The 144179-nt window shown below is 33.8% G+C and overlaps 2 protein-coding genes across 2 annotated transcripts; one reads left to right on the top strand and one right to left on the bottom strand.

The window, feature by feature from the left end:
• Positions 1-40520: 40520 nt before the first annotated feature.
• Positions 40521-103413, bottom strand: LOC149535818 (SMAD/FHA domain-containing protein). The gene is made up of 5 exons (XM_089805514.1): positions 103113-103413; positions 63785-63849; positions 63636-63696; positions 63086-63232; positions 40521-40950 (listed from the first exon to the last, which is right to left on the bottom strand). Exons 1-5 carry the CDS (start codon positions 103375-103377, stop codon positions 40841-40843), a joined length of 648 nt encoding a protein of 215 aa, XP_089661640.1. The 5' UTR covers positions 103378-103413; the 3' UTR covers positions 40521-40840.
• LOC149535819 (uncharacterized) lies at positions 93998-95642 on the top strand. Its single transcript, XM_089803503.1, has 4 exons — positions 93998-94142; positions 94284-94684; positions 94827-95231; positions 95366-95642. The coding sequence occupies exons 1-3, from the start codon at positions 93998-94000 to the stop codon at positions 95199-95201; spliced, it is 921 nt and encodes a 306-aa protein (XP_089659629.1). The 3' UTR covers positions 95202-95231; positions 95366-95642.
• Positions 103414-144179: the final 40766 nt, after the last annotated feature.

Below are 144179 nucleotides of genomic sequence, written 5' to 3'. Positions count from 1 at the left end.
GGTGTCTTCTTATATATTTTTCTAAGATAGGTTCAGATCTTCTTTCTCCTTGTGGTAATTCACTTGATCCATCTTTCTTAGTTTCTCCAGGTATCTCTTGTTTTATCTTGGCTTCCTGGTGTCTAGTATTCAATCTCCTCTCTCTGTAACTTAGCTCCTATAGCTTGATGTTCAATAGCTGCTTGATGCTAGACAAAGCTTGTCTGTTGATGGTTGACAGTGCTAGTCTATTGATGCTTGATAATCTCTTTCTCTAGTTTAGGTAAGGTACTTTGATCTCCTTCATATATGTATACAAGGTTTATGTAATCTTTAGGTTCTTTCTTTCATTCTTCTTCATTATTTTCTTCAAATTCATCAACTCTAACATTTGCACTTTCTACAATTTTTTTAGTATTAGCATTCAAACACTTGTATGCCTTTCTTTTAGTGGAATGTCCTAGGAATATACCTCTATCACTCTTTGCATCAAGTTTTCCTTTCCTTGTACCTTTTAATATATAACACTTCCAAAAACTTTGATATATTTAACATTAGGTGCATAACCATACTATAGTTCAAGAGGGGTTTTCTTTATACCTTTCTCAACTTGAACTCAGTTCAATGTATAAACAACAATATGTACAAGTTGTCTCCAATACTTTTGTGAAACATTCTTTTCCATAATTAGTATTCTTACATACTCCATGATTGATCTATTTCTCCTTTACTATTATATTTTTTGTTTGAGCCTTTGGTGCTGACATTTGTCTTTTGATTCCTTTGTCATTGCAAAATGTATTGAATTGCTTAGATATAAATTCACCTCCTCTATCTAATCTCAAGGATTTCAATATTTAACATGTTTCCTTTTCAACTCTAGCCAAATACCACTTAAATATTTGAAAAGCATAAAATATTTCTTTTAGAAACATCACAATCATCATTCAAGAGAAATCATCAACAAATGTAACAAATTATTTGTCACCACAATAGCTTTGCACTCCAATGGGACCACACAAATCAGTATGAACCAACTCCAAAATATCATCAGAAGAATAGGTCTTGCTCTTGAAAGTAGACTTTGTCATTTTCTCGTTTGACATGTTTTGCACATCACTTTATCAAGTTTTATTAGTCTTGGTAATCCTCTCACTCTTTTCATCTTACTAATGCTTACCAAATTATCAAAGTTTTCATGACATAGCCTCTTATACCATAACCAAACATACTCAAATTGTGCAAATAAACATGTATCTTTAGATAGGTTTAGATAGAACAAGTTCTTGTTTTCTCTCCACTTCCAATTAGTTCACCAATAGTATCATAGATCTTTTCCTTCTTGTTTTGAAATTCAACTTGGAAGCCTGAAATACTTAGTTGTGCCACACTCAATAGGTTATATCTCAATCCATCAACCCAATATGCATTATCAATCTGATCTTGTCATTCAATACAATAGATCCTTTACCTTTCATATAACATGGTTCATAATTTCCAAACTAAACACAAGTTCCATTATAGTGTTCTATCTTTTCAAACTTACTTATATCATCAGTCATATGATGTGAGTAACCACTATCAATTATTCAATTATCATTCTTACTCACATGTGTGATTATAGCAATCTTCCCAAGTTTTTTATCTTCATCATATTCATCTTTCATTGCAACATAAAAAACTTCTTCATCATGCTCATAAAAATCACTATCAAAACCATCTTCTTCAACAATGTAACAAGATTTCTTACCTTTTCCTTTGTAGTATATGTTACCTCAGTTGTCTTAGTTATCTCTCCTTCCTTGATATTTGATGTCTTTTATTTCCTCTCTCTCATCTCTTTCAGGACACTTTGCAACAATATGACCAACTTTGTTGTATGTAAACAAAATTATAGGAAGTTTACCTTTGTATTTTCCTTTTTCTCTTGGTAGCCTTCTTGCCAATAATGATTCTAGATCATCAAGGTCATCATCTAATTCACTATCACTGTCCACAAGCTTACTCTTTGAGTTTTTCTTTCTTTTAAGTCCATCAAGGGTTAGTTGAGACTTGAAAGTGCATTAAACACTAGAAGGTGTATAATTATCAAAATCTGACAATTCAAATGTAGTGAGTCTACCAATTAGACTATCCAAGGTCAAATCTACCAAGTGTACATCTCAGTTCCTATATGGCAGATACTCTAATTGCATAGATAGGAAGTAAATTCCTCAAAACCTTTCTGATAATAGTCTCATTAGATATGTCTAATCCAACTCCTCTAATTGCATTCACCACTTCTTTGATTTGGTCACAATACTATGCAATAATTTCTCCTTCTTTCATTCTCATGTCATCAAACTTGCCTCTCAAACTTTCAACTTTTTCCCTCAACACATTTTTGTCTCCTCCATGAATTTGTGCTAACTTATCCCACATTTTCGTTTTATTATTTCAATCCTTAATATAATTAAACTCAACATAATTTAGGGAAGATGTCATATATATCATCACTTGATTGTTCTCCTACTTCTCTTTGATTTTCTCAATCGTCATGGGTCTAGGCACTTCAATGCATTCATTGTCCACATAGTATAGTATAGAATCTCCAACTCTAGATAGATGCAATCTCATCAATCATTGCCATGATGGGAATTTCTCTTTGTTCAGCTTGGTTACCTCTCTCTTATACATCTTGATCTTTAGTTTAAGTCCCTTCAAACTTTCCTTACAAGTGACAATGCTCTGATACCAATTGTTAGAATGATTACAATAACTGGGGGGATCAGTTATCCTTGGGTCTAGATGTATCAATTAAAATTTTAACAACTTCAAACAACTTATTCAAACACATAAAACCTCTCGACCAATATAAAAATTCATCAACAACTTCACTTATTCATCTCATCACTTGATCTTTGTTTAATATATGTCAAAAAATAAAAATATTTAACAATAAAAAACATACATCATGAAAATAACATTCTCACAAGTATGACTCTAATATTTAACATGGAAACCCAATTTGAGGAAAACCACCAAGTAACATGCTACCACTTTTCACTCTTATGAAGTGAGCTCAATTAAGAGCCAACCATGTTAAAGGTTACAAAAAACACTATTAGGTATGGCCTTATTAAAGGATTTAATCGCCCTATTAGGAGTTCCTTGTTAGAGGTCTTTAAATAATTCCATTATAATGTCACCATGATTAAAGGATTTATAATAGATTGTTAGGTCAACCTTGATTAAAGACTTTTATTGCCACAATAGTTAGAAAGTAACAACTAGGTTTGATCCAATAAAGTACAACTCATTTTGCAAATTAAGATCTATCATTCAACTCATTCCTAATTCGTTGACTAGACTTCATCATATACTTTATCTCTAATCTGCTTGGAAACTCTTCAAGAAATCACTCTTTACCTTCTCACTTCTCCTCTACTACTCTATTCTTCATAGGTTCTCCACAAATTTGCCAATCAAAAACCATAAAACATCTCTTCTACCTCCTTAAATAGATGAGTTTGATCTTTTGTTTCTTAAACATAATTGTATGTCTTAGGGTTTAATTAGATTCATTGAGTTTGTTCATCATTTTTGTCCTTCTTCTTCTTTCTTGAAACTTCTGGAAACTTCTCATCAAAAATTTGCCTTTGATTGCTTAACAAACTCAATTTGTGCATTAAATATGTCAACTCATTAATCCTTATCATTTATGCATTTTGGCTAATTTGTAAATTCAATTGTGTTGGCCTCAAATCATGATTCTTTCACAAACTATTAATTTGCTGACACTAGGTCATCACTATGTTCTTCAATGCAGTCATCATTGTGTAGGATGGCTTACTCTGTGCTCAGTCAATACTTTAGTTTTCTCTTCATCTTGCTTGGTCATTTCCAACACTTGGCTAATATTATTTTGCTCTGCTTAACTTAATCTTCTTCTTAATCTTCTACTTCAACTTCTTTAATGACCTAGTAAACTATCACTCGATAAGCTTAGTGTTTTTCTCAACTTCTCTTCTACACTTCAACTCATCTGAATTCTTCATTTTATAAAATGATCAAAAAATATATTATCTCATCAAAGATTGACTAATGAAGTGCCCATTATAATTCTATCATACTTAATCCTCCTTACTCAACAATTTCACTATTTCATCTTGTTATCTTTCTTTTCAAATCCTCTTCATCAATCAACTGATATGGCACTGTAGACTGTTAGAAAATGTCTTACCAGTAAGGTTTGGCATCAATGACAACATAACAATTATTTTAGTTGTAATTTCCAACACAAAAGTGCATAATTCTTTAAAGTTTTTAGAAATGTATTCACTCCCATTATCTAATATTAGAGTCTTAATTTTCTTCTCAGATTGATTTTCAACTAATGCTTTAAACTCCCTAAATTTAAAAATTACTTCATTTGGTTCTTTAAGTTTTAGAAAATAAATCCAGGTTACTCTAGAGTAGTCATCAACAAATATTATGTAGTACAAGAATCCCCCTAATGAGGGTATTAACATTAGACCACACAAATCAATGGGAATAAGTTCTAGTACAAATTTTGATTTATGTTCAATATGTGAAAACAATCCTTTGGAGTTCTTTCCTAAGGCACATCCTTTGTAGGTTCCAATATGTTCAAATTTTAGATATGGTAATGTTGTCACAAAATTTTCTAGAGTGTAGGGCACAAAAATGTAGGTGTCCTAACCTTCTATGCCAAATTTCATTAGTTTTGGAAACTTCATCATTTAGTGAATGATTTTGAGCATTAAAGGGTTTATATAAACTTCTATCTCTAAATCCTATAGATATTGCCTTTCTTATGTTGGAATTTTTAGGCCAAGATAAAAATTTATCTTCCTGAAAGGTGACACGATATCCTTGATCTACTGGGCCAGAAATGGAGACCATATTTATTTTGACACCTAGCACAAATAGAACATATTTCAAGTACATGGTAACTCTGATTTTTAATTGAATTGAGAAGGTCATAATTCCTTTCATCAGATAGGTGGAATTACCCCCTATCATGACCTCTTCAGTTAAATATTCTTCAAAAGTTTCAAACTAGTCTCTAAATCTAGTTATGTCTCAAGACACTCCGCTATCAACTATCCAAGTATTCTTGTTTGAGTTTAACTCACTTGATAAGGCTAACAAGAATAGTGAATCATCTACTTCTGTGACTTCAACTATAGAGGTTTGATCTTTATTCCTTTCTAGTTAGTACCTGTGAGTGTGTGCAAATTTTTTTTATCAATAAAAGGAAAAGAGCCCTATATATTATATTCAAAATATTTTATAAATTATTCTTGTTCAAAGTGCAAGCACTGGAGGGAAAAGAACAATGAAGAAAACCCCCAATGCAGCTTGGAACATTTATGTCCTAGTTTCAAGCAAATACACTCACTTTTGTGACTTGACAAAGGTTTTTGGGAAGGCATACCTATTAGAGTAAAGGTTAATTACCTTTATCTACACTTAAGATTTCACTATTGCAGATCACTATTCAGTCACTATTAAAGCTTGACTTTTGTCACTTCATGTGGATGACATTCAAAGTGAATCATGTGGGTGACATTTAATAAAAGTTTCCTTTTATTAAATGTCACATTATCCCTTTAGGGTTAGGTCAACTTTAGGGTTTCCTAAAGTGGTAACTTGCTTAGCAAGTTTCTAAGGAGGTGACTTGCTTAGCAAGTCTCTCAAAGAGGATGATTTCCTATATAAGGATATCACTCGTATTTTGTAACATTTGAATAAAATTTTGATTGTGTGAACATTTGGAGAACACTCAATATTCATTTTGTTCCTCTCTTGAATAATTTTTTCATCTTGAGAGACACTCTTCTCTTCTTTGCTTCATTCTTCCATGTAACAGGTTTTTTGCTTGCAAGTGATCGTTGTAGCTCCTGTGAGTTGGGTTTTGCATATATCTTGCACACTAACTCCTACATGGTATCAAAGCCATCCTGTAGCTTGTTGTTCATGTTTGAAGTTCTTCTTTGAAGCTTTCAGATAGAAGGGTTTCAAATACCCTTTTTCTGGGTTATGAAGGGGTGTATTTTTTGGTGCATTTTGAGTCCAAACGGACCTCACTGTTGGATTCATTAAGGCCCAAAAATCCCATATTTTATATAAAGTTTGTCCAGTTTGGACAAAGTTGTTGTTGGAGGCTTTTTTTGGCTTTATTTTGCATTTTTTTTGTGGATTTGGGGAGGGTTAGTTTTTTGGTGCACTTTGAGCCCAAATGGACCTACTGTTGGATTTGCAACACCTAAAAACCCCCATTTCCATATAAAATTTGTCTCATTTGGACACCATTGGCATTTGGACACCCAAGCATGTTATACGAGGTGAGAAAAAAATTCAATTTTTTTAAAACCGCCCGCAAGCTGCCACATGGCAGTCCACGGTTGGTTCTGCAGTGCAGTCACAGCCAACAGTAAAATCGTTGGCGACTACTAGGCCCTAGCTACCATCTGCAGCCCCACCGGCAATGCCCACTTCAACCGCATCCACTGAAAATGGTTCCCACTCGTCACTCTTCGTGGCGCGACTGCGACCCACTACCGCTGATCGCAGGCGACCCTGCCGCCTCTTGTCGCATCGACCAGTTGCGACCCCTTTGCCAACTACGACCACCTTCGCTCTGCTATCTAAGAAATGTCACCACTTGTGACCACTGCCCTTTCACCTTCCATAGTAGCCCACGTGGTCCTGTCAGTGCCTGCCACATGGCATTGATGCCACATTAGCACCTGCCATGTAGTAGGTGCCACATCAACAATCTGGCCCCCACTACGATGTCACTATGCCACATGGAACTGCCACATCAGTGCTGACATGGCAATCTTTTTTTTTTGTGACAACCCTGAGGTTGTCAAATTTAAGGCCATGAATTGCTAAAATCAACACTGCATCATCCTCTTGCATGCACTTTTGGCCCTTTTAGAAAAATTGTTGTTTTTTGGTCATATCTTGGGCATACAGACTCCATTTTCAAAAAACAAAATACCATTGGAAAGCTGGTTCTAAGGTTGTTCTTTTGGTGTAATAATTTTTTCATTTTGATGTAGGTTGGTTGCTTGTTTTGGCAATCAAAGCCAGATATTGTATTTTCACTCCAGAGGGCATATCTTGAGCATCCCAACTCCATTTTTTGAAAATGTTATATTTCTAGAAACTGTGTTCAATAGTTCTCTTTCTAGAAATGTTGTTTTTTCTTCCAGATTCTGCTCTAATATCTTTCTATTATTATTTTTTCTTTATTGCACTATGATGTATATCTTGGGTGTTTCAAGTCCAGGGATCATTTTTGTGGCATGTGATTTCTTCTTTTGGGCAATACTATCTATTAGATCAGCTCTTTGCCTTTTCTAATCATTGTTGATATCATTTGTAAGCATTTTTATGCAAACCCACTGAGATAAAGTGTCATTCCTAGCATTTTAGGATCTTGCTCATCATACTCGCACTCCATTATAAAGTGCCATGGGGGGAATAGTTGTTTGCCTATTAGTGCCATATTCATTTGTCAAGTGAGTATCCCTTCCATGACATTAACCCCATGATGTGTCAATGAAACGTGCCTTTATAGGTGTTTGTACCTCTTCCTCACTCTTGATGTTCTCGGTTCTTCTTTTTTGTGAGACATATTGGCCCACTTTCTCTGTTGCCTGTCACCTCACCCTTGTCAGCATTCAGGGGGGATTTCACTGTTGGTTTCTAATGCTTCCTTGGTTCAATGGAGTGAACCATGTATTTAGTACTTGTTCCTATGTACTAAGCAGTTGCAGTGGCTAGGTACCTGTGCACTCCGTTGAGATGGAACACTTACCATATGGACACTCTTCTTTTTGTTCTTATTTTGGATGTTGCCTTCCATATCCTATTGATCAACTCTTCAGGCTTTGGTGTTTTATGCCATCTGTATCTTTGAGTTCAGTTGTTTGCCTTTTTGTGCCTCCTGATTCAAGTAGTGTCATCATAAAGCACTCATACAGATCACGGTCTTCTCTATTTGGTTAGGTTTTATTACCATGGAGGATCTTCACATCAGCAATTTCTTTTTGACAAAGTTTGCGACTTCTTCATGCTTCAATAATGGCTCTTCATGATTGCTCTTTTTTCCTATTTTTTGGAGCAATCCTCTAGTTGGAGGCTTTTGTAGTCCTTCACTATCTTTTTTTAGCTATCTCTTTTTGGAGTAGAGTTTTTCTCGTGAGGTTTTCTCTATTTCTCCACTTTATAGAGATTTGGTTGTGATTGGGTTCCTAATTATACCCAAGTTTGCATGGTAGTTTCCTTACTTTTTTTGCACTATTTATAGCTGCAATGTCGCTCATCTTAAGGGGGGGTGTTAGAGTAAAGGTTAATTACCTTTATCTACACTTAAGATTTCACTATTACAGATCACTATTCAGTCACTATTGAAGCTTGACTTTTGTCACTTCATGTGGATGACATTCAAAGTGAATCATGTGGGTGACATTTAATAAAAGTTTCCTTTTATTAAATGTCACATTATCCTTTTAGGGTTAGGTCAACTTTAGGGTTTCCTAAAGTGGTAACTTGCTTAGAACGTTTCTAAGGAAGTGACTTTCTTAGCAAGTCTCTCAAAGAGGATGATTTCCTTTATAAGGATATCACTCCTTGTATTTTGTAACACTTGAATAAAATTTTGATTGCATGAACATTTGGAGAACACTCAATATTCATTTTGTTCCTCTCTTGAATACTTTTTCATCTTGAGAGACACTCTTCTCTTCTTTGCTTCATTCTTCCATGGAATAGGTTTTTTGCTTGTAGGTGATCATTGTAGCTCTAGTGAGTTGGGTTTTGCATATATCTTGCACACCAACTCCTACAATACCCTCCCTTACATTTAAATTAGTATAGAAATATCTTCACAAAGTTTTATAAAATATACAATCACCCCTTGATATTAGGGTCTAGGATAGACAATCCTTCCCCATTACATAATCAAATATCTTACAATTGGTATTTCTCTCACTTGGATTTAAAGGAATTTCATGTCCTTTGAATTGCATATTTGAAATGTTGGTTCTTCTAATTTGGAATCATTAAATTGTTTAGATTTTTTTCTTTATGTTTATGTTTTATATCATCCTATCTAGTAACCCTACAACTCTTTTTTTTATTAAAGAGGGGTAAACACTTTTGACCTGGAGCTATGAACCAGTGAGGCCACAAATGAGGGACCTCATTCCCATTGGATTTGAACCTTGATGGCAAGGATAAAAACTCAACAACTTAACCATCACAACATGCCACTATTGGCTAGTAACCCTACAACTCCATTTACACTCCAAGCTCACAAAAAAAAAGGCTAGTCTCCAAAATTCTATAATCATGGGCTCTTTAAGCTCATCTTAAGAGTTTCATTAAATGAATCTTACTATCCTAATTAAAATAGGACAATATGTAATGATTGCTAATTTGCAATTTTTTTTTTGGTTTCTTTAGCTTAGTTTTTTTAGATGAAATTTGAAATGTCTTATTAATATATTTATTATTGATTTCATATTATGACTATAGAATATTTAGCATATTTATCTTTTTGATTGTGTTGGATGGTTCTTCACCTTCTAAAATTTGAATTTAAATTCTAAGAATTGATGCTATGATACTAAAACTAATATGAGATCTATCTATCTAGAATATTATAATTCTAGATCTAGTATATGTGCTACACTTTAGTTAATCATGGGTAACTAGATCATTCCTAATAACAAAGTCTTTGCCATCAACCCCTTGATTTTCTAATCTATTAAATTTACACCATGATGCTGAATTTTGGTTTCCTCAAATTTGTCTATTGAATTTACATCATGACACAAGGAGGGTACAAGTAGAGACCTACAACAACATGTAGAATAAACTCAACTACAACCTTCTACCCCTGCTAAGAGTTACACATGGGATCTATACACAAATCAAATGAATCCACAAAAAACAAATGGTTAGATGCAACATATTTTAGGTGTGATTATTTAACTTTGCATAAAGAATAACCTCAACATACCCAACTGTGAGGCCTTCTAGGTTGTAGCCTTAAATGAAACAAAAAGTATACAAAATCATAGCCTTAGCTCACATCTTCTAACTTTCTCTATCTTCTAATCCGTTTTGATCTTCTTACTGTCTCTATCTATCTATCTATCTTGTTATCTCTCTACATCTAGCCAAGCTTCTTTTATAGATAGCTAAGACACAAGTTGGATAGTCAATCATTAATTACAATTTCAAACCATACTTGGAAGAGTAAACAAAAACCAACACCAACCATCATATGAGATCTTGCGCGCTTCAATGTAGGCCACACATGTGTTAGGATTCATATCATATCTATGAAAGTTGCTACATAAGTAATCAAAACCACACTTATCAAATCAACATGTTACACAAGGTGAAAACAATAGGGATATATGACCACAATTTTGGCATAAGACTTGAGAAATATCCAACATAAGAACTTGTGCACTTAGGAAAAGTATCTTGGATAGGTCCTCAACATGATGACAATTGCACATAACATTAAAACAAAAGTAGCAACACCTACTATGTGAACATTAGATTGGTATAGAAAACTGGAAATATTTTTGGTTGATGCAAGATTTCTCAAAGACCCAAGATGTTGTTGGGTTAATAAAGAATTGATGCCCCCATTAGGAATTCCTCATATTCTAATATGAATCATAGAGATCGATCCCGGCTTGTGTAATCCATGAACTATCTTAAACTGGCATTTCTTTCCACTAAACTAGGTATTCCATGTAGTCTTTTCCTCTTGTACTCTTGCTTATTCTTCTATTCAAGATCCTCTCAATATTGTCTCTCATCTTCTTAGGATAATATTGGTTATCTTCCAAATCATCATCTTATTCAAAGTACTCAAAGATATCTGCAATATTGAATACAAGTGAAATATCCATGTCTTCTGGTAACTAAGCTTCATGAGCATTTCCATTGTCAAATTTCTTCAGAATCCTACAAGGACCAAACTTCATTTTTAGCTTGTTGCAAGTTCCAATTGGAAATACATTCTTCCTCAAATATATCATAACCTAATCTCCAACTTCAAAATACTTATGTCTCTTCCTCTTATCAGTTCTCTATTTATATTTCATATTACTATTCTCCAAATTTACTTTTACTACATCATGTAAAGCTCTCATGAAAATGGAAAAATCCTCAGCTTCAACACTTCTCCTTGTCTTAATAGGAAAATCTCTTAACTCAATGGTTCCCTTAGGATGAAATCCAATAACAATCTCAAAATGGTATTTTCTTAGTTCTCTTATTCATACAATTATTGTATGCAAACTTTTCTTGTGCCAACACTAAATCCTAGTTAGCGGGCTTATCTCCAACCAAATATCTCATAAAATTACCCAAGCTTATGTCACAACTTTAGTTTGTTCGTCTATCTTAGGGTGAAATGTAGAACTATAATTCAATTCTATATTCAACATCTTCCAAAGTGTCTTCCAAAACAAACTAGTAAACTTAGTATCTCTATTTAAAACAATAGTCTTAGGCAAACCATGCAAATATTATCTCTATCTAAAACAATAGTCTTTAGAAAACCATGCAATCTTATTAGTTCCTTGAAGAATAACTTAGCTATATGTATTGCATCAGATGTTTTCTTACAAGGTATGAAATGAGCCATCTTTGAAAATCTATCAGCCACCACAAAAATAGAATCATTACATCCTTGAGTTCTAGGTAACCTAAGGAAAAAATCCATACTAATATCTTCCCAAGTCTTATTAGGTACAAGAAATGGTGAATACAATCCCAATTTTTGACTAGTTCCTTTTGTTTTTTGACAAATTTTGCAACCTCTAACCATTCTTTGAAGATACTTGTAAATCTATGGCCAAAAGTATCTATCTGAAAATTTATTTTATTATTTTATCAATCCTAAAAGGTCCAACAAGTCCACCACTATGTTTCTCCTTCATTATGTCCTCACTCATAGATCCTCTAGGTATGCATAACTAGATTCCCTTAAACAACATATCTTCCTAAATGAAATAATAAGTCCCTTTGTCAATCACTGTTCTCTCCTTACAAGCCTTCTAGGGTTCTGCAAAATTAGGATCAGTCCCATACAAATGCTTCAAGTCATCAAAATTAAGTACCTCAACTCTCAACAAATTTCCTTCTTCAACTGAAGACTTCAAAAACTTTACTTAACTGTCCAATTTTATGCTTTAATGAAAAGGAAATGTTTTGCAAGAACTCAACCCACTTCATATGTCTCTAATTCAATTTATTACGACTTCCCAAATACTACAAAGATTTATGGTCAATATACAATAAAAAAATCTTTAAACATTAGATAGTGTCTACATTTCTTCAAAGCTTGAACAATAGCATAATTTTTTTGATCATAGACTGAATATTTTCTCTTAACATCATTCAAATCCTCACTAAATAAAGCTACAGGTCTTCCTTCTTGACTCAAAACAGCTCCTATTGCACTTCCACCAATATTACATTTAACTTGAAAAACATTACTAAAATCAGGCAAAGAAAGTGTAAGCAATTCTGCAATCTCTTGTTTTAATGTTTCAAAATACTTTTGTGCTCAATGTGTCAATTTGAAATCCTTTTTATCTCTTCTCATATATTCAGTCACAGAATTACAAATAGAACTAAAATTCTTGATAAACTTCCTATAAAAACTTTCCAGTCCATGAAATAATCTTACCTCTCCCACATTCTTTGGTTTAGGCCAATCAATAATAACTCTCACCTTTACAAGGTCCATCTTTAGTCCATCAAATAAAATTAAAAAACCATGGTACACAATCTCTTATTTCATGAATGGATATTTCTTCAAATTAATCAACAACTTTTCTTCTTTCAACTTCTTCAATACTTGTCTGATATGTTCAAGATGTTCTTCCTTACTTTTACTAAATATCAAAATATTATCAAGATATACAATCACAAATTTACCCAATAATTTCTTCAAAACTTCATTCATTAGCCTCATGAAAGTACTAGGTGCATTAGTTAGACCAAAGGGCATAACAAACCACTCATATAAACCTTCATTAGTCTTAAAAGTAGTTTTACACTCATCTCCTTCTCTGATTCTAATGATGATAACCACTCACTCTTCAAATCAATCTTTGTAAAATATTGTGCTCCACTTAAACTATCCATTATGTCATCCATCCTAGGCAAATAAAATTTGTACTTCATTGTTATCTTATTTATAGCTTTAAATTCTATGCACATTCTCCATTCTCCATTCTTCTTAGGTGCTAATATAGTAGGTACAACACAAGGACTCAAAATTTCTCTAATCAAACCCTTCTCAAGCAATTGTTGCACTTGTTCATTTAGCTCAATCTTTTCATCAGGTGTTAACCTATGTGGTGCTTTATTAGGAAAACTAGATCTAGGTATAAAATCCATATAATGACTTATACTTCTCATGGAGGCAAACCATTAGATACATTATTAGAAATGATGTCATGAAATTCAGTCAACAAAGGTTCAATCTTAGGTGCATGTTCTAACTCATCTTGTTTCTTATTTTTTATACGAATCTAAGTGTAACAAACATTTTGTTATTTTATTTATCTTGCAAACTTATTACCCACAACCAAGTATACTCTAACTATGGTACAGTGACTTCTATCATTTTTTTCCATCAAAGGAAACAATATTTGTTTCTTCCCATTAACCCAAATAATGTATTGGTTCAATCTATCATCATGTAAAGCTTGTCTATCATACTACCAAGGTCTTGCCAAAAGAATATGACAATAATCCATAGGCATAATATCACACAAGACTTCATTATGATAATTTCCAATTTTAAATTTAACAAGGAATTGTTCACTTACAAGTAATGTATGCTCCTTTTAGATCCAAGCAACATGATAAGTCCTAGGATGTATCAATATTTTTAACTACAATTTGTTAACCATCTCCTTAGATGCCAAATTATCTGAACTTCCACTATCAATGATTACTTTGCAATATTTTCCAACTATCTTACATCTAGTCTTGAATAGACTTCTCCTCAAAATAGGTTCCTCTTCATCTTCTTCATTCCACAAGATCCTTCTCAACATCAAGTTATCACAATTTTTTTGTTCAATAGGTGTTTTATCAACTTCTTCACAAGCTAAAGTATTTCTACTACTACCTCCAATCTTCTTTCCAAAGTTAGTACATTCAAATACCTTATGTCCCTCTTCTCCAAACTTGTAACAAGTACCTCTAAACCGAGATCTCTCTTCTCTTTTTCATCCATTATTATTCCTAGTGTAACTAGGATAACTACCCCTAGTGTAGTTGCCTCTTTTGCTAGTAGGTCCTTTCTTTCATTCCGATTTTCCTTTATCTAGTATCGTACTATCATATTTTCTACCTTCTCAATATGTTCTAACCCCACTTCTCTAAAATCTACCACCTCCTCCTCTCTATCTCTGATCATGTTCCTCTGTCAATCTTTCTTTGGCCTTTAAAGCATACTGATATGCTTTCTCCACACTATCCATCTTTACATAGTTGATCTCATCTTGAATTGATGTCCTCATGCCATTCAAGTATATATCCACTTTCTCTACTTCACCATCCACATGACCAGATATGATATCTAATTTATAGAATTCCTCAATGTATTCCTTCACACTCATGTCTTTTTGCCTTAGATTTTGCATCTTTCTAAAAAAAATAACTTGGTAGTCTACTAGAAGAAACTTCGTCTTCATCTTTCCTAGCATCTTCATCCATGGTATCTTACATCTGGTCTTGAATAGACTTCTCCTCAAAATAAGTTCCTCTTCATCTTCTTCATTCCACAAGATCCTTCTCAACATTAAGTTATCACAATTTTTTTGTTCAATAGGTGTTTTATCAACTTCTTCACAAGCTAAAGTATTTCCACTACTACCTCCAATCTTCTTTCCAAAGTTAGTACATTCAAACACCATATGTCCTTCTTCTCCAAACTTGTAACAAGTACCTCTAAACCAAGATCTCTCTTCTCTTTTTCATCCATTATTAAACCTAGTGTAACTAGGATAACCACCCCTAGTGTAGTTACCTCTCTTGCTAGTAGGTTCTTCCTTTCATTCTGATTTTCCTTTATCTAGTATTGCACTATCATATGTTCTACCTTCTCGATATGTTCTGACTCCACCTCTCTAAAATCTACCACCTCCTCCTCTCTGTCTCTGATCATGTTTCTATGCCAATATTTCTTCAGCCTTCAAAGCATACTGATATGCTTCATCCACACTATCCATCTTTACATAGTTGATCACATCTTGAATTTATGTCTTCATGCCATTCAAGTATCTAGCCACTTTCTCCACTTCACCATCCACCTAACAAGATATGATATCTAATTTATAGAATTCCTCAATGTATCCCTTCACACTCATATCTTTCTACCTTAAATTTTGCATCTTTCTAAAAAAACTAACTTGGTAGTCTACTGGAAGAAACTTTGTCTTCATCTTTCCTAGCATCTTTGTCCATGTTTTGATCTATTATTTCCCCTTTTCTATCTTTTAGTTTTTAAATGATCCCACTAAAGAGAAGCATGACCCCTCAACTTTGTGACTCTTATCTTAACCTTCTTATTATCAAGACTACCTTCATACTCAAAGTATTTTTCCATTTCAGAGATCCAATCCAATACTACATCAATTTAAGTCTTCCATCATAACAAGCAACTTCAACAATAGGTTTAGCATTTTCCCTAGACAAAATTCTCAAGAGCCTTTCTTCATCTTGTTCAACTTTAGGTTTCGGATTAGGATTAGGTGTTGCCTCTTCTTCATCACTAACATATTCAAGATGTATACCTCTTTCTTGGGTTGTCTCTACATCTTCAAGTCTAGTTGCAATCTACCTCAACATGTCCATTATAGCATTGTACACAATGCATCTACCACAAATCATCTTGACAATAGTGTTACTAAAATTTTGCATATGTGTAAAATTTAAGTATGCATGCAATGAAAGTATAGAAGTGCCATTCATTTCTTTAAAAAAAATAGAAATGTCCTTGTATTATTCATTTTCAAATATACAATTGATGTTTTTTAAAAAATGAATTGGTGTGCTGAAAAGAAAAGATCTCACACAAGCTATGAGTATAGCTAGATGATTTTCTTTCATAAAGAAACACATAAAAAAAGAAATACATATGCATGAAAGAAATAAGAATAGAGATAACCAGTCATTGCCTATTGCTTTGACTGGTTATGAACTCTTTCCCTGGTGTGCTCGTTTAGCTCCAAGCTCCACGTTCTTCAACAACTGCAAGAAAAATGAATGAAGATGATGTTAGATCCCGAAGGATCTAAGCAATGACTGCATAGCTCTATTCCTACAAATACTCTATTTGTTGATGCATTTCATTATAAAAGAAAGTAAGTAGTGATATTGACATCTAGTGCTGAAAGTTTGTGAGTGTCACGAGCCCATTCTCGAACCTCATAAGATATACAACAGGATAGAAAAGATTACAAAAAAGAAATGATGATCAATATCTGATGAAATAGCATAAAATCTGAAATAGCAGATAAGCATTATTTTAAGACTCCATATTGCTATTCACAAATAGTAATCAACAAGCAAGAAGACATATGGTTTATGCAGCTTTCTCAAGCATGGGAGAAGGTAAATACTTAGAGTGTCAGCTGATATGGTCAAGGTAGATTTGCATTAGAAAATGGACATCAGCAAATTATTGGTTAAGAGTATACTTTGCAAACCAAGTCTTCCTTCTTAAGGATTCGTATGACTTAAAACTACTATTGTAATTCCATGTGAGGATTGGTATCTAAGGTACAAGTTATTTGACTGGGTCAAGTGTTCAACAAGTAAGAGTCATGCTAATGACTTTGCACATATTGTAGTGGCCATGGCTAGAATTAGCAAATGAAGATGGGCCCTGATTCAGAAGTTGATGTTTTTTCAATTTTATGTTTCTAATCTAAAAGTATGGTACAATAAAGAATGGAGATTCTTGCAATGTCTGTATTCATAGTGGAAGTGTTCTTTGCTGTGACAAACGTGCTAGTGTCTATCAACAAGTTTTGAAACCACCATTGATGGCCAAAAGAAAAGTTGGTGGACTAAGTTTTGACAAAGATAGATGAACCATATAAGAAGAAGATTGGTGCAGTTTATATGAAGTAGTGACATAGAGATTACAAATATCACACTACACAATTCTCCATTCTAGACACTCTACCCATACGACTATTAAAATGTTTGCCTTAGTGTATTGGTTATCTTGGCTCCTTTGGATATTCCAAACATAGACAACATTGATCCAGATTCTTGCCAAAACTGTATCATTGAAAATAACAATTAAAAGTGGTTGGGATTAGTATGGAATAACATATGGTTGACTATCTGCAAATATTAATGAAATGGATCAGATCAAGGTATTAAGACTAAAAGAAGTAGACAATATTGATGAACAACAAGTTTCCAGTGAGGAGTTAAAAAAAAACCAAACCCATAATAGAAATAAACAAGTTCCAGCTTCAACAAAGCAAATATCAACAAAAGCCGACACCCACATGGTGTAAAGGAAAAACAATTATACTTGTTTAGATGTATCAAGTTAAATCTCACTATCACATGGGTATGAACTAGTGGAACCCTATACACGTTTTGAACATAAATCTCACAATAATAACCTGCGAGAAGCTTCTCAGCGTGAAGGTTTTAGAAAATGAAATTCAAGCAAAAAAACCCAGATCATTTTCTTCCAACAGCGAGAAAATTTCATGGCGGTTTCATTTTATGACACAGTAAGTTTCCATGAAGACATGTGAAAAAATACATCATGGAATTATAAATCACAAAATCCGTATGCAATAATGCATCTTATTTCAAAATACAACAAAAATGTACTAGATGTATTATACAAAAATGTACAAGATAGAAGACTAGTAGTGGAAAAGGAAAATGATGTTGTAGTCTACAGTAAAACCCATGTTTGGGTTTTGAAAAAATAAACCTATGTAAGCTGCAGTGCATATGTACATCAGACACAACAAACACCCAAGACAGATTCCAACAAAAGCACATTCGGGTTCTTAAAAATACAATGGGTGTTGTATGTAAAAGAAAAGCAACCCTCACAAATATATATACAGCAAAACCATACCTCCAATCAGTGGTTCGATAACCTAGTAAAGCCAATAAATTCTCATGGTGGCGTGCAGAAGGGTTGAAACCTTCAATTCTTCCAGATGCTTCGCCAACAACACAATGAGTAAATACAAAAAATGAAAAAGGATGCCTTAGGGTTTTCAAGTCTTTCCCTAATGCCCTTTCCTATTATCTATAAAGTTTGGAATCCACAAGTCTATTTCAAAGTTTTAATCCCTTTTCAAACTTTTATTTTATTGTAAAGGAGAAGGATGGGTTTAGTTATATGATACCTTAGGAAATTCATGATAAGCATGCTTGAAGTTTATGATAGGCATATTTTGTGCATATTGTGAATTATAAAAAAAATAAAAAATAAAATGATACTAATAAATCATTTAATATTATTCTCTTGTTGAATTGCACCAAAGAAGTATTATTTTAATTATTTTCTTTTGCATGAATATGCTCTTGTAAAGGATAAATATTTAAATGATGAGACTTATAAATCATTAAATATTTTCCTTTTTTAATGCAAAAGAAAATGATTCCTTTTATCCCCTTGTCATGGTCTTTAAGTCTAAAATTAGTTGGAAACATTTAGAGGAAAGATAGGCTTTCTGGGGTTAGATTTGCTTTCACCCAGTCAGTTAGAAGATATTTTGTAATCAGTTGAACTATTTGGGGATAAATTTTGATGAGTCATAGGCCTTATTATGGATTAGTAAAGTCTTAGGCATCATGAGACTTCATTTTGGAAGTTTCTAGGCCATTTTTTTTAGGCTTTATTTTTGAATTTGACCCAAAAGTTATTTTGGGGGTACTTAATGAATTTTGTAACTCATTTTTAAGGGAGTTTTGATTTTATGATAAAGTTTTTGAGACTTCTTCTCTGATTCCTAAGCTTTGTTACAGAGTCTGTAATTCATCATTTTTGGAGACGTAATACAGGTGATAGCAATGTGATGATGCTTTGTGGAGTTCATTGTTAAGCCTTTTTCCTTTCTGCAAATTTTGTGTGCTTCTTTTGAATGATTTGACAGGATAACTTGAGAATGTTTCACTATTCCTTGTCTTTCTGTCTCATTCCAACACCTATTTGTAGGAAAGTAAGTTTATTTGCAGGTTATGATATGTGTTTAAAGATTAAAGTAATTAAAAGGAGGTGTTAGTTTGTCCTCCTTTTGTTGTCTCAGTACTAAAACCTTATCATAAATCATTTGTGCAAGTCTTTACAGGAAGTTGTGCTTTATTTGCATTGCATATAGCTATATAATCCTCTCTATCAAGTGTTTCTTAAGTCTTCATAATCACTTTTGGCATATCACCTCCCTTTCTTAGTTTAAGCTTTAGGTTTTAGGTTTGCTTTTAACAATTTCTTACCTTTTTCCCTACAAGTTTTCATTAAGTTTTAGAGATTTTCACTGAAAGATCCAATAGGAGCCAGCCTAGAACCCAGAGGTTTCATTTCATTAACAAGTCTCACATAGTGAAATGACTCCCATGTTAAGGAAGGATTATTGAACTTTTATCAGTTCAATACTGGGTGCAAATCTTGAAACTTAACAAATAGTTCCTCCAAGATTGTAGCCTTGTGCGAGTTATAGGTCATATTTTAGATCTATCACCCTACAACTAATCCAATAAGGTTCTCTATGATCTAATCCATAGGAAATAACTCCACGCTGACACTACCTAACACAAGGAGGGTACAAGTAGATACCTACAACAACATGTAGAATAAACTCAACGACAACCTTCTACCCCTACTAAGATTTACTCACAAAAGCTATAAACAAATCAAATGAATCCACAAAGAATACGAGGTCAAATGAAACATATTTTAGGTGTGATTATTTAACTTTAGATAAAGAATAATCACAACATGCCTAGTTGTGAGGCCTTCTGAGTTGTGGCCTTAAAAAAACAAAAAGTATACAAATAAGAGCCTTAGCTCGCATCTTCTTAGTTTCCCTATCTTCTAATTCATTCTAATCTTCTTACTATCTCTTTCTATCTATCTTTTTTTCTCTACATCTAACCAAACTTTATTTATAGTCAACTAAGCCACAAGTGAGCTAGTCAAGCATTAATTACAATTTAGGACCATACTTATTAGAGCCCACAAACACCCATGCCAATGGTCATATGGAATCTCATGCACTTGAAGGTAGGTCCACACATTTGTTATGAGTTGGCTCCTAACTATGTAAGATGCCTCATTGGCAATCAAAATTGTGCGAATTGGATCAATACATTACACAAGGTGAAAACAATAGGGAAACAAGACCGCAAACTTGACATATCACTTGAGAAATATCCAAGATAATAGGATAGGTTCCCAACATGATGACAGTTTCTCATATAGTGAAAACAAAAGAAACAATAGATACTATGCAAACAACAAACTGATACAAAAACCTAGAAATATTTTTGGTTGATGCAAGATTGCTCAAAGATCCAAGATGCTCTTGCATCACATCATATTCCAGTTTGGAGTTGATTTTCCAATTTGGTGTACTTCTCTTTCTGACTACATTTAATATAATCTATGAATCCTCTTCTATTTATATAGTTAAATCCAAACTACAATGAAGACCTTCAACTAGCGCATCTATCTCTGCTAAGTTATTTGTAGACACCCCTAAATACTTGTCTCTTTTTACCTTCTAGGATCTATCTTCTAGATGAATGATACATCCTATTCTCAACTCTCCTAGATTACCTCGAGAAGCTCCATCAAAATTTAATTTTGTCCATCTTGATGGGGGAGGTTCCCATTTACACTTTTTTTCCCCTTTTTATTGGCTCTTAGATAGGTCATTAGGAGATTAATAAGTTTCTTCCAATTTTTGCACATGTTTGCATCCCAATCTGAGAAGGTTCCTTCTTTATTGAGAATATTTCTTAAATTATTATTGATTACCTCTATTATGTTGGGTTCCACTTTGTTTAGAAAGGAGGTTATAGTCATTTTTTCATTATAAAAAATTCTCTGGCTTGTTTCCTTCCATATTTCCCATAAAATTATAGAAGGGAATATTTTTCATAGGTTACTATAATTATTAGGTTTTTCATTTTTGGGCCAGATTTTTAGATGATTCAAAAGATTGTTATGTAGGGTTCTTGACAAATTGAGTTTTTGGCATACCCAATTCCAACATTGCGTTGGAAATCAATATTAGAAAAATAGATAATCAATTGTCTCTATATCATTTTCAAATAATGAACATCTAGAGGGCCCCTTAAATCCCATCTTGGTAAATCTATTCATTGTAAGGATTATATTTTGCAATGAATCCCAAAGAAATATTCTTTCTTTGGGTAAGCATGTTGATACCAACATAAATTAATGAGGATATCAATCTTTTTCCATCTTTGTGAATGTATAATCAACCTGTAGCCCTTTTTAACACTGCATTTCCCACTTTTGAAAGCTTCCCATATCAATCTATCCCTTCTTTCTTTATGATTGACTTGCCTTTGATTTAGAAATTTCTCAAAGATTTGTTTTATTGGCTATGCCAAAATTGTCTCCTTTATAGATCTCTACTTCATCCTCCAATATAAGCAAGATTTGTTACTTGTTTATAGTCACTTACATATTTTTCCAAAAGTGTTTGTTAGAGTATTTTTTACGTTATTGGGTAGTTTATAACTATCTAGAGATGGGAGGTCATCCCATGAATCTTCCCAAAATAATGCTTCTATACTTAGTCCAATATCTCATGTTAAATTATTCTCCTATTAAATTATTGTTGATTAAGGGTCAACATTGCATCATAAAGTTCTATGTTTGTTGAACCTTTAGGTGGGTTCCTTGTTTGGAATAAAGACAAGGGATTAGAGCTATTTAGATATTTATGATATAAAATTTTAGCCCATTCATTTATGTGCTTGTGATACATTCTCCATACTAATTTGGCTCCTAATGCTTTATTTTGTCAGCTCAGAATCTTAATTCCTAATCCACCAAACTCTTTTGGTCTAGAAATCTTGTCCCATTTAATCATTTATTCCTACCTTTTGTTCCTTTCCAAAATAAATTCTATAATTTTCTATCTAGATTTATTTTAATAGCTTTCGGGAGTGGTAAGACATTTGATAGGTTGGAATGGCAAATAGTACTGATTTTATCATAGTTGCTTGACCAGCCTCTGTAAGCCATTTACCTTTCCAATTTTCTATTTTTCCTCTATTTTTTTCTAATATTTGCTTCCAATGTTTACTATGTATTTCCCCTTTTTCCAACTGGATATCTATATATTTACATGGGAAATTACCATGCCTATATCCCATTCAGTTGTTGATGCTTCTTTCCATGTCTAGATGAGTATTTAAATTTATTTATTTTTACTTTTCAATGTTTAAATTATTTCTTGAGGCTTCCATATATGATTTTTTTTTTTTTTTAAAGTTTAATGCCTCTTTCATTATGCTCTCTCCTAGGAAAATAGTACCATCTGCAAACTATTTGTGTGTTACTTTAGGCACACCTTTTGCTACTAAAACACCTTTGATTTTATCTTCTACTTGAGTTTTCTTTATAGCTCTACCAAATGCCTCTAATATAATGATAAATAGGAAAGGTAATAATGAATCTCCTTGCCTTATCCCTTGTGTTATATTAAAGAATCCTTCTGGCGTTCCATTAATGAGTAGTGATATTTTGGGTGTTGAGATAAAATTGAAAATAATATTTATCTATTGATCAAAAATCCAAAGGCCTCCATTGTCTTGCATAAGAATCTCCTCTCTACTTTATCATATGATTTTTATATATCTAGTTTCATTCTCATACTATATTCCTTGTTGATTTGTGTTGAGTGGATGATTTCTTGAATTATAATTATTACATCGAGAATTGATCTGTAAGGTACACAACCTATTTTTTCTTTAGAGATGATTTAGGAAGTAGTATTTTCACTCTATTAGCTAAAGCCTTAGTAATTTATAAATGGTATCGCATATTGCAATAGGAAAAAAGTCACCAGGTTCCTCATGGTTAGATTTCTTAGGAATTAATGCTAGAAAGGTATTGTTGATTTCTAAAAGAAGAGATCCTAAGTTTCTAGTAGCCTCAATTGCTTCCCATAAATCATAACCTAAAACATCCCAACATTTTTGGAAGAAGTCTTGAAATCAATCTGGACCAGGAGATTTATTTGGGTTAAGATTAAAGAGGGTTTCTTTTATTTCTTCTAATGCGAATTTTTTATTAAGAAATTTATTATCTTCTTCTGTTATTAATTTAGGTATAGAACTTTTCACTAAATTTTGAGTTGAAAGATTAGAATATTCATAACAGTTAAAAATGTCTTTAAAAATTGCACATAAAATTCTTCTATTTAATCTAGATTTTCTATTATATTTCCTTCGTTATCCTCTATTTTTGTTATCCTATTAATGTTTCTATTATTTAGGGTCCTGTTGTGAAAAAAATTGTGTTTCAATCTCCCTTTGATAGCCAAATCTCTCAAGATTTCTATTTCCAAACTAATTCCTCTTTTGTTAATATATTTTCTTATTTTCGCTAGTAGTTCTTTTTTTTTTTTGAATATTTTTCATTGTCCATTACATTTTTTATCACATCTTCATTTAAGTTTTTTAATTCATCTTCATTCTGTAGTTTCTCTTTAAATATGTTGTTAAAGTGATTTTTGTTCCACTTTAATATGTTTTCCTTTAAAAGCTATAGTTTGGATACAAAATAAAACACCTTGGAATCTTCACATTTTCCTTCTTGCCACCATTGTTTAACATCATTCATGAAATTATTGTATAGAAACCATATTTTTTCACATTCGAAGGGATTTCTTGGGCATTTTTGTTGTTCTACTATATCTAGTCTGACTAGGAAATGATCTAATCCACCAATGGGTAAAATTGAAGATTGAATTATATATTTGAAGGTACTTAAATCTCTTTTCAATACAAATCTATCCAACCTTTGCACTATGTGACAAAACCCTGACCTTTTGTTATTCCATGTGTATAACCCATTAGTTGTTGGGATATCTATTAAATTATTACTTTCAAACTATTCTCTGAAATCAATCATCACATGTGTTATAATTTGTGATCCTCCAAACTTTTCTTCCAAGTTTAAAAGGGCATTAAAATTTCCCTTCCCATAGAAAATTTTCTACAAATTTTTTTTCCATAAAATTATTTATTTCGTTCCATAATTCCCTCTTATCTATTGCTAGGGTTGGACCATATACCTTTATAAGTGTGAATTGAATACCACTTCTATAACTTTTAATTCTCCCTCTCATCTAGTTGTTCTTTGATACCATCCTACTAAAGTATATATTTCTAAGATACCAAATAATACCAATGCCTCTTGAGGCCCTTGTAGCTTCCATTATATCAGTTTTCCATAAACCAATATTTTTACTCAGATTATCTTCTTCTTTATTTAGTTTAGTCTCCTGTATTATAATAATTTCAAATTCAAAGAGGGTTTAGTTGTGCTTTAGCGAGCACTTCTTGTTAGGGGCATTTAATCCTCTAACATTCCATGTAGGTATCTTCATTGCTATGTGGGAAGGCTCAGATTCCCCTTCCTGACTTTAAGTACATCTTGAATTTTTTGTTCTTTCCCTCCTTTTCCTAATGTAGTTTTGAGTTCTACTAATGATTTCCTCCCTCATTTTTTGACTTATTTTCCATAGTTTGGAATCTCTAAGCCTTCCATGGTTGTGGCTAAGCCTAATTTATCAATAGTTCATTTGCATTTTTAGTACTATTTGCAATTGAATTGCCTACTATATCTTCACTTTCTCTCTTAGTTCTTGAATTATTTGTTCAGTAATATCTATTTTCTCATCCTTTGTTGCTTCCATTTATTCTTTATCCTTTTCTTCCCTGATTCCATTATATTTACTTGATTTTGATCTATTGGAGCTAGAATTCCAAACTTCTCCCATAATTGACTTGGATTTGTCTCACACTTACTATAGTTTCTATTTCTATAGGAATTTGTGCCAACGTTTGTCCATCTTGTTCAATGTTTTCTTGGATGTGTGTCTCCATTACCCTATCCTAAAATGAATTATTCCTTCCTATCAAAGTTTTCCTAAACTTGTAGGATTTTTGTTTTAATACCTTTGATCTCTTGCTCATGCCAATAGGAATTATATCTTATGAATCCTTTTCTAAGATTGGTGTCATCTTGAGGCGTTATAAAGAATTCAAGCTAGGAGTATCTATTGGTATTTCATTTTGAGAAGCTTCTTCTTCTTGATCCTTGTTGATATACCTTGTCGACCGGTATTTTCTTCTTCTACTAGTTTATTCTCCTCATATGTCTTGTTTTGTTCCAATATTTCTCCATTTCGATATTTAGTTGTCTTATTTGTCTAAGTTTCAGTTTCAGGGATATTAATGGCCTCCTAATTATTTGATCCATTCTAGCTATTTTTTTCATGATTCTCATCTAGTCTTTCCTCTGGGTTCAAAGGATGGTTTGGATATTTTGGAATTTTGTCTATCTTTTTTAGCTAGGAGATAATATTATCTATTTCATCTTTATTACTTTATTTGAAACTATTTTGACGTCTCAATTTGATTTAGTGCCTAGAGTGCCTCTTTATGTGCTTTGTCCCATAGGATTAGCTGATCAATAACATCATTATAGATAAGCATTGTGTCGTGCATTGGCTTGTTGTGAATGATCCAATTTTCTCTAATATTTTCTATAAATAGATTTTGTTATATACAAATTTTACATTGGTGTAATATGTTGATATTTTTCTCAAAATCATTTCTTTCCACTATATTAGTAGCATTCTCTTGAGAAGACTTAATTCTTCCCTCTATTTTATCCTTGTTAATTTGTTGCTCCTATGACTGGGTGATATCCTTGTTAATGTCTATTTTCTCCATATCTTCTGCCTCTATTTCTTCATCTTCTATGTCCACTATTGGGTAGCATATTTCACTAGAAATGTCATTTTTTGCATACATAAATTGTTCTTTTATGCCCTCTCTATTGCTGGTAAGTTTTGGTGATCCAAGTTGTTGGATAAAGGTCTTCTTGTCTAAGGCTTATTCCTTTTGTAAATTGATGGAAAGACATCTTTAAGATTTGTATTCCTTTCGGTAAACATTGGGATTGTTGTCCAACTAGATTCTATTATGATTATTGCTTGCATATATCCCTCATATTTTCTAAATTTTATAATGTAAATTAATTGATTTGTGATAATTTTAATAGGTTTAAAATATTTTTTCCCTACTTCCAAATTCATTAAAAATTTGATGTCATTGGAATTTAAATAGTTAGAATTGATGCTTATAAGATCACCTATGACAGAACCTATATTTTTTAAGATTTGGAAATGAACTAGTTATGCTGGTAAAGATTTGGTATAAACCCAAAATGGAAATCGTATTTTGTTTACTAAAGACTCACTAACTTTTAGGTCCCATTTGAAGAATTTAACATTGAAACCTTTATAAAAGAATAAAGATTCTGAAAGAAATCCATCCCTAATATATTTACTTTTACAATGAAGATATACCAAATGCTTGTACATAGTAGAGACCCTGCAAAAGTCTTCCAACCATTTCGCTAGGTTAGGGTGACTTGAATTCAGACCATTCCATAATGTGAAAAGCCCAGGTTTTGACACACCATTCAGTGACTCATTGCATTTTTTACGGATGATTAAGATTATATCCTTATTATTATAGTTATTATCACTAGACCTCGAAAATTCATTAACCCTTTTAAATGTATGCTTATCTTTTGGAGAGTTTTCTTGATACCCATCAGCCCTAGATCTTGGGAGACTCATGGATTGACCTTGATTGGGATTTTGATTGGAAAAGTTTGTTCTGTGCGGTGGTCTATATGTCTTAGTAGATGCCTTCTTATCCAAAAGAATTGGATGAACTTCAATATTTGAATGGAAGGGCTTACTGATTTATCATGCCCTTGTGTAAACTTTGTTTGTTCTACCTAACAGAAACCTGTAGGATTCTAAAAAATATTTAGAACACCAACTGTTCTTAATCTTGGATCTAGGTAAGTTGAGAGATATTTTTACACAATTATTTCTTCTAGTTATAGTGATCCATTCTTCTTTATTTCCATTGTTATCAAAGCCATTGTAGTTAGAGCTTTCCTTATTTCAATCATCTTTCTTATGTCTTAAGTACTTATTTTTTCCTTGCCCATCAGAATTTTGCACGAATTGGAATATTTGACAATTGGGTGGATCTTGTCACGCTTTCTTGAAGTATTTAGTTTTTAAAAAGTAGTCCTCATGCTTCTTAATAGATGTTGGTTTTGAACAATTGCTCGATTTGCAGATGCCATATGATTCTAATGTTAGCTTGCTGATAGTACCCTTGCCTGTTGGATCAAAGATTTTGGTATTATACATAATATCGAATTGATTAGAGGTGGGAAAGATGAAGATATTGCATACTTAGTTTTATCAGAGTATGACACATGCTTTTCAAGTATTTGTGAATTTATAGATGTCGAAAATAGAGCCATCAAAGTTTTTGAGCAATTAATTAATTTTATGAACCTTTGAATCCACAAAGTTGTTCTAGTGTAAATTCTATAATTTTTTGTATCTGCCTACAGTAATTAGATTTTGAAATATAATTGTTGCCTTTTATCTGCTATAGTAACAATAATCGCTTGAATATAATTTATTGTTGCATGTATATAGTTCATCAATGATTGTATATGGTTTTCTTCTATCTGAAATAATTCATCGTTCATTACGCAATACTATTTCTTTTTAACCTTTCCATTTGATGCTCATTCGATGGGTGACTACTTTTGTAATTTGTGATTACTATTAGGAAATTATAGACTTTCTTCTCTTGATTCACTTGTCTTCTAGATTCACTTTACTTTGTGAGCATTTTTCACTATTGTTGGTTGTATATTATTCAATACCAAGGAATTCTAACTGTAAATGCCCATGGTTTCTAATTCAATATTTCTCTTTAAAGACCTAAGTAATTTGCATTCTTGAGACCAAAATTCAATGATCACACATTTTTTTTTGCATCTCTTCCTAGTTCATTGTTCACTGCTTATAATTTGCTAAGATTGCATCCGTGGAGTGGGAGATGAGTCATACAATGCTTTCCTTTTCTTGGTTGTGTTTTGTGAAGGCCTTTGCTCCCATTCCTTAAGAATTGTGTGTTTGTATAAGGGTTTTCAATGGAGCCATTGGTTGGATGACACAAACTTGAGAAAGTTAGTTTAAGGTGATGAATCCTAAAGAAGCATACACAATTGGTGGCAACAATTTATAAGGTCATAGAATTTGCAGTGTTATCATGGTGATCAAATTTGATATAGTGCAAGACATGAGAATCCCCAAAGGAGATTTCCTAACCCCCAACAAATAACCACACAATAGAAATACAACACAAGATACAAGATCTAATACCAAACTCAACTTTGTATTCATAAAATAACTAATTGCATGCAATGTGTCGGGTTGTAAGGCCTTCCCAAGTATGACCAAATACAAAGCAAGTAAGAGTTTTGCAAGATCCCTCAAGATCCAACCCAAACCATAGCTAGTCCAGATCCACACTCTGGAAGAAACTCCAAGAAGAAGCTAAACTTGTGCTCACAAGCCACAAAGCAATATCCTTGTTTCCTAAGCCTCAACTACTAGCTCTTCTACACAACTTCACTCCTTAGTGCCTCCACATTGAACTGAATAATGACTCGAGACTCTACAAGACCCTCTACTTATACCCAACCAAGCCACAAGTCAGCCTAGAGAGTTACAAATTAAATAAACCCTTATATTAAATACCTATTTAAATCACAAATCGGCCTACAACAGATATTAAATACCCAAATTCCTTAGAAGGCTTACAACACCCATTGAATATACCTAGAACAAATAACCAAGACACAAATAGGTCCACACAAAATCCCACTATCACTCCACATCATGATCAAAATCCTCACACATTAAATGCACCAAGTCAATTGATCAAATCCACAAGAACTCCATTCTGCAAGCCACATTGTTGAGCATTGCCAAGCTCCCACAAGCATTGTCAAGTTCCATAGGTGCCAAACAACCAACACATGTCGAGCACTGCAGAGAGTGCCCATAAATATAGTATAAGATGAGAAACAGTATATGTTGAGCTCCTACAACGACTGAGCCCCTTGTCCAACACTACCCCAATAATGACTAAACACCACTCCTTCTATGACCAAGTTCTCCAACTCCAAGGTCCAATCAATTTGCCATGCAGGATCGCCAACTACCCTAGGATGCTCCTACATCAAAATTTGACATCTCTCTATTGATTTTTTCAAAAATAATCTCCTTTCTTATTATATTTAACCTCTAACTTTTGTGGATTCGTGTGTTATTGTAGGTGATAGATAGATGATCTATCCACGCACTAAAAACAATGTGATGCTCTATGTTGTGGAATACAAATTTGAATGCAATTCGATGTCAGGATGAAGATATTTCATAGCCCTAAATTTGAACGAATTTGGCCTCTGATTATATATTTATTAGTTAACAATAGACTACGTGGGTGATTTGGCAAGGTCATTGAACTAGAGGTGAAGCACATACAGGTAATTTGAGTATGATTCAAATGATCACCGATGTGGCTTTGCATGCCACAGGTAGCATTGACAAGTCTACATGCATGCAAGAAGGAAATGCTTCCATGTTGGATGGTGGTGTGTCAACGTAATTGAACTTAACAAACTATAGATCTTTCTCAATGTCTCAGGGGAATATATATGCACTATATATCAATTTGTACAAAATATATTTATCATTGCAATAATGATCTACTGATGATAATTGACTTGCTACTATTTGATCTCTATTTCTGAGTTTATTTCTTTTATGTTTATTCTCTCCCTTCCTCTAAAGTGTAACTATGAGCGTGTCCAAACTTACCACTTTTGTAGCATTGCATTTTAGACAAATCTTCGTTTTTGTTGGTTTGACTATTCATCCCTATTTTCCATTTGAAAATTGTTATTTTTCCTTTATTGTTTGTGTTAGCATGTAGGGCTTGTATGTCTCCCTCTATATTTGGATTGATCCCTCTCATAATTAATCTAGATTCTTCTCGAGTGCAGTAATTCTTGAGCTGATCAAATTTTGGTAAAGTAGGTTGTGCACTAATACCTTGAATAAATGATTTCCAAGTAGTTGGCAACCCTTTAAGGGCTATTAGAAATAATTCCACATCATCTACATTATTTACAATAGTTGAAAGTTGATCTTTTAATTCTAAGATTCTCGTAAAATAAGATGTAATTATTTCACTTTTATTCATCTTGATATGCAGAAGTTGTTTTTTCAAAGTAAGAAATCTACTTGTATTATTGACCTCATATGTAGTTTTGTAACAGTCACAAATATATCGTAAGTAGTTTATAATTTTGATATAGTTGGAAGGATATAGTCCTTTACAAAATCAATAATAATTTTCATGGCCTTATTGTTATGTCATTTCTAGAAATTATTTTATTTTGTTCACTATTAGGCATCAATTTATTCTCTTCTACGTATGATTCTAGTTCAAGTTCTCAAAGAATTATCATTATTTGAATTATCCATGATAGAAAATTTGATGCACCTTCGAGTCTATCCTCGAATTTGACACCATTTACCATGATTGCACTTTTGAATGGATGTAAGTTTGAAATTTTAATTGTAATTTCATTGTCTTTATTTGATCTCTACCAATTAGGCTCTGATACCATGTTAAGGATAACAGATCTATGATAGAGGTCTATTACATTCCAATTTTACTTACAAATTAGTAATTTGAAGATTATTGAACAATATATTTTATTGAATATATACATTTGTAACTATATAAAATTACTAATATGAATCTATGTCTTTGAATTTCAAAGAGAATGTAATCTAAATATTGAGCTATAGATTATCAAGATAATGATGAAGTATACAATTAAAAATGTGGAATAGACACACCCCATGTAGGGGCATGACTCTATGTGGCTTGGGCCAAGTAGGGTCATGACCCTACATGGAGATAAGTCCCACGATTATATTAAGTCAGTAAGTTAATTATAAAATACACTCGATAAAGGTTGGGCATACATCACATATATGTATGTATGTATATATGTATGTGTGTGTATACACACACACACACACACACCTATATACATACATACATGTATGTATGTATATACATATGTGTGTGTATGTATATATACATACACACAGTTATGTATGTATGTGTATATGTATATATATATTATATATGTATGTATACATACATATATATGTATATATACATATATGTATGTATGTGTGTGTATATATACTTATATATACATATATACATACACACACATACATGTATGTATATATACACATACATATCTATATATATACACATGCGTATGTACATATACACACATAGATATATACACATACGTGTGTACATATACACATGTATGTATATATACACACATGTATGTCTATATATATGTGTGTATACATACATACATATGTATATGTGTGTCTATATGTATGTGGATATATCTTTGAATATAACTTTTCCAACCGATGCTATATTTTCAACAGATATAATAGATCAATGAAATCTACTAAATTAAATAAATTGACTTAAATGATATTTCAAAGGAGACACCTTGGTTAAACAGGCCGCTATGAGACATATGTTGGAATAGATTATGACAATTGTCTTAATCTTATGACATGATAAATAAAGTCATAATGTATCCCACACATGATGTGGAAAAGTGAGTGTGACATGTCAAATAACGATGGATCATCCTCAAAAGGTGGAAAAGTAAAAGTACCACATGTCCACTAAGGGTGGATCACTCTCAAAAGGTGGAAAGGTGATAATGTTAAATTCCAAAAAAAGTTTGAAGTCCCACTTATGATGGAAAGGTGATAATGTGATAACACCAATGATCTAGCTTAAAAAATAGAAGACATCTACCTTTGAAATTTGATACAAAAGTTCAAGTAATTGAAGAGATGGTTGATCTTGACATGATGATTGTTGACAAGCTTCATGGCATTTTAACAACCTATGAAATGAAACAAATTGTGTTTTATCATCCAAAAGGAAGGCAACCTCTGAATCTTAAGAGAAGGGAAAAGAAAATGATTGTGTATCAAGTTAAAGTTCTAATGAAGAATCTAATTCTAATATGCATATTTCATGAGGAAGTGGAGGAAAGGTATTAGTAAACACAAATGCAAGTTGAGCCTTTCAAGTGATTTAATTGTGGTGAGGTAGGACATTTTACAATTACTTTTCCTTGTGCTAGAAGTGTGGACAACAACAATTAAGAGAAGTTTATGTTCAACTTGGAAAGGTGTAAGGGAAAAGAGATAAGATATTAGAAGTCCAAAAGGAATCTATATCGAAAGGAAGAAAGCAATTCATTGATGTTAGTGATGAAGAGTCCTCATGTGAAGAAAATTTTATCATGGTCTTAGTTGAAGTAAAAGATGAGAATTAGGAACTTGAAGATGTGACTAATGAAGGAGGAGAATCGCATTTGAAAGAAGATTTGATAGGGGTCCTAGATAAAATCAGCATACTTGGAAAGAAAAACACATGATTTGGAGTTTCTACTACAAGAAGGGAATGAAGTGAAAACTAAGGCATTTCTAACTCTTGAAAAATCAAAATAATTAATAAATTGACTTGCATGTTCAGTTTAAAGAAGCCAAGAAAATAGAAGAAATCAGAAAAGGGATTAAGCTTAAAGAAGAAGATTGTGGAAGACTTGAAGCTACAACAATATCAATAAAAAAGATACACATTTAAAAAATTTGAAATAGACCAAAAATATTTCGTCATTAGATAAGATCATTATCTCACAACAAATATCTAAAGATGATGGTGGAATTTATCTTGAAGAAGGTCAAAGTTCTATGTTTACATAAAGAGAACAACAAAAAACAAATATAGAAATCATAAATAATTCTTCATCAAAGGTAAAAATAATGCTTTCAAGAAGCCTCCTAACTTGAAACAAGCACAGATGACCACATTTAATAATTATTTATTTCACGGTTATTATTTCTCTTGCAATTATTTTGAACACAATGCAATAAACTATAAAATATGCAAGAAATGATTTCACATTAAGAGTAGGAATTGTTTCACTTCTCCAAAGGAACTTCAACATTCTATGCTATAAATGTAATAATTTTGATCACATTGTAGGAGTTTGTAGAAGTGGTATGGTAGACTTCTCTTAGCTAAACAAGAAGTTTCAAAAAGCAAGCAAAGCAAAGGAGGTTGCTAAGGTTTGGAGAAGGAAAGAGAAAAAAATTCCAGCAGAATCCTTGTTTGGGCAAACAAACTTTTATGCACAAAATGAAAAAGACAAATGGTCTATTGATAGTAATTATTCTACACATATGAGTGAAGGCAAGAGAAAATTTATCATTGAAAAGGAGTAATGAAGGCAAGGTGGGACTTGGTAGTGATAATCAACAGTTTAAGTTTTGAATTTTATGAAACTTCACAAACTAACTTCTAGTGTGGTTTGCAATATTTTTAGGTATATGAACTTTTTAAAACCATGTTGAAGAGAAAATTATATATGCTTCTAGCATTGAATTAATCAAAGAAATCAAATATTATTCTTTATTTTATGTCCCCCACCACCAATCCCCTTCCTCCACAATAGATATAGTAGTCTCAAAATATGAGTTTGTTAATAATCCAATTTTAACTATGATAATAAACTAATTTCTACCATGGTTCAAAATCTTTCTAGGTTGACTAACTTGTAAAAAATAAATTGATGCAAAAATTCATACAAGGGAGAAAGTATAATTGGTTTTCTACACAATGTGATATGTAACGCCCGGCTCGGGAACCCAAGAGAAATAAACCTAACATGTTTCAATTTTTACTAAACTATTTTTTAAAAAAAAGGTTTAAACAACATCAAAGTAACAATAATGCGAAAACAATATATACATACACATCAAAAACAGGCAATTAATTACAAATACGGTTTCAATTTCTTAAGGATTCCTTCATGTTGAGTCACATTTAAGAAAGTTTTATTCATAAGTTTATGTCTCAATTACATTGTCCATTATCATAAAATGAATAAACACATACATAGTCATATAAGAAAATGCATAAGTATAACTAATAATATGGAAGCACATCTAATGAATAACATCCACTGCACATGTCATAGTGTATGTGAAAATAGATACCAATACATTAATATACAATACAATATTTTGTAGGATCTCAAAACACATCATGCATAGATACATCAAATGAATAGAAGTCTTCAAGATAAGAGGAAGAACGATAATGGTACCACTATATTAATGGGCATCCAACATCTGTCAATCTGAGGGGGACCCAAATGGTAAGAATATACTACCTCCAGACTGCGTGGTCACCTAATCATGATCCCACTCCCACTGTGTAGGAGAGATAAAGTACGATCCACACACAGAGAATGAACTCATAAAATAATCTTAGGCAAAGAATCCTAATAGCCAAAACTACCTCAAAGGTAACAATAACTAATCAAGAAGATAAGATACTTCAAAAGGAAGGACACTCAATCCAATACCAACATCATACGTATTCCAAGAATAGATTAAATCACCAAAATCATAGGATAAAGTCAACGAAAGATATCCACCTCGAGACAAAAGCCACATGCCAAAAGTACATCAACCATAAATCACCAATCACTATCAATGAAAGTAAATAACCATATTAAATACATCCAACAACAATTACACCACCAGAGGAAAATTTAAAAAAAACTACAGAGGAGACTTGGGCTACATTCTAGGAAGTGTCGTCACATGGTCAAACTACTTGAGTTACCCTGGACTGATCTCTCCATAGATCTTGGACCCTCAAGCGCTGAGTTACCCTGAACTGGTTACTCTTAACCACAGACCCTCAACGTGACACATGCAAAACTAGAATACACTCTTAAGAAGATGATGCAAACTTTATCCCATCCCATCCCATCCTTAGTCTATACAAGCACTCAAGGCATGGGTGAGACAAATATCTCTAACTTATTTTTTTAGTGTGTTTCCCCAAAATATTAATTACTAGATTATCACTTATTACATAACTTACAATAGGTTACCCTAGCACTAACCACTTTGAGTCTCGAATCCCTAATATAAGCCACTCCCAAGGATATGTACCTAGACAATCTCTCAAATATCACAAAGTACAATAGTGTCTCTTACCACAAGAGTAATATTGATGGGTAAAAGCACAACCCTGTGTCACCCTCTTGTAAAGGAAAAGGCTAACAAAAGGCTAACTATTCACCTTCAATGACATAAAATTGATATTATTATTTTGAATTTGGAAATAAAGTAAACTAATTAAATGTGTCAAAATGGATGAATTTTAGGATTATAATTTTTAATAATTATTTGTAATAAGAATTGATATATTTTCCTAATTTTTATAGATAATTTTTAGGTGCTAAAAAATACTAAAATTAGGGGTCTAGTTCCCACCACAAAACTATATGCAAATAAAATTATCTCCCTTTGATCTTAGACTATGTTATAGATAACATATATATCTAGAACCATCAAAAATAAAAATTGGCTTTAGAACTATATTTTCTCATCTATAAAGTTTGAAATTTTAACTCACCTAAAATTGATAGTTTTCATCTCCCACCACATTTTTCAAAACAAATTTATTCTAACCAGGAGAAAAATTAGGAGGATGCTCTCTTCTAGAATGTCATATAATTTTTAGATTTTTTTGATATCATTTGATATTTTTTTCTTTCTCAAAATTGACATCTTTTTTAGTTTTAAAATACGTGGTAGTGAAATTTTTTGATTTCGATATACTATATTTAATTCAAACATTATAAACTCTACATGAGAATATTCTTGACTCTAAGCTCTATAAAATGATGTTTATATGTTATTAAAATTTTTTATAAAAAATAGTAAGAGTTATTGAAATGCCACTGTTTTGAAATAATTTTGTTTCTTTAGTAATTGGACACAAACTAGTATAAAAAATGCATTTAATAGACATTTTCAATTGGAAAAGTGTGAGACCATATATAACTTAGCTAGAATAAATTTATCTAGATCATATGTTTTAAAAAAATTGAATTTTAGATAGAAATACTCAAATTCAGTCATTCTGATAAGTTACTCTGAAAGGTGACACAACTTTGTACTTTTACCCTGATCGAATTTGGTTCCTTGACACGCAACCCATAAATAATATTGGTTCTCAAGAACCCAAGTTCTCATAAATGCTCAATAGCATAAAGCTCATAAAACATAAATTTCAATTTAAATTATAAAGTTCATCATGACATCCCGTCAAATAATCATAAAAGAAAACTCAAAAAATGTCTCTAGTTCACATCTTAACTTGGCCAACTAAACAACTCACAAAGAAAAACCATCATGAAAATAAACATCACAAGACTATAAATAGAATATTAGAAAACACATAGTTTTTAGCCACATGATTTAATTCCATCAATTTTTTTAATTTAATTTGGGTCATAAGGATGTGTTTAGAAATAAGGTAAGAATATACATGTTAATATAAATTGGTATGCTAATATACTTATTTAAATCAATAAGTATTTAAATATCCAATCTCTCTACATATAAAATATCATGCAATATTTTCATGTTATTAATTTAAATAATCTTAAATCATAAATGAAATGATTTAATTAATAACATAAATGCACATTATTAGATTAAATATTAATGTCAATTTTATTTCTAAAATATTAATTTGACTTCTATTTTAGTCTAATAATAAAATTTAATTTTTCTTTAATTCATAATGCTAATAGAGATAAAATTATTAATTTAATTTAATTATTTATAATTTCTCTCATAAAGTCAAATAGTTATTAACTAAATGATTACAAAGTGAACTCTACCACAACTTTTCTTAAAATATAATAAAATTATAAATATTTATTTATGAACTTTTCTCTTGCATTAATAAATATTAAATTATTTATATGCAACTAAGAGTTTAACTAAATTTAAATAATCACTAATACTAACATTCACTTTATAACTAAATGAATAATATTTATTTCATTTTAAAAATTAATAAATTATTATTAATATTATTTTAAATAAATAAATTTGAAAATTAAACTATACAAATTTAAAATACACACACAATTAGTATTTTTGCATATCTTTGATCTCTCAAATCATGCAACTATACTATACTTAGTTTTCTATTTTTAGTATATTTGTTTTCACATAGATGTAACCCTACTGTACTTAGCTTTCTATTTTTAGCATAACTTTTTTCACATGCATGTAACCATACTATACTTAGCGTCTATTTTTAGCATAATTGTTTTCACATGCATGCATAAGTTCGATTAAAACATGCTTTCCTCTCAATTAATCTTTTTTTTTCCCTAATAAATTTTACGATTACATTATTTTAGATATAAGAATAATATTTATCTATATTTAGAAAATTCATGATAATCTCATAGTTCCAATGACAAATTTAAAGTTGAAACCCTAACTGTTCAATTTATTATTTTCTTCCAATTTTCAATAATCAAATTTTTGGCATATTAGAAAGGGGATTTATAAGAATACAATCACAATAATTTTTTACAATTTTTCTATAATTTTCCTTAGTCAAGTTTTCTTGATTAATAAGTTTTCCTTTTTCAAAATCTACAACATAATTCTTTATTCAACAATCAATACAATAAATTAATAAGCAATATGCAAACACTTAGGAAGACATGAAGTAAACAGATCTTTCAATAAAATTCTACAATGGGTTTTCAAACCCTAACTCAAAACCACAGCTAAAATATGAGGCAATTTGTGAATACATGCAAATTCAAACCCTTTAAAATTTTCAACAATTCTTTTAATCTAATTCTAAATTTTCGCTCCCAAAACCTTAAAACCACAGCTAAAATTTGAGACAATCTGTAAATGCATGCAAATCCCTAGACCCTATGAAACTCTCAACAATTCTTTTGATCCAATTTCAAATTTTGCTCCCCAAAACCTCAAAACCACAGTTAAAATATGAGACAATCTGTGAATGTATGCAAATTCCTAAAACCTTCTGCAACTCTCAACAATTCTTTTGATCCAATTCCAAATTTTGCTCCCCAAAACATGTGTAGAAATGAGTTTGAATCTCTTAATAAAAAGTTTAACTCTACTTAGGGTTTTTGATTTTTGAACATACAAAAGTCTCTTTAAAATAAACTTTTATTATTTAATCCTTTCATGCACACTTAAAGAACTTTTTAATTAAAATATTCTTTTATATTTTACTTTCTTTCAATTTATTAATTAATGCAAGCACTAATTAAAGCATAGTTTATTATTTGAATTAATAATAATAATTAAAGCTCATTATTTAAATGCAACTCTAATTTAATTATTATTAAATAAATAATTATAATAAAGCAATATTAAATTTTTAATATTTTAATATTTTAATTCTTTTTTGTCTAACTTCTTAAATTAGACTTTTAAATTAAATATTTTAAGTTGAAGTACATATTTAATTAATTTATAATTAATTAAATATCATCATATCCTTATTTCTCTTTAACCAATTTTTTAAATTTAGACTTTTAAGTTTAAGCACATTTAATAAATTAAATATTTTCATGTTTCAATATTTTTTTTAATCAAATAATATTTAATTATATGATTAACTAAATTATATAATTAAATCATTTACCAAATAAATCACATAGTGAAATCCACATAAAAGCAACATTACCAAAACAGACCAAAACTCAAAATCAAACAACACAAACAAAAATAAACTCACAGGTTAAAAGGGGTGGAAAGTCAAATACATGTCCTCCTTCTCAGGACAAGTAGTTAGGCTATGGCTGGAATTGAACCTGAACATTATCTCCCCATTCTTACCATGGAGTTATTGTGATAGGGCATGCTCATCCTAGCAATTTGGAGAAGTCAATGCCCTGTACCTATATTCTACATAAAAGACGAGCATGTACATGCATATAAATATATCTAAACTAAATAAGCAATGACAAGAAATGGTACATCGTATAGATCCCAACTAGTAAGTGATTGCCTCCCTCCCTTAACCACATCAAACACATCAGACAAAAAGATAAAATAAACATGCACACCATACATATGCAAGTATGGGGTAAGTACCATAATAATTATAAGTCAAACATCAAATGCATAGATACAATAATACAACGTTATGAATATAAGTAATCATCATTAAAACATCATCTGACATTGCTATGAAAGAAATCACATTTATTAACTACAAGTCATTAATGCATCATTAATGCACCAGTAACCATAATCATTAAACAACACATGAAGTATAGTCAACTAAATAATCATCGTTGATATATCTCTAGTGCAAGTTATGAAATTATTTCATAATTATAAATCCAATACCCTTGAAACTAACACATGCATGAAATAGGCATAAAAAGAGTTATGTAAATATAATGGAAAAACAAACTATAGGTGGGCACTACATGCTAGGCTTCTCTAATCATGTGATTGTTTGCATAAATAAATTGAAATGATAAGAGAGAATTTTGTGTAAGGACTAGTGAGGTGTTCCCTCTATATATGTGTGATACATTTTCATCATCTTCAATATATCTACTCTAAAAACCATATAGAAATAATTTAGGTATCTTATACTCGTTTCCATCAATTGATACGACATATACTTGCATTAATATACTATTTCAATCATTATCAACATTGAAGGTGTCCACCATTTTCTCAAATGAACCTTATTCTAGTGGCCCTTTATGTTTCCTTAAATAAAAGATAAATAAACCCATATAACTAAATGAGAAAACATTAAAATTTACAATTTCCAAAAAAGTCATATTGGTACAAATCTATTAAACATGATAACATATTTTTCACTATTTTTCTTCCAAATGTATTGTTGTAATATGCACTTCACTCATTTTTGGGTGAGTTAAGGGTCCTTTTCTTGGGAAGCTTCATGTTGAAAGGTGTATCCCAATTCAAATGTATCATATTTATTTAAGATTATATTAACCTTAGTAACCTCCAAATAATTCCAAAGATTAAAAATTAAGTATTAACCTTATATTCTCTCAATGAAACCTTGATTTCTGATTAAATACCAAAAAACATGAACATTTGCTCAAAATTGTTAATAAGTATTGCATTTCAAACCAAAAAAACCTATTATATCATGTATGGTGGATTACATTATCATGTATTTATGTAATAAACAAAAACTAAAAATTCATATTACATCTCTTTCTATCTTGTAAAATTATGTGTAAATAACAAAAAACATCAACATTTTCTCAAATTTGTTAATAAGTATTGTATTTCAAACCACCAAAACCTATTATATCATGTATGATTGAGTTTGAATTTTGAACTCTTCATTACATTGTCATGTATTAATGTAATAAATAAAATGTAAAAATTAATTTTACAACTCTTTCTATTTTGTAACATTATAGTAATATCCTATACATATTTTGCAAACTATGAAACAATAATTCATAGATCTCAATAGACGTTAAAACCTGTATAAAATGTTTTAATCGTAAAAGGGATTACAATGATACCACCATGGATTCCTAGCTATTGAAAGTGTCACTTCTACAATTGTCTTATGTATTAGAGGTACCTTCCTCAACAATGGAATCACCAACACTCTCCTCTTGTATGGAATCAAGAGTTTCCTTTTTCAAGAATTGAAATTGAGCTAAATGGGTATCACCTAAACATCAAATTTACACAAAGTCAACCTCAACACTTTAGAGCAAATAAATTATGCACATTTCATCGAAAAGCTTGTATGATTACACATATTTTGAACTTTAGTATATATTTAACTATTTATTTAAATTGTAATATATATTTCATTAATTACATAAAATTTGATAATGAGTACTAAATAGACATTAGAATATTTTGATTATTTTGTAAAACTCAACTACAAAGCCATTCATTTCTAATGAAGTTAATGTATGTTACATAATAATTGAAAGTACCTTTGTTAACCTTCCTATAGAGCCTCCACTTTTGTTTAAAATATGATTGATAGATAAAGGTAGACAAGGTAATAGAAAATTTCGAAGCTAGAGAAATTTTGGATGATTGAAACATGAAAGTATGAAATTATGAAAGCATTAAGGCCAATAGCATTGTTCTTGGCAATGAGTGGAATAGTAGACTATGTTAATAGACAGGGTATAGAATAAAAAACTAGCCATGCATGCAAGTGAGCAATAAACAAATCACATTTATCTAGCGTGTAGTTTTGTTAATACTGACAATGCATATGAGTGAGAAATAAAACACCAAATTTAGTTAGCTTTTAATTTTGTTAATATGGACAATGTATGCAAGTGGCCCGTGAACATTCACATTCGTTCATATTGTCATAATTTTGGTGGCATGTCAATTTTAAGCCTGCACAATATAATAGATGTAAGTACAATTTGTGTTATAAGGTTATAGGATTAGAACACTTTTTTAAATGATAATTTGAGTACATTGAATTATTAGAAGTCAAGTATTACACTAAGATTATTTATAAATTGTTGGAATATGATTCCCACTTGTCATTAAAATCAAACTACTTTCATATGTTAACCTTCTTTTTATTTGAAAAATGAGTGAAAATACTAGTATAAATAAAAAATTTTTATCAAAAAGTGATCCATATAATCCATAAATGTAAACCACTCTAAATATATAAACAATTTCAAAGCTAAAGTTAATCTCAACATTTTTAAAAGCTTATTCATATAATTAATTTCAATGTGGTATTAAAGGCCTAAGGCCTATAAACCTTCATGAAAAACTTGAGCATTAGAATCTTTTATATTATATATAGTGGCAGACCAACCACTACGCAGAGGCAATGATGGCCCTTCAAGTTACTAAGTTAGCTCGAGACATGGGCATCACTAAAATTTGGTTGGAGGGAGACTCAAATAACATTATCAATTGTTTGAAGGGGATATCTCAACCCTCATGGAGAATTGATAATATTATCAAAGAGACCTTAGCTATCCTAAGAACCATGGACAAACATCACATTTGACATGCGTATCAAGAGTCTAATATGGTTGTTTAGTGGCTGATGTTGTAGTCAAGATCGACCAAAAAATGTTTTGGAAGGGTGATGTGGCTCTCCTACTGAAGGTGATGTCAAGCACTAATTACGAATTCATAAATAGTAAGGAGGACTTTATTAATAATTATGATGATGGTACCTAGATGGGATGGTTTTATGATTACGAGGTGCTTGTAGGATTGTAAGGAAGGGCATATTTATGATCTCACACTTTGGCTGCACGTTTTGTGGGTGTTTTTGATGACCCTGGTTTTTATTATTACTCACCATCACTTGGTTTCATGCATTAAAACTTTCTTTTTTGTGCGAGATCCTTGGTGAGTGAGTTGCAAAGAAGAGAAAACGATAGGAAGCGCATGAGAAGGGAGCCTCCTAATTGTGATAAATGGAGAAGGCAAACCAAGGTGTGGGAGATTTCATAGAAGGGTGGCTTGATTCCATTCATGGATAGATTACATGGGGGGAAACTTGAAGTTACAAATCTGTCCTTGAGAAGCTATTTTGAAGGCTCCCTAAATGTGGGCGGTCGAAGTGTCACTATCACTTAGGACCTCATTTCCAAGGTGACAGGCATTCCCATGTGAGGAAAAAATTCTATAGGGATAGGAAATTCTCGGACTCTGCCATTGAGGAATTCGTGAAGGAGCCGGGAGAAAGTGAATCCCTAATTAAGGGAGGTAAAACTTATTACCATCCCAAGTGTATTAAAAACTCTGGAGATATGTCCTACATGCTATTGTGTATTATGTTACCTTGGATGGTAATTCCACTCATATTTGTTCCCACCACTTTGTTCTTCTAAACTAGTTCAGGCATGGAATTAAAATTTATATTCCCTTCTACTTGTATACTTCTTTGAATTTCATTATTAATGGTATGAGGAAAAAGTGCGTACAAACCCGCCCTTGCATGATGGCCTTATGTCACTCATTTATGAGTATATCAAGGTTCATTCTATTGGGAAATTTATTGAGAAGGGTATTTCAAAGGAAAATGATGAGGAATCTAAATCAACGCTAGATTTTTTTGAAACTGAAGATAGTGAGGGAATGCATTTGGAGGACATGGAGGTCACCAATACTAAGGGTAAGGGGAAGGATTCTTCTTCCAAAGCCCCAGTGTGATATGTTAAGAAAGATTTGAAGGGTTCCTTGACCGAAAGACGAGCTAGGGTGGTTATTTCCTCTAATGAAGAGTATAACGAGGAGGACGAGGATATGGAAACTGATAATGAGGAGGGAACCAACAAGAAGAAAGAAAGTAAATTTGCCAAGAAAGAACAAAAGAAGATTATGGGCAATGAAGGCAAAAAGAGGGCTTCTGACTCTCCCCTTAAGCTCATTCAAGACCAATATAGGATGATTCCCCAATGGGAGAGGATAATCTGGATACCAACAATGAACTCTTAGATGCCCTTGGTTGATATGCATGTTCAGTCCCTTGTGAAAGGCACTCTACCTAGGGTGAGAAAGACTGTGTGGAAAATTCTTGATATAAACACAGTGCGGTTGGGTATTGCTAAGGAGATAATTGACTTGATGGTTTCTGGTGAGGAGATGAGTGAGATTGATCTCAAGGAGAAAATTAATTCTTCCACATTGATTCTCAGTGACTCCAACAAAGAGCCTAAGATGGATGTTTTGAACAATGCAAGGAGCAACCTTTTGGAACATTTATGTTCCATCAAATGACTTTAACATGAAATTAATGACAAAAATGAAAGGATGGCTTCCTTAGAAGGTAAAATTGGCAACCATAAATACTTAGAGAATGTTGATAAGGACGATCTGGAGATGGGGTCTTTAATAGATATGGCAGCATTTTATAGGATGGAAGCCAAGGTGTTGGAGCTGGACAAAAAGGTTGCTAAGATTGAGAATAATCTGAGAAGTATAATTAATCAGAGTTTTCATATTCTTAAGATTTCTAATGAGCACCTAAAAATTCTTATTAGCAAGCTTTAGAGCTCGACATGGGACAAGGCCATTATCAAAGTTTATAATGATCAAGGGGGTCACGTGGACAGTTGTGATGGGCTTGGAAAAAGAATCAAGGAAAGCACTAGAAAGATGGCCACTTTTGCATCTACATAGGTAAAGAAAATCAAGAAGGCGACTAAGAAGATGGATGAATTGGAGTTGTAGGTTGTAGAGCTGCTCAAGAATATGAGATAGTTGCCCTTTGTGTTCCTAGTTTCCTTTGTGTCTATTTGCTAGTTTCGAGTCTTTTGGTTTAGTATATTTGTTGTTGTCCTTCCGTGGCTAGCCTTTTGTTCATTGGTTGGCCTTGTTCTTTTTTGTTATGCTTTTCTATATGGGTTGTAATTGAGTAAATCTTTGGATCTTTTGTAATGGGTTTTAGGGGCCCTTCAAGATCTGTTTTACTTAATAATAAAAAATATTATATATTTATTTTATTTTATTTATATTCTTTCATTCTTGAACCTCTTTTTAATTAACAAAGGTTTTGTTTAGCGATTATTATCTCACAACTAAACATTTCATTAGTTTTATGTTAGAGATAATTCATAAAATATTATTTTCATGTAAAGGAGCACTTTATCATAGCTCTTGAGGGAGATGGGTCATTGAAAGGTTTTAATCAGAAACAATATTTTACTTGCTCCCCCCAAATTTTGTAAGTATTGGAAGGATCTTCCTATTAGTATCCAAGGTGTTTTAAAATTAGTGGAAAGTTGGGGAGATGGTTAACGAAAAGGTGATTAACTATTAGTTCATTTGAGACAAGAATGAGAAATTATATGGTCAATTGTCCATCTAGTGCAACATTGAACACAAAGGGAAGCCCCTTACCTAGCTTCAAGGATGCATGACCAAAAAAATATTACTAAAAGACATTCAATGCTTTGATGATATCACTAGTAATGGCCAACTTGTTGATTGGGCGTTTCTAAGTCATAAATTTCACCTCAATCAAATGGTATACCATTCAAACCTATTGCCACTTGTATAAGGGGGTTGGTCAACATAAGGATTTCGAATGGATTGACAGTATCTCTTTGCATGATATCAAAGCTAAAGTTGTTTATAAATCTATCTCTAATGATACTAATGTATATGAAAATCTTAACAAATGTTTGAATACCAACTTGTATACCAAGCAATGGGAGAAATCCTTCTCTACAACAAATAGGTTCCTTAACATTTTCACATGCTATATTGTGTCTGGCTTTATGCCAACCACTCCGGCTTCCGCTCCCGCTCTGACTTCTATTGCAGCTTCTGCTCTCATGTCTGCATTTACCCTGGTTTTTGCTCTTGCTTTGACCGATCCCTTTGGAGGTGATGCTACAGGTTGCTTTCACCGGGCTTCCCCTGCCCTTTCTCAAGCGGTCTTTGAGGGAGGGTTTTGTCCTTTGCCCAAGGCAGGGGGTGGCCCCTTTGCTACTTTTCGGGCTAGGGCTTCTCCAAATCCTGGTGGGGATATTTGTTCCCCAAGAGCTGTGGGTGGTTCAACCATTTCCTATGCTAATGTGGCCGCCTATGAGGCTAGTCTTTGTGGTCAGGTTGTGCATCTGAGGCCCCGTGCTCTTATGTCTGTTGTTGTAAGTAACCCCATTGTGATCAATCTAGAGTTTGATCTTGTCAATGAGATTTCTACTTATGTGAAGGACTTCTTCTCTATTGTTGTCATTTTCCATTTTAGGGGTTTCTAGCCCTCTCTGTCAGATCTGCATGCTTGGATTTCCAAATTTTGGGAGCCTATAGTTTCAGATATTGTCCAGATTTTCCCTGTGGCAAGGGGCTTTTTCATTGTGAAATTTTCTTCTAAGGATGATCGAAATGCCATCCTTCAATGTGATTTCTCTTGGGAGCAGAGGTTCCCCTTGATGGCCAAACCATGGTATGTGGATTTTGATCCGTCGATTGAATCATTTAACAAGATTCCTCTGTGGGTAAGGATGCCTTATCTTCCCCTTCACTTATGGTTGGATTTAGTCTTGGAGGCTGTGGGGGAGGCCCTAGGGGATTTTTGTTGGTTGATACCGCATCTTCCAATGTGTTTCGGATGACGTATACTCACATTCTTGTGGAGATAGACGTCTCTAAGGGGCTCCCAGAAATGATTAAATTGGTCTCTCCCAATGGCTCTTGGATTTAGCTTATTGATTATGAGGGCATTCATTTCAGACGTTGGAAATGCCATAAGACTGACCACCTTGTAGCATGATGCTCCTCTCGAAAGGTTAGATCGAAAAAGTCATCTTCTTGGTGGAAGGGGGTTTGGATGATTACTACATTGTTCAGAAAGCTCCCTCTGATGGGGGTGGTTTGGCCGATTCTTCTCAGGATTCTTTGGAGGCAGATTCTGTTGCTGCTCCTCATTCTCCAACGGAGGTGGCCAATATTGTTGTCCCTCCTTTGAATGCTGCTACTTCTAATTCAATTGTTGCTCCTCATGTGGCTTTGGCTTTGGGGGGAGTTGTTGCCCCTCTTTTGTGTGGTGGTGCTTCTTCCCTAGTTGAGAGGGCTATGAGGGATGTTTGTAGTTTGGATGACTTTGCTTGGTAGAAGGTTGCAGGGATGGTGGAGGATGGATGGACAAGAGTAAAAGGAAAAAAGGTCAGGCCCTCTTTTCCATCATTTGATATGTCTTTACATTCTCAAAAGACGAGATCCAAATGTAAATCTTGAGGCTCGGATTTCTTTTTCAGCTGCTTGCCTGGTCTTTTTTGAGGTTGTCCCATATTGTTTTGGTTATCCTGGTCTCTTTGGCTTGTTGTCTTGTAATTTGACTTGGTTTTGGATTAAATGTCTTCTTTTGTAACCATGGGGTTTCAAGATCTCATTTAAAACTTGTTTAGGTGGTAGTAGAGCACTGTGTTATCTGTAAGGCCACCCTGGTCACCTTGTTTTGTCGGGCAACCTATTTCATCTAAGGTTGGTTGTTTTTATGTTTGAGCTTCATTGAAAATTATATGCTCTGTAAAGGGTTTCAGGCACCCTTCAAACCTATTTTCCTTATTCAAAAACAAGCAATGGGAGAAATATCTTAAATTGTTATGTGCTAATGTATTAGAGCCTAAGAAAACTTGTTTCAGATGGCTCCTAACTTCTCAATGTTTTCTTTATAATCTCAAAAATTATAATATTAATATTTTCTCTACTTATAGGAAACTAGAATTCATAAAGCACACATATTTTTTGAATATTTTTATGCAAAATAATTTGATCTATATTTTGTGTAAGAATGACTAATTGGAATACTAAAAATTATAGCCATTGGTTGGAAATCCTCACTAGTTATGTGAGTAAATTGATAAATTGCTAATTTGTTATTGTTGTCTCTTTCCATAGAGACTCTTTGGTTTATTTAAAAGGCAAGGAACATTGTTGCTTACTAGAGCAAGGGCACTTGTTGAGTTTAATAAGCGACTCACACATTTTCTTGTTGCCATGTAGGTTACAATCACCATGAGAATATATAATGCAAAGTTAATAATGCTACTCGGAGCTAGTATTATAAAAATGAACATGAGATTGTATATGGACGTACATATTCCTATGAAGAGTATAAAAACCTCACTTTCCAAAAAGAGCTTACGTAGTTCCACAATATTGTTGAAATTAGATTGTTGAAGTGAAGAAGATTGATGAAACCTATCATGGAACAATCATTATTTTGTCACTAATGTCAAACCTACTACTTGTTGATGAAACAATTGCTTACTTTGGTCTGAATGCTATCATTTGTTTGATTGATGAAGAGGATTTGCAAAGAAAGGATAACAAGAGTGTTGAAAATAATTATGCAAGTGTATGTTGTCTTTGATGTTACACAAAATGTCAAGCCTTACTGAGCAAGTAAGTGATTGCCAAGCTCACTCGAGCATTGAAGACAGTTTCTTGTGTATGTTGAGTGTTCTAGTTATAACCAAGTTCTAAGTCAGTTCTTATCGAGTTCACTCAGTTACCAAAGGAAAGTTGGCATGGATCTTGAGTTGACCGAGTTCACTCGAATACCAAAGGAAAATCAATTCAAAATCAATATTGATCGAGTTGGATTAGTTAACGAAGAGTTTCTCTAGGTTGACTGAGTACTCAATTCTATGTTGGTTGACTGATAGCATATTGAGTTTGATTGATTTATTGGTTAATGCTAGTTGATTTAAGCGATGAAAATTGTTTGTTTAAAAGTATATTCAAGCCGACTTGACAAGTTTATTCATATTAGTATAAGGTCAAGTTGAGGATTGAATTGTGAAGCATGGGATTGAAGAAGGAAAATTAAGGAAGCAAATTGGAAGGATATCAGAGTATCTAAGTGGACTGAGCTGCAAAGAACATTCTAATCAAGGAGGATCAAGTATTCAAGCCAAAATAGAGATCTAAAATCAGCAAAGACACTTGCATCAGCAATCAGGTCAAGTCATTGTTACTCTCTAATAATTGTAGCAGTGAATCAAATCTCCTAACAGAGCTAGCCTAACAGTTATTTGCCAAATCCTCTAACAAGGTGGCATTTCTAGATGGAAGTGTCTAAAGACCTCTAACAAGGCCACTCCTAACAGGGTGAATTAAATCCTTTAACAAGGTCACACCAAACAGTGTACTTTGTAACCTTTAACTGGGTTAGCTCTTAACAGGGCTCACTTCATAAAGAGTGAAAAACAGTAACTAGTTGCAATTTGTGGTTTTTCCAAATTGGGTTTCCACATTAAATTTTGGTGTCTCATGTGTTCATGTTATTTGCTTTATGTTTCTACAACTAGGTTAAGTAAGGTTAATCACATTTAATATCTTAAGATCTGCATGTTCAGTGTTAACCGAGTTACAAGTAGTTATTGGTTTTATATTGTGTTGACATCTTAAAAAGACTTTTGGATTTGTTTTTGGAGTAACTAATTCACCCTTCACTTCTCAGTTACTCCTTCCCATTTCCAACAATTGGTATCAAAGCATTTGGTGCTTACAGATAGGGTTTCAAGGACCTAAGCTAAAGATCAAGATGTCTTACCGAAGGGAGATTCTTACACTAAACAGAGATAACTTCCAAGCATGACAAGAACTTATGAAGCTACATTTGGCAACCATTCGAGACACATGCTTGAAATATGTGGATAACAAATATGTGGCACCTATTGGACCTTTGTCTATGGATAAAATTGTGGAAAAGAAGAATCATAACATAATGATGATTGGCATTGCCTCTACTCTCAATTATGTTGAATTTGATGAAGTCAAAGATTGTCCTACTGCTCATGAAATGTGGAACAAGCTGAAAGATATCTATGGAGGAGATGACAATGTGAGGAAAGCTAAGGCAGAAAGTCTAAGAAATCAATTTGATCAAATGAAGATGAGAGAAGATGAAAACATTACATAATACAGTAAAAAAATCAAAGCAAGTGCAAGTGCAATCAGAGCCTCGAGAGGGAAAATAGATGATGTGATAGTAGTTTGCAAGGTACTCAGAACTCTTCTTCATGTTTATGGAATTAGAGTGTCAGCTATTCAAGAGATGAGATGTGATCTTAAAAATTATATAACTTTGGATGCACTAGTGGGAAGGTTGACAACCTTTGAGTTAGATAATTTTGATAATTATGTTCCTAGCTCTAGTAGCATTAAGTCTGCATTTCAAACTAAACTATATCACTCAAGAAGAAAGGTGAAAATCCAAAAGCAAAAAGTCTGATAGTGAAGATGAAGATAATTTTGATGATGACCTTGAAGTAATTGAAGCCCTATTTGCAAGAAGATTCCCTTAAGGCAAAGGAAAGTACAAAGGTAAAATACCTCTAATCTATTTTTCTTGTGAAAAATTTGGTCATATTGTTGTAAGGTGTCCAAACAAAGAATGCAAAGAAGAAAAGAAGCATGACAAGTTCAAAGGCAAGAAAAATTTCAAAAGATACAAAGACTACAAGGATAAAGGTAAGAAATTTTGTTACATGGCTAAAGACTCAGATAGTAGTGATGAAGATGAAATTGTTTACATTGATGTAAAAGGTTAATCAGATGATTAAAGTGATAAGATGGCCCTCATTTCTCTTATTAGCAAAAATGACACATGGATTATTGATAGTGGTTGTTCTCACCACATGACTAGTGATATATTTAAATTTGAGCACTTGGAACACTATGATGGTGGGAGAGTCAGATTTGGAAATGATGAACCTTGTTATGTGAAAGCAAAAGGTTGCATTACATTGACTAATGAACTCAAGTGTGACAATGCTTACTGGGTTCTACTTAGTGTGGCACAGTTGAACATTGGATTCAAGGTAGAATTCATAAATGGCAAGGCCAAGCTGTTGGATGGGAAACGAAATCTAGTTGGGACTGGCAATCAAACCAAAGGTAATCTATTCTACCTAGATCTAACTGAAAGTTCATGTTTCCTAGCTCTAGTAGAGGAAAGTTGGTTATGGCATAAAAGGTTATGTCATGTAAATTTTGATAACTTGGTCAACATAAGCAAAAATAAAAGAGTGAGAGGCATTCCTAGTCTAAAGAAACCTGATATGGGCATGTACAAAAATTATCAAATTGGAAAGATGAGAAAGACAAGTTTCAAAAGCAAGACTTATCATTCTGAAGAAGTTCTGGAGCTAGTTCATATAGACCTTTATGGACCTATTGGAATAGAAAGCTACTATGGAGATAAGTACTTCATTTTATCTGTTGATTATTCTAGGATGATGACAATGATGTACCTAAAAGACAAATCTGAATCCTTGCAAAAATTCAAGTGGTATCTGGCTAAGGTGGAGAAAGAAACAGGAAAGAAACTATAGTGTCTAAGGTCAAAATAGAGGAGGAGAATTCATCTCAAATGAATTCAATGAATTCGGCAATGAAAGAGGAAAGATAGGTATATGCACCTTGTACACCTCAACAGAATGGCATAGAAAAAAGAAGGAATAGATCTATTATGGATTGTGCAAAGACACTGATGATAGAGAAAAATGTTGCAATCAAATACTGGAAGGAAGCAATCAACACAACAATTCATACCTTGAACCGACTTCAGCTAAAGGACTCAGATCAAACACATTATGAATAATGGTATGGTTATAAACCTAATGTCTATTATTTCAAAGCATTTGGAAGCAAATGTTATATCTTGAAAGAATCCAGGAAATGAAAATTTGATGTGAAAAGTGATGAAGGAATATTCTTGGGATACTCCAACAAGAGCAAGGCATATAAATGTTTGAATTTTTCTAGTCACAAAGTCATAGAAAGTGCACATGTGAAAACTGACGAGTTTGCTGAAAATAGTGAAGACCAAAGCAAAAAAGAACCAAAAAACTACAAAAACTTTGTTTACTATGAACCTGATACTTTACTTGATGTTCAAGCAAATGCAGTTGGAAATCAACAGTCTTCACCACCTGAGTCCCCTAAATCTTCAATTCAACCCAAGTTGCAGCCAATGCAACTCAACTCACAATCTAAAGGAACCGAGTTGCAGTTAGAAGAACCTAAGTTTTAGCAAACCGAGTCACACTCTGAAGGACCCGAGTCACAGATAGTGGGACCTGAGCATGATTCAAAAGATCATTTTGAGCATGGTGAACCAAGTGAATTTAGAAAGAAGGTACCTGTACTTGCTAGATACATCAGAAGGCATAATGCACCCAAGCAAATCATTGGAGACCAGTCAAAAGGCACAATGACAAGGAATAAATTAAAAGGTACATGTTTTCTTACTAAGTTTGAACCTAGAACTGTTAAAGATGCATTAGAAAATGAAAGTTGGATTGAGGCAATGAATGAAGAGATTGATAAGATTGAAAGGAACAAAACTTGGACTCTTGTTCCTAGACCCAAGAACAAAAATGTAATTGCCACAAAATTGGTATTCAGAAACAAGTTGAATGAGAATGGAGAAGTTTCAAGAAACAAAGCAAGGTTAGTTTGCAAAGGCTATGCTAAAGAATAAGGTATTGATTATGGAGAGACTTTTTCTCCTGTTGCAAGACTAGAAGGTGTTGGAACACTACTTTCTTATGTTGCACATAAAGAATTTAAAGTATATCAGATGGATGTGAAGTCGACATTCTTGAATGGAATCCTAGAAGAAGAAGTCTACATTGAGCAGGGATATGGTTTGCAGACTACACAGAGATTTATATGGTCTCAAACAAGACCCTAGAGCTTGGTGTGAAAGATTGCACAGTCATCTATTAAAGATTGGTTTTCAAAGAACAAATAATGACAACAGTCTATACATCAAGGAAGGACCAAATAAGAAGATAGTGCTGACAGAAATCTTTGTAGATGATACATTATTCGTTGGACATGATGATTTATGCAAATCTTTTTCTAAGGAGACAAGAAAAGAATTTGAAATGTCAATGTTTGGAGAGATTAAATTCTTTGTTGGCTTGCAAATTCAATAGAAGAATGGTATCTACATTACTCAATCAAAGTACATCAAGGAGATATTGAAGAAATTTGGAATGGAAGACTCCAAACCAGTTGGAACACCGATGTCTACTAGACATAAGTTTTCTAAAAATGATGATTCCAAAGAGGTAGATCAGACTACATACAGATCAATGATTGGAAAACTTCAGTATGTGGTACACACGAGACTTGATATTGCATTAGTAGTTAGTATGGTGGCAATATTCTCTGCTAATCCAAAGGAAAACCATATGATGGAAATAAAAAGAATTATGAGGTATCTAAAAGGTACTGAAGATTATGGTTTGTGGTATAAGAAAGGAGGCAACTTTGAATCGAAAGCCTTTACTAATGTTGATTGGGTAGGAAGCATCGATGATAAGAAAAACACTAGTGGTGGAGCATTCTTTCTTGGAAAGAGGCTAGTGTCTTGGACAAGCAAGAAACAAAATTGCATCTCTCAGTCTACAACAGAAGCAAAATATGTTGTAGCAACAGTTAATTGTTCCAACATCATTTGGTTCGAGTAACTGATGGCAGATATGAAGGAAGAAATCAAGGATCCAATAGTTATCTTCTGTGATAACACCAATGCAATTAACATTTCTAAGAATCATGTGATGCATACCAAGACTAAGTATATTGCAATAAAATATCATTTTCTGAGAGAATTAGTGCAAGAAAATGAGGTGAGATTGGAATATGTGAATACAAAGGAACAAATTGCAGACATATTCACCAAGCCATTATCTAAAGACGCATTTTTGTATCTAAGAGGTAAGCTAGGGGTCATTCCCCTATCTGAAGCTCACTAATCAGATTTTAATGATGCATCAGCCAAGCACTTTGAACATTAGACAAGTTGATGTAGTATTGTCAGAGCATATTGCATATGAATCAGTACATCAAGTACATGAAAAACACAATGATTGTTGTCTTTGGCATTAGATGTCAAAGAGGGAGAGTTTGTTGTCCTATCAAAAAAAAATTATATCAGTAAAGATGGAGAGTTTGTTGTCAGAGGGAGAGACTGCAGTCTGAGGAAGAGATTGATGTTAGAGGGAGTTCTTATGGATGAGAATCAAAATGAAACTAAGGATATTATCCTTACTTCCTTTTTGCTCTAAAATTTCATTATACTATGAAATGTTGTGTTGCCATCAATGCCAACGAGGGAGATTGTTGAAAACAATTATGCAATTGTATGTTGTCTTTGATGTTACACAAAATGTCAAGTCTCATTGAGCAAGTCAGTGATTGCCGAGCTCATTCAAGGATTGAAGACAGTTTCCTCTGTATGTTGAGCGTTTCAGTTATAACCAAGTTCTGAGTTAGTTCTTACTAATTTCACTTGGTTACCAAAGGAAAGTCAGTTCAGAATCAGTATTGACCGAGTTGGGTCAATTAACGAAGAGTTTCTCTAAGTTGGCCAAGTACTCAATTCTATGTTAGCTGACTGATAGCATATTGAGTTTGATTGATTTATTGGTTAATGCTAGTCGACTTAAGGGTTGAAAATTGTTTGTTTAAAAGTATATTCAAGCCGACTTGACAAGTTTATTCATATAAGGTCAAGTTGAGGATTGAATTGTGAAGCATGGGATTGGAGAAGATAAATTAAGGAAGCAAATTGGAAGGATATCAGAGTATCAAGTTGACCGAGTTGCAAAGAACATTCTAATCAAGGAGGATCAAGAATTCAAGCCAAAACAAAGATCTGAAATCAGTAAAAACAGTTGCATCAACAATCAGGTCAAGTCCTTGTTACTCTCTAATAATTGTAGTAGTGAATCAAATCTCCTAACAGAGTTAGCCTAACAGCTATTTGCCAAATCCTCTAACAAGGTGGCATTTCTAGATTGAAGTGTCTAAAGACCTCTAACAAGGCCACTCCTAACAAGGTGAATTAAATCCTTTAACAAGGTCACACCTAACAATGTATTTTGTAACTTTTAAAGGGGTTGGCTCTTAACAGGGCTTACTTCAGAAGAGTGAAAAACAATAACTAGTTGCAATTGTTGGTTTTCCCAAATTGAGTTTCCACATTAAATCTTGGTGTCTCATGTGTTCATATTATTTTCTTTATGTTTTTGTGACTAAGTTAAGTAAGGTTAATCACATTTAATATCTTAAGATCTGCATGTCCAATGCTGACCTAGTTACAACAGAATATTCAGTGTTAACCGAGTTGCAACAAGTTATTGATTTTATATTGTTTTGACATCTTAAAAGGACTTTTGGATTTGTTTTTGGGGTAACTGATTCACCCCTCCTCTCTCAATTACTCCTTTCCATTTCCAACAAAGAGAACCTAGAGAAAGGTTGAGTTTTTTGGTGTATAAAAGGAGCACTAAGACCAAGCAAGACATTAATGATATAGTGTATTGTTTATCTACTTAAGGCTATAATGAAAGGATACTTGAGCAAACTCTAGAAGAAGGCTAAGTAAATAAAAGAGTATGTCAAGCCTGACCAAGCAAATAATACAAATCAAGCAAAGTTAGTGCAGGCTGAGCAAAAAACAGTTGAAGCCAAGTGAAGAAAGTTAGTATGAGCGGAGCAAGAGAAATCTAGTTGGTGTCGAGTGAAGACAGTTGATATGTGTCGAGCACCAGTAAAGACCTAATGGATGTCGAGCAACCTAGTGTTGGCCGAGCATCAGAACACTATTCTTGCCGAGCAAACAGAGTGTTATTGTCAAGTGCCAATAAAATTAGTTAGATCAAAGATTTAACAAATCTAAGCGGACAAAGTTGATTTCTTGAATTGTGTGAAGCGTGAGGAAGATTACCATGATGAGCTGGTGACACAGAATTCAAGATAAATCATTTTGAGGCGAATTCAAAGAGGATTGTAGAGGAAGTTTCTAAAAGGAAATAAAATGGAAAAGTGGGTAGATTCATTGAATCTTACCTAACCCTAGAATGGACGATTGTGGTTAAGCAGCAAACGACTTAAATTTTCTATTTATAGAGATAGCAAGCCAGAAGCAAAAGTTGTCATGTGTGAGAACCTAAGGAAGACAAAAAGACTAGGGTGTTGTTTTATATGGTGGTCGAATAGAATAGTCTACAATTAGCATACAAAGAAAAAAGGCTTAAGAGGATGAATGCTTGAAGGGTGAACAAGCTATCCGAGACGAAGAGGATGAATGCGAAGCAGAATAGAAGACTAAATATGAGATTTGGAATCTGCAAGTGAGTTGTTATTGTTATTAGATGAAGTCCTAATGTTACTCTCTAACAATTGTATCAGTCTGGATAAATCCTTTGGATTAAGGTTGACCTAACAGTCATTAGTAAATCCTTTAAGAGGGTGACATTCAAATGGAATGTTCTAAAGTCCCCTAACAAAGCTCACTCCTAATAGGGTGATTGAAATCCTTTAACTAGGTCACATTTAACACTGTGCATTGTCACCTTTAACAGGGTTGGCTCCTCATAGAACTCACTTCAGAAGAGTGAAAATTGGTAGCATGTTACTAGTGGTTTTTCCCAAATTGGGTTTCCATGTAAAATCCTTGTGTCAAAATGTGTGACTGATTTTGTGGTTTTGCATGTTTACATTTCTAAAAAGTTATTTTGACGTAGGACAACAATATGCATATGTTTAATGTATTGAATTGTCAATGCATGCATAAGGATAAGTTGCAATACTGAAAAGTTTTATTTGTACATTTGGACCTTAGATAACTGATTCACCCCCCTCTCAGTTATTCTAAAGTATTCCGACAAATATATACAATGAAAAAGAAACTAAACCTAAAGCAAAGAAAGTAGAACATGAGACAAGAATCCATTTCATCAATGGAGGCAACTCCAACATTGAAGTGGTGAGATCAAATGAAGACCTCTTATCAGTGTCACTCCTAATAGGACACTTGAAGTGAGAGAAATGTAGTGAAAGTTGTAAGCTAAAATCATTATGTTTTATGTATCCTTTTGTATCCATGAAAATATAGCATAATTTGTATATGATCAATTTTTCATACAAGGCAAATACATAGGATAAAGTTTTTACACATACTTCCAATAGTTTGGTCTCTCAATTCAAGAACAGTTACCTAAGGATGTAATTATTGTAAATCGACATACTATAATTTTTTTTTTTTAAAATTACTATTTTAAATACAAAAAATAAAAAATAAAATCTTTAGAAACACCATTAGAAATGCAAATAGAAGGCAACCTTATAATTGTTTATTGTTGGATAAGTTATTGTAAATAGTGATAGTTAATATCATCAAAATGTTCATGTCATAACTTGTTTCATCTAAATGAGAGAATAGAACATAAGGAATAGCATGCCAAAGAAAGAAGAAGATATAGCATGTATAATTGATCTACTATCCCTACTATAACTAGAAACCAGTCACAATGATCACTGAATTGGGGCAAAGTTGACCTACATGTCATTACCATTGTGAATGGATAAGACACAAAACATCTTAAACTATTATATCACCCACATCAATAGATCCCTTCTTAAACACTCAAATGAAGTGTTGTCACCCATCACATAGTCAATGTAATATAAGGCTCCAAAGATGTGAAATCGTCCTAAGATAAATCCATGTAGTTGCAAACACTCAAATGAAGAATCCTAGTAGATGGTGAAGACACAATTACTCGAAGGGTTTTTCCCTAAGTTTTGCCATTGTTGATAATTTTTGCCAAAGAAGACCCCTTGTGAGAACAACTCTATTTGTTAGACTCAAGAACAATGATGTTATTATTTTTTCTAAGTATGGATCAAATAATCAATAGGTTTCTTTTAGCACTTTCGTTTATCATGTCCAAAGCATTTGCAATAAACACATTGGACTTTTGTCTTTCTTATGGTTGTCACCTTTAGAAGATAGAGCCTTTGAAGCTACTTGGAAGCAACTTGTTGTCAATCATTTATCTCCTTCTTACCCTTATTGCACACATAATCCTTGTTTACTTTCTTTATGCTTTGGATGGCTACAAGAACATGTGACTTAGAGGATTTTAGAGCATCCATCTTCCTCTAGATGGATGCTCATAAATCCTCTAAGTCACATGCTCTTATTCTCAACCAAAGTACGTAAAAAGAAAAAAAGAATGTGCAATAAGGATGAGGAGAAAAATGCTTGGCAACAAGTAGCTTCAAAGACCCCACATAAAGGTGACAAGCATAAGAAAGATAAAATTCCATTGTGTTCATTGCAAATGGCTTGGTCATGATGATGGCATTTCTTTAACTATGATCTCAAGTATTTTAACTTTGAGAAGAAGTCTTAAATGCTATCAACATTGCTAAGATGCAAACCAATGAATTCATTTTCTACGTGTCGATCTCTCTTGGCAACTTGAACTCCAAGAAAAATTGCCAACTTAGTCCAAATTTAATTTAGGACCCAATATGAAAGAGAAGAGCAAGAGATAGGATAAACACAAACACCCATGGACCTCATCATATTTGTTAAACCATTCGAATTTCTCTATATTAATGATAGGTTTTACCTTTGTGCCCATATAATTGTTCTAAACGATCCCTTACTTATGAACATGATTAACATTTTTAGATTTCCATTCATAATACTTATATGGTAAAAGCAAACAAAATGATAACCGATTCGTAGTGCCAAAAATGCAATGATACAAACAAATCAAGAGCATGCATGACTACTCCCTACTTTACTAGTGAAAATGACCCTCTCAACAATTAAAATGTTGGGTGTTTCATTATGATTGCATGTTACTTAGAAATTCTCGTACATACGTGAATTTGAGAATATGAGCATGTGTATGACTACAAGGAGAAGATTACAAGAATATTCTTTTAGGGTTAGGTTAACTTTGTTAATCGACTTTGTAAACCACGTCAAAAGGTTTGATAAATAAGTGGATGTGTGATGTGAAAATATTAGATTGTAATTTTCTCTCTGTTTTTTACTATAATAAGTGAACGACTTCTTCCAGTGGATGTTGGCCATGTTGGATGAACCACATTAAATCGTTGTGTTATTTATTTTTTGTCTTTTTTATTTCTACATTATCTTAATATCATTTATTGCACATATGTACTCAATCCCTAAGAAGTCATATCACAGTGGTGCATTTCTTAGCGATTCGGTGGAAAATCTCAAATTTGACTATGACGAAGGAAGGGAGGTTTAAGGTTGATAAGTTCAACAACCAAAACTATATCAAAAGGATCTTTACTTTTCAATCAGTGGATAGGCAAAAAAGATGATGGTTATGTCAAATGAACAATGGGAAGTTCTTGATAGAAAGACACTAGGAGCAATATGGTTGTCCCTAGCATTGTCAATGGCTTTCAATATAGCAAAAGGAACAACGTAGGATCTAATGAAGACATTCGAAAAGTCATATGAGAAACCACCAATCTCAAATAACGTATTTCTTATGAAGTATTTATTTAATATGATGATGTCAAAGGTTACGTCTATTAGTGATCATTTGAATGAGCTTAATGTGATCACTAGTCAACTAATTTAAATACAAGTAAATTTTGATGATGAGAATAGAGCCCTCTTAATTTTATGTCATTGCTTGAAAGTTGGAATGGCTTGGTCAAGGTTATAACTTTGTATTTGTTTTAAACACTTTATAATTTGATGACGGTGTTGGTGTTATCCTTAGCGAGGAAATGCAATGGAAAAGCACATGTGAGACATTAGGTAATGTTTTGATTGTTGAGAACAAGGGACGACTTATGGAAATATAAAAGAGTTCAAGTAATCGGGGGAAACCAAGAAAGGGCATATCCAAATTTATGATAAATGTGGAGTGTTGGTATTATGGAAAGAAATGACATTTGAAGAAAGATGGTTGGTCTCAAAAAGGAAAACAAGGGTATGGGCAACAAGAAAATAATAAGGAAGAAAATGTATCAAATGGTTTGTTACAATATGCTTTGATTTTTTCTTTGGATAATATTACTGTTTTTTGGATGTTAGATTTAGGGGCTTCTTTTCATGCCACATCCCATAGAAAATATTTTCTAGACTAAGTTCTAGGTGATTTTGGATTGGTTTATTTAGGCGATGATAAACCATGCAAAATCATACAAATAAAATTACCAAATGAAAATCAATGATTGTTGAAAGAGGTAAGGCATGAACCTAACTTAAGAAGAAAATTAATATCAACAAGACAACTAGGAAGTGAAGGTTGCACAACCATATTTACAATAAATTCATGGAAGGTTATTGAAGGATCAAAGATAATAGCAAAAGGGGGATAGATAGGCACGTTGTATTTATGATTGGTAATATTGATTATTCTATTTCTCTAGATTCCACAAGAGTAGATACAACTCTATGGCACAATCAACTTGGCCACATGAGTGAGAATGGGACGAAGCTTCTATATTCAAAGAATTTATTGCTAGGTTTGAAACAAATTAATTTGAATTTTTATGAGAACTATGTTTATGGAAAACAAAAAAGGGTTAGATTTCTTAGGGTAGAGAAGAAAAAAAAAAAGTAAAACATTAGAACTTGTACATCCTACTATATGAGGACCGACGTACCATCTCTTGGTTGGTCTTATTATTGTGTTACTTTTATTGATGATGCAACCAACAAAACTTGGGTTTATTTCATGCCCAAAAACTCTAAAGTATTTTAAGTCTTCAAGAAAAGGAAAGCTTTGGTAGAGAATGAGACATGGAACAAGTTGAAGTGTCTCAAATGAAATAATGGAGGTGAGTACTACAACAAAGAGTAGATTGATTAGAAGGCTATCAAGTAGTGCAAAGGAAAAGCAAAGACTCATCTATCATAGTCAAGTGATCAATATATTATTCAAAGGATCTTCATCAACAAACAAAGTAGCATAATAGAGATCAACCTGCTGATTCATCCTAATAGATGTATCAGTCTCAATCCTGTAACCAGGTGGACTTAACAGCCTTATGCTAAGTCTCTTAACAGATCAAATACTTCATTGTATTGTAAAATCCTTTTGCAAGGTGGACCTAGCAGTCCTACTTACTCTTAACCAAGTAGATCACCATAAGTGATCAACTGTAAGCCCTAACAGGCCAACTTTATTACAGCAGTAGTGAAGCATTGTGGGTGTCATCCCCACTCCAGTTTTACCTTCTCCTTGGAGGGTTTCTAGGTTACCAAATATTGTGTCAAAGTGTTATGATATTGTTACTCTTATTGCTTTATGTTTCATACATGGAAGTATATTAGATAATCTAATAAAGTGGGATTAAGAGAAAGAAGTTTTAAGTGGTGGTCATTCTTGTGATCTTGCACTTTGGGGTTATAAGGGAGATGATTGTGTGAAGGATTTGGTTATCTTGAAGCCTTGTGAAGGTATGTTATTTTGGTTACCATTCTTTTAGGTATGGTATCTCCTCTTGGGCTTGGTCCACCTTTATCGCATTAATGGGTCCTTGGGTGACCTATTTGTGCAAGCTTGGAAAAAGGGTGTTCATTTTTGTGTTGTTTCCATTGTTACATTGTATAGATCTTGTATGGTTGTAACCTATTTAGCCTTGGTTCTCCAAGCTAGGGGTGGTCTCATAGAGGCCTAGGTTGGAAGGTGAGTCTCCATGGTTATTCTTTGTTGTTTGCAGATTTGTTGATTTTAGCTCATAGTCGAGGAATAGAAAAAAGGGTGGACTACTCCATGTCTTGTCTAATTTGTGCTAAGCTCAAAATGAACATTGTAACCAAAAAGAGTTCTATTGTATTTTATTCATCATGTTGTGGTATGAGAAGCAAGAAAAGGATTGTTGTATTCATTGTTGATAAAGGGTTTTATATGTAAGGAATTATGTTATAGAAGCATTGTCCATGGTGAAATCTCTCTATTTAGTGTATGATGTTGAAAGAAAAAGAATGAAATAGATGCAGATTTAATCATTGCAATGTTTTGGTTATATTTATATATATATCTACTAAATAGTATTATGAGCTTGGTCATTGTATGTGTGTGTGTTATCATTGGATCCTTAAAGTTGTAAAATCTAATTGGGAATAAACAAAGTATTAATAAATGTTATTTATGATCTGATCTAAATTTTGTTTAAAAGTACTTTTTAAAAAATAGTGTATTTTTCAAGCATAAAATCTGGGCATGACAACATGAGTCATAATTTACAAAGTTTACAAAAAATTTATGGATTTTTTAAGTAGTTAAGTATGATATTAATTTAACTTATAGATTATCTTAGATTTTTTAAGTATTTAATTACAAGATTAATCTAATTTATAGATTATTCATTATTATAAATTTTTGGACACAATGAAATATAAAATTTATTTATTTATTTTATGATAAGAATATTTGTATAGATTAGGCATGAGCCTAAAACACAACAGTAACTTGTGAGCCTCTTATGTGGGAGGTCTTACGTTCGAATTCACTTTACACATAAAAATAATGAATTACAATAAATAACAATAATTGATCTAGGCTTTCGTCATATATATATATTCATATTCTTATAGATTTATTGAACTTATCATATGTAATATTTTATGTCAATATTTTTAAAATAAAACAACAAATAAATGTTTTTTAAATTTTTAAATTTTTCGCATTTTAATTATTAGCTTTTTTTTTCTTTTTTTTTATTGTTATATATAATTTTTTTATATATATAGTATTACTATAAGCTATTTTATAAATATAAATAAATTTAAATAGGTTTTCAATATATGTGTGTATATTTATGTATGTATATACATATATGTTCTTATTAGCAAGATCTAAATATCTCGTTTCTGGTCACGTTGTTGTTGCCATTCCATATCAAGAGACCACAACGGAAAATACTATATCCTATTTCAGGTGAATCTTTAATTCTATGAAGAGCTGGAAAGAACAAATTGACTAGATGGATGCATAGATAAATGTCATAAACAAAAGAGAACATACACTACAGGCATTAAAACCCTTGAATACCATAGCATACAGATGTTGAATAGATAGATCACCTTGTTGGAAAGTGAATAGCTGAGAGATTCCAAATAAATTTGGGACACATTTCCAGAAATCCATGACCAATTCTTAGACAAGAAAAAGATCTAAATAATACAATAATTAGCACACAAGGAGCCATAAAAGATAAGTGTAAGAATGTTGAAATTTTTGGTCTATAATTCATGAAACGCATTTTAAGACTACAAATGTTGTTAAGAAAACTCATCAGAAGCTTTTTAATATGTAAAACATGCGAATAAGAGGGAATGAATAGATGCGATGCAGATTCAAAAATGATGAACAGAAAAAAGTTAGATATCCTTCTTTTATAAAACTTCTTAAAAGAAGAATTAATTGTAAATCATCAGATAATTAAGTCCAACTAACCTTAAATAAGAAGCATATAAGTTAATTAAAAATTAGAATTAAAGATATGGCACATGACAAAGAGTGACGCACCAAATGTAATGCAGCTCTGAGGAGGAAGAGGGATAGCAACACCAGGGCTAAGCTTCTTCTCATCAACGTATGTGCCATTGGTGCTATTCAAGTCAGTCACAAACAACATTCCTTCTTTCTTTTCGAGACGAGCATGCAAGGCAGATACTGCAATGGAAAACTCTGTTATTTATTATGACAAAAAAAAAATCAAAACCAACAAGCAGTTATACTTTTAGAATGAAAGTGATTTCAAAAGCCTGAGTTTGGCAAATAGAGTAAATAATACTTGTGCAGTTGGGAATAATTAATCTTGTGAGAAAACCAAAGAAAAGACCCAGCTTAAACTGTCACTCACTAATTTAGTAATACATAAACTACTGTATAAAGGTTAGACTACATCGTCTTTCTGTCATAATTCCACCTTGAAAGCATATACTGCGAATATGTAAATAATATGGGTACCCTTATAGTACATGCATAACCACTCCATTTTGTGCCAGAAACAACAAAAGAAATGTTAAAAGAATAAATAATACCAATATTCACTGTCCAGAATATTTAAAGCTACCTGTAGCAACTGGGATGACAATATCTGCTTTTCCTGGGAGACGGCCAATAGTTGCGGTATCCTGCATTATGCTACAAGTAGTGTGAAGGGAATCAAACATTTTAACATATGATCAGTTGTCAAATACAATTGTAATATATGCTACTAACCGAGGCCAATTCAAAAGCAGTTGGAGGAGATACTGCTTGTCCAATATGACTTGTACTGCCATCACCTATTCATGAGACACTAGAGGCTTAGTAACAAATGAAAACATCATTGAAATGTTCAACAGATTGCATGTACAAATATAATGTAAAAAGTCATTGAGCTAAACTAATGTACATATTACAGAATATAACATACAAGATGGGGATCAAAGTTTGTTCCAGAGGCAGAATCCATTATCTTCAAGAACATATGACTTGCAATAAAAAGTCACAGTCAAGGAATGTATGGACATAAAAATTACCCAACCTGTTCATCTTATAATATGAGGTTTTTGCTTTAATATCTATGAAAAAATATTGAAATGCAAAGTCCCTCTGCTTGTTACCTTGGGAATGAGCTCCTGACCTTTTGCCTTTAAAGATGTCACGCCTGTATTAAATTGTCTTGTGCAGTTACAGTAGTGTTTTGGGAAGAGCTTTAGAAGGTTCTCATTATTCTGAATCACTCAGAAACATCTAATCATCAGCTCAATATTTGAGTTCCTAACAGAATTCGGTATAAGTACATATTCTATATGTGTTCTATACAGTTGTCACTAAATGTAGCCCCGGTCATTCTCTGTCCTTAAGATTCTGGAACTAAGGAGCAAACACTCTATAAGATGGTCTTCAGCCACTGTTTTCCATTCTTCATAAACAAACAGCATTTCTCAAAATTGATAACTACATGACTATAATAATGTATAAATAGCACAGACTAATTGGTTTGGCTTTGACCGACTAATGGAGCTTTACACCCACCAGCTGCACTTTTAAACTCATAAACTGCATTCTCAGCTCACTGATTATGTTGACCTGGGATTATAGTCTCTTTTTTTAATGTTTCTGGTTTTGACACTCTGTGATCCATCATCAGGACAAAGAAGCAACTTTTCATTTTCTTGAGCTCTCTAATTGTTGCTTCTTTGTCCTGATGATGGATCACAGAGTGTGATCCAAAACGTTGATTCAAAAACTTAACACGATAAAAACCAGAAACATTGAAAATCACTCCAGTGGATTGTGGAAAACTGATATCCTTAATTATAGTCCTTTTGAAGTCAACCACTGAACCAGGGTCGTAAATGTTTTATGCAATTTCTCACTTTTCCTGCATTCTCCATATTATGAAAAATGTTTGTGCAGTTGAACTAAATAAACATCGGATTGAGAAAAGGTAACCAGAAAAAGTCAAAAGAAATGTTATAGAGGGAGAACAAGCAATTAAAATGGAGTCCATATTTCATAGAATTATATGTTTTAGGCACCATGATGAGTGGCCAGAACTCCTCCTCCTTTCCATTTGCCCCCAAAACAGATAGTGTTACAGCAATACTGAATTTTTTCTGTATTGTATAGTCAAACATTTAGAGCTGAATATCTTCCCTAGAGTTTCCTCGTTAATGTTACATTATGTCTTATATGTTGCCATCGTACTGATTACATGCCTTTCTCATGTCACTGTGTAGTGGTCATGGTATCTAGAAAAGGTCAAGTCAGAAATGAATTCATAATTATTATTTTTAAAAAGCATGCATAGTTGTTTTTTAAAAGTATAATTAATTGGGAAACATATTCCAGATTTATGTTTTCCAAATATTGTCAATTTTCTGAGTTGTTTAATTGCTGCAAGTATTCTATTATCTGTCAAAAAAAGAGCAAGGCGTAACAGGACTGATTTTTTCATTCATTTGACTATGTCCAAATTTGTGTGTGTATCCTCCTTGGTTTACTCATTAGTTATAATCAATATCATGAACTTTCACATCAATTCCCCAGGTTTTATTCCTACATGTCCCTCAAGTTCATATCTAATGTTAAAAAGTCCTAAAATTATTAAAACAGCTTAAGTTCAAGAGATTTTTGGTCATATTCTATTTTGAAAAAAATGTTACAGACTTTTGGTGTGGACATGCATATTCTCTGATTGTCTAAATCTGTTTCCAATCTTCAGTCCCACATAAAAGTCCTGTACCATCTATCAGTCCCTTCTTTCCTTCTATTTCCCTTCATTCCACCCCCTTTCGGGATCTCAAACTAGATTTGGATATCAATATCATGTATTGATCCCTTGTCCTTCTCCACTCCCAATCCTTGCAAATCTTTAATCCTTCATTCTCTTCACTCTTGCAGACTTCTTATCCAGGTTCCTGAATTCATCTCACATCCACAACCAGTGTCTAGTTCCACAAGATTTCCTTGAACCAGCTCCAATTCACCTTTGCGAAACTCTCACCCAACTTTTGACATCTGCTCCTCTCTCCCAATGTCTTAATCAAATGTCCACTTTTGCACTAGTTTCCCACAAGGATTTTCCTTAAACAGTTCATTCATTTCTCCCTATGTGGAGGTTGACTTTACTTTTGGATTTAAAATCTTGCATCCCTTTCCTGAACTCTTGAGCTCTGTTGAAATTTTGAACTTCCTTCTACGTCACTTCAATCACTCCCCTTAACTCCCCAAAATGCAATTATTGCCCAACCCTGAGCCTTCATCAACCCAATCGTGTTTTTCCCACTAAGAAAACTTTGGTGTCCTAATGGCATGAAATTATATGTAAAACCAATAATAAGGGATGAAGGCAGTCATGCCACCACAAATGGGGTAGGTAATTTTCAACTCCCTAGGATTTCCATGACCAAACATTGATTGTTCTTCTTAGTTTCATGGGTTGATCTTGCAATGTATTCAAAGGAAAGAATTCTCATTTCTCCATTAAGTATTTGCAAACAAGAGATTGTATTGTTATTTGCCTTCAAACACAATCCAAGAGACCATTAAAGAGTTCAAGATCACAAAGACCAAAAAGAAGATCAATTCTGGCACAACTCTTGGTACATGGCTATGTGATGGTGAAACTGGTGAATATGGGTAACCTTTATGACTGCATGCAACTGTGGTTCTCCTTCGAAGGTTGCTTGCTAGTAATTGAACCCTATATCTTTCCATATTTTTAGTTGTTTAATTGCTGCAAGTATTCTATTATCTGTCAAAAAAAGAGCAAGGCGGAACAGGACTGATTTTTACATTCATTTGACTATGTCCACATTTGTGTGTGTATCCTCCTTGGTTTACTCATTAGTTATAATCCATATCATGAACTTTCACATCGATTCCCCAGGTTTTATTCCTACATGTCCCTCAAGTTCATATCTAATGTTAAAAAGTCCTAAAATTATTAAAACAGCTTAAGTTCAAGAGATTTTTGGTCATATTCTATTGTTCAAAAAATGTTACAGACTTTTGGTGTGGACACGCATATTTTCTGATTGTCTAAAATCATTTCCAATCTTCAGTCCCTTCTTTCCTTCTATTTCCCTTCATTCCACCCCCTTTTGGGATCTCAAACTAGATTTGGATATCAATGTCATGTATTGATCCCTTGTCCTTCTCCACTTCCAATCCTTGCAAATCTTTAATCCTTCATTCTCTTCATCCAGGTTCCTGAATTCATCTCACATCCACAACCAGTGTCTAGTTCCACAAGATTTCCTTGAACCGGCTCCAATTCACCTTTGTGAAACTCTCACCCAACTTATGACATCTACTCCTCTCTCCCAATGTCTTAATCAAATGTCCACTTTTGCACTAGTTTCCCACAAGGATTTTCCTTAAACAGTTCATTCATTTCTCCCTATGTGGAGGTTGATTTTACTTTTGGACTTAAAATCTTGCATCTCTTTCCTGAACTCTTGAGCTCTGTTGAAATTTTGAACTTCCTTCTACATCACTTCAATCACTCCCCTTAACTCCCCAAAATGCAATTATTGCCCAACTCTGAGCCTTCATCAACCCAATCGTGTTTTTCCCACTAAGAAAACTTTGGTGTCCTAATGGCATGAAATTATATGTAAAACCAATAATAAGGGATGAAGGCAGTCATGCCACCACAAATGGGATAAGGTAATTTTCAACTCCCTAGTATTTCCATGACCAAACATTTGATTGTTCTTCTTAGTTTCATGGGTTGATCTTGCAATGTATTCAAAGGAAAGAATTCTCATTTCTCCATTAAGTATTTGCAAACAAAAGATTGTATTGTTATTTGCCTTCAAAAACAAACAAAGAAACCATTAAAGAATTCAAGACCACAAAGACCAAAAAGAAGATCAATTTTGGCACAACTCTTGGTACATGGCTATGTGATGACGAAACTGGTGAATATGGGTAACCTTTATGACTGCATGCAACTGTGGTTCTCCTTCAAAGGTTGCTAGCTAGTAATTGAACACTATATCTTTCCATATTTTGTATGTAAAAGTAGTGTTACCACAAAAGCTTGCACCCTTGTCCAAAGTTTTTACCTAAGGACAACCTTGTGAAACATGGAAACAACCTCCAAGCTGTGGGACTTGAACTATAAGGTTGAGTCTCCAGAGAAGGTCGGCTTCCTGTGCTATTAGGATGCATTTAAACTATTCTTGAAGAGAAAAGGAAGAAAGAATACATGAAAGTAACTACCTAATCTATTCTAAAGAGGTGATGCACCAAAATAGGGTGTTCAAACCAATCTCTGCCCATACATGCATAGTACCATTATCATGATAGTCCAAAGATATACGGATTCAAACTTGCTTTAATCTATTAATTACATAGAGATCAGACAACCACATGAGTGACACAAGGAAAAAATGCTTCACTTTTTATCATTCACGTGCCAACAGAGATACAAAAATGTAGATTATGGATAACCACGGTACATCAAAGAGAGGCAAACAAAGCTTGCACAGTACATCAATGGCTGAAGGAGATAAGACAGGATGTCATAAAATTCAGAGGCAAAGAGGGAATTTACAGTAGCATGCCAAGGCAATACCAAAAAAACAGAGAAGATCCGACCCTAAGGAAAAGTACAACATTTGCTTTTATAGTGCGAGCATAACTTAGATAACTTGCATCATAAGATAGAATTCAACCACTACAATCAACTTTATAGAGAATAATCGCTGCAAAACTGGTAAACTACATTTGGGCACTACTAAACTACTAGCCCTTGAATCAATCATGTAGTTGTGGACTAGCTTATCTCCTATAATCAAAGAAACATAAAATGGAGGAAGTCTAACCTTTTTTCTTATTTCTACTTCCTTTGATGGTTGTACCAAACTCATGGCATTCTCCATGCTAGGCGGCTGATCTCTAAGTTCAATGCTTTCCAACTCCTATTGCAGCAGCCTTTTTTGTGATGGTATAGTAGCAACAACATCCCACATAGAAATGTTCATATTCGTTCTCTTCATCTGCTCTACCACACTAAAAGAGGCATTAGATGTCTTAGTAGAGACCCTAGATGTAGAAGCTTGAGATGGAACAGCCTGAGGGTCATTCAAATCTCCTCTGCTTTCGTCTCATCTTTGCCGCCGAGGAGAATCAGCAAGCTGATTAGCACTTGTTGTTGGGCAACTGTTTGTACATGAGGCAATGCACTTGATGTTAAACTCTGATTAGGAGGTTGAGGAGTAACCTCTTCCACAACTCTTCTCTTGCTCCTGGTATTGTATGCACAAGAATCCTAGTTTACATTACAATGCTCTTCCACCAGGCGGTTCATGAGAGAACAACCATCCTGCTGAAAAGTATCAGCCAGTTGATTAGCATTGTGTTGTTGGGCAACTGCTCGCTCTGGTACAGTTAAAGCCGGGTAAGATTCTGCCTTCTAACACATGCAATATCCATAGGAGTAGTTACAAGAAGGGCAGAAATCTTGATCTTGGGCAAGGTTGTATAGAAGGACTAAAGCCCTATTTAGGTTGGTGTTTGAAAACTAGGGGTGGTCAATAGGTCTATTCTGATTGTAGGGGACATGACTTTGGTTCGGAGGTCTACCATGAATGGGACCTTGACTCTGGAATTAGAGAGGCTTAGTATTTTGAGCTTGCTACCTCTTCATAGTCACCAACTCATTTCCCATCTTTTGTACTACTGCACTATTGTCCTCCATCTTCTTTTCTTGATCTAGCATCCTTTTATCTACATTCTGCATCAGTGTCTGCATCATGGCCTCAATCCTATCAATTCCATTAGAGGATGTGGAGGCTATTGGGGCCACAGCAAGAGGCTGACTTACAAAGGAGACATGAATAGGGGCTATAATAGGCCAATGATTAGGCATGTCGAGGAAGAAAGGCATTGGAGGCCTTGGAGCTAACTTCCCTCCCTGTATCAAAATATTTTTTGCTCTTATGCAACCTCATAAGCATTTGGTAGAGTGTCCCCTCCCATTGATTGCAATGTGGTAGCAATATCACTGTTGAAGGCTCTGAGATAATACAAGAATGCATTACCAGGAGAGGGCTTCACTACAGTAGATATTTTGTCCCATGTCTTCTGAAATCTATAATTGAAATCAATCATACATTCATGGGGGGCCCTCCTGATAATTGTCAGTTGTTCTAAAAGTGATAGGTGATCACTTTTGTCCTCAAAATGTTTGCATAGAGCTGCCCCTAACCCATCCCAATCTGTAATAGAGTTATGAGGCAAACCTCTATACCATTGTAGTGCCTTTCCCAACAAGGACGAGGCCAGAGGCCTGACTACTACATCATCCCCGGTGATGCCATGAATATTGCAAACATTAGACACCTCTTGAATATGCTCAACAGGGGAGATGGAGGTTTCACCAGTAAACTCAGGTATACTTTTAAGAGCTGATACTAGTATGTCATGCCTTTGGGCTAATAGGAGGGGGCTCCCACCATTAAAGGTGGCGAAAGCATGAGCTCTAGCCACGTAAGCAAGTGATCTATTGATATGAGCAGATGGTATTCTAGGCTGAGACCTAACAACAGGAGGAGTGGAGATAGATCTTGCAGGGGTATATGTTATTGTTGCACTCCTAACTGGTGATAGAGATATCCTAGCCTTTCTTCTCGGATTAGAAAAAGAAAGCTCTTGGTATTGGAAATTACCTCTGGAAGATGTCCTTGTGTGTGTCTTGGGCATGAATCACAACTTTAGTCTAGGAACCAGATTGTGTTTGAAGCTTAGACTCGCCAAGTACTTTTTGAACAAATGAGCCTCCTGAAGGCTTTTTTCTGAAGGCAGTACTATCTCCTCAGTGTGAACGTGGAATCTTTCTTCAACGCCAGTGAACTTTAAATGTTTTAATAAATGGTTCCACTGGGCGTGCCAAAAATTGTTGTCACAAAAGCTTGCACCCTTGTCCAAAGTTTTTACCTAATGACAACCTTGTGAAACATGGAAACAACCTCCAAGCTGTGGGACTTGAACTATGAGGTTGAGTCTCCAGAGAAGGCCGGCTTCCTCTACTATTAGGATGCACTTAAACTATTCTTGAAGAGAAAAGGGAGAAGGAATACATGAAAGTAACTACCTAATCTATTCTAAAGAGGCGATGCACCAAAATAGGGTGTTCAAACCAATCTCTGTCCATACATGCACAGTACCATTATCCTGATAGTCCAAAGATATACAGATTCCGACTTGCTTTAATCTATTAACTACATAGAGTTCAGACAACCACATGAGTGAGACAAGGAAAAAAATGCTTCACTTCTTATCATTCACAGGCCATCAGAGATACAAAAATGTAGATTATAGATATCCACAGTACATTGAAAAGAGGCAGACAAAGCTTGCACAGTACATCGATGGCTAAAGGAGATAAGACAGGATGTCATATAATTTAGAGGCAAAGAGGGAATTTACAGTAGCATGCCAAGGCAATACCAGAGAAACAGAGAAGATCCGACCCTAAGAAAAAGTAAAACATTTGTTTTTATAGTGCAAGCATAACTTAGATAACTTCCATCATAAGATAGAATTCAACCACTACAATCAATTTTACACAGAATAATCATTACAAAACTCAAAAAATCTGATCACAACGCAAATCCATACACGAGAAGATCATTTCCTCACCAAACAAAGCTCTAAGAGGTCAGGAACGGCGGTCATTAACTTCTTATTGAATGGATGGATCAACAAGCAGCGGTGGAGCGTTTGTTTGCATTTATCATACCTAGGGAACGATGAAAGTGGTTGCAGGAGATCGGAAAGATCGGATTCATCATCAAGGAGTTGCTTCCGCTGTCATCAACTTGCCAAATCAGCCGTGTGATTTGGTCAACTGAAGTTAACCATCAAGCCTTGCCACGTGGACCAAATTTCTCTTACCATTCTACCACTCTGTCAGTATTCAACTTTATATCTTATGTTTGACCGCCTGTGATCATAGCCTCGCCACCACCTTTCTTTAATAACAGTTCTTGTTTGCGAAACTGCGACCCATTGATTATCGCTACTTTGCAGCCCACCTCTAGCATTTTCCATTAACCACTGCGACCCTGTGAAGACTGAGATCCTGACTACATCTGCACCGTTGTCACTTTAACCCAAGGCTCATCTCCTATCTTTGCGACTAAGCAAACACAAGGCAATCGTGCCTTCACTGCCTTGACCTCAGGTTCACCTTCTAATCCTTGTGACCAAGTGAAACAAGAGGAATCGCTTGATCACAACTCAAAACTTAGCCTCCTCTTAACCTATTGCGACCATGTGCTGGCTGTAGATCTGAAAGATGTAACGATGTGAAATGTATCTTTAAAACATTGAAGGCTTGCACTTTTCACACTGTTGTGACTTAAGCCATAGTATGTTAATATAATCTTGCGACCAAGTGAAAACAAAGCAAAGCGCACCTTCACCATCCTGACTTTGGTTAAGCCCACCAACTCTACGACAATGCGAACACAAAGCAACCGCACCTCTGCCATTCTAACCTTAGTTAGTACTTAACCACCAGCGACCACGCAAATCGCACGGTCGCGAGTTGAAATGTTCTAAGGCATGACATGAAATAAAGGATATAGCCAATCTTACATTATTTCATAAAAAACCCTAGGTGACCGTTTAATGGATTATTATTTGAATTTGATTTTTCTAGCGGGAGGGCACTTTTGGCTAAGTAGTATCATTTCCCCTTTTCAACTAATTTGTGCTTGTGGACCAAATCTTCATTTCCTATGTTTGGTAAGTTAAATTGAGGCTTAATTATTGCTCTCAATGTTCTCTCTTCTCTCAATGTTTTCCGTTTTGCTAAAAGCTGCAAAGGCCTCAAAAGATCTAAGTGGGGGGTGAGCAGGTCCAAACATGCCCTAATGCAAAACCTTGCTCTTTTTCGTTCCATAATAACCCCAACCAGCTATAACTTCACAACCCCAATTTCCTTACCGATCAGTTGTTTGACATTTCATCAAACACTTGGCAAGCAAACTCCGTCACCACTGAAATGGCCCTGATTCATCACTTTTTTCAAAGCTGATGGATGGCTAAATATTCTTTGTTGTTTTTTCTTCTTTTAAAGTCTGATGATATAAATTCATATGAAGAAAGAAAACACTAATATGGAATTCTGTATTGAAAAGTAATTCCCCCAACACAAGCAAAAACAAATTTCGACACAGGAAAACCTCTGAATTTTTATTCAATAACAATGACTGCAATGATATAAAGTTATACAAGAAATGAACCTGTCAAAATATAGCACATAGAATGGTTGCAGCAGAATACACACCAGCCTGAGAATTAAAATGCAGAGATGTTGCAGCATTCAAAGAGCAGGTAGAACACACACACCGATAATAGTGATGCTTAGGCGTCCAAAATGCAGATCACAACATCATATTAACAGACCAAACCTCGTCCAAATTCTGGTAATTTCATACTGTGTACAGATCATTAAATCACAAAAATATCAGAGGGAAAAATGTGCCCAATGGCAGTAATTTATAGCACCCAAATTGAATAGAGATTGGCATCCAGGTGTAGCAGATTTCCCAATACCAATTGCTCTAATACAAAAGCTCCCCACAGCAGAATTATGGACAGTCAATATCAGAATCATGAGACCCAGCTTCCTCAGCATCAATTCGCCCAACATAGATAACAGGCAATGCCCCAGAACCAGGTCATAAGGAGCATTCACAATTCCAGAATTCTCAGCTAGCCACAGAAAATACAGTAAAGGAGATGCAACCAATATTCAGAATAATCAAAACCACTATAGCTCAGCAGTGATTTTGATGCATCAGCTAAATCTCCTACCTCCAGATCAAACCGTTATACCTCAGCAAAGGAATTGAAACCACAACTCAAAAAAACTTCTCACAAGTGCAATCAATAGGCAAATAGACAATTGAATAATTCATTTGCCTCATGAAGCCACCTTTTATAATCCACTTGGCTTCACCAACACACCATTAATTAGCTTTGTGAAGACACTTTTCACTTAAAAGGCTTCAACTTCACAACACCAAATTATAATATGAATAAATAAAGCGTTTTTATAATAGTGAAGCCTCATTAATAATTTAATAATAATTTGGCCACTAAAATAATAATAACTCCCAAATACTTATCCTATAAATATGTCTGAAATAGGAGTCACGCTTATTATTTCCCCATGTGATCAAATGTACTTTCCAAAAATAGAAAGGGTTCCTCTTAATCATCACCCAACTTGCCATAAATAGCAGGTACATGAAACAATGCAAAACGAAGTCCAATTTGAGTCAAACGAAGACCACACTGGAACATAATGAATTGTGAAGAAGACAAGACCCTCCCATAGCCAAGCCTCTACCTTAGAAAACCCTCTATACATAATAATTAGCCTGCGAGGATCACAATAATAGAATAATAACTCAAACTCTGATGGTGGCAAAAATGGGGACATTACACATTTCTTTGTCAAAGTTTTGAACTTTTCCTTGCTAGTTTGCTTCGTACCAAAACTCCAATCCGGAACCATTGTATGTATCATTGCTTATCGTTGACCATCAAATTCCAATACTCTATATTTACATTGTATTGCTCCCATACCTCTCAACTTACCTTGGAAAACCATTAATGCTTGGATCTAATGCGACAAGTTCTAAAAAAGGTTTTCTCCAACACATAAACTTTAAATTTATATTTTTGGTGTGGATCCACGTGTATTTCCACCAATGCAAACAAAAAAGGCACCCTTGGTTGTCATAATGCATTGCTTCGGGTTTCAAATGCTACAAGAACTTTTGTCATTATTGCAGAGAACATTTGCAGTTTATAGATAATATTTTGCCCTTGTAACATTTCAATCTTGCATGAATTGGTTGTTTAATAGGCAGCTCAAAAAAATTGTTTTGATATTTTCATGACATGTTGATTTCCAGCAAGACTTGGTTGGAGCATATGAGATTTGGATGAGGTATTGGGCATCCTTTAGATAGAGTCATGAACTGCAAAGGAATCTAAGTGTGAGGTAAGTATGAAATTTTTCCTATATCTTGGTCGTGTAATCAGCTCTAAGGTTGTAATGTAAACCATGAAGAAATCAAGGCAATTTTATATTGACCTACACCTACAAATCTTTCACAACTACAGAGACTCTTTTGTGAGTGTGGTTTCTAGGGATTCACCTAGTCCTTGGGCTCGGAACTTGTTGTATTGTGCGGCTCGAACCTCCTTGTAGATCCAAAATTGTAATGGACTTGGCCTCATACATTTTCGGAACTTGGCTGCTGCTTGGGCTTTGATTGAAACATGACACAATTTGTAGTAGCCTCAGGCTCCTTGAGCTTGGTGCAAATTGAAATTTGTTGTTGAGATGGGCTCTTCACCTTAGTGCAAATCGGAATTTGTTATTGAGTTGGGCTTGTACTTTTTAGCTTTGAGCAGAATATGTCTAGCCTTTGGGCTCCTTTGCCTAGCAATTTCAGAGTTTGCCCATGGTCTCATACTCAATGCTTGAGCAAAGATTGTCCACACATGGGGCTTGATCATAAGGTGTACAACAACAAGTAGTGATGATGCAATGAGCAAAGAATTTCAAGATGCTATACAAAAAGAACTTGATATGTGAATGTTTGGTGAGTTGTCTATCTTTCTCGGTTTAAAAGTATATTTCAAATCTCAAATCGAGTCTGTAAAGGATATGTTGAACAAGTTCAATATGGAAGAATGCAAACTAGTTTGTACACCTATGGTTTGGGCATAAATTGAGGAAAGATGATGAATCTTCTCCAGCAACAGAACTTGTACAAGACAATTATTGGTGGTTGTATGTAATTGCATCTAGACTAGCTAAAAAGCATGCAGTAGGTATGATTGCTAGATTCAAGCAGAACCTAAGACATGTCAAGGCAATTGAAATAATATACAAACATCTAAATGCTATAGGATTTTGGGTTATTATATCCTAAGAGTAAGAGCATGTCCCCATGTGGCTGCTTAGCTTATTTTTGCTAGCAGCAGCTGCTCATTGTTTTGTGGCACAATTTGTGGAGCTTGTGGCCCCATGGATCAAAATATTTGCTACATAATTTTAAGTAGTGTTCTAAAAATTATTTTTAAATCAATTTTTAATCATTTTTCTTCCAAATGATTCTGAAAACTAAAATATAGGAAAATAAAAAGGGGATGAAAAAAAATGTAGTGAAGACATGTGTCGCATTTATCCAGAAGCAGCCACCGCTTATTCCAGCCCCCCCTCTTTTACCACAGCTTATTTTCATTTGCTAAAAAATAGCTGCTCCACAAAAGTAGGAAAAGATTCTAAATTTTCCTTTTCCTACAATTTTTATTTTTCATGGGAACACATTACTGCTTAAAATTAAGTTGAAAATTGATTTAAGCCGCAACATGGGGACATGGTGTAAAGATTTCAATCTAACTGCATATGCAAATGCAGATTGAACCAAAAACGTGGACGACCAAAAGAGTACAATATTATAATGTTTCTTTGATTGTCATCTTAGTTAATCTTTAGTTTATTAGGTAGTTTCTATCTTCGTCTAGTTCACGATTTTTTCTTTTAGAAACATGGTCTTTGTAAATCTATGTAAGGAGCTTTGATCTCCTCCATTTACACATGACAACAACATTGATTTACCATAAAATGGTGTTAGAGTGGATCGACAAGGTTTCATTAAACTTGGCAACTTTTCTAAGAAAAATTTTAACCTCTTTTGATCCGGAATTTTTTCCAAAAAATTGTTTTCCAATTTTTGAAATAAAAATAGTTAGAGGTATTCTATGATATTTGTGGTTCATCTTCACGGATTTTGCTGAAAAATGTTTGAAACAAAAATCATTAGAGGTATTTTATGAAATTTGTGGTTCATCTTCGAAGCTTTGGCTGAAAATCACAAGCCCAGTTGAGAGTTTTGATCATGTAATTTTTTGGTTTGAGAAAGTCTTTGATTTTAGAGGGTTGCATTTACATGCATGTTTTCTCAATGTACTTGCATGCATTTGCATGTTGCTTGCATGTGCTATTTTACCATGTGACATCACATGTTTTTCCATGTTAAGGTTTCTTCGATGGGTTTTCATAATATTTCCCTCAGAAAATTTCGGATGGGTTTTCATATTTTCTTCACTTAAAAATTATTGTTGGGTTTATAATTTTCTCCTCAAAAATTATTTGGTGGGTTTATAATTTTATGTTCAAATGTTATCTTATTGGGTTTTACCCTTTTTTCCTAAAAAACAAAGCTTTGTATTCTTTGATCCCTGTCTCCGATTTTGTTGTCTGGTTTTGATCGATTTTTCACCTCAAAAGTTAGTGTCTGACTTTATGATTTTTTTCCTAAAAAAATCGTGGCTTTTTGCAATATGTTTTGCAGCATCATACTCATCTACAAAGTTTGGAGGGTTTGTCAATTTTTCCTCAAAATCATGCTAGTTGTTCTCAATGTTTGTCTTTGTCTCTAAGGAAGAGCAACTTCGTTATCCAAAATCAAGTTGGATGTTTTGTGATTATTTCAGGTCAGATGTTATGTTGATTTTAGGAGGATTAGTGGTAGATTCATCTCATTGGCAAAGTCAATAACAAGCTCTTGTCTCTTTTTACAAAGCATTCTAAAGAAGGGGGCACCCTTCTCTATTCTTTTTCGCACGGATTTTGGCTTCTTGGTCATTAACATTTTGAAGATCCATGGAGGGTCTCAACAGCAACAGTCAGACAATAACCGTTAAGGGAGGGTATTCAAACACTATAATGTTTCTTTACTGGTCATATTAGTTAATATTCAATTTATTAGATAATTTCTATTTTCATCTTTAGTTCGCAATTGTTTCTCTAGAAACATCTTCTTTGTAAATCTATATAAGGAGCTATCATCTCCTTTGTTTAATAACACAACAACATCATTGATTTACCATAACATAAGCAGTAGAGGTTTCTTTCTTGCTGGTAATCTTGTATCATGGTTAAGCAGAAAACAAGATTCAGCATCTCTATCTACAATAGAAGAGTACATTGCGGCTATAGAAGCAAAGTACATGGCAACATTTTCATTTTGCAGTAAAATTTTAAGGATGAAACAGAACTTGAAGGAGATGAGAGTAGATCTTGATGAGCCCATTTCTATTCTTTGTGATGATACAACTGCCATTAATAATTCCAAGAATCTGATAATGCATTCAAGGACCAGACATATTTCAACTAAATATCATTTTTTGAGAGAGGTGGTAAATAAGGAAGCGAAGCTAGACTATTTTGAGACAAGGGAGCGAATTGCAGATATTTTACACAAAAACTCTTCCAAAGGAGACTTCTTAGTATCTTCGACAAAATTTGGGACTGGTTACTCCCTTTTCTTGACCCATGAGTGTCATAACCCTTATTGACATATGATCAACATGACTATATTCAAATATATATTATTCTAAATACAAATATATATTTAATTCCTTATCTAAATATATCAATAATATTAATATTAATCAATATAATAAAATTTGTTAATAATAATAACGATATTAAATATAAAGATGAGTATTTCATTAAGATATTGACGAATAAAGACAAATATTTCATATTTCCAAGGATATTGATTTTCAGCATCAAGCATCAAAACAATTGGAATCCACAACATTCACGACTAATGCAAACATTGACTAATTAATGACAATAGACCACATGATAACATAATCAGTTCTCAATCATTTTCGTCAATTAATCAATATATATAATTAATATTACCACTGACCAATACACATTTAAACTAATCAAAGTATTAGGGAATCATGACTATAACCAAATAACAAAGGGGCATAAAGCCAAGCTTATCAGCCTTTTGAAAGACACGACCCATGACCTAAATAAATGTGGCCACATAATGCTAAAAGGAGGGGGGCAATTCACAATAGAGAGGAATAATTCAAACAAAAACAAGGTTTATAACTATAAATAAAGTTTTGTATCACCACTCCTGAGGAAGAAATAAGAAGGAAGCATACATAAATAAATAAGAAGAAAGTGAATAATCAAAGGAGAAGAAATAACGTGGAAACCATAAAGTAAGTGGTGACCAAACATAATGAGGAACCATATAGAAAGGAGAAAGGTCATCGGACCCAGTGCAATAGCTAAGGTAAATTAACCTATATATTTAAAGCCTATCTTCATATTATTAAGAAGTCAAATGGATATATGATGATTGTATATGTATATATGAATACACGTATATGGAAATGTACAAGAATGATATTTGAAGTTTTGATATTATTAAATATTAGATTTATATTAATTCAAAGATTTGATATTATATTCATTAAATGTAAAGAATTAATTCATATGTAATAAGAGATCAATACCATTTCTTAAAAGGAAAGTAATTGATCAAATTCCCATAGTGTCAGTGTAGGGATTGTGCTCATCTCTATATGAATGGCTAAGTGCTAGTGTAGGGATTGGGATTGGCTCTATATGAATGGCTCAACTAGGATTATTGGAACTTCATAGTGCAAGTGTGGGAGGTTAGTACAACCTTCGTATGAATGGCTTTAGTGCCAATGTGAGAGGTTAGTATAATCCTATATGAATGGCTAGATGAGATTGATATAACTGTGCCATAAAATTTTGATGAGTCAACATATGCATATGTGATGAGCCTTGGATAGAAGGTGTCCCTTACAAGAAGAAATTTTGTGGGGTGCACTCAAGAGAAGACGATGGAATAATTAAGGGTCACGGAACCTAATTTGGAAATGTCCTAAAGATTGAGGTTAGAATTGGGGTAGCATTTGCATTTAAAATATTATAATAAAGCTTGATATTGTGTAGTTATAGCATTTCTTTTGTAGGTATTACTCATCCCAAGCTAACTCTAGCAGCAGGGACATTACAAAGAGGAAGTACAAGTTGAGTAGTGTTGACTCCCTACCTCAAGCAGATTTGGTGATCTTGCAAAATGTTTTTTTTCTAAATGTGTAATGACACAAGGGGAGAAAGATACCTTGGTTGAAAGGAATCCAAAAGGTTATATCTTTCACATGACTTCTTGTCCTTTTCAATTGATGTCAAAGGAGGAGAAAGGAACCCAAAATATTATAACTTCCAAGGGGATTTATGGGATCAGATGCTTAGAAGATTCACATAGTACCAATTGTCTCACATGGGGAGGCGTTCCTAATAGGTTGTTTATGTTGGTGTGCTAGCAGCATTTTGTCATTTTTCCTCAATGATAAAGGGAGAGATGGTGTAACATTATGTTGTCAGTGATGTCAGAGAAGTCCTATTGATGTCAAATGTAATATCCCTTACTAATTCACATTCCAATTTTATAATCATTGATCTTTTCATACACTTTGCACAGAAGGGGTATCTTGCAGATTGCTTCTAACATGAATCATTTCAGATGCTTATGGTTTTGATTAGATGTATGACGATCTTGCATAGTACATCATGTTTCTACCCTTTGACACACTACTACACATGTATAATACGCATGATGTTGATTTTACATACTAAGCTGTTGTATTCTATCATGAGATGATTATTCTAACGAAATGTTATGCGACGGGCATGAACACTGAAGTCACATAAATGGAAAAACATGGATTCACTAACCTATTTCAAGTGATCTGTAAGTTTGCAAGGATGATCTACCCATTAATAAGTGTCATATGCCAAAAGGTACGTATAAGTGATTTAAATTACGATCAAGTTATGATCTAGAACTTCCTAGTTGAAGAATTCCAATTTTGAATACTTATCTTACTTTCAGTTATTAAAACCTGAAAACTCTTTTAAATGAAAATATCCATATGGAATCGAACTAATGATATGGTGAATGTCTACATGAGTATGACAGGAATATGAAATAGAATCAACTCAATTGATGCTGAGATGACCACTAGTATGGTAAGGTGAACTTAGGTGAGCAAGTGTTTAATTTTAGTATATCATGCAAGTATCTTTTGGAAGACATTGAAGTAAAAATGGACCTTGAGTTTTGAGTATGATTTAGATTTTGATCCAATTTTGAAAGGAAATGATATCACAATGTTATAATATACATCTTGTATTTGGAATATTCCTTTAGTGACTAATTTGCAAAGATCATCGAGGACGATGAAACACAAAGGGGAATGGTACGTTACATCCAAATTTTTAAATGCTTCTTTATAATGATTGTTACAATTTCAAGTTCATCGAGTACGATGAACCACAAGGGGAATGGTATGTTACATCCCAATTTTTGACCTAATTTGAAATATAGCCGTTGAGGTTCACATGAAGTCAGCTGACAGTTAAATTTTTATAATCTTATGAAATGGTAAGATGATTAGTCGTTATAATTTCACGTGAAGATAACAAGCTAGTTGATCATTTATCACGAATTCATGGAATTGAGATGAAAGTTAACTGTTATGATTATTTATGATTAAATAATTTATAATTTAATTACGAAGAATTTCTTTGAAGGAAACACGTCGAAGAGGTGGAAGAATTGTTAGAAAAGAATTAGGCAGGAGCATCACCATCACTAGGCAAATGGGTTGAGGACCTAGCGACTTGAAATAGGATACATCGGAAGGACCCGCATGAGCTATTTAAATAAATAAATTGAGAAAATAATTGGGTTAAAATATAAAACATACCTCAAAGGATTTAATATGATCTTTCACCTTATTATTATGGTAGATATATCTATATACGTGCATATAGATATAAAAATGAAATAGCACCATTATATTATAATAATTTAATAAAGTGATGTCACCCTATTAATATATTTACATGTATATTTATAAATATAAGATTATAATAATATTTGAAATATAATAACATTTGAATTATAATATTCGAATTTCAATCTTCCAACTCTATTCTTTCCATTTTAATATTCTTGCTTTTAACCAATTAACACTTGGCATGATAAATCAATTTAATATTTGGCAATTCGAATTGTTTTATAATCTTCCAACCATTTAAATTTTCTTTGTTTTAAAACATTTGGAAATCGAATGGTTTATAATCTTGAAACGGTGGAAGTCAAAGAGTCTCTTAAGACCTTTTTATATCTTGAGTCAGGGGGGAGATTAAGATGCAAGAGAGAACTCTCATATCAAAATTTCTACTATTTCATGGTACCTAATTTATATGGCATCTGAGTTTTATATCTTTACAAGGTGTCTAAGATTTAGTATTCCTTGATGGACGGTTCTTCCATTTTGTATCGCCAACTCTTGGTTCTATTGGTGTTAATTTGAATTGAGAGAGGAAGCCGTTGTTTAAGTCTTTCCAAATATACTCAACTTCCTGTCTGTAGCATTTTATATCCTTGCAAATCGATACTTCCGCCTTCAGCGCATCGATATTCCTAATTTTTATTTGTTGCAATTTCATGCAATATTGTTTGTAAAGCTTGTTCAAGCAATCTTCCGTACAGGTATACTTGCTAAGGATAAGCATTGAAGAAAGTTGAGAGGGAGCCGATCAGATTCAAGTTCTTACAAAGAATACATTTCAAGTCATGGATTTTCCTTCCAAGGTTTTAAATGAAATTCTATAGCAGCCGGCTAGGAACAATAACTTCCTTCTTATGTCTATATTCATGTTATTTAACTTGCTGAATAAACCCTGAGATTTATAAAGAACCTTCTTATTTTTCAATATCATTTAAATGATTTCCATAACAACCGGATAGGCTCACAAGACTCTTTCCTTTCTAGATTTATATCAAAGATACAATATGAGTTTTGCTGCATATTTCATGTCCTTCGTTATCAGTCCCCTTCTTTAGACTTTCATAATAAATTTGATACAACCCTTATGGAAGTGTTTTTCCAAATGAATTAAAGTCTGGAATGATATATATTTTCCACATAGTTTTAAGAACATGATCTTTCTAGTCACAGTTGTGTTAAGCATACTAAGCAGCAAAACTATGCATAGAGCGGATTACAGCAGGTTCCAATATTATCATGATGATAGCTTGTTGAATTTACAGATTGATCTTCTTCAATTTAACCTTGTTCATGGCAAATAATAGCCAAGTAACGATAGTATGGAACCATAAATGAATTGTGCCAATGGTTATTAGAATTAAACAATCAATACTGCAATCTTTTAAAAAAATATAATCTTTCAAATCACAGATTGTGATAAGTTGGAACATATGATAATTTATGAAACAATTGAGAATCAACAGAAAGAACTGGTTGTTCTGAGAATTTTGAACACATGGGACTCGCCCGGTTGTGTAGCCATAGAAAATGGTGAAGAGGTGAGATGGAGTCTGCAGTGACTTAAAAAAAAAAGTCAAATATGATACATTAAATCTAGAATAATATTATTTAGTAACTCATGCATATTCCTGTATATTGTAATTTTTTGCTGTCAAGTCGAGAGGTGTGTCTAGATACTAGATTGCTCAGCTGATGACAAGATGCCACCTGTCTATTCCAACTAGGGAGGGCCTTTCTCGTTTGAGATTGTGTGGGGATAAAATTATGGTCCGAGGTTGGGTGGTTAAGCCCCTGATAATGTTTCACCTCTCCCCAAGATGTCGGATGTGCGTCAGACAGAGATAAACTATGTATTCAATTGTTTATTGGAAACGGGTATTTTTACTTTTATAATGTATATGCAAGACTAAGGTAAGATTAATTGAGTTATTTTACATTTAGTTGCGAGAGGTAGTTTTATCTGGTGGATTGTTATCTTTCATTTATATGATTAATAAATATGAGCATATCTTCTAATCATATGTTATTGCCATAGTTAGGCAATCGGAAGGAAAGGAATGATACAGTGGTATCTGATGCCCTAAATGATCCAATGGAAATTGAAGCCTAAGTGATACAGTGGCATCTGAAGCCCTAAATGATTCAATGGTAATCGATGCCCTAATTGATACAATGGTTTGTGATGCCTTAATTTTATGTAGTGGTATTTAATAGTAATCGTCATTTGTTTTTGATATAGCAGTATTGAATGATAATTGCTATATGATTTTGTTATAGTGGTATTTGTGGACTAATCTAGGTGATTGCAGAAGCATTCTTACAATGTTTTATCGGTTCAAATTCCATGGTATGTGGATTTCAATTTCTATAGTAAATTCATTTGATGGTGTTTTAATTCCTTAGTTAAAAAGTTTTGTTTAATTGATTTAACTGTCAATTTCTTTAATATGAACAAAACTTATTTAATTGTCTTCCTATGAAAATGAAGTGATAACTGTTTTTCTATGAGTATGTTAGTTGTTAATTAAGACCCGGGAAAACTGGTTGTTACACTTCAACTAGTAACAATAGAAATTATTGCAATTTACAAGGACTTCAAACCTCTAAACAATGTATTAGAATGAAAATGCAGTTGACTGTTACAAACATCAAGTATGGCCAAGACTCTTGGCTTACAAGGGAATGCACTCTAGAAGCTCTAAAATTCATTTCCAAAATTCCCTCGATGGAGCGATTAAATTACTTTGTGAAATAGATGCCCAAATGGATACCAATAATCAACAATCTGCATACTCCATACCAAGTGGACCTCCATGAAATCCATATACAATGATACCAATGTGAAAGATTGAATATCTCTCACCCAAACAGCTGCAACTCTTCGGAAGATCTTTGACCACCTTTGTTATGCTCATCGATGGGAGTGATCATTCCCAATGACCAATGGAATAACCTACAAAACCCTTGGCTCCACAAATGAACATATCAAAGCAATTGTCATGAACTAGATGTTAGTAGCTTAACTGACCCCCTATTTATACTTTTTCTTCAAGAGGAAGTGGGTCCTTCAAGAAGCTTCTAGGAACATGGGGAGGTGGATCCTTTAAGAAGCTTCTAGAAACATGAGGATGTGTACCCTTCAAGAAGTTTCTAGAAATATGGGGAGGTGGATGCTTCGAGAAGCTTCTAGAAATATGAGGAGGTGATTCCTTCAAGAATCTTCTAGAAATATGAAGAGGAGGATCCTTCATGAAGCTTCAAGAAACATATTATTTTATTGGTCGCTTTATTAAATTAATTAAATATAAGGTCAGTTTTTACTATTTATTTATTTGATAACCTTACAAATAATAAAATTTATTTCTCCCTTATTTCTCCACTACTCTTCGGGAGCATAAAGGCTAAGATGATAACTGGGATGGCTACAAGGAACAAGACATTACATAAAAGAAGCTCACTATGGATTGAATCAGCATGTTATTGTATAAACACAGCTATCAAAATTACTTCAATGTTTCGTAAGGATAGTGATAAACTTTGAGGGTAACTCACATGGATAAAGTTAACAATATCATCTCATATCTATTTCAGTCGTAGAAGGTTATTTGGAGGTGTCTACATTATGTTATTGAGGTTTTTTCCTCAAACGTTATGTTTACATTAGCAATTTGTTTTCTTTTGCATTTTGCCAAAGTTAGTTATAACCTACAAAATTAAGGAGAGTAAAGCTACACATGAAGTTTCATATTCCAAAGTTTCAGAGCTCAAGCTTCATCTGGCACAAAGACTGGTATGACAAAGTGTTCATTTTGATTTGTTGATCGATTGGATCAATGTTCTAGTTTAATGTGTCGGTGGTTTGTAATGTGCGCTCTCAAGAGATAGCATGTGGATAATTTCTGAAATCAACTAAGTCTAGCCTAAATAATGCAAAGCGTATACCTTCTCAACAAATAAGTGGTCTTTTGGACATGTCCTATTACCCATTTTGTTAAGGGTTATTTTTTCACCAACTTGTAGATGCATTAATCTTGTTTAAGTAGGCAAATGATCAATGTAGTTATCATTGTAATTCATAAATATATAAATATATATATATATATATAGTTAATCTATGTCCATTAGGCATGTTCTGTTAATATGAATATTCAAATGTGTTACGTGAGTTGTATCTCAATCATTGTAGGGGTGTAAGAGGTTTGTAATGTGTGCCCACAAGTGATAGTGTGTGGATAATTGTTCAAACTAGTGTAACACAGGCATTGGGTGACATTGGGATGCCAGGACGTTAGGACAGGTTTCCCAGATGGGGGAGAGAGGGCTTCAATTTATGGACAATGAGGGAGTGTTGTAATATACTATACATATAGTACTTGAAATGCTAGTTATGAAATGTTTTTTAATAGTTTATGAACTAATAATACCAAATACTTCAACATAGAAAAATTGCAACATGGTAATATACCAATACAAAATATAGCCTGCTATACTTGAACAACATCGAATATCAAATTACCAAATAAAAGGAAAATTTCAATTTATCAACAAATAGAAGTTTTTGATTTATATTATATCAATATATCATAAAGAATAGAATCCTCCTTTTAGGGTATGAATAGAATCCTACTATAAAAATTTTTTTAAATTACTTTTACTACGTGTTGATGCCAGCCAATGACAGGGGTCATCAAGACGTCTCTAGGACAATCAAGGGACACCTAGGCGTCCCCTATACATCCAGAGGTTGTCTAAGTGTCCCCACATCCTAACAACATCTTATTGGTGCGATGGCGATGGTGGGGGGTCTTAGGAACACCGAGTCCTCATTCCAAGGACATCCCCAATAAGGGTGCAAAGGGCTTTGAGGGCAAGGGACACATCCCCATGTTGCACTTGTTGAAACTGTAATCACCCAAAAATGGTCTACTAAACTATAAGCCCCCTTTTCAGCATTTTTTATCTCTATGCTAGACTACATCTTATGCTTAATCAATTTTGCATAGTAATCTAATCAATAATCTTTGATCAAATCATCAAATAATCATTTATTCAATTTTATCCTATGGTTTGACCACCTTATCTTAAGTTTTATTTGATTAGAAGAACTTACTCCCTTTTAATTAAATAAAAATTCCTTTTATCCTATGTGTGCACATAAAAAAGAATTTCACAATTTTAAAACAAAAGAAAAAGAGTTTTGGTCTACACATTGAATGCACACTTTCCAAGGTGAGTGGAATCTCTTTTGCCTCTTAATCTCTTCCACACATCTCTTGACTCTAAAACATATCCATTGATTTTGCCTCTTTAGAATCTTGAGCACAAAGTCAAAATGAGGATAATTCTCCACACTAGATTTTGCCTCTTAATCTCTATAATCCAAATCTCTTTAAAAGGAGACCCTTTCCTTACTCTCTCGTACTTTATGTCTTCATGCTATTGTTATGCTATTACTTTGCTTATTGGAATCATCTTGCATCTTGGTGACTTTGGCATCTTGCATCCATGATAGACCATCTTGATTTGTGCTAAGGTGATATTGTTACTTTGTCATTTGATTTATTGAGCACTCGTCGAGATCTTGCATTATCCTTTAACTTAGCTTTCTTTAGCTTGCATCTCTTGCATCTTCATTTTAGTTTAATTTGCATTGCATCTTCATTTTGAATCTCTCATTCTATGGTGCACCTTGCAAGGGTTTCCTATCTTACGTTCATTTGAGAGTCATTATCACATCATTTGAAATCTCGCATGTCATGGATAGAGAACTATATGTTGTCATTCGAAACTCCACTTCTTTTGGATATCTTGGATAGAAGGGTTTATAGAAATGTGCCTACTTTAGAGCCTACAAAAACCAAATAAATCTAAATTGAGTAATGCATGGTGTGTCCCTTCTTCTCAAGTAATGTATAGGCCTTTGGACAAGACCTATTACATTAAGTTAAGGGTTATTCTTTAGCCCAACTTGTAGATGTATTAATCTTGTTCTAGGTCGACAAATAAACATAGTTATCATTGTAATATATGTGTGTGTGTATCATTTAAGCATCTTTGTGTTATATAGTGCATTACAACACTACAAGAGACATACCACTAAGTCAGAAGTCACTGTTTGGCTAAGACCGCAAATAGGAGGATCCAAATTGTCAAAGTCATCTGGGGTCAAACCTAGCCCAATCACAAGTCTAGAAGAATCAGGTCTTGATAATTGGCATAGTTAAATAATGTACCATCATCCTCACTTATTGATGCAGTGGAAGATCAACACACAAAACCCTTTCTCTCAATACCAATTAAAAGGAATAGAGATGCTATGACCATACTTAAAATCTATAAAGTGGATGTGAATTATTCATTCAAATTCCCGAAAAAAAACAAAAACAAATGCAGCCTCTAAGACTGATAAAAACAAAATCAAATCTGATTAGGACTGATCACAAACTTGTGACCATAATGGTTTTAACAACAAACTTTTTTTCGCAACCCCCCTCCCCTCCCCTCAACAAAAACAAAGCTTAAACAATTCTTTACAAAACTCATTCCTCCTCTCTTACTCCCCGCCCCGTGTTACATCCCAAATTTTGCCCTAATTTTTAATTTGATCATAACTGTTGGTTTAATGAATTATTTCTTTTCATGATCGTGTGAAATGAGTTAGTTATTTATATACGTCATACTAACTGTTGATGAAATGGTCGGTATCCTATAACTGTTATTAGATGATTAGCAGTTGTTGATTTAAATTAGCGATTAATATGTTCTATTTTGAATTACTATGGAATTAATATTTTGGCGAGAATGTTTTACATGAGCAATTGCAGGAGAAGATTGAAGAGAGGGGAAGCATTGCTAAACGGGATCATTGGAATGGGATGTTTGTTTGGTTCAGTCATCAGGATCAGCAGGTATGACCTTAGACTTCCTTGGAAGGGATACAATGACTTGTCCATAGGTTACATTATGGGACCCACATGAGCTATTAAGGAAACAATATAGGAAAAACATAAAATAATCTAAATTAAAATATAATACATACCTTAAGAGATTGTTTATTAATTTTTATCATATCTTTATAATAAACACTTACGAACGCATAAATATAAAAATGAAATGGCACCAATAAATTATAATAATTCAATCTAATGATGTCACCTCATCAATATACTTATGTGAACGTATATAAGAACATATTATAATACTAAAATTAAAATTATAACTCTTCAACTCCTCATTTTTCTTCCTTAATTTTTTTCCCTCTTTATTTCCTTCTTTTTCAAATCGAATTTCTGTTTTTGAAATCAAATGGTCATCTTGGAAACTGATAGAAGTCAAGGAGTCTCGGCTAGCCTTTAAGAAGCCGTGAATCGACCAAGGAAAACATCATTCCCTCTTCTTGTCTGATACATGTACTTTCAAGCCAAGTATAACCATTTTCAGCTACAAACAATGTTTCTACTTTCACAAACCAATATTGCCTTGTTCTTTCCCTAATCCACCAGAGTAAGAAATCTAGAAGACAAGTCTCAGCTAGCGGGTAAAACAAATATCCAACTAGAGTTCCGACCAAGGACAGGAGGAGCCACGCCAAACAAATCTCAAACCACTCTCAAGTCATGCTTTCGTGTTTGTTATTTCTTTTCTTTCTCGAGTTTAAAACCGATTGCAGCCGGCTTCACATTGTTAGGATTGAGATTTATACACTATATGTTTCGTATTTCTTCCTTTCTAAAGTTTAAGTCCAACTATAGCCAGATGTGCATTGCTAGGACTGTGAATAAGATAATACATGCATTTGTATATCATGAATCTTCTTTTCTGAGTAGAAGTTCAAATACAGCCAACTATACTTTGTTTAAAAACAAATACCTTGTTGTTAATCTCTTGCAATCCCATAGAGTCAATGGGATCTTCTTAGTATTACCTCTGTGAAATGTAATATCATTTACGAATTCAAATGGTAGCTGTAACAAATTAAATGATTATATGAACCAGCATCAAAAACCATGCTATCACAATTTCCGAACAAAGATTAGAATACTATAGATTCTCTAACAACTAGGAATTCACCGGCAAAGATGCCATGAAATGGTGAAGAGGTGTAAATAATAAACAGAATGATCATAATCTTTCAAGCACCTAGAATTCACTAGCAAAGAAGCCATTGAAATGGTGAAGAGGTGGAGTTAACCTGCAATAACCAAGAATGAAATCAAATATGAATAACTATGTAATGAAACACTTAATAGCTCATGCTGTCCCTGTAATAGAATCTGTTGTTAAGTCGAGTGGTGGTGATCGATTTCTTGAACCCAAATGGAAATCCTTGGCCAAGGTAGTTTATAGGCATATGTGTCATTCTATAATCACTTGATGTCCGTAGACGTCAGTTATATAGGTATAACTAATTGGGCACTCAAAACCACCCGAGAACTCAAATGGCTAGACTGAAGAACATCCCAAGCCCGATCTCGAGGTAGGGAGGGTCATTCTCATATGTTAGAATGTGTGGGGATAAGTATGGTCCGAGGTTGGGAGGTTAAGCCTACGTCAATGCTTCTCCTCTCACCAATGCCAAAGCTTGCACAACCAAATAAAGGATCCTCCGTTATTACTGTATGTTTTTCACTCTTTTACTTGTTAATCATCTAGCATGAATATTAAATAGCCTTTTTATTTCAATTAGGGTAGTTAATTGCCATCTAAATTTGAGTAAGAATATGTATACTTTCAGTTAAGCATGATTTCAGTTAAGGAAGATAGTTGTTGCTTTATTTTTTTTCAGTTCAATATGTTATCAGTTAGAAATGGTTAAATTATTTACAATGAATATGTTTCTCATTATTTCAGCGGAACATGAAAACATAGCTGGATTAGTAATAGTTGTTTAACAGAATATTAATACAGTTATTGTTAAAAGAAGTCTTTGTCATGTGAAATGGAATCTGTTACTTGTAATCATTAGAAGATATAGATCTTAAGATGTCTTTGAATTGGTTATGAAAATTCATTTGTTAACACAATGCATTTAGAATTTCTCCTTTTTGAAACCTAAGCAGCTGCCACCCAATAGCTCACCTCCCAGGATAGCTCCAAAAAAAAAATGTAACCTATTTCCTTATTTTAGCTTCATTCTTTCTTTTTGTCTGTCTTTTTTGTTACATGCACTCCACAGCTTCATTTACTTTATGGTTCCACAAAATCTGTTGTTTCATTAATCTCTTCATGCAATATATTATCTGCCATGCTTCTCCATCATTAAAAATTGTCATGCCCTCTTTTAGTGCCCCATTTTAGGCACTTTCAGCAGGATGCCCCTGCATCAAACGCAATTGGTAGAAAGTTTGTGAGCATGGGTTCACAAAAGCAGAGTTGAGTACAAAAACACCCTTTGAGATTGTGAACAATATGCAGCAAACTCCATCACTGTGACAAATGCACATAAAACTATAGTTTGCAAGCTATCCGAGTACTCTATTTTTTTTTTGTTGGGTGGATTTTCCCAAGTTTAACTCTCATGATTTTATAGACACAAAAAACCATGGGTAAAAATGTCGATGCGGGTAAATCATTGATTAGAATGTATTTTTCATATGTCAATTTTGCTGTGAAGCCATGCATTTTTTCTTTCAAGATGTCAAATTTTAATCTAATACATTTTGTAATTGAATTTAACAAAAAGAAATGTTTCTTTACGAGATTAAATTATTTCGTACTTTCAAAGTTGCTGAATTTTGTTGAGTATTTACCAAGTTGAAAATTTTGGGCTTGCCAAGAACTCTCAGTTGTCCTGCATTTTGTCACCACAAAATGTAGGTATCAATACAAAACTTTTTCAACTTTGTTTTGCATTTCTTTGAGATAATTCAGTATTAAATTGGCCAACATTGATCAATCAATCAACCCCGAATCCCTTTACTTGAGGCGTTTGTCAAGTCCTTTTCATTTTTTTGTTTTATTAAGCCTATGCTTGATTTTTGAGGCCTTCAACGTCCTCTCTTGCATTTTTTAGTGTGTTTAGTTGTTTTTAGTCTTTTTGTTTCGTCCAATCTCTTGCTTTCAATTTTTCATTCGATTCGATATATTAGGGCTTAATCAGACTTAGTAGTTAAATGATATGACCATTTAAGTGCCCAAAAAGTGGACTCCCCAGGTGCAATCACATATTTAAAATATAGATGTTATATTTTAATGTTGACATTCACTTTTTGAAAAATACAACTCAAAATACTTTATATTATGTTTTTAAGTTTCTATGTAGAGTTGTTTTTTGATTTTTTACTTAAGTGACATTATCACTATAGTTCTAATTTAATGTTGAGTTTTACTTTATGTTTCATTTTAAAACATCCAAGTTAAATATTACTTTTTGAATAATATTTGCAGATGATATATAAATCATAGTTCCAAAAATCGCCATGAAATCGCGATAAGATTCATGGCTCCCGATTTTTTTGGAATCGGGAATCGCTGGTGGCGATTTTTTCCTGTGAATCGCCTGAATCGCCAAAATCAGCGATTCATGGCAAAAATCGCCAAAATCGCCATCGTGAATCTCCAGAAATCGGCCGCGGCAGCAAGGATAGAAAGTTCAATTTTAGAAAAAAACACATGTTTTATTTGCTTTCTAAGTTGACTTTCCTCTTTGTTATAACCCTAAAGAGCCTTCTATTTGCTTAGTATGAGTAGAAGAGAGGAAGAGTGAGAGAGAAGAAGAGAAAAGAGAATCCATAGGTTTCCAACCGGCAACAAGGAAGAGCACCAAAGAGATCAAAAGTCCATCTGGGGAGGCCATAAATTGCATTGGGAGCATTAAGGAGTCAATATCAACACTCCTCAACTCATTTGCAAGAGGTAAGTGTTGGTTTTCTTTTTGCATGTTAGTGTAGTATGCATTTTTTGTTAAATTTTTTTAGTGTTCATTTGCAAATCTTGAATGTTTTTTATTTTTACTAAATTGCAAACTAGGGTTTGTTGTTTTGTAGTTTTTGTTTATTAGTTGCAAACTTTGATTTTTTACATGAATTTTTTTATTGCAGCAGCCCTTTGCTTTCATTTTCCAATTTCCACAATGGGTAAAAAAGATGAATGTTGGAAATATAATGAAGAGCTTCCTGGGAGAACCAAATATCAAACAAAATGTATATTTTGCAAAAAAAATAAAAATTCGGGAGGTATCTATAGATTGAAATACCACATTGCTGGCATACCTGGCCATGATGTCACAGTTTGCACTCATCAAACCGCTGAGGCAAAACGTACTTGTTTAGTGGCATTAGAAAAAATTGAACAAGACAAGTTGACTAAGAAAATGCAACTTGAAGGGTTAAGAGGTATTGGCTCCCGTGCTCCCACATCCGCAACCGCATCTACATCTGCAAGTGCATCTGCATCAGCTTCCGCATCCGTAGGTTGTGTTGGAGAGGGTTCTTCTAAGCCTCCTTTTCATCCTAGTGCTAGTGCTCATGTGAGTTTTAGTGGTAGTCGGTCTCATACTGAGACAGAGTCCAACACCAACCTATTGCGGCCTAAAGTGCGGAAAAACAGAATGGATAGTTACTTTGTGCCCCGCACTACTCCTGGCTCCCAACCCATGCTTAAGGGCATGGGTTTGAACAAGGAGATTCATGATGCTGCCAGAAAAGAGATTTGCAAATTCTGGTACTTTTGCAACATTCCATTTATTGCAACCAGGTAATTGATTCTTTTTTCTTTGTTATCTTCAAAGTTAAAGTTAAAAGTAAAAGTAAAACTTTAATTATATCTACTTGTTTTATGATTTTAGTTTTTGACATCTAAATTTCTAATCAATATCATTATCTATTTGTGACAGGACTCCTTATTGGCAGAACATGATAGATGCAGTTACCATTTGTGGTCCGGGGTTTAAAGCCCCAACTGAGGCTGAGTTGAGTGGATACCTCCTGGAGGAAATGGTTGAGGATATGAGGCATGAGCTTGAGGAAAACCGAAAGGAGTGGATCGAAAAGGGTTGCACAATCATGACTGATGGTTGGACAGATAGGAGGGGAAGAACACTCCTCAATTTTCTTGTATCCTGTGGAGATGATTGATCATTCTACTTTCCTACATACATAATTTTGAATTGTGATTGACTATTTCAAATTTTGATTTGTTGATTGCTAATAGTAATTATAATTCGTTGTTTTGTTACTTGTAGGATATACCATGTTCCTCAAATCCATTGATGCTTCTGCTCATGTAAAAAACGCCACATACTTATGTGAGGTTATTGAAGAAGTTATAGTAGAGGTGGGGGAACAACATGTGGTGCAAGTGGTGACGGATAATGCAGCAAGTTATGTTGCTGCAGGTAAACTTTTAACTTTTTAAGTTTTGAAAATAAATTTATTTGAATTTTGAACTTTTTCTAATTCTAACTTAGAATTTCTAAGTTTCCTAAGTTCTAACATGTTTGAAATTTGAATTTCTAATTATCTTAAAATTGTTGTAGGCAAACTTTTGATGGAGAGGCACCCCACCATATTTTGGTCCCCTTGTGCAGCACACTGCCTTGACCTCATGTTGGAGGAAATTGGCAAACTTGAGTGGGTCAAGTCATGTGTGGAAAGGGCAAAAAGCATATGCAAGTTTATTTATAATCATTCATTTGTCCTTAGCACAATGAGGAAGTACACAGGAGACAAAGAGTTAGCTCGTCCAGGGATCACAAGGTTTGCCTCGAATTTCATCACCTTGCAGTCCTTGTTGACATCAAGGGATGATTTGAGGAGCATGTTTGTTGGGCGGGAGTGGATTTCATCTTCCTATGCTACGACCACTGCAGGGATAGATGTGGTGGATTGCATATTTGATGATGATGGTTTTTGGAAACCTGCTAGAGAAATCCTTAAGGTAATTTTATTGCAATTTAACATTTAATATTTTACAGTTTACTATGCTAATTGTTTAATGATTTAGTTTTACCTTAAGTTATATTATTGAATTATTCTATGTTTAAGTTTTGACTCAAATTTTTGTTTTACTTTATATGTAGGCCACTAAGCCCCTTGTATCTCTCCTACGAACTGCTGATGGGGAGAAGCCCTCTATGGGCTACATATATGAGGGCATGGATAGGGCCAAGGAGGCCATTAGAGCTCAGTATGCAGGAGTGCAGGAGAAGTATGCCCCTATTTGGGACATCATTGATAGGAGATGGCAGAATCAGCTCCACAGACCCATCCATGCAGCAGCTTACTTTTTGAATTCGGCATTTCGTTTCCGTCTTGACTTCAAGGCGGATGAGGAGGTTCTCACCGGATTATATACAGTGATCCAGAGGTTGAGTACTGATGAGGATAGCAGTGCTGCAATTATTGAGCTTGATAAGTTCAATAATAAAGAAGGGCCACTTTTCTCAGCAGGGTAGCCATAGATGCTCGGGAAACAATACAGCCAGGTAAAAATTAAATAATATATTCAATGTTCATGAATCTAGATTCTAAACTTAAAGTTGATTATGTAATTTTAGAGTTAACTTGTAATTTGTAAATTGTAAATGAGACTAATTATTTTTATTTTCCCTTATTTCAGATAGATGGTGGCAAATGTTTGGGGCCACAACCCCAAAACTTCAAAAAATTGCCATTCGTATTCTGAGTCAGCCAAGCAGCGCTTCTGGATGTGAGCGCAGTTGGTCCATGTTCGAGCACATCCACTCGAAGAGGAGAAACAGGTTGACAGTGCAGAGGTTGAATTATCTTGTCTTCGTTCATTACAACCTCTGTCTTAGGATCAGACAGATTTTGGGCACTGACTCCTCTCCGATCATTGTGGAGGAGATTGATCCAGAATCAGAGTGGCTCACAGAGGTTGTAGATCCAGTCTTCACTGAGGAAGACCGTGCGTGGATTGACCAGGTGGATGTAGAGGCTGAGGCAACTAGAGCACGTTCTTCAGGCATTGGTAGACGCACACGTGCACGCACAGACACAGGCCCTAGCGACGTTCGTGAGCCCATCTTATATGCGGGAGATATGGCTCGACAGTCCTCTAGGACCTACATTAGACGCCTTGCTACTAGGCAGACTAGATACTCAGAGGCTGAGGCTGAGGCTGTAGCCGAGCTTGAGGATGATGTTGAGGATGATGATGACTATGAGCCTGAGGCTTGAGCTGGAGCCTTGTTTTTATATTTTGTTTACAGATATTGATACTGAATCATTGATAGACATATGTTTCAAACTTTCATGGATCTTCATCTTAGATTCTTACATACATTTATGATTTGATGTCTTATGGATCATCTTACATACATTCTATGATTTAAATCATTATGATCATTTGATTTCTATTTACTTCAACTAGCCTACAATTTACATTTTAGATAACATAGTTACGTATGTGATGGATTTTATGTTCCATGTTTATGTATGTTAAGTTTTAACTTCTATTTGATGATGTTATAGTGTGCTTAAGTTATATTCAATAAAGGGTGCATGAAATAAGTTTTAAATTGTTAAAATTTTTAAATTTAAAGGGTTTTTTCAAATTTGCCGATTCATCACCAATTCATTGCCGATTCACGATTCGATTCGGCCTTGCCGATTCCAATTCACGTTTCTTTGATATAAATTATAGTGTAAGTATTATTTTTGACCCCTTTAAGTAATATTAACTCAAAAATCAATTAGACATGTGCTCAATTGGTCACTTAAGTTGTGCAACTCAATAACATGTCTTTTTTACATGTTTACATGCAAATGCACTTGTAGAATCCGATTTTGGCTTGAAAATACATGTGTTTGACATACTAAAGCATATTTTAAATATGCAATGGACCAAGAGTTCGATTTGCATGAAAACTCCCTTCTAGATGGAACAACATCACATGTAATAGAACTTTTAGAGTGCGATTTGCTCTAGGAAGCCAAGTTGTGGACTTTGGCAAATAAAAAAGTATATTTTTCAACCTGTAATGGACCTCCAAGAGTCCGATTTACATGTAAAATGCATTTCCAGCCAAAAATGTAACATGTAATGACTTTCCAACACCCCGTTTTTGCACTTCCAAGCCAAAAACGCCCAAGGCATAACATGTATTACATATTTTATATATGCAATGTCACTAGGAGGATGTGCTTTAGACCCAGCACATGCATTTTCAAACCCAACATTGCATGCAATGCCTTCAAGAGAATGCGATTTGCATTTCCAGCCCATATTTACATGCATTTTAAATATGTAAACACGTTTTTAGTGTCCAACTATGCATTTGAATGCACATAAATGATATTGGAGAACATGTTTTTGCATTTCCATGCCAAAAATGCCTCATGTATATGTATTGAAAAGGCACATGTTTACCAAAAACGCCCAGAAATTTGCATTTCCAGCCCAAACAATTCATTGAGGGCGTGCTTTTGCATTTGAATGCATATTTTGGCATTTGAGAATCACATTTTTCAGAAACAACTCTAAAAGCAACCCAGATTTAGGCATTCGGAGGGCACATTTTTTCCCAAAAGCATCCCACGAACAAGTTTTATGCAAAAAGGTTTTGCATTACATGGTTTTGCTAACTTGCATTTTGCCTTCTACATGTAAAAACGCCCAAGTATTTGAGCATTGAGATTATCATTTGCAACTTTGAATTGGTCAAAAGCTATTGAGTTGTTGCATGCATTTGCACTTGGAGAAACTGATTTTGGAAAGGACCTATTCATTTCAACTTCTCTTTCCTCCATTTTTGGCTCATTGGGATCCAAGTAGAAGATTTCAATTTTGCTTGTATTTCTTGCTTACTTTTCTATTATGTTGCATTATTTGGCTCATCTTTGTCCATTTGTTCAAAGGCATGCCATATTGTTTACATTTCTTCTTTAAATAATATGAAATCTTCTCATTTCAAATGCTTGAAAATCCTCCAAATTCCAAAAATGAAATTGCATGTAGAAGAACATCTTGAAGTTTCTCATGTCTCAGTCAATTGCAAGAGGTATATTTTTGTTTTGTACCTAGTTTTGCTTGTTTGTTTGTTGCTTGTTTTGGTTTCTTTTTTTGGAAGAAAGTTGAAGAATCCTATCCAAGAATGCAAGTTCATCCTCTATGTTCACCCATTCATCCAAATGCGTCCATACTTCATCCATCTTCCAACACATGCAATTACATCCTCCGGACCTGATTACATGTTACCTCAAGTAAAAATGATCCATTTTTACTACATGTAATTGCATCTAGAGAACCCAATTTGGTTGAAAGGCCACTTTTAAATACCAAAATCATCATTTTTCCCATATTCATATGCTTCCAACTTGCATTCTTGGTTATCCCAACAAAAGCCCTTTGTTTGCCCACATGCAATCCCCCCTCCTAAACTCGAGTTTGGCCATTTTTGCCCAAAATACATACTGCCTCATTCATTTACAGCCACCAAATGTGTTTAATAAGTATCTAATCCATACTATGAACACTCACCTTTCATAGACCCGTCATCAACACTCAAAATCCCAAAACTTTCATGGATTCAATCCCATTGAAACTTTCATGTTGCAGTAAGTCAAGATATATAAGAAGTTCTACAAAGAATGGAGACATTCAGAAGCAGTAATTCATTTAGTCTCCATTTCCCAATGGTTTTCTGAGAACTTAGGTTCGCATGGGAATGAGCCAAACACTTTGCTTCAAAAGAAAAAGAGTTAAAGGTGTTGATCGAAAGTTGTTTTGAGTTTACATTCAGACACCATCGAGAAGGTTTTCAAAGTGTCAGAGACTCCAGAATATGTCAATCTACAAAGGAGAATTCACGACAACTTGAACAAAAAAAAACTTGATTACATCGAGTTTACAACTAATGAATGGCAATTCATCAAAGAGAGTGTAGTAGTGCAGAATACAAGGACTTCCAATCCGGCAATCATCCACGTTTCTATCACCAAGTACAAAGGCTTTTGCTAACAAGCTACAGGTTGATTCAATAATTCCAACTTTTTCTTCATATTGTTGTAGTTGCAGAAGATGAATTGCATGTCCTCAATGACATGTAATTCAGTAATTCTTCTCACCTAGTTTTACCAGGTCAAAGTGGTTGAGTTTCTCCCACTTTTCCCTACTTTCTCTCACTTATTTTCCTATATAAGGAGTGTCCCTCTCATTGTAAAAATCAACTTTTATTGTGTGCAAGAAAGCTCTGCCAAACTTTTGCAAGTATAACTTTGATTGTGTAGTACCAATTTGGAAGAGAAGTGAATAAAAAGAAGCAATCGGATTCAAAGCTTTGTCTGGAAGCAATTGTGATAGCACAAATCGAAAGCTTTGATTGTAATTTGTGTCTATTGTCTTTGATTCATGTTTTATTGTATGTTTAAATAATAGAGCATAGTGAGATAAGAAACAATCAAAGCTGAAGCTTTGATTGGGAGTGATTGTGATGATACATAGACCTAAGAAGCTTTGACTATAGCTTGTATTACCATCTCAAATTCATGAAAACTAGTTAGAATTTCCCTACTTCCAAAAGTCTTTGCGCCCCAATGGTAGATGTTTTTCTTATAAAATAGATTAAAACTAAAAATAAGTTATGGAATAAAATCATCTACTTCTAGAAGCCTTTGCACCTTAATGGTACTGATTTTTCTTATAAATTAGACAAACAAGACTTAGAGCTAAACCAATACGCTTTCAATCAGCCTTCGAGTTGGTGTTGATTTATTGGTATCAATGTTTCTAACTATTAGATAGAAGCATAGTTTAGAGATTTATTCTTGCCCATTACTCGCTCCACGAGTAAATGGATTCTTTCTTGAAAGATAGGAGGAAAGAGTATTGATAACACCCCTTACAAAATCTCTCAACTTCTTGCTTACCTTGAGTTGATACAAGGAACGGTGAAAAGGGGAAGCCTTCCCTTTAAGGTAGGAGAGACTTGGTCTCATATGCTATGGCTGGTCTACCTATTTTGCGACTGAATTTGCACAAACTATCGGTTGCAAAATATCCACCCAACACTCTCCAAGTCTGAGTTTGCAAACTATGCATAAAACTATTTCTTTTTCCTCCTCTTCTAGCATATTCTTGGAGCATTCTCCATCTCCCTCCACAAAATCTGCACTCCACTCTTCTTTACCACCATGGAATTTAATCCACTTTCAACCATCCTCATATAACAGGCTTCTTCAATACCCTTCAAAACACATGCATAAAAATCTGTACTAGCAAACTCAACAAAACTGAAGACTTCACTTTTCACTTCTTCACCCACATCAATTTTATTCTTATGAAATTCAAGCAAATAAGGCATTATGTTTTTTTAGTGTGGCCACGCAACTTCTCTTGCACCTTCTACCCTGACATCCTCACTTCTCACATTCTCTCTGCATCATACAAATCTTTCCCTACATTTAAATCAGCACCAACAACATCAATCTGTACCATCTCTTTCATATTCACTACCTCATTTCATCTCAACATACAAATCATCTTTAACAAATTCAAGACAGTATAGCTTTACCCCTTTCACCTGTTCTTCTACTACCGCCGCAACACCTGTCTTCATATTATCTGCTTCAGTCTTTTCAGCTAAATATGATCCTTTCTCATTTTCATCATTAAAATAAAAAAAATACTATGCAGTACTTCTTTCATTGCAACCTTTTCATCGACATTGTCTGTTACCACAACTTCTTCACTTTTTCTAAGTTCATCAAATTTAGCACCCACAAAGTCCGTGATCTCAATTTCCACATCTTGAGTATCTTATTGGCTTATCATAAAAACTCCCATGTCTTCTATCCATTACCTTCTTCACTAATTTCTTCAATCATATCTTCATCTTCAAACTTATGACCAAATAAAATATCATTATCACTCTCTGCTACGCTGCTCAAATTAGCAACACTAGATGTTTTTTCCTCTTCAAGATAATTCTCACTTTCCTCTTCAAATTCCTCTAAACCAAACTCACAAATTTTGCTCTTATTTCTAATCAGCTCAAGCAGTATGGCCACTCTGTTGATAAGATCCTTCATCCCATTCTGCACCATCTCTTTCATATCTAAAATATTACATTTCCCTAATCTTCTCCTTTTTCTGAGCATAACTATGTCTTTTAATCAAAAATCAAAATTCCAAAGGTCCCTTCCATCGTTTCTTCCATCTCATCAATCATACATGCTATTTTTCTTATTTCTATTATCTGTTTATGAAATCTGCAGAAATTGATTCTTTCTTCTAAGTCCAAAATCTGGATTCTTGGTCTCACATATATCCCCTTCATAGTGTAACAGAAAATACTTACTTTACATTGATGTTCTCTTTATATTCTCTTTTCTTACACCAGATGTGTAAGTTTCTCAGTGTGAAGTTGCCTCAAATCAGCTATTGTACTTCCACTTCCAAGTTCCTTATCTCAGTTACAAACTTCCTCTCTGTTTGTACACAAAAGATACACTTCCTTCAACCCACTTCAAGAAATCCAATTCAAACTGCCTCAGATTCAGCGAACTGTTTACACATTCAAGAACTTCTCACAACTCCACCATCAGGTTCTGGTGCAAACTGCCTCCCTTCAGCGAATCTGCCTGCACATTCAGACTCTTCTAGCTCTGATACCACTAATGCAATGAAAGATCAGCACACAAAACCCTTTCTCTTACTACCAATTGAAAGGAACAGAGATGCTATGAACATACTTAAAATCTGCAAAATGGATGTCTGGTTTATTCAATCAAATTCCAGAAAAACACATTACATAAACTTCTCAAGATTGATATTACACCAAATACACCCCGTAAGACTGATAAAAATAAAATCAACACTGATTTGGTCTGGTCACAAACCTGTGACCATAATGGTACAACAGACCCTGTTTCACCCCAAAAATAACTTTAAAACTTCTCTACAAAACTCATTCCTCCTCTCTTACTCCCCCACCCAATGCATTTAGACTTTCTCCTTTTTTAACCCACATAGCTGCTACCCACTAGTTCACCTCCCCATCATCTCCACAACTCCACATAGGTTCCAGGCTGGCTTGGAAAAAAAGGAACCTGTTTGCTTATTTTAGCTCCAATCTTTCTTTTTGTCTGTCTTTTAAGTTGCATTCTGCATCTTCATTTACTTTATGGTTTCATAAAAATATGGTGTTTCATTAATCTCTCCATGCACTCTATTAGCTGCCATGCTTATCTGTCGTTAAAAATTGTCATACCCTGTTTTAACGCTCCCATTTAGGCACAGACAGCAGGATGCCCCTGTATCACTTATTTGAGTCAACCAATTGAACCATGATAAGTTAACCGGTTTTCATTCATAATCCTTTTCTATCTTATTGCTTCCAACTTTTAGTTCTAGAAAGCTTAGTTCAATCCATGTAAGTCGTTTGACCACTTGCTTTACTATTGCATACCATGACCTACACTGGTAGTTAGTAAATGTAATAGGATTTAATTTCCTTTTCTTCATTTCTTCTTTATTAATTGGTAATTCAGCTCCCAATTTCAAATAATTCCCTTAACTCTTTCAACTACTTTCCAACCAATGTGAGAAAATATACAATTAAATGCTCACATTTTTTTATATAATTAAAAGGCATGTCCCATTGAGGGAGCCCAACTGTATTTACAAAATACCCATTACCTAATTGGAATGGTCAGGTATTCCCTTCCTTTACTTCTGCCTACCATGACCAACACTGGTCGTTAGTAAACGTAATAAGATTTAATTTCTTTTTTCTTTGTTTTTTCTTTCTTAATTGGCAATTCAACTCCCAATTTCGAATAACTCCTTTTACTCTTTCAACTTCTTTCCAACTAATATGAGAAAATATACAAATAAATGATCATATTCTTTGATATAACTAAAAGTATTAAAAGGCGTAGCCCATTAAGGGAGCCCACCGCATTCACAAAATTCCCATTACCTAATTGGAATGGTCAGGTGTTCCCTTCAAAAGAAAATATGACAAAATATACAATACAATGATCACATTCTTTGGTATAACTAAACGTATTGAAAGGCGTAGCCCATTGAGGGAGACCCACCATATTTACGAAATTCCCATTACCTAATTTGAATGTTTAGGTCTTCCCTTCTGTAGGAAATATTTTCTTTGTTTTTATAAACAAATACACACCCAGTAAATCTTCAAGAACAATAGAAAAGCATATTGATGTCATCCTTACCAAAAGAGAGTATGAAGTTTGAGTTCTTATATTTGATCGCATTCACCTACAAACTGCTACACACCCACCCAGTAATCTTGAAAAACAATAGTAAAGAAAATTGATGTCATGCTTGCTATAAGGAGAGTGTGACTTTTTTCTTATATTTTGATGCCACTCACCTACAAACTGGAATTCCCATTTTTCCGTTGGACTAGATGGCCCAGCAGCTTCAGATGCCTGTATTGCCTGTAGTCTGCCAATGACGCGTTGTGATCTAATCCACCTTGCCGTGCTATAATTTAAATGAGAAAACTGAACCAAAGAGTTTTTGGGAAATTTGGAAATAAAGGTTACAGAGGATTTATTAGCGTATAATAATGAAGTTTGAAAGTTTGGCCGGAGAAATATCCCTTTTGCTGTGGGTGGGGCAAATAATGTCTGCATTTTGATTTCGGTAACTGAGTAAGATGAAATCTATCTGAAATAGTTGTCATTCTTCATGGAGTTTATAAAGGAGCCGATGATAATTTCTCTGATGTCCACTAGTACAGACTGGATGTCATTCGGATAATTCTGCCCATGACGTGGAATAAATTTTTTATTATTTTAATTCAAACTTCTACTTGTTGAAATCCATTTGTTCTTCCAATTAAAGTATCTTTATTTTTTTTAACCTCTTCTACATTTCTTTTTAAGTTTTATGATGAATATTATGAATTGAAGAACAATTAAATTTAACTATTTCAAATTAATGAAGTTTAATTTATTTATTTGAATGTTAAGTTTCCTTTTATATTAATTAAATGTCTAGCAAAAACAAATGCATGTGTGCAATCATCTTATAGACTTGTAGCTTTTTTGACTATCGGCATACCCCTTGCTCCATCGGGTGCAAGTGCTAGTTTTATAAAAATGAAAACGCAGTTCAAGTACTAGAGTGTGTATCATAGGCTGAACATGTATTGCTAGCAAAGGAGGTGCAAGGGGTAGGACGATAGGTGTTTGATTTGAAAGAATAATTAAATCTTTACATAATAAAACTAAAAGTGTATGTCAACAAACATGTACAATTGTAGAAAGTAGTCTTCTACATAGTAGTATCAAATAATGTTCATATGTTTTAAGATCCTAAAAAAGCAAAACATTCAAATGCATGGGAAGACATTAAAAAAATGTAGCATTCCTAACTAAAAATCTCTCTATTTTCTCCAAACATCTAGAAGGTTAAATGTTATAATTCATAAGAAACAATAATTTTCATGAATTGAAGAAAAGAAATAATTTAAAGTGGATTACTTAAAAGTGGGTCTAAAAGTTGTTTAACACACCCACAACTATTGCATTTAATTTAATAACTAGTGCAAGAAAAAACCTAGGTCATTATATAAAGAAGATCATTTAGGGATTATCCCAAATTATATTTGTAGGTGTATAAAGGTTGAATGGAGAAATTAGTTGAGTTGTTAGTAATGAGAGAGAGTGAAAGTTCTGCAACAAAACAATAATAGTTAACACGTGTTGTATAAGTCTAGTGGTTGTATCGAGCATTGATAGGTCGATCTTTTAATGCAATGACAACCCTAGCTTATAACAAGTGGTATCAGAGCTTGGTCACAAGTTCAAATCTTCTTAGCTAATGTTGGGGTGGGATTGTTAGACTAACAACAAATGTTACCCTTTCAGTTTTCTGACGTGGCTTAGTTGTCTCTTATGTTCTATAAGTCAAGTGCTTGTATCAGACATTGAAAGGATGATCTTTTGGTTCAATGTCAACCCTATCTTGTGACAACATTTGGTGCCAAAATGGCCTAAGTACAATGACCTATACAACTAATTACACTCTTTGTCTTCTTTCTATTCTATTTTATAAGTTTTTTAATTTGGCTTGGTTATAGTCCAATTAATATAGATTGAAACAAGCTTTAAAAATGTTCTTATGATCCATAAGCCTACACCTTGAAATTGTAAAAGCCTTTTTTTGAAAAGGGTGTGTGAATCGGGATTAAATACTTACAAATGACTTCTCTGTTATCATTAAATTACAAAATATTGGGTATAAATAATGATGCAAAAAGGAGCCCAATAAATGCAAAATAATGGAAGAGAAAGATGAGTCATATATGAGTGTTGAATGGTTCTCTCATATCTCTATGGAATCAACAACTTTGTTCCTAAGCTTAGTAAAATTCACTATACCAACCTTATATTTCAATTGTATCATTAATGTAATAAGTATTATCTTTCTTTGACACTTTTTGAGTGAACTCTTTCAATTGCAAAAGGTCATAAATGAAATAAATGAAGAAACATATTAGGTTGGAGTAGAACAAATTCATACTCTATCAAAGGTTCATGATCATGTGATCAAAAGGTCAAATATGAATACTTGATTTTTACCCTTTGAAATTCAACATTGAAAACTTAGGCTACAAACGGAAACCATTTATAATTTCTCATTGTCAAAGTTAAATTTTAATCAATAATTTATTTTTTTAATATTATTCTTACATTTTTTATGCTTTAGATTTCCCACGCTACAAAATTGATCACAAATTATTTAATTTCAAAAACTAAAATTTTACTAATAAATTTGCATATTATATTGATATCAAATAATATAAGAAAATTTTATATTAGTGTAAATCCAACTTAAAATATTTATAGTTAATAAATTTTTAGATAATCAATTCATAAAAATCATTTAGAAATCCACTTCAAAATTTTTAATACCAATTCCTAAATTACCTCAAAAATCTACCCTAACATAACCACACAATAATAATACTAATAATTAACATTTCTAAAACATAATAAATTTTAATTTGTAATTGGCATAATTTTAGTGTTTGACCATTTTACAAAAGAATTTAATTTAAAAATGTATCGTATAACACTAATTCATATATTTTTCACCTACTTAAATGAAAAACATATCCAACAAGAAGTTGAGGAAATGACAAATGAAAATATTTATTATTAGCACATGCTTCATTATAGGAAACCTCCTAGTACTAAATCATTACTTAAATTTTCAGGTAATCCATATCAATATAACAAAATGATGTAAATTAAAAACTATTATCCATGCCTTTATACAATAACACATTACAAACAAGGTCAATTACATATCATCTTAATTAAATAAAAATAACATTCTCATGAGGTTCCTATTTTCTCTAGCACTTTCACGAGATTCCTATTTTATCTAGATATTTATGAAATGTGGGTTGTTAGATAACCCAACTTTGTGCTAGTATGATATTATTTCTTCAAATCTAGATTTTGTGCCATCAGGACCCCTAAAAGTATAATTGTCATCATCTCTTGGGTTTAGATGATTTGGTCCATTAGAGAAGATGCAGATTTGACTCCACTAAGTGGCAGGAAATTCTACATGCATGGCACAACATTGAATTTGACAAGATTGGTGTTAATGACATACTTATATTTAAGAAAAATATTTTAAGCTTTCTAACTCTTTTTAAAGAAGTTTGTCTACAGTAGTGGTGCAAGTGCATAAGTACCTAAAAAAACTCATGTTCTACTTCTTAATGGGCATTTGCAATACATTTGTAGCTTTTTGTACTACACAGACAACCATTATTCTTAATATGTCACCTCTAAGCCTTTAGATGTGTATAGATGAAAATTGAGACAACTAAATAGAAGTTTTTCAAAGTGTCAAATGTAATCCCAAGTATTAGTTCTAGTGACCCATATTCAACCTTTTATAGCACTATTTAACCAATGACTAATTAATAGATCAAATGAATTATAATTAAGCTATTTGTCATTTGTTTCTAAAAATACACATTTTGCTTATGTTTCTTTGTGAGTAATCAAAAATATATTACAAAAGGTGCATCACTTTTAACATTGAGATTTTGTTTCTATTACCAGCTATAACATGCATAGAGGATATCAGAAGCAAAAGATGGTGCACTTGAAAAGGGAAGATTTTTAAGGAATAGGTGTAACACATGCATGAACATAAAAATGGTATTTCTTCTAATGTTGATTTTGTTACACAATTCTAAATGTAAATGACAAAGGGATAGTTATTTGTAAAATAGATACATGAATTAAGTTATTATATTTGATATTTATCTTTTATGAGAACCAACAAGTAGAAATTTTTGGTTCAAATTTTAAAACTAACTACTATGTTAAAAAAATAAAAATAATAATTAACAACTAAAAGTAGTTGAAGGATTATACCCAAATTGTCATAGTTTGTCACAAACCTTCCAACATGGAGGTCGATTCCCCTTACCTTCAATCACCCCACTTTCCACTTTTGTTGTTGGTTGTGCTAATGCAATGCCCATCCGTGTATGACTTATAGTTCCAATCAAAAGTGCTTACCCATAAACTAATAGGAGATACAACAATATGTAACAATCTTTAATAAAATTTAAAATTATTAAATAGCAAGATACATTTATATATATATAAACTTATCATTATTGCCTTCTTAATTTTTGAAAAATTAAATCTTAAATTATATTTTTTTTAATCTATTTGATCTCAATCAATCATTTATTATTTTCATTCCCCATATATATCCCTACTTTTCTTCCTCCAATCTCCAAGATATTGTGTCTCTTGTTTAAATTAATTCTTTGATAAATAAATAACATAATTTGAACATTCTTTATTGCTGATAATATATCAAGTAGTGCAATCCAAAACGTTGATGCTAAAATTACAAAGCAAAAACCTAAAATTCGTCATTGTAAATGGTTGTTGGGCCTACCATGGAGTTTGAAAAAAGAAAAAAGAAAAAAGAAAAGAACACGATCTAGTAAGAGATCAACAAATTTGTTGACAATCTGTATTATAACCTTGATCCATCAATAATTTTACGAAATACATCAATTTATAGATAATTGTTAATAAAATAAATTTCTAGTTATGAAAATATTAAATTCTAATATTCTTTATAATTAATATTTTTTTTAAATATATAAATTTTAATTAATTATTTTATTTTATTTTATTTTGCAAATTGCTACCATGGGGTAGCACGCCCATTTTATTAAATCAAATAAAACTACAACATGAGAGATAGCGACCACAGGAGCCCGACCAAGAAGCAAATAGAGGGCCGACAGAAGATTATGGGGTTGAAAGACCTGCAGAGCAAGGGAAGGGTAGAGAAACAACAAACAAACAACGAAGCAGGTCAAACCAAAAGAAGATCGCCGGAATGATTGAGAGAACACTAAGAGAACACCAGAAAGACTGAGAGGATGCCAAGAGATGGAGAGACGAAGACATGAAGAAAGTGACCAACAAAGATCCCCAAATGAAGCCAGAGAAACAACTAATGTGGACCAAGCAGCAACCATCGATAAACAACAATGATACCCTTGTGAAGAATAACAGGGGATGAGCCCATGAATATCCATGATATAGAGAACCCATGAGGAGAACAACCCAACAATGAAGAGTTGCAGGAAAAGCGTGGGATCCGGCGGCACCAAGGAGTACCGCAACCCCTCAACAGTACCGATAGAAGGCACGGACCCCTTAGAACATGTTAAGTAAGAGTCGATAGAGGTTTGGTCCTTCAGATAGGCATCTTCTACACGCTTCTGCCAGTACACTTTTGAGTAGGATTTGTTCATAAAATGTGAGCATTCGATTGAGAGATAGTTCTTGGCTCCATGATATCTAGTTCATCTTCGAAGGGGACCTCCTCTTCCTCTTCAGTCCATCCCAAAGTTGCTGAAGACGAAAACATGTTGGGAGACTGTGGATAGAGCCTGACAATGGTCATATCATCTTGGACAACCTCGAATGATTCTATGAGATTTGGAGGTGTAGACAAAGATGGAAGATTGAGATTGATAGCTAGAGTGGCTCGAATGTTTGAATGTGTCATGACTCAAATTTCAACATGTTTTTTTTTTACGGACTTATTATGTGATTGACCTTTTGACTAAGACTATGTGTGACTCGACTTGAGAAATTTTGATTAGAATTTTATCATATATGTTATTAGATGGTAATGTTAATTTACTTTGTCATTATGATAAGTCGATAAATGTTGAGCTTATGAGATATCGACATGACAGTTAAAAAAAAATGTGATTTCATGTATGTGTTTATATCCGATGATGAATGTTGAATGTCTTAAAAAAATTGTATTTAAGATATTATTTATTTATTATGATGATGACATTACTGACGCATTGGGTGATGTCGAGTTTGTGAGTGTGCAGGTACTGAAGGCGGAAGGGTGGTTGAGGTAGAGGAGTTTAGCTCCTTGGCAAGGTTGGTCCGGAATTTTTATGGTGTAGCCACACACACACACATATAAATTTTTATTTGAATTTAAATCATTGCTTTGAATTTTAATTAATCTAGATGGATTAAATGTTTTGCTTATGATTGTGTAGCGTAAATGAATAAATTGAAGGATTAAATATTATTTCTTTAGAAATATTATAATTTAGATTTAAAACAATTATTATGCTCTTAATTTATTTCCTTAGTAATTACAAGAGATTAATTAATATTTTCCAAATTGATTATTTCTCCATAACATTAGCTGGCAATAAAAAAAAAAATATATATATATATATATATGAAGTTGCTAATTTTCTTGGGGAAAAAGGATGTTTTTGGAGGAAAAAAAAGGATGTTTTTGTTTTTATTTTTATTTTTTTTTAAAACAAAGGGGAGAAAATGCATGGATATAAGGAGGAGGAGGTTTTTCTGCAGAGAGGGGGGAAAACGTTTTTGTGGAGATTGCTGGAGGTGTTGATGACAAGGAAATAGTGGCTGGGTCGTGTTGTTGGAAGGAGGGAGTCAGTGTTTTATTTGGCAAAGAAGAGAAAGGGACTAGCGTTTGCAAGGAGGAGTTGGAGAAATAATGAAGAACTCCATTTGTTCTAAGTTAGCTATCAAATCATAATAGGTTCCTTATTGTTATTTACTATTTCTTTATGCATGAATGTGAAATTCCTTACTTGTCTTGGGCAGTGTTGAAATATAGTCGGTTTTGCTGCATTAGTTAAGGTAGTGTAAATTGCATGAGATTTGGTGATCTTCTATGTGAAATGATGGGAAAGATAAGTCAAACAAATTTTAAAAACCGCCTATAGCTCTTGTCGGATTTTACTTGCTGTGGATTTATTTTTATGTTTTGTTAACCAAATGATACATTGTAATGTTGGTATTATCCACATCATAATTTGTAGACCAATAAAAGAAGTCTTTTATTTACAGGCATGTATTGTTAAAACAAGTTTTTTTCTCTCCATTACTTGGCTATATATATATATATATATATATATATATATATATATATATATATATATATATATATATATATATATATATATATATTCACGTTGATAGTTTAGGAAAACGTTTTACCATTGTTCTTTCAGATTTGTTGATAAGATTAAGTTTTAAATTGTTTTCCTTGGCCACCTGAGTGATATGTTAACTAGGCACAAGCCTATCATATTTAATACAAGTGGATTTCATCGCTATTAGACTGTCAATACTGTATGAAGAATCCTGTAGACCATTTGTGGAGGCTGGAGATGACTGAAATATGTTTAATTGATTCAGCCAACAGTTAAAGTATTTCTGAAATAACAAAATCTATATATAGGAAAACAAATTAGTGACTGCTGAGTTGGGGTAGTGTTAAATAAAATATTATTAAACTATAATAAATCTGATTCTGTGATTATGAGTGCAGATTTTTATATTATATACATATATGATCAGATTTTATAGTAGATTAATCTATAGTAAATCTGATTTTGTTATTATAAGTGCAGATTTTTATATTAGATATATGTATAACCAAAATTTATATTAGATTTATGTTCAGATTTTATATTTTGACTTATTATCCATTTCCAATTGTTTGTAATAGCGGTTTAAGTACTTTACTGTTCAAGTAAAACTTTGTGCTTTTAATGATCAAGGAAATAAACTTCTATTAGATGGACTTGCATATTTTTATATTCGAAAAATGGCTGAAATTTTTGTGATAGGAAATAGGGAAAAATTACGGGAATGATTTATGTTTTATAAGCTTAGAAATCATCTAAGTTATGATGTATTATCTTGTAGTCCACTAAATCAATAATGAGATAGAAATCTTTACGAATTCTAATTAAATATTTTATCTTAAATTCTAAGTGCAAAGAAGTATGGAAGTACTGAGGTTTTGTACTTTATTTTTTTATCTTTTAAAGAAATTTGTGATGAAAATTTGATTATCTAGAAGGGTGTTGAATGTGGAATCAAAGAAGAGGGTAATTTATGGGAAATGTATTATTTTTCCTTAGAAATTTACCTGCTAGTCTTTTACACTAAACTGGTTCACGATGCTTGGCCAAGCTCGGTAAAACTTTTATGTATATGTTTGAAATGCATTTGGTTATTTTACATTATTTTCCCTCTTCCACATCCTTGTGTATGTTTCTACTAGGCATATGTGTAAGTAGATTAGGCACAAAGGCTGCATCAGATCTTTTTGATCCAATTGTGCTGAGTTGCTAGCCTTCTCATGCCAGGGTCGGGTAGTTCTTCTTAACAGAAGAACCTCGGGGAGCTAACCACTCCATGGTTGGGCGGTAAAAGCACCTAGACCACTCTTCTGTCTCATGATAGTGGATGGACATAGTTCTGATGGCTCGGAGATGAGATTACATGCAGATGGACATTAAGGTTCGATGGCATGTTAATTTTATAAGATTTATGATTATATATGCTTTATATTATATGATGTACTGAAGATACATTCATGTTTGACATGCAGGTCGACATAGTTTTGGCAAAAGATGTTATGTTCATATGAGTCATTTCTAGCATTTATACTTGTTTTGTATATTGTATCGATATGTGATCGATTTTTTGTGTTATCAAGTGTATTTAGAGAAGATTATGATATATAATAATGATCGTGTTTCCAATCATTCTTGACTATTTGTCGATATGTATAGATTTTCCATTTGAGAAAATGGATATTGAATTATATATTTATGTGAATAAAATCAATGCTTGAATTTTCAATTTTCATATATTTTCCATATATTATCTGCATCTTGAGATTTTTTTCTTATGTGGCAATTGTTATGGATTTCGGTCTTTACAGACTGGGGTGGCTCGTTCAAGACAACAGGAAAGAAAAACTCGCCTAACACAAGAGAGCCAAAGTTATTTATGGCCACCAGATCATGGTCACCATAATTCCCTCCAATATTACCTTGGAAAGGGATGACTTATGTTCCAATTGTAGGATTGGAGATGAGATATCCTTAGATGGGTCATAGTGTTGATGATCAGATAAAATATTAAGCATTGGAGAAGGGACATTCATCTTTTGAATCCATCGTTGAGGCATGGGATCTAGGCATAGCTCTTCAGAGTGTTTGCAGCTTTTGCACCGAAGGCAAAAGAATTTTTGTTAAATGATTTCCAAATGTTGAGCCTAACGATTGTGAGATGAGACTAGTTGGATAGTCTATGGGATCTTATGGATGGCCAAGACCCTAACACGAGCACACCAAGAGGAGCACCCACAAAATTTAAGATCCAATGAGCCCTAATTCATCGTCAATTTGGCCAACAGAATCAAATGCATAACCTTGGAATCCTTCCTGCATGCAGCCATGATCGACACATTAACCGAATGGCAAGCAACAAAATCATTACTTTATCCACGTCGAATCTGAACCCCTGCATTTTATCCACATTGAATCTGATCCCCTACATTTTCTCCAACATACCCAGAACAAGTATCATTAGCTAGATTCACATATAGATTGTGAATCCATCTACTTAGAGCAATTAGAGCATTACATCTATAAGCTCCTTGTGGTCTATTTTAAGGGCTTCATTTTCAATTCTCTTGAGTAGTGCAGACACAAATAGAGGATTGAGCAGATGATTTTCCAAGGCAAGACCTTCATCATTGCACAACTTTCTCATCGCAAGATTTGAAAATTTGGCGCCTAAAGATTGGTTGGTGATTAGGACTTTGCAATGCCCCCAAGATCAAACCATCAACCTTGATAATCATAATTTTTAAGGGGTGGTAATGGAAGAAAGTCTCATTTAGGACAAATGAGAATGATCGACACACATTTCACACATTCAATTATATTGCATACAAATCAAACCATCGATTTTGAAATCAAATAGCCTTCATGCCACCTTAAGCCATCATATCACATTAAATCATGATTGGTCAGGAAATAAATTGCTTATCAGAAAACAACCTAGTTTAATGGTGTGAGTCAATTATCGATTCGAGTGGACTCTAGAAGGAAAGCCTATTAGCTAATCATTTCAGCTATATATTCTATATAGAGCTTTATATTCTATATAAAGCTTTATATTCCATTTTTTAAGTAGATGGAGAGGTGTTATAATATTGTTTTTCATGAGTAAGCTTTTAGTCTTTCATGTATCATTAAACAATTACAAACAAGCAAAGCACTTAATATTTGTATATGAGTAAAAGGTGGTCTAGTTTGAAGGGGTAGAATTATAGAAGCTAAAAACTTAGTGTGAGTGGAGTGTGTCTTAGATAAGGTGGTATAAGTTAATTTTAACAATGTCTAAATAGACTAGGGGATAGGACCTAGTACCTTCACGGACCTTGGGAGAAGCCCATGAGACACTAGTTATCCTAAGCGAAATAAGTATTTAAGCCTAGCTCACATATAGGATATCAAGCTACGCCTTCCCTTTTATGCCTATGTGGAATGCATGCCCATCAGATCTAATCACTCTCAAATTGTATGCAAATATAAGATTCAATAAGTGAGGCATGTGAAATGGTGTCACAAGCAATAACATTAACCAAGATATGAGGTGGGGTGATTTACCTAGTATGCAATAAATTAAGTGCAATACAATATTACAAGTAAAAATAGATAGGATGTTGTGTTCATAAACATAGATCACCCCAAAGATGAGATCGTGCCAAACAGACTTGGTAGTCCCTTATTACAATATGAGCACCAAGCTTGAAATCCAAATGCAAGTCAACTAACACGACTAGGTGCCAAGGTAGTTCTCCCAGCAATGGTTGCTAACTCCTTGCACTTTGTTGCTCCTCTACTACTACCTTCTCTGAATACTCCAATTCCTTTGCTATGTTTGTGTCCTCCAAAAAATGCACAATGCTTCTTATATAGAAGGTTGCCTCAGGTAGATCTCCAACTAGCTATGCACAATTGACTAGGATCAAGCTCCATAATTAATGCAAGTAGTAATTTAAACCATAACAGCTAGTTGGGGTGTGTCCTATTCAAATCTCCATAGTAACTGCTCATGGTTGGCCCTATTGAAATCTTTAAGGTGTATGTTCCATTAATTTCTATGATCTGATATTGAAGAAACCCCACCATGGGACCTATCATACCCTTTGCGTAAGTATCGAGCAAGTCAGCTTCATACTTGGTGCCTCACCAAGTGTGAAGACCCAAGTTAGCTTGCTTGAACCATTTGAGAAAATAAATTACCAAGTCGATAGGCTCCAACAAGGTAACTTGTGAGGCCAAGTCAATGAGAAGTGCAGACCCCTTACATCCTCCCCACTAAACTAGTGCTGACATCTTGACACCTGTGCAATTTTCCATGCACCGAAAGATCAAGCATGAACTAGTTATGAAGGTCCGACAGAGCTCCCTCTTCTGAGGAACTCCATGATTATCTCTTCGTCACACCACAAAGTCTTGCCATGTTCCCAAGTAGTTGTCTCACAACCTTGTCCATTGAATACAACTAGGAATTCTTAGATACCTCATTTTCCCCCTCCATGGGTTCTCATGGCTATCACTTGACTTACTTGGCGATCTAGGTTGTCCACTACATTTGTCAGCCCCCTATGTGGAATATTTCTCAGTAAGTCTTCTTCATTTGGATGATGTTGCCTTAGCTGAGAGACATGAAAGACAGGATGGGCTTTCATATGTAGTGGCAAGTTGAGTTAGTATGCCACATTGTTGATATTTCAAACCACTTCAAAAGGACCATCCAAATGCCTCACAAGTGAAGCGCTCAATCATTTCGGTGCCTTAAACTAATTCTTGTCTATCCATAGCGATACCTTGTCTCCACATTAAACTCAATTTTTTGTCAATGTTTGTCCACAAACTTCTTCATCTGATCCGATGCCTGGGTCAAGTGGTACCTTGCTAGATCAACTTTTTCATTCCAAGACTGAAGGAGTTATGTAGCATTCTTATCGAGTCCCTGATAATCAGCCATCATGGTGTGGGGTGTGAGCAGTTATTGCCCTATTGCCAATTCAAGGGGGCTATACTTTGAAGACTCTCTCTTTTGCAAATTGTAGGAGAATTGGGCTGCGTCAAGCAACCTTGGCTAATTCCTTTGATCCAACACTAAAAAGTGCCTTAGATAATCTTCGAGGATGTCGTTAATCTATTTAGTTTGCCCATCTGTCTGAGGATGGTAGCCAAAACTCATCAACAAACATGTGCCCATGATTTTGAACAACTCCTGCCAAAATGTTGAAGTAAACTACAGATCCCGGTCACTTACTATGTTCAACGAGATGCCCCAAAACTTAACCACATTTTTGAAGAATAGATATTATTAAATAAATAATGATAATAAAGTTATATTAAAGCTAATACTAAAATATAAAAATATGAAATAATAGTTATTTAATCTATATTATCAAAGAAATATATTTAGTATGATATTTTACATAATACAAAAATAATAAAATTACAATGAATAAATAAATAAATAAAATTAAATACAAGAGACAATATTGTAGAAAGTGTGTTAGCTTTCTATATAGAATTTAATAATAAATAATAATAAAAACAAATAAGTAAGTAAATAAATAATATAACATAGACTAATATAGATTAACTAAATCTAATGAAAAGTCAAGAGATATTTAACAAATAGACATGACTCCTTAAAATTAAGATATAAATGGGAGGAGAGTTTATTTTAGAGAGAGGGAACAAGAAGAGGAGAAGATAAGAGTTCAGAAAGGAAAAATGGAAGAGGAAAAGTAATATGAAGAAAATAAGGAAGTGACTTTTTGTAAAGGTATCAATGATATTGAAAGGATGTGAACCTTCGAAAGGGCCATAATAATGAATAGTTGTGTCTCATCAAAATTGTTGTAATTATAAAGTATAGGGACTTTTCCAAAGGATTTTAGTTATGAAGTGTTGTGACTTTATGAATGAAATATAACTATGAAGTGTTGTGACTTTTCAAAGGATTTGTATTATGAAAGTTTGTGACTCTTGAAAAAATGAAACAAAAAAGTATATTTTATCCTTTTTTTATAATTAGAAAAGGAAGAATTTTAGAAAGTAAATATAGAGTTGAGATAAGCTAGAAGGAATAATTCATTAAAGGTCTGACTAATGATAGAGCCACATGGACCAAGCAAAGAGGAAGGTAAGAAAGGCATGTTTATGGATTATATTTGTTTAATTATGCTTATGAATTTATTTATATTAATGAATCATACTTGTGGATAGTTAATGCATATATGTATGTATGTAAAGATGGAATTCAAAATGGATAACAAACATGACTTAATGGTTAATGGTTTAAGATCAAGAGAGTCCCTTTTTAGGGAAGAAAGTGATCTTAATATGGTTATAAGGCTGGAATATTCTATAGATGTTAACAGATGCATATGTGATAAGGGCCCTAGATAGAGAATGTCTCTTCTAGGAAGGACCTTAAAGGGAGCACTTCATGGAAGAAGAAAATGTAACTAGGGGCCTAAGGATTCTCAAGAGGGTTATTGATCTCGATGTAGAGACATCTTTAAGGTTGGGTTATGATAGAGGGTATAATAATGAAATATATTTTATTATTATATAAATTCTAACATTAGTTTTGTAGGTATTATTGTTCATTCTAGAGGGGACATTACAAAAATCTCCAAAGTGTCTCTTCCATTAATTGTTCTTATCTGGTATTGAAGAAACCCCACCATGGGACCTATCATACCCTTTGCGCAAGTATCAAGCAGGCCGTCTTCACACTTGGTGCCTCTCCAAGTGTGAAGACCCAAGTCTGCTTGCTTGAACCATTTGAGCAAATAAATTACCAAGTTTATTAGTTCCAATAAGGTAACTAGTGAGGCTAGGTCAGCCAGAAGTGCAAACCCCTTACATTATCATGTTCCAGTGGTTTTGATATGAGTTGTTAACCTAACATCCACACTTTTTGATTTAATATCCAACACTTTTGACAAGATTGCACCAGTAGTTGTGACTTTAAAATTGTTCTTGCTAATGATGACTACCCATAATTGAATATAATGTGTCTCTTTTCCCAAAAAAAAAACCAATAGTGTGATGCCACATCAACTGCACATGTATAGGGGTCTCTAATGCACTATGATTGGTCTCACTTTTGTTTTTTAATTGTTTTGGACACCTTGGTAAAAAGCATGTTGATGTGGCATCATATTTGATGATGTGGCTTTGAAACCTTAGTTATAAGCAAAGGACTTTCCAATTAAGCTACTACCAAAAAATGGGAATAATTTGAAATTTCCACATAAGATTTTGAGAAGCGTGAAGTTAGGGTGCTCAAATACTGAGTCTTCACCCCTACTTTGAACTATCTAAAGCATGGTGTGTCATCAAAGACTAGGGAGGGAAAATCTTGTGCAAAATTGTATTACCTTTAACAAAGGGAACTAACAATAAGAAAATTTAGGGTTTTTAGAAGTGTATAGATTCATTTCTTAGATATGTTGCAAGTAGAAGAGCACTCAAACTTAGCCATCACTTTGCTAAGTAGGGATTGAATTCCCAATTGGAGACTTCTAGATTGCTACAAGAAGTATTCGAAATTTACAAAAACATCAGCTTTGTTATTATCAATCATATTTTTTGCTTTATCCTTTTATCATACTATAAAAAATGTAAATATTTTACCCTTCTCTTCCACACTCAAGCTAAAACATCACCTTCATTTGCAAAAGGGTTGTTAGCTTGAGGTACAAACTCATAGCACACAAGACATTAATTAATAGCATATCAACTACATCAAATAATATTGGGAAGAAATAGATAAACAACATCCAGATTCTACCTCTATCAAAAACAATTTTCCAAAAACTACTAATAGATTGGGATGATTTAGACAAAAAAATACTAAAGTTTTCATAATAAGTCTTGAACTTAATAATGTGCCATACAAGGTAGAACCAATCTAAGTTAGCAAAGAAACCATTAAAACAACCTTTGGGGCTAGTCAAACCATAAAAAAAGAGACACCCATAAAAAGCATCATTTGTGCCTCCTAAGCCTCTTGTACAATGAGATGTTGGTCCATTCCTTATTGAGGAATTTGAAAAGGTCATTGTTGCCTACAAACTTTCTACAATTTCAAATACAAGATGTCATGGGATGATTATATATTTTGTGGCAACGATATGTGGAATGTGATGAGATATGTCCAAGCCCTTAGTGCCAAGTGCATCCGATAAAACTATTTGGTTCATCCTCGATATTCAGAGGGAAAAGTTGGAGTGTTACAATATCAGGGCTCCAATGGATCTCATTTTTGTAACTAGGTCATTGAATATTTATGATGATCAGGGGTGGATTGATGTCCATTACAAATTGGTGGTTGGAGTTGAAGTTTTTTTTAATGGTTTAATTTAGGTAGACCAAATATTTTGTTCAATCAATTCTAAGGGTATACACTAGCTTTAATGATACTTTGTCCTGAGCGATAGGATACAAGAATAAGTTACGAGTCATGAGGATGAGAGAATAATATGTCATAAAATATGGTGGATAAATGTTAAGTTCTATTTTAAGTTTACTATAATCTTCTTATGCATCCAGAAAATATAAAATATTATTTGTGTATATGTGTAAAAGTAGATAGTTTATAGTAATCTATTAAGAATGTACATCTAAGGGATTATCTTCTTTCACCATGTCTCTTATGGAGGCATTATGTTTGTTCTATAATGAATTAACTTGCAAAAATGTGGAGTTGTTCAAGCTCTTTATCAATCATCACAATTATTACTATCTCCCTCATAATAAGAATATACCTTCAAATTGGCTAAGGGCCTTTATGATTTGTTGAAATTGTGACTTTGATTATTAATGACAATTATTTTTAATTCAAAAATTCCCTATTAAAAAATTGATGCATTATTATTGCTCGTTTATAATATGCAAGGGATGTTTCATAAGAGCACTTGCATATCATATATATTCATAAATTATTAATCTAAATAATATTTGTTCATATAAGTTTTTATGAACTCAAAAGTTATGTTACATATATAATAAAATAAGTATTTTCAACATATTGTAAATAAAACAATTATGTATGTATATGTATCTAACATTTATATAATTTTATAGATATGTAATTAATATTAGTATGTAATTAATTACAAGATACAAAATATATGAAGGAACAAATAATTAATTATGTCAATAACTTCCTTATTTCTTAGCATTATTGGGAAGATAACATAGTGAAAACTTTTTTATAATCAAACTCTTACATCGAGCAAGTGCAATCAATCATTGTTGACAATCAAATACAAAGGTAATAGAGATCAATGTAGACACCTCAAACTGACCACTATAGTTTGGTCAATTTTATTTGTATTGTCCCTCTATTTATTAGGGAAATCCCCCAAGGGTTGCCAATTTAATTAATTTACCTTGCCCCTAACTCTCATTTATTCAATTGAATAAATATGCCATTTATTTAATTAAATTGTTCTATTTCTCTTTTACATCCTTTTTCTCCAAAAAGGAATTAAAGTTGAATAATTAAATTCCTCTTTTCTCTCTCCATAGTCACATCATCCAACTCTTCTCACTTTCCCTCTAATTATCTTCTATCGCCCACCCAATTATCAACCAATCATGCAAACATCCCTTAGTATATGGACACTTGAGGGGTTAATTCCTTTCCATAAATGGTCATCCACTCTATCCTCTCAAAGTTAAATGTTTTCTCCTTTTAGGAGAGAGCCCACATGGGTCCTCTTCCAAAATTCACATTAATCCCATACCTTGGAAGTGTGAGAGCAACGAATTCCTTTATGACAAGATATTTCTTACACTAAAAGAGGACCATCTCCACCTTAAGTGCTCATATATTGCCGCTTGGCAACATCTCATGGTTTGAGAAGACTCGTCCACACTCCTACAATCTCTATCATTGTATCATATCCCTTCATTCATAATATCAGACACATCCATTTTTAAATTAACTATGTACAATCTTGTCTTCAAAACCTTTGAGCATCATTGGGTAATGTAATCTCATAAGCATGAATCAAATCTAGTTGCATTGGATAGATCTTAATGATGAGGAGATAATTATACTTAGTTTTTTATGAGCTTGTTTATGGTTTGATTTGTTTTTAGCCTTATATTGAGTGTTATCTTTTTTTTGTATTAGAGTTAATTTCATTGCTATTTTTACTCAATTTGAAAACTCATTATATTTCACACACTTGGAATGCATGTGGAGTAACAAGTATGAGGCATTTCTCACTCAATTTTGATGACAATGTGTATTAATGCAACATGACATAATATATACACAATCCTCTATAAATGATTACATACTAATTATTTATTTGTAAAATTTATGGAAACGCTTCCTCCATGATCATAACATTTCTTTTGATCATGAATTAATTCACAAATCTATTTTCCTCATTTTATTGCATATACAATGCATAGCATTGTCAAATATATTTATAGGAATGGAAATGATATTTTTGGGTTCTAAAATAAGAAAAATAGATTTTCCACATGAAATTTCTCCTAATAGGCTTCACATAATCTTCTTCTTTTAGGAGAAACATTTAAAGGTACAAATGTAAAAATTATTGGTCAAGGTTTTCTTGAAGATGCAATGCATCATAGGGTCAAAACAAAGATATGTTTATACTTTATAAATGTTGTTCTAATCAATATCAAAGGTAAAGCCTTGAATGAATCCCTCAATGAAGCTTATATTGAAAGACCCCCCTCCCCCCCCCCCCCCCCCCCCACACCCCAATTTTTAGTTTGGAGTTAAACCATGAAACATATGTCAAGATACAATGTCTTTTTATCCAAGTACAAGTTGACAGTGACTCAAACTAAATTTTGAGTTCTAATTTATTGAGAATAGTAGGGCAATTATTCAAAATTAAAGAATTTGCATACCTAGATCTAGTGCTTAACCAAATGAGTTTTTTTATATGAATTAAAAGAGATCATAATATATGTGCATCCAAATTGCTATATTGGCACCAATCAGTTTTATTTGCATCAACAATAATTCTTGAAATAAATATTGAAAGAAATAATGGAATTACTAAACCCTATGCATGGCTTTCATGTAAATTTGTTGAATTAAATTAGAGATTCTTCCATGTCCCAAAAATGTTAAACCATTAAATTCTCCTAATGCATGATGAATCCCAACTTTGTTGTTGTCAATTATTGAACAAGAAATCCACACAAACCCCAATGTCATTTTTGAACGGGGTGATCTTCATGAGGAATTATACGATTAAGGAAATGGTACGAAAAGAATAAGAAGAAAAAGCTTCTAACCCTCCAAATATTCTCACAAAATTATTGATCTATATTGAAAACATTTTAGCTAAATCCCTTGCAGAAAATTTCACTGATCAACAACCAAATAAATCTCTAGGAAGGATTAACTATTTGTTAATTTGATTTATTTGAATGCATCAAACCCTAAAATCTTTGTTTTTGAAAGAAACATATTGAATCTACATAAAATTTTATCTAATGAAGCACAAATAGAAACCATGTATAGATTACCATCAACAATGAACTAGATTTTCCTCTAGTCATATTTTTCTAAGGGTTTTTGTCCTTATGAAATGGCTAGCATGAGTGGCTTTATAAATCTGAAATTGATCTCAACATAATGAATAAATATGAGAAACCAATCCCTTTTATAAAATCTCCTTGCCCTAGAATCAATGTATCATTATAAATCCTCAAGTTTTCATTTTTTAAATCCCCAAATGTGGCATCCAAGTCTAGGGATTATCATAATGACACTTTATAAAATATTTTATTGACTTTATTGTGAAATTCAACTTTATAATGAAATATTATAAAGTTACCTTATAAATTAATATTATAAAGTTACCTCATGATCTTAATATTTTAAAGTTGATTTATAAGTTAACTTTAGATAGTCACTTTGATAAAAATTACCATTTTTAACACAAAGTAATTTTATAATTAAATCATATTATTTCCTCATTAAATAATCCATCTAAATGTAAATCGCTAACATTTAAACTCATCTCATACCAAATAACATACGCACGAGGCTCAAGACAAAGAAGGCAAGAATGGTGTCCCCTACTGTGCGGGTGAAAGACTATGTTCAAGAAGTAGCTAATATTGGTAAGAGACTAGTTGATGCCATTAAAGAGCTAGTTTAGTACTCTTTAGTTTTTTGTGTCTTTTTCTCAGATGTCTAGTGGTTTTTGTTGCTGGAAGATGGTTGTTGTAGCTGGTTGTTTTGTTTGTTCCAGTAGGTTGTTGGTATGTTTTTCCATGGAAGGGTTTTGGTCTTATTGTCATTCTTTTGTAGTGTGGATTAGGGTTTTAGATCCATGTAAAACCTTGTTTTGAGTTGGTACTTTAAAGTTCTATCTTTTTGTTCTAATTGTGTATGGGGTTTTGGGTCCCCTCAAACATGTTAAATAACTTGAATCGAAAACATCTGATATCCACTAGATTTTCCTAAGAAGACAAATGATAGATAAATCTCAAAATTTTATTGATCATCTAGGAAATAGAAGACTTTACAATCCTCTCCTCCCAACATTGTTTTCCCACAAGGAACTTCAAAGCTAGATGTTGCATTATCATCACTCCTTCCCACAAGGAATCCTCCAAGGTAAGTCTTTCCATTATACCAAACACTCACTAATCACTCTACTTCATAAGTTGATCTCCCTCTTTATATAAAATCTTTGTAGCTATCAAAACCAATCAACCCTACTCATCCAATGGAGATAGATGAGTTGAAGAGATAGTATGTTGTCCCAAATCTTTCTTCAAGCAAGAAACATGAAGTACATTATGCATCTTAATTTTATAAGGTGACTCAATATCATACACTACCTCTCCAATCCTCCTTATTACTTTGTATTGAAAAAAGAATCAAGTCTCAAGTTTTCATATTGTACTTCTCTTAAGTGCATTGTGCAAGGTTGTAGGCATAAGAAAATGATGTCTCTAACCTCAAATGTCCTGTCAACCTAATGTTAATTTCCATACATCTTACTTTGACTCTATTCATGTTAAATATTATCCTTAAGTGACTTAAGGATAGCCTAACTACTGTATAATCAATCTTGAGATCATGGCACTCCACTGTCTATTTTTTATCCAATCCCATAATTATTTTCATTACCTAGGCAGTCCTATATCTCTATTTGCAACCTGTGTGACCTATCTCAGCCTAAAATTGAGTTGTACTCATAAATTCCATAACAAGTCTATATATTTGACATCTAGATCAAATATGGGGTCATTCTTCAAAATATAAAACACCATTAGCATTCTATCCCTGGGGATTGGGACCCAAATTTGGCTTCAAAGTTTGTATCAGAGTTTTGGTGTGGAATTCATTCTCATGATTGATATACTTTATTTTAACTATCCTAGTTGATATGAGATGTATATCAACACCCTATATCTCCTAGTTTTTATAACCATGATCAAGATTATGAAATTGCACCATTTATTGTCAAAGTATTCCAAGAATCAAGAATTTGAGCTATCAAGTGCAAGGAAGAAAATCAAGTTTAAAAAGAAATAAAGTTACAAAGTCCAATAATTTAAGATCTATAATTATTTTAAGTATTCAATTTGTGTTCTTCCATATATTTAGTTTTTTCCCATTAGAGGATAATCAAAGGAGTTTCCAATTGAAGAAGGAGATCCACATCCTCTTATCTTCACCCAATTTTTCTTCTCTATCATCAATGAAACATTGTTGTGAATTTAAAAATCAAATCCATAAAGATTTTCTTTGGATTTTTGTGATTAATCAAAGCTATTGCATCAATATATTTGATCTCATTCAAAGAAGCATTTGCATTGTCAAGGTATGACATACTTCATTTTCTATATCTAGATTTTTCTACATGATATCACACTTTTACTTAGTTCATTTCATTTCAACATTGATTCCTAAATAGGTTTTTTATTTTGTCAAGCCCCTTTAGCCAACCTTATTCCCCATTTTGGTGTAGTAAAAAGTCACAAAGCTATTAGATGAAAATTAGAAAGATCATATACAATTGTGAGCCCTTAGAAAATTCTAGTTAGATCTACCTGGTACATAGTGCCATTGGAATTTTTTTCCTATGTACACGGCAAGTTTTTTCCTATACCCTAGATTCCACCCACAAGTCAGATCTAATCTCTTGTTTTTATTTTTGTACTTTTCCCCTCATTTTTGGTTTGTATTAGTCTTTTTTTAATAGTTTTTTAGTCACCTAACTAATTATCTATTTACATTATATCCATTTATAATTTCCATTTCATCAATCACAAATATTTAGTGAGGGATCATTAGCCCTATTTAGCGCTTGCAAGACACTTATTTGTCCTATTGGGGATATCTTCCTTTTGATGTACAATTGAGAAAAGGAGAGATGATCTACCTATTTGCATTGCTTGTTTTTTCCTAGTGTAAATTTTGGTGAGCCTGAATCACAACATTCTATTCTAATTTTGGTGATTATATATCCAATTTTTTCTTGTTAAATCTCATCAAAATTCATGGAATTTACTAATTTAGATTGTTGGGTGAGAGTTTAAAAATTTATATTGGTGTGTGATAGCCTATGTTTTATAATTATCCTTACTTTTATTTATCAAACACATGGATTGAATCATAATATCTTGCATTTCAAGATGTTTAAATGCTTTCATATTATTTTATATGGAAGTTTGAGGTTATAAAATGTATTTCTTCCTTATGAGGAATATATAAAATATTTTATCAAAATTTCATGTGCTTTTATCATTCAAACCTTAATGAAATGAATAGAATATGTGAATGAACCTAGAGATACCTCTAATATAAATCTTCCTAATCATGCTCCTATAGAGCCTAGTAATCATGATGATATAGATCTACCTCCTAATGGCCTTATTCTAGTGAGACATAGATCTCCCCTCCCTCAACCTACTTTAATGGATAGTCCTAGGGAAGCTGGGCTTTTCAATATCTTGGATGATCTTAGACATTATTTCTTTTAACAAGTGATTATTCATAATCCATCTGACAATCATTTTCTTGATGATTTATCTCCAATAATAAGAAGTAGAAAATAATAACTTGATAATTAGTTTTCTTATTTACCACCTAAAGATAATAATAATTATAATAGAATCTTATCAAGGAGAATATTTTTCCTTGTATTCCTCCTTATAGTACAAATTTCCATAAATCTCATGATGAATCTCCTTCACCTTCTACATTAAAAACCAATTGCAATATAGGATATGATACCACCACTCCACAAGGTTGCAATGGGTTAGGACTTGACATTAATGAACAAGACATCAAAGTTCCTATAGATCCTCCTACAAATGTCATTGGGTGTGTCCCAAGTTTCATACCGCAAGATACTTCTTTTCCTTGTTCATCACAAACAACAACCTCTACTTGAAATTCCTTTACCAACACCATCTCTTTGCATACATCATTTTAATGACCACTTAGATTTAGCTAAAAGAATATTTTGGAGGATTTAATATGATTATATAATCAAATTTTGTTATAAGTTTTTTTACAAAGAATAAAAGTGTTGTTGATCATGAGTCTTTCTTATTCTTTTTTTTTCGTAATAATAACAAAAACTCCCTTGTTTATTATATTCATTCAAATTATTCAAGATTTAGTTGATAGATCTCTTATTTCTTTAACAATGAGTCATTTGAATTTTCTTGATATTAAAAAAATACCTTACTATCTCTTTTCTGCTATTATGTTTCTCTACCATTGTGTAAATTTTATATATTTCATCATTGGGGACTCTTCACTTTTCATAATGTGTAATTTGAGGATCATAATAGGTGTCCTTCCTTATTTCTTCATTCAAGGGGGAAAGGTATCCTTATCTTGATTTAATTCTCCTTTCAAAAGGATCCATTATCTATTTTTTAGTTACATCTTTTAAAATATGACGTCCTTCATACATGGACTCTTTGTTTAGATTTCTATTCTTTAATGGGATTAGTATCCTTCTTTACAATCTCTTTGTTGTGGATAATTGTATATTTAATATAATTTATTTATCCATTAAGTTTATGTAATATCAAATCATCTCTCTCTCTCTCTCTCTCTCTCTCTCTCTCTCTCTCTCTCTCTCTCTCTCTCTCTCTCTCTCTCTCCTCTTTATGCATTTTTATTGTTTCATGGTGGTACATTCTTTCTAGTATGGGATTCTTTTTTTCATACAAGATACTTACATATTTCCTTAACAATATTTTTCATGCATGAAAGGGCATGTCTATCACAAAATGATTTTCCATTTAAGTAATCAATATTGTTTACATATCATTAATTCTCATATTTATTAACTTGTATCTCTTATGATCTACAATGTCATTTCTTTCATAAATGTATTTATTTTACATTAAGATGTTCTCTTTTTCTAGAGATTTGTATTATGGTTTGTTGTTGACATTAAGGTCAATTTGTCTATCAATGACTCAAAACTTAGTCAAATGGTTACATTGCTACATATCTCTATAGTTTCTACTAAGCCTATCATTCAGTTCACAATGTTAACCAAGTGATTCAATTGTTCCTAAGCCAAGTAGTCAAAATACAATGTTTATTGAGTACCTAAGTTAGTTTGCAGTGTTTGCCAAGCTACACAATATTTACCAAGCTTCATAAACAATGTACAGTGCAAACCAAGTGTCGCAGAGGCTATCAAACTATTCAATGGAAGTGAAGAAGATCATAGTGTTAACCAAGTTGTGGTATGTTAATCAAGTTATACTATATCTACCAAGCTCATTGTATTAATAATATGAATCTAGTGTTGACTGAGTCATGCAGTGTCAATCGAGTGATTCAACAACTTCCAAGTTTCTCAATGTTCACTGAGTCACACAATGTTGATCGAGTTCAAGCTACTTGGAAGTGATTAGTATGGACTGAGCTTCAAGTTCAACTGTGTACCAAATATTGCCAAGTGTTGACAATGTTAGTCATATTTACAATGGGCAATTATGGTTGGATCAACCAATTCAGATTACAAAGAAAATGATTCATGGAATCACTGAGTTGCCAATGCTAAACAAAGCTAAGACAACCAGAACCCTAGGTCAAGAAAAACTAACCAAGAAGACTCTTTCTGAGTGGGACTGGAGAGGCATGAAGCTTAATAGTGTAACAAATCTGGAGTTGAAGTTTGGCATACATGTAATTGCACACAAAATCTATAGTTTTAGCCAATTGAACATCGTATCAGGCAAAACTATTGATCTTGCATACAAGGTAGTGAAGAATAATCTATCCCTCAACCTTGTCGAGTTTTTGTTGAATCAATTCAACAAGAACATGGACGAACATCTATAAGTTGTATCAACCTAGTGACTTTGTTGTACATGTTGATGACAAGGATGAGGAAGAAGATGTAGAAATAAGAGATGATGAGCTAGATGATGTCAATTTGGATGATGAGGAGGAAGAACATGAAGCTACTAGAGGAAGCCTTCTAGAGATACAAAGAATTGAGGAAACTGATGTAGAGAAAATTGCAGCTCAATAGTCATGACCTCATTGCCTCACTCTCCAAGAAAAGCCTTAGTGCAATCAGGCTCAACAAAAGCTTCTACTGAGTTGGTTGTGGAAACCACTAATATACCAAGCACCCAACCAAGCTTTGGATCTATTCCTCTAAGTATTGCATTGAATAAAGTGCCCAACACTTCATCTATCGAGCAGTAAGTTCCTCCATCATCAGGCTTGACCAAGCAACAACAAGGTATTTTTGTTGTTAGTGTTGTTTCTACATTTGTTGCTAGTCCATCAATTTATACAATTGTTTCTATTCCAAGTGTATCCATAGCTAGTACAATGATAGGTAAGAACCAATCTCAATCAAGTACTGAAGTCTTAGACAAGGGAAAACAAATTGTTTCTACCTTTCTAAAGGAAAAGGGTAAAGAAGAAGCAAAAGCAATTGATCTAGATGAGGACATAGTTATTCCAAATTTGGATATCTCTACCCTCACTCTTGATCAAATGGATACCATGGTTGAAATACTGAAAAAGAGAGATAAGAAGCAGAAGCTTAGAGAAGAAAAGAAGAAAGAAAATCAAGTTCTTGAAGACATAAAGAGCATATTTGTTGATGCTCTGAGTATTGAGGTTGATGGAAAATAACCCATTTTGGACTAGTTAGCAGAAATTGTCCACAAATACTATGAAGATTTAAATGGATAGGATAAAATACTTCAAAGATCTAAAAGAAAATTTGAGAAAAGAGTGTTGGAACAAGTTGCACGGAGAATTGTCATATATCAAGTAGAGTTATCTACTATTCTTGGTTCATTGGAAATATTTGTTAATAATGTTATTTCATTATTTTTTAAATTTAGTGACATATCTATCTTCACAAGGGAGATCAAGAATAAATTGTCCATGATAGATGAAGACATGAAGGCAAGTGCACATTAGTTGTCACTTGACCCAAATCATAGTTTTGCACATTACACAAAAATAAGATATCTAATAAATCTGTAGGTAGAATTATTGAAGGAAGAAGCCAGGATTAGGGCCACACTTGCAAGAATCTAGGGCATGATTCTTCCAAACATGGATGCATTGCAGAAACACATTGCACATGCAAAGACACTCATCCTTGACATCAACTTCTCCATAGCTGATCACATGATGGAATCATCAGTAGAAGTTCAAATTGCATATATAAAAGGAGAAGTATACTATACTCTAGCTTTATATATATAGGAGAGATATATGTATGGGGGAGTAGCATAGTATTATGAAGATACTTATATAGATAAGTAGAAAATATCTTTACAAAAGCAATTTTGAAAAATTAGAAAAAACAGAGTATGTTACTGAGTTATAGCTTCAGGAAGTCAAATTGAATTGAAGACATAGAATGATTATAAAGGAAGTTTTTGAATTATAGTTTTGAAGTTTAGATTTTTGGGTTTGATAAGTGTTTTTGTCACTAATGCCAAAGGGGGAGATTTTTGACATTAAGGTCAATTTGTCTATCAATGACTCAAATGGTTACATTACGATTGAGCCTATCATTTAGTTTGCAATGTTAACCAAGTGATTCAGTTGTTCCCGAACCAAGTAGTTAGAATATAGTGTCTACTGAGAACCTGAGTTAATTTTTAGTGTTTGTAGAGCTACACAATGTTTATTGAGCTTCATAAGCAATGTATAGTGCAAACTAAGAGTAGCAAAGGCTACCGAGCTATTCAGTGGAAGTGAAAAAGATTGAAATGTTAAACAAGCTATAGTATGTTATTTGAGTTATACTGTATCTATGGAGCTCACTTTGTTAACAATATGAATCTAGTGTTGACTGAGTCATGTAGTTTCAACTAAGTAATTTAGCAGCTACTAAGTTTCTTGGTGTTCACTGAGTCACATAGTACTAACTGAGTTTGAGCTACTTGGAAGTGATTAGTATGGACCGAGCTTCAAGTTCAACTAAGTGCCAAAGATTGCCAAGCATTGAGAGTGTTTTTCGTGTATCATAACATCACCAAGTTTGTCTTCAGAACCTAAGTTACAATAGTTAGGCCGACTTTATGAATTATGATGGAATTGGTATTGTAGTTGACTCCAGTAAGTTATGATTTGGATTGGTATATATTTAATGCATTGTATCATATCCAAGTACGAATGAGAAGAGATATATGATGAGCAAGAGTGTGAATTGAAGAAGGCTACAAGTAGTGTAAGGGACAATAAAGATTTATCTATCATAGTCAGGTGATCATTGTAATACAAGGAATCTCATTTAGAAAATTAGAGTTGCAGATTAGAGATCAGCCATTGGTTCATCCGAACATGTGCATTAGTCAAATCCTTTAACAGGGTAGACTTAACAGTCTTTTGCTAAATCTCCTAACCAAGTGCATACTTCATTGTATTTTTGTAAATCCTTTAACAAGGTGGACCTCACAATCCTTATTTCTCCTAACAGGGTAGATCACTAGAAGTGGTCAATTGTAAGCCTTAACAAGTTAACTTTATACTATAGTATTAAAGCTTGTGGGTATCATCCCCACCCCATTTTTACTTTCTAATTGGAAGGTTTATGGATCACTATATCTTGTGTCAAAGTGTTATGAATGTTTTAAATGCTTTCATTCTTTCATACATGCAATTAGATCATAATATTATATGAAGGATTAATTGGTGAAGTTAGATAAAGTTTTATTGGTTCCTGATTCACCCCTCCCCTCTTAGTAACCTTGCCTATCTTATATTTCCAACAGTTTACAACGAACTTTCTCCTAAACTACATGTCTATTATAAAAGAATTATCACTCAAGGTGTATTATACTTTCTCTTGCCTTTACTCTTAGGAGGTAAGGTTCTGTGTGTTCATCTTTCTTTCTAAGGATCTACTTTCCTTAATATAGTTGCATTTGTTTATCATGTGACGTTCCTTTTTCTTAATAAGGAATTGTTTAGATTTGGGATTCTCACTTAAGATAGAGGTGTGTGTCCTTGATAAAAACCTCTTATTTATTTGAAAAAATACAATCATAAACAAATTACCTTAATTTTGGGCTTAGAGTATGTTATCCTTCATCAAAAATCTATTTTCACCAAAATATAAGTGTAACACTCTGTCGAGGAACCTAGGAAGACAAGACGTAAGACCTCTAAAGATGAAAGTAATAATATTTTTTTTTAATTAGAATAATAATTATCATTTATCCATATTTATGCACTTGTTTATAAACTTGAATGCAAGATATAATCGACCAAAGTCCTCACAGGTTTTCTGATATCAATACTAAAGTAAAATTGTCTAACCTATTTATATTTATAAGATATTCATTTAATTATAATATTTATTGGTACATCTTCATTATAATTCATCAAGGTGAATGTTCCTAACTCTTTTCTTTTATTAAACATTAGTTAATCATTTAAAAACATTATTCCTCTTATTAAGTCATATCAAAACATCTATATCACTTTTAATATTTTAGGTAAAAGATCAATACTCATCAAGGTAGGAATTATATTATGTAATTTATTAATCCATACTCATTTTATGCAATAAGTAAATATAAGGCAACTATTGAACATTAAAATCAACTTACTAACTTATTTTATTGATTCATAACAATTCATAATTCCAATAACCTTTGAATCTTCCACTAAGAGATAACAAATGTTTTAATAGGAACAACAATAAATAACTATATCTAAGATGATTAACTTGATAGATGAATATGATAAAAGAATAGGATAAGCTTTTAAATGTGATCTCTGAAAATGTAATAGCACTGTCTCAATGTATGTGTTTCTCAAAGGCAACAATCTATCTCTCATTTATACTGTGGATGAGACATGTCCCTTCATTAGAGATGTCTATTCATATATATATATATATATATATATATATATATATATATATATATATATATAGCACTGTCTCAATGTATGTGTTTCTCAAAGGCAACAATCTATCTCTCATTTATACTATGGATGAGACATATCCCTTCATTAGACATGTCTATTCATATATATAAGGTTTATTGTCAAAGGGAGATGCTGTTAAAAGAATGTTTTCAATCATTGTTTTGTCATTGATGTCAAACCTGCTATTTGTAGGAATGACAATTGCTTATAAGATCCAAGCACTATCATGTAGTTGATTGATGAAAAAGATTTAATTAGCAAGATGTAACAAGAGCACCCAAGGGAAAGGTTGAGTTATGGTTTCATAGTAAAGTGCAAGGATTAGCTAAGACAATGGTTAAATGATGTTTGATAACATACTTGAAGATACAGAGGTTGGTCACACTTAGAAACACTAGAGGAATAAGTTGGAACAAGGTTGACTGCAAATCTTAAACTAAGTTCATTAGTGAGTGCCGAGCAAGCTAGTTTAAGCTGAGCAAATTTTCAGTTAGAGTCAAGAAAATGGAAAATCTAGTGTGTGCCAAGTGATACAAAAGGAGCCAAGTGTGTTCAGGTGTTGAGCAAAGTAACAAGTGTTGAGCATCAAAAAATCTTAGTGGATGTCAAGTGAATTCATAGTAGGTATCGAGCATCAATAAAACGTAGTTGGTGTCGAGTAACATAGTATGTGCCAAGCACCAAAATTTTAATAGTGCCAAGCTGCTACATTATTTGAAAAGTCAAAGATTCCCATGACAAGTTTGTTACCTTGAATTTTGTGAACCAGTTGGAGGATAAGGATGATGAGCTAGTGGCACATAATTCTATGAAAATCATTTTTGAGCAGATTCAATGGGATTCTTCATTATGTTTCTAGAAGGAACAAAATGTGGTTTAGATTCAATGAATCCTACCTAATCCATTTGAACTAAAATCAAAGGAGGGAAGAATCGAGCGAGAAAAGAAATTTCAAGACTTCTATTTAAGGAGTCACAGGTCAAGAAGCAAGAGTTGTTGGTGTGCCAAATTGCGAAGTGGTTGAAGGGTGTCAAGGAGAAGGCATCCAGGAGAAGGAAGAACAGAGTACATAGATTGTGTTTTGATTAGTGTTCAAAAAGAGAGGATTGCACTGGTACATTGAGCATGGAGACTCAAGGAGACAAAGCTTGAAAAGGGGTCAAGTTATCAAAACTAAAGAGACTGAAAGCCAAGCAATGTTATGAGCTGAAGAGTGATCTAAAATTTGCAAGATAAGTTGTATGTTGTAATCAGGTCAAAACCCCTTATTGTTACTTTGTAGCAATTGTATCAGTTAGGATAAAAATCCTATGGAATTAGGTTGGCTTAACAACCATTTGTAAATCCTTTAACAGGGTGGAATTCCAAGTGAATGTTCTAAAGTCCTCTAACTAGACCCACTTCTAATAGGGTGGTTAAATCCTTTAACCAGGTCACATTTAATAGTGTGTTGTAGCCTTTAATAGGGTAGACCTTTCACAGGGAATCACTTCAGAAGAGTGAGAATTGAGTAGCATGTTACTGGTGGTTTTTTCCAAATTGGGTTTCCACATAAATCACTATGTTATGTGTTGATCCTTTCATGTGTTATGTTTGCATGTTCATTTATAGTAACTTGCTGTATAGGAAAGTTAAAGCCTGGATGAATAAATAGTTCGATGGGCACACTTTACTTAATGAAAAGTTTGAATTGGACATTTGAACTTTGAATAACTGATTCACCCCCCCCCCCCCCCCCCCCCCTCTCAGTTATTCTAAAGCATTTCTAACAATTGGTATCAGAGAAAACTACTAATTTAGTTTAAAGGTACTAGAAGCAGGAAGATCAAGATGTCCAAGAGAGAAGTTCTCAAGTTCAACAAATATAACTTCATTGCATGGCAGAGTCTGATGAAATTGCACCTTGGATCAATAGGTGATTATGTAAAAAAATCAATTGGAGTGGAGCATGTAGATCCAGTTGGACCCCTCTCTATAGATGATTTGAACAAAAGGAAGGAGCATAATCAGACAATGCTGGATATTGCCTCTACACTTAGTTATTCTGAATTTGATGACATCAAAGGATGTGACACTACATTCAAAATGTGGAAAGCCCTGTCAGATATCTATGGAGGAGATCAAAATATCCAAAAAGAAAAGAGAGAAAGCCTCAGAGGAAAGTTTGATGACATGAAAATGGAAGAAGGTGAGAATGCTGCTCAATATGGCTCCAGAATGAAAGAAGTGGTAAGTGCAATAAGAAGTCTGTGTGGTCAATTGGAAGAAGAGACTATCAATAAAAAATATTTAAGGACCCTACTCCCAAACTATGCTATTAGAGTTTCAACCATCCAAGAGCTAAGGTGTGTACAAGGAAATACACTAACCTTTGAAGGTATAGTGGGAAAACTTACTGCATTTGAGTTGTCCAACTTTGACAACTATAGACCTAAGAACCTTGAATCTGCTTTCAAGGCCAAGCTGACATTGAAAGACATTGAGGCATTGAAATCAAAGAAGAAGAGTAGAAAAGGAAAACATGCTTCTAGTGACAGTAGCACAGACGACGAAGATGTGGAATAGTTGGAAGCACTACTAGCCAAGAGATTCCATAGAGGCAAAGGTAAATTCAAAGGTAAGCTGCCTATCATTTTTTTTAATTGCAATGATGTAGGTCATATTGCTGCGAGGTGTACACAGAAGAAGAACTACAAAGAAGGAAACAATTACAAGAACAAGAGAGAAGATGATAGTAGAAATTACAAGGACAAAGGTAAAAGATTCTACATTGTTGAAGAAGATTTTGATGAGAATGATGATGAAGTAGTCTATTTAGCCATAAAGGATGAATCAGACGAAGATGAAGATGAGGCAACAACACTAGTAACCTATGTGAACAAGAATGAAAAGTGGATCATAGACAATGGATGCTCACATCACATGACATGAGATAAAAGCAAGTTTATTACCTTTACTCAGTATGATGGAAATAGTGTTAGATTTTATTTTTTTTGATCAGTAATAGATAATTTATTAATATAGAAAAATATTACATATAAATATTCGAGTAATAAAAAAAAGTGATTCCAAACCCCCTGCAACTATACACTCAAAACTACTACCATCCCCTATTACATACTATCATCATTCATACATTATAAAAACTTAAACAACTACCATCCCCTAATACATACTAACCACCGTCATACATTCCAAAAAACAACAATTCCATACAACCTGAAACACCTTTTTGCTTACATACCTGCAACCCAAAAAATGGCACCTACTGCCCGCTTCCACTTCAATCTGCTATCTCTATGCCAAAGCCAATATCCACATCTGTGGGAAAGTCACTGTCATTGCCTTCCCATTAAGTTTGTCGTCCTTGTGGGTTGCGCTTATGATGAGGGAAGGTGATCCATTCCTCCCCCAAGAGCTTCATCTCACCATCCATCTTCCTCAGCACCTCCCACATCCTCTCCCATGCTTCTTTCACTGCTTTGTATAAAGAATGCTTGTCAGCCCTTGGTTTCCACCTCAGAAAGGAAATGTACCCATATTTCCTACCTTCATCTTTGTCCTTGAAGCATTCTGTGGAATTCGAACTGATACCCAGAACAGATCGCTCTAATATGGAATCTAATCCTCCCAACATATCCTCAGCAAACAGAGTATTTGCCACATATCTCACTTCCTCAATAGATTTGTTTAGTTCTAAACCCCATGCAAACACCATAGCGATAACATCTAGATTTGAGTGTTGTTTAATTGCTCTTTCCTAAAACTACGTCCCAATCACCCCCCAGCATCACATCAACCATGGATTATGTTTTGATCTTCAGCAAATCTTTCATTTTCTCCTTGCTTACTAGCCCCTTAAACACCTTCATTTCTTTGTTAGAGTCCAAAGCAAATGAAGCTTCCATTTTGTGTTGCACCTCCTGTTGTCCAAAAAGTTGAGACCTCTATTTTAAAAAAAACCTCATAATGCTTAAATTCATCCGTTAACTTCTCTATAAAGGAACCTTCACATATGCAAAATTCTCTAGCCATATCCCTTACTAAATGCCTACCACCATTTTTACAATACAAACACTGACATAGGCAACACTATTATTTAAAAAGTTTCATTAGCATCCGATAGCCACATAAAACACGCTCCAACTCTACTACCAAAAAATCTAACCACCAACCATAAAAGACTAACAATCATCGAAACTCATTCTGCCACCATCTAAAGAATCCCATCACATCATTCACAAATCATTCACTTCAACTGTATTTAAATGCAAGAAAGTTGTAGCCCAATTGGCCAACTTATCCGCTTCTACATTTCCTTCCCTGTACACATGACTTACCTTAAAATCCACAAAGGTGTCCAACATCTCTCTAATCCTTTGAATCACATTTTGATAAAGCCATGTCTTCATCGAGCCTTTACTTATGGCCTCAACAATCAATTTTGAATCTCCTTCTAAACGAAGGTGCCTAACATCCAAAAAAATTCCTAACAGAACTGCCAATAGTGCAGCCTCAACCTCAGCCGCATTATTTGTTCCATCTGCCAACCTTTTCATCGCAAATCCTATAATCTCCCCTTTGTCATTTCTAGCAACTGCCCTTGCACTAGAAAAACCTTTATTCCCTTTCAAAGTGCCATCAAAATTTATTTTAATCCAATCCTTTTTGGGTAGACGCCATCTAATTTCTTTCCTATCAATCTTCTTAGTCCTATCTAAATCACCATATTAGTCCATTTTATTTTGATCCCTGTCCAAAAATTTTGCACTCTGCCATTCTAGCTATTGAAACATTTTTTAGGATGCTGAAGAATACCACTAGCATTGATACATTCCTCAATAGAATGATGAATTCTATTCCAAACACTATCCACACTTTCCATTTTATCCTGAAAGATATGTCGATTCCGCTCCTTCCAAGTTTCCCAAATAACTAAAGCTAGACTAATAAACTAAATGTTAGAGTAAAAATATTTCTTGAAATTGACTGGCCAGCATTGAAAAATACCTTTGATCGAGTCCAGGAGAGTAGCAGCCCAACACAAATGCATCTTCAGCCTCATCCAACACTGTTGAACAAAATCACATTGATCGAAGAGGTGATTTGTTGACTCTGTTGCTTTCATACATAACACATAGCAAGAAGGACCAACAAAACCATACTTGTATCTTCTATCATCCATTTAAATCCTCCTTTTAAAAGCTAACCATGCAAAGGCTCTAGCCTTTGGCAAACACAATTTATTCCAACACAACTTGTAAGGCCATCCTTCAAGATTTTCCACATTTCCACTTAGTTGATAACCCAGTTTTTCCAAGTAACATCCACTCTCAGAGGCACACCATAACACTCTATCCTCGTTATTACTCAAAAAAATCCGCCTCTCTTTGAAAATACCTACCAACCTTAATTTCATCTCATCTGTCAATTGCAGATTTGAGGGATCCATTCATACCCAACATGGGCCTAACTCTGAGTGTATTTCCTCCACATAACAATCCATAGTTGACCCCCAATTTTCCTCCATCACAAGAATCAGATTCTCCACACCTTCTATCTCATCCAATTTACCTAAACCATTCCATGAATCATGCCAAAAAGAGGCTCTCTCCCCATTTCCAATGTGCCAAGAGATATATTTGGTAATAATACACCTACGTTCCAACATAAAATTCCAAATAGCCTAACCCTTAGGGGGATTCCTAACTGTCAAAATCCTCAATGGATCCCTAGAATCAAGATATTTTGCTTGTACAATTTTAACCCATAATTGGTCTGGGTTTTCATACATTTCCCATATCAGCTTTGCCCCCAAAGCCTTATTCACAACTTGCTACCTCTTGAGGCCCACTCCCCCTTGTAACTTTGGTTTACACAAAGATTCCCATGCTATCAATGGGATTTTCTCTTCATTTTGATTCCCATTCCACACAAATTTCCTCATCCTCTATTCTATGTACTTAAGAACCTCCATAGGTATCTTCAAACAACTCATGGAAAAGGTTGGGATAGCTGAAATAACAGTTTGAAGAAGCAAAATTCTTCCCGCAAATGACAACCACCTCCCTTTCCAATCGTCTAAACATTTGATACAACTATCAATTAGTTCTTTCCATAAAATAGCACAATTTCTACCTAAATATTTGCTAGGCAACAACCCTTGTCTTACTTCCAAAATTTGGCATAATCTAGTTTGAATCTTTCTTTTTGTATTAAAAAAGAAAATTTTAGATTTTTGCCAATTAATACATTGCCCAGACACCTTGCTATAATCTTCCAGCACAAATTTCATACTTTCAACCTCCTTGATACATGCTTCACCCATAAAGAAATTATCATCAACAAACTGCAAACGAGTCACTAGATCAACACCCTTGGCTACTTGCAGTCCCCTCCATCTTCCTTCCCTTCTTGCTGTTGAGATTTCTCTCCTTAGGACTTCTGCCAAGATAATAAAAAGAAAGGGAGATATTGGATCACCTTGGCATATACTCTTCTCCATTTCAAAATAGCCTTGTGGACTACCATTTACAAGAACTGAGATATGAGGAGAATCAATACATGAAAAAAATCGTTTACACCAGCAATCACTAAAACCAAACTCATCCAAAACTCTCAACAAAAAAGGCCTATTCACATTGTCATATGCTTTACGAATATCCAACTGTAACATCATACCAGCTTCCTTGTTCATTCTTAAAGAATGTATGGCTTCATGGGCTATGATGACACCTTCAAGAATTGACTTCCCTAAAGCAAAACCACTCTGTTCTGAGGAAATAATTGTGGGTAACACCCACTTCAATCTATTTGCAATAACTTTTGAAATCTCCTTATACATAGTATGATGGGGACACAACCCAAGAAAAGAATGGACACAACAGAAAAAGGGAAAATTGTATCAACTAAAAATAAGCTAGTACATTCAGTACAGAGAAAATAAACTTCAAAACATGCCCTAACGGCTTACAATAGCATAAATGTGGAGATAATTTCTCCTCTTAGTACCTCCTCTCAAACTCCACTCCGAACTGCCTTTTACAATGCCAGGAATCTCCTTAAATACACCCCGGAGGGTTAAGGACTAGGAATACATTCTGGAAGGTGCTAGTAAGCATCCACTGACCAAATAGAAGGCTCTAGAAGCTACGTTAGAAGTCGGCGCAAATCTAGAAGAATCCAGAAACGGTAACCGAACTTCCGGGAGGCATAACTTTTGAATCGTAGCTTCGATTAATGAACTGTTTACATTTCCGAAAATCTCTCGAAGCGCTCTATAGCCCTATGGACGAGCTTTGCTCGTCCCCCATTTTTTGGCCCTTTTCGAGGTCATTTAATGCCCCTAACTTGACTTTGAAGCATTCTTAGGAGGTCTCCAAAACCTAAAAAACTGCAATAACTTGCAAACCATGGGGCCTTTTGACCTGATTCTTTTTCTGGAATTCTCTAAATCACAATTACATTCATCTGGCCAATTCACACCTTCTAGTTTACCAAAATGATGGCCCTATTACATGTTGCTATTTTTTTGGGATTTTTTAGCACACTGATAGTGGAACTGTGAGAGTTGGAACCTTTATTTGACCCAAATGGGTATCCAAAAATGAAAACACATGAAACAGAAACTAAGTCTAAGTACATTTTTTTGGGTGACACAGGATTGCCCTTATACCTCTAGATGCTCCTACATCACACACCCAGGGTAGATTGAAAAGTGCCCCTGTCACTTTATGAATGGTAGAGGAAATCCCAAATGGGAAACCTCAGCTGTTGAAATCCAAGTTGAGTCCTTGATCGGTCATCCTTTCCATTTGACCAAATACTCTTCATACTACTTATTTTTGGTACTCCTACCCACACGATGATCTAGAATGTCTTCTATCTCCTCCTTCTTAGAAGCAGGAATTGGACATGGCTCTAACACCAGCTCCTCATCTGCACCATCATCATGATACTCTGTTAAATCTGTAATGTTGAAAATGGGAGAAATGTGAATACCATCTGGCAGCTCCACCTCATATGCATTTCCTGAGTCATGTTTCTTCAAAACTTTGCAGGGGCCAAATTTCTTCATTTTCAGCTTGTTGTAAGTATCGGCTGGAAATCTTTCTTTTCGTAAGTGCACCATGACTAGATCCCCTACTTGGAATTCCTTATGTCTTCTCCTTTGATCAGCCCTAGCTTTATACTCTTGATTCATCTTGGTAATGTGTGCCTGAACCTCCTCATGTAGACACTTGATATGTTCAGCAAATTCTTCCGCTTTGGCACTTGTCCTCTCCCCTTGCTCTATCTTCCTCAATTCTGGTGCAATCCTTGGGCTATTCCCATATACAATTTGAAATGGTGATTTTCTAGTACTCCTATTTATAGAGTTATTGTAAGCAAACTCTACTTGTGGTAGAATCAAATCCCATCCCTTGGGCTTATCCCCAACTAAACATCTCAGCAAATTGCCCAGACTTCTGTTTACCACTTCTGTTTGGCCATCAGTTTGTGGGTGATGCGTGGAACTGAATTTCAAGTCAGTTCTTAACTTTTTCCATAATGTCCTCCAGAAATACCCCACAAATTTAGTATCTCTGTCAGAAGCTATACTCCTTGGAAGTCCATGTAGTCTTACCACCTCTTTGAAAAATAAGTCTGCAATATGGACAACATCATGAGTTTTGTGGCATGGAATGAAATGTGCCATTTTGGAGAACCTATCAACCACCATGAATACTGAGTCATTACCCCTTTGTGTCCTTGGCAATCCAAGAACAAAATCCATACTTATGTCCTCCCATGGCCTTGATGGAATAGGCAATGACATATATAGGCCAGTATTATGATTAAACCCCTTGGCAACTTGACAAACCTGGCAACTTTGTACAAACTTCTTCACATCTTATGAAATTTGAGGCCAAAAATAATGTTCTCTAAGAATGGCAATGGTCTTATCTCAACCAAAATGTCCCGCCATCCCTCTGCTGTGTTTCTCCTTAATCAAATTTTCCCTCATGGAACTCCTTGGAATGCACAATTGACTACCCTTGAACAACATGCCATCCTGAATCAAATAGTCTAACCACTTGGTTCTATCTACAACAATAGGTTCTTTACAAGCTTTCCATGCTTCAGCAAAATTAGGATCCTCGGGGTACAAATTCTTAAGTTCATTAAACCCAACTACTTCAACCTGCATTACTGTAAGCAACAACTGTCTCCTACTTAGTGCATCTGCAACCCTGTTAGATTTTCCACTTCTATGCTTCAACACAAATGTATAACTCTGCAAGAACTCTACCCACTTCATATGCCTCTGATTCAATTTACCTTGGCTATTTAGGTACTATAATGCCTGATGATCAGTATACAAAACAAATTCCTTTGGCAATAAATTATACCTCCATTTTCTTTAAGGTCTGAACTATTGCATAGAACTCTTGATCATAAACAGAATACTTCTTCTTTGCATCATTCAATTTTTCACTAAAATATGCAATAGGCTTACCTTCTTGGCTTAATACAGCCCCAATAGCGTTGCCACTAGCATCACAATCCACCTAGAAAACCTTTCTAAAATCTAGAAGTGCCAACATAGGTTGTTCTGTTACCTTCTTCTTCAGCAATTCAAAACTTCTTGCAGCTGCTGCAGTCCATTTGAACTCTTTTCTATCCCCTCTTATTGTATCAGTTAGGGGTGCACATATGCCACTGAAATTCTTAATAAATTTCCTGTAAAAACTAACCAGACCATGAAATGATCTTACCTTAGTAGTAGACCTTGGAGTAGGCCATTCCAAGATGGCTTTTAACTTCTCTGGATCCATTTTGAGACCTTCAGGTGATATAACAAACCCCAAATAGACTAACTCCCTTTTTGCAAAGATACACTTCTTCAAATTAATTAACAGTTTCTCTTCCCTTAGCCTTTCAAGGACACTACGAATATGCAGTAAATGTTCTTCCAAAGTCTTGCTGAAAATTAAAATATCATCCAAATAGATAATAACAAATTTTCCCAAGAACTTCTTAAGTACCTCATTCATGAGCCGCATGAAGGTTCTTGGGGCGTTCGTTAATCCAAAGGTCATGACTAACCACTCATAAAGACCCTCCTTGGTCTTGAAGGTTGTTTTCCACTCATCTCCTTCTTGAATCCATATCTGGTGATAACCACTCTTCAGATCTATCTTTGTGAAATACTGAGCTCCACTCAAGTAGTCCATAAGATCATCCATCCTTGGCAAAGGAAATTGGTACTTGATGGTTATCCTATTTATAGCTTAAGAATCTGTACACATCCTCCACTCTCCATCCTTCTTTGGTGCGAGTACTGCAGGTACTGCACATGGACTCAGGCTCTCTCAAATCAAGCCCTTCCTCAACAGCTCCTGAACCTTTTCACTTTCCTTTTTCATGGGCTTCAATTTGTGACAAACTCTGTCCTTTGTCAGAGAGTATGTGTTTGCATGTCCATCATGTACTGCATGTCTATCAAACTGCCATGGTCTACCCAACAATAGATGGCAAACATCCATCAAAATAACATCACAGAGAACTTCATCATGGTAACTCCCAATTTTGAATTTCACTAAACATTGTTCACTTACCAGGACCTTATGATCATCTTTTACCCAAGCAATCCGATAGGGCTGGGGATGTTTCTCCCTCTTGAGCTTTAGCTTAGAGACCATCTCTTCTGATACCAAGTTATCAGTGCTACCACCATCAATGATCATGTCACAACATTTATCCTCACACTTGCATCTGGTACGGAACAAACTCCTCCATTATCCTGGTTCAATCTCACCACTTAGTAGGACTCTTTCATTTACCGAGGTCTCTCCTCTTTTTGCATCCTTTGAATGTGATGATTGTGCATCTTCATCCACATGAGCAACCCTAGCTTGGCCCTCAGCTCTCCTATCTATCCTTCCTTGTCATTGAGGGCATTCAAAGGCACGATGACCTTCTTCATTGCAATGGAAACAGGTACCACGAAAGCTGCCTCTTCCTTGTCCACGTCCTCTACCTCTTCCTCTTTGATTTCCAAAGTCTTGATCATGGGAGAGGTTGAAACCCTCATTCCTCTAGTTCCTGCTAGTACCCACATCTTCATTTTTCTTTTGGGTTTCATTGCAGCCTCCAGATGATCTATCGCTTCCCCTTCCTCCTTGACCGTGCCCTCTTTGTCTTCCTTCAAACCTTTTATTCAGCTTCTCTTCAACTCATAGGGCAAATTGGTATGCCTCTTCAACGCTGGTCATTCTTACCAGGCTTAATTCCTCCTGGATGCTAGGTTGCAACCCATTGATATAACGAGCAATCTTCTCCTTATTTGCTTCTGCATGCCCCGCTCTAATCAAGAGTCGGTAAAATTCCTCTGTATATTCTTGGACTGATCTTGCTTCTTGCTTTAACCCATGCATCTTCTTAAACAAATCAAGCTTGTAGTCCACAGGAATGAACTGCTTCTTCAGTTTGTCCACCATGCGATCCCATCTTGTGATCTTCTCCTTTCCTCTTCTGTTTCTTTCCAATTGGACCTCTTGCCACCAGATTTTGGCATGGCCTTTCAGTTTGGCCTTTGCAAACTTAACCCTATCTGGGTCCCTGATATCCTTATACTCAAAGTATTCTTCTAGTTCATTGATCTAATCGATCAACTCATCTGGTTTTAGATTTCTTGAAAATACACCCACTTCAATTGTAGGTCTTTTCCCAAACTTAGTAATGGCCCTAAAAAGCCTTTCCTCTGCATGATTTAGAACTTCCCCATCAAATTCCCCTTCTAGTCCCATTTCTTCTTCTTCATTGTCATCCTCACTGTCGTCACCTGCGGCAACATTTGCTCCTCTACGAAGCTCCTCTTGCAATGCCTGTACCTGCCTTTGGAGGGCTCTAAACTCCTCAGGATTAATAGCTCTGGCCCTTCCACCACGCTCTCTTCGTGGAGGCATCTTCTAACTCAAACCCACAACCACATAGTCCTGGTGCAAACTGCCTCACAGTCGGTGCTCTGTCTACACACTCAGGAAAACCAGCTCTGATACCACTTGATGGGGACACAACCCAAGAACAGAATGGACACAACAAAAAAAAGGAAAATTTTATCAACTGAAAATAAGCTAGTACATTCAATACAGAGAAAATAAACTTCAAAACATGCCCTAAGGGCTTACAATAGCATAAATGTGGAGATAATTTCTCCTCTTAGTACCTCCTCTCAAACTCCACTCCGAACTACCTTTTACAATGCCAGGAATCTCCTTAAATAGACCCCAGAGGGTTAAGGACTAGGAATACATTCTGCAAGGTGCTAGTAAGCATCCACTAACCAAATAGAAGGCTCCAGAAGCTACGTTAGAAGTTGGCGCAAATCTAGAAGAATCCAGAAATGGTAATCGAACTTTCGGGAGGCATAACTTTTGAACCGTAGCTCCGATTACGAACCGTTTACATTTTTGAAAAGCTCTTGAAGTGCTCTATAGCCCTATGGAGGAGCTTTGCTCATCCCCCATTTTTCAGCCCTTTTCAAGGTC

This window comes from Cupressus sempervirens, chromosome 10 (assembly GCF_028749045.1).
Source record: "Cupressus sempervirens isolate cs-2001-9-10 chromosome 10, ASM2874904v1, whole genome shotgun sequence".
In the NCBI taxonomy this organism is placed as follows: domain Eukaryota; kingdom Viridiplantae; phylum Streptophyta; class Pinopsida; order Cupressales; family Cupressaceae; genus Cupressus; species Cupressus sempervirens.
This window is presented reverse-complemented; position numbering and strand designations above follow the sequence as displayed.

Bases quoted from the DNA above. Each gene is read 5' to 3' on its own strand.
- LOC149535818 (XM_089805514.1), bottom strand. From the start codon at position 103,377: ATGCAGACATTATTTGCCCCACCCACAGCAAAAGGGATATTTCTCCGG. The intron at 63,697-63,784 runs GTTAGTAGCATA...AGCATAATGCAG, and splicing joins CTGCTTTTGAATTGGCCTCG to GATACCGCAACTATTGGCCG. The intron at 63,233-63,635 runs GTAGCTTTAAAT...TTTCCATTGCAG, and splicing joins TGTCATCCCAGTTGCTACAG to TATCTGCCTTGCATGCTCGT.
- LOC149535819 (XM_089803503.1), top strand. From the start codon at position 93,998: ATGTTCCTCAAATCCATTGATGCTTCTGCTCATGTAAAAAACGCCACA. The intron at 94,143-94,283 runs GTAAACTTTTAA...AAATTGTTGTAG, and splicing joins AGCAAGTTATGTTGCTGCAG to GCAAACTTTTGATGGAGAGG. The intron at 94,685-94,826 runs GTAATTTTATTG...CTTTATATGTAG, and splicing joins CTGCTAGAGAAATCCTTAAG to GCCACTAAGCCCCTTGTATC.